Genomic DNA, 144,179 nt, shown 5'->3' on the forward strand with positions numbered 1-144,179 from the left:
GATCCTACTTTTAGCAAAGTTTGACACCCACAAAGAGTCATTGGTCCTTAAACATGCAGACTTATCTTTTGAGACTATATGTACAACGTAACTTCTCCAGGAAAAATTACATGACTTGAGTGAAACAATTATAGTAAATCAGGAACTGCTTTCCAAATTTTGTGTGATCTGAATTCATGTGGCATGCCATGTTAATTGGCCTTTTCTTAACATTCGAAGATTCAAGGCACAGCAGTTGCTAATCAATGTGTCCTATGCTCAAGACATAACTTTGATTTACCACATCAGCTAATGAGGTCGCCAAATAGTCAGGAAAAATAATGACTGATTGAGCCAACTTAGACTTATGATCTGCAATATTTGATAAATATCAACAGTCTGGGAAATAATCAGGGAACTTGTTAATGACATCTTGGCAAGAGTGAATGAAAATTCCTAGTTTATGCCATCCTTTAATGGTTTAGGCTTTAATTCATCCAAATTGCTAGCTAATATTTAACTCTCTCCCTTAATAATTTTAATAACATTAGTCATGGAATATGGGAAATGATTCAGAATCAGAAGGGCTTGTTTCTAATGCTGGTTTTGTCACTAACTAGTACAGTGACTTTTGACAAACCATTTAACCCAAGAGGTTGGTCTTGATTATCTCTAAGCTTCCTCTCAGTTCTAAAATTTTGATTTTTCTTATTCTTGGAATGAGAATTGTGCCTAACAATAATGTGGTGATTATTTTACAGAATCATACATTTCTTTGTCCTCAAAATATTTTATTCTGATTGAGATTATGGGTGCAGATTCTATATCCATCTCTTAAAATGAGGTAGAGAATTGAGGAAATTGTCCAATTATTTCAGTACCCCAACTATTCGAACTTGAAATATTTAGATATTGATGATGGTGAAAAATATCTTGATATTTATTTGGAATGGGGGATTTTCTAATTGTAAGCAAGCAACTCCATATAACCTGTTATGTTTTCCCTCCTTATCTTTAGTTTTTGTTGATTTTTTTTTTACCTCTTTTATTTTCACATATATCTCTTCTTCCTTCTCTACTCAGAATATCATCCCCAATAGTAAAAAATTAAGAATGAAAGAAGAGAAACAGTTAAACAAACTTAGCCAAAGCAAATATTTGTAACCATATATGCAATGTTCCATACCCATAGTCTCTCACCTCTGTAAATAAGAGAGGCAGTTACATTTTCCCTTATTTTCAGGGAAGCCTTGATCACAACAATCACACAGAATGTAGTTATTTACTTTCCATTTTACACTATTATGGGCATTATGTATATTGTGTTCCTGGTTCTGTTTACTTCTACTTAGATCAGTTGAGATGTCTCCTCATTACTTTTATAACAAAGTAATATTCCATTATCTTCATATACCACAATTTATTTAGTCATTCTTCAGTCAATGGATGCTTATTTTGTTTCCAATTTTCTTTGATACTACAAGAAGTATTGCTGTGATAATTTTGGTGTTTTGGGGTTCTTCTTAACATATATACCTAATAATGAAATCTCTAGAACAAAGGGCTCAGATAAATTTTAATCACTTTCTTAGCTTAATTCCAAATTACCCTCCAGGATCCTTGGACTAATGCTTTCCCTTATTTTCTTGTATCATCCATAATGTCTAAAACAATGGTGATTACATATTACTTAATGACAATGGATCATAGTATTTCAGAACTGGAAGGAAACTCAGAGGTCATCTGGTCCAACTAATTCATTTTACAGATTGGGAAAATGAGTCCTCAAGATGTGAAGTGACTTATTTAAGGTCATACAGTTAATGAGTAGCCCAAGTTCATCCACTTAACAAGATCACACATAATTTTGGTGTAGGTCTTCAGAGCACTCATTCATTGATCTTCCCACCATATTATGTTGTTTATAGGATAAATTGTAAAGAAAAATTTGACAGTGTAAGAAAAAAAAAGAAAATAATACTATGGCTATTTCCTCCTCTAATAGAGAACTTATCCCACCTATGATTAAAAATTTTATTTTTAGTCATTATTATTTAGCAGTTATTCAATAGTAACTAGCTACATTGACCAGATTCAGTTACCATCCATCAGCTCAGAGAATAGTCACAAGTCATGTCTACCCGCCATACTTAATTTGATCATTTGGATGTCAAATTCATTTTTTAATCCAATGGCAGAGGGAAGCAACTTACGCTCAGAATCATAGAATTGTAGAGCTGGAAAGGACCTCAATGACCATTCAGACCATCTAATATCTGAAAAGGAGGCAGTGAGGTGGCTCAGTGTATAGCGTGCTGGGCCTGGAGTCAAGAAGACCTGAGTTCGATTTTGACTGCAGAGGACACTGAAAAAGAAACCCCACTACAACATACTTGACAAATGGTCACACGGTGTTTGCTAAAAGACCTCAAGTGAAGGGGAACTTACGATCCCCTCAGGTAGTCCATGCCATTTTCAGATAGCTCTTTTCTTAGGAATTTGTTTTTTCAGTTTGTTTTTGCTTTGTGGTATCATGGCCTAAAGTTGCTTTCCGGATAAATAATTAATCTATCATATTTACCTTAATGGCACAAATGACCAAAATGGCCAAATCAATTTGGACCTGATTTCTAAAGGCCCCTTTTCCACCTCTCATGCTTGTGGATTATATTTTATGTATGATCAGCCACTCAGATATTGACCTGTGACTGATAGGTGTAATATATCAGATAGATCTATCTCATTCACTTCAGGTTGAACTAGAGAGGACATTTTGAGGTCTATTCTAACAATCCCCTATGGTGCCTTTATAGATTTATTATTAGTGACATGTCTGAAAGTTACAACTTTCAGTTCTTTCACTTGACTGTCAGGTTGAAAGTACAATTGGATGGAGTCTTTAGCAGGAGTTGTGTTTTATATAAAAATGCATATGAAAGGTTTAGAAGCTGGGCTCAAGGGACAATGAACTGAAACGATTTTGGTTTGGCATGAAAATTCAAGGTTGGCTCAAAGTTGATAAATTGCATTGGTCCATCCCCATTTTTAGTGAGAAGAGAAGTTTAAAGTTTTAATATTTAGGTACTTCAATTGCCTTTAAAAAAAAAAAAAACTATGAGTGAATCTGTTTGTGAAAGGTCATTGAATCAACAGATATTAGGAGGAATGTATTGACATTGGACAAATTAGTTTGAGGATTTTTTTACCAATCAAATCAATTAATCAATCAGCATGAAACTGCCGAGTGTCACAATATATTCCAAAAGAATGCACCAGCCCTATCCTTGAGAAACTGATATTCCTTTTTTTTTTTTTTCCCCAGGGCAATGAGAGTTAAGTGACTTGCCCAGGGTCACAGAGCTAGTAAGTATCAAGTGTCTGAGGCTGGATTTGAACTCAGGTCCTCCTGAATCCAGGGCTGGTACTTTATCCACTGTGCCACCAAGCTGCCCTGGAGCTGATATTCTTATTGAGGAAATGAGACAAATGAAGGAAAAATGTGTACCTTTGTTTGTGTTATAAGAATTCATAGCAGGGCAGCTAGGTGGCGCATTGGATAAAGCACTGGCCCTGGATTCAGGAGGACCTGAGTTCAAATCTGGCCTCAGACACTTGACACTAGCTCTGTGACCCTGGGCAAGTCACTTAACCCCAATTTCCTCACCAAGAAAAAAAAAAAGAATTCATAGGGATAGATGATAAGTGAGTTAGTAGCAGACTTTATGCAGAAGCCTGTACTTGAATCAGACTTTGAGGGAATTCTGGGTTTTTTCTTAGTATCTTGTTCATCCAAACATATTTTAGAAGAGAGCAAATTTAAAATTGACTAAGGTGTAACATTCCATCTCCCTGGCAACCTTGCCTATTTAGAAAATTACAGGAAATCATGTATTAAGCAGAAAAGTTCTTTGAACAGTAAAGATAGACTCTATAAAGTTCTTTCATGCTCCTATAGGAGTGCCTTCTAGTCCCAGGGGGTCCATGCACTTGGTTAGAAAAAAAACAAACCTCTTTTTCTCTTCTTTTTAATGTCCTTCATTTATTTAATGTAGGCCAATAACAGTATTCTGAGAAGGGATTTAAAGGCTGCACCAGATTGCCAGACAAGTCCATAGAACAAAAATGGTTGAGAACTTCTGGTACATGGAATGCTAGTACACTGCCTGACCCATAGTAGGTGCTTAATAAATACTTGAGGGCTGACTGCTACACAACAAGCAAGAAAGAGAAGTTGACAGCAGGGTAAGGAAGTGGAAAAAATATATTAAAGCTGGCACAAAAACAAAAAACATGAAGGCTTAAGGCCTTTTAGTGTAGAGGCAGGCCATCATCTTTGACTATCTAGCCTTCTCTTCAGTTTGAGTATAAGTTTTGTCAGTAGTTAACTCAATGTGTATGGTAGGTGAGTCTGTGACTTAATAAGCTGAAGGTGTCACTATTAAAGCCTGGTACTTCCAGTATTGCTCAAAATCATAAGCTACTGAGTCATTAATAAGAAGCTAAATTGCTCTCAGTATATTCTACTTAAGAAGGAAGGGTAGTGTATAATGTATTTTTAGAAAGGTTTTCATTTGATGAGGTTAGAATTTTATAATGTTTTCATGCTTAAAGGAATAACTGGCAATTTTCTGGAAAATTGTGCTATATAGAATTATTCACTTCCCAGGGGTTACTTACTGAAAGATGAAGACTTAATGGATACAAATGTTATTTTTCTGTATTGTTATATTTATATTCACCTTTACTACAATTAGTTATTCAAAATATATTATTTTATTTGATTCAAAGACTTGATATCTTGGATAAAAGAGACAATTCACATAAGTGTATAAATGTTTGAAAAATACTATTTATGTTCTTGCTTGAATTGGAACATTATTGCAATGTTGGTGTGTTTTTTGGCATGGTGGATAGGATTTTGAGTATAGAGTTTATCCTTTACACTATCTTAACAATACCTTTCATTTGGGTAAAGTATTTAGACTTTCTGTAATCCTTGTATGTCCGTTATTTTGACTTCACAAGATCCTGGTGAAATTGGTATGTTAAGTATTATAATTTTCTTTTGAGAGAAATTCTATAAGAAGCAACATTTGAACGCAAAGACTTGCCTAAGGCCATACAGTTAGTAAGCTTCTGACAGAGCATGGAATAAAATCCAAACCTTCTGGTCTCTAATGTAGGACCCATTTTACCAACCTATGGCTTACCTTCCTCTTAATAATAGATGTCTGTACCTTCTTCAGTGCCTTTGACAATATATCTAGGTGCTTTGTAAAAAAAAAACAAAAAACAAAAAAAACCCCACTGTGAATGAGATATAAGAAACACCAGTTTATACACCTAAACAAAAAAAGGGAAGAACATAGTAAAACTTGATCAGATTCTGGTATTACTGGTGAATTTGTTAGATTGTACCCTTACGTTTCCTAGAATGTTGTGATCAGATAGCCAGTCAATAAAATTATTTATCAGATTGTACTTTAGAGAGGGGTCTAGTTTAGGATAAATGAATTATGAGAACTTCTGATAAGATATACTCATCTGTTAATGCTCTTCTTTTCTTAAAATACTTTGTATTCTTTTTGACGATTCATCTGAGTATATATTGTATTCCCTCCATATAATATATGTTCCCTGAATTTAGACACTATTTCTTGTTTATCTTTGGCACTGAGCATTTAGAGCCATCTAAAAATGTAATGGGAAGTCTTAACTAGGGGAAAAGGTAGTGGGAGTCCTCTCATTGGATGGCCACATAGTGGAAGTTTTGTTGGAAATGATGTCTTATTTATGGGTTTGTCCCTTCCAAGACCAGAGTATGTATTGATATTTACTGAATAATACTTTCAAAAGGGTTCAGTTTGCTACTACTTATAGCCTTCCATGTAGGGTTAGAGGGTGTAGTACAAATATCCTTTCAAAGCTTTCCTTTATAGAGGGTTAGATCTGGGAGCTCCTGCTAACTCTCCACTCTCTACCTGTAGTTCTTCTTGGTTTGAACTCGAAGGAACATGATGCTCCTGCAATAGGTACTTCCTGATTGTCCTTCTCCTCACTTTTTCAGTTTACATTTATGTGTTATCTTCCCCCATTAGATTGTAAGCTCCTTGAAGGAAGGGACATTCTTTTTCTTAATTGTATCCACAGAGCTTAAGCCAAGTTGCCTAGCAAAATTTATTGAATTATTGTAGTAAGAGAATATATGTGTATATATATAATATGTATATACACACACATACATATATACAGACACATAAATGTGTGTGTGTATATATATTGTATACATACACACATATATACATATACATATATAATTGAATTGTTTCTTGAACAAAAACTTACAAGGAAATCTAAGTGCCAGAACAGTAAGATATTGCTATCAGTGGCACTTTAAAAAGATGATGTCCTTTGACTTATCTATAAAACAATGGCATGGGTAGAATATCATATTACTTGACTCTGTATTATTACTCAAGGTTCTGACAATTCTTCTAACTATGGATTTTTTTTTAACTGTGAATATCTCCACGGTTCCTTTTCAGAATTATAGACTCTATTGGTCTTTTGTTTTACTATCTGAAGAATTTCACCTACATTTAAGTAAAATAATGGTGAATACCAGGGTACCAGATTCCAACACTCTATATTCTCAGTGTGTTGGTTCTGTTATCTAGTCTATTTCTGTGTAACATTAGTGTGGCCACATCTCTAAGCTACAATATCTGACTGGTACAAACATCTCTAATTAGTGATATTTCTACTGATTGTCATATGGAATAGACTGAAGGCCCTTCATTATTCTATTTTGCCCTTGTCTAGATCCTCTCCTTCCTAAGCTGACAGTACCAAAGATATTGTCTTAGCCAGGCAGAGTAGACTGTGACTTTTACCTTCTTATACCTGTAATCTGTGCCTCTCAATGTAGCCCAATATTTCATTGCCATTTTGAGGCTACTATAATCATACTGTTTGTTAATTGATATGGAACTTCTAGTTCACCTGAGACCCCAAGATCTTTTTTAGACAAACTGTTGGCTAAGTATGCCTCCCCCACTTTGTATTCCTATAGTCAATATTTTTTTTTTTTGGAAACAAGTGTAAGAATTTAATATTATCCTCATTAAATTTCTTAGACCTTGCTAAATCAACCCAATTCTCTAACTTGTCAAGTTCTTTTTGGATCCTAACTATTTTTTCATATATTAATTACCCTTAGCATCTTTGAGTCATCTTCCAAATGGGAAAGACAGATAGGGTCACTGTCAAATAACTTTCCCATCTTTGCCCTAGATAGAAGCAGGGGATTCTTTTCATTGTTCTTTTGTAGCTAGCCTACTCTCCTGTGCTCATCACTGACACAGATTCAACTCATTCATTACTGTTCAGTGATCCCATTATTTGAGTCCATTCTAGGTCAGTATTTCAAACCTTAGATATGAAAAGCAAGAAGGAACATTTGATGTTCTTTCTACCTCCAACCTTGTTCTAGATTTCTAGTCCCCTATTTCCAACTGCCTAACTGTATATCTCTTATGGCACCTCAAATTCAATATGCCTCAAACTGAACATATTTTTTTGCAAATACTTATGATTTTTTTTCGCAAATTTCTCCATGTCACCATAATTTCTTTGCCTTCCTGAGAGTCACTCACAATACTTCTAACTACACTCATCTCTGCCTCTTCCCTCGCTCACCTTCACACCATTTAATCAGATGTTGAGAATGTCAATTTGAACCCTGCAAGAGCTCTTGCATCTTGCCCTTCCTTTCTACTCCCTATGTGACACCACCTAAGTTTAGACCTTCATTTCTTCTTATCTAGAATATTGCAATAGCTTCCCAAATGTTCTTACCTCTACTTCCTACCCTTTCCAATATATCTTGTCACATAGCTGCCTGAATAATCATCCTAATGTAAAGTTCTGCTCATATCATTTCTATTAAAAAACTTTCAGTGGTTCCATAGGAAATAAAATAGAAACTACAAAGTAAAATAAAAACTTCTCATTTTGGTAGACTTCCACTCTCTGGCTTTCCTCTCCCATCTCCATGACTTTGCTCATGTCAACACTCATTCTTAGAATTCTTAAATTCTTACATTTGTCCCAAAATAATTGAGTTGGGGGCAGGTAGGTGGCACAGTGGATAAAGCACCAGCCCTGGATTCAGGAGGACCTGAGTTCAAATCCAGCCTCAGACACTTGACACTTACTAGCTGTGTGACCCTGGGCAAGTCACTTAACCCTCATTGCCCCCCCCCCCCCGCCAAAAAAACAAAACAAAACAAAATGACTCCAGGAGTACAAAATGGGGGAGACATACTTAGCCAAAAGTTTGTCTCCACTGAGTTGCACTTCTTGCTTTCATCTAGGGAGTTCCCCCTTGAAGTCTCCTTTGGACTTTTCTTTTACCCCACTCCCATGTTGATCTGCCTCTTCACAAATTCATCTCATTACACTGCAATTTGATCACACTAATTTTGTGTCTATGCCTCTCCAACCTCAATAGAATGCAAGTTACCTGACAGTTGTGTATATATTCCCAATGACCAACACAGTATCTTATGCATAATAGATGTTTGATAAATGTTCATTGAATTATGACTAATAATAGTCTTGGGTTTGTTGTTGTTGTTGTTTTGTTTTATTTTCTAATAGTACAACACATTTCTATAATATTTTATGCTTTGTAAAAGGTTTATTCAGAGCAACAGCCTGTCTCAAAATCAGGTCTTTTGATTTTAGGTGTATGGTTCTTTTTTATTTTTAAATTTTTTTTTATTTTTTGGTGAGGCAATTGGGGTTAAGTGACTTGCCCTGGGTCACACAGCTAATAAGTAGGCTGAGGCCAGATTTGAACTCAAGTCCTCCTGACTCCAGGGCCAGTGCTCTATCCACTGTGCCACCTAGCTGCCCCCAGTTTACTGTTCTTTTTGCTACAACTTGCTTCTTATGTTTTGAAAGGATGATATAAAAAGGGGTCGTGATTAGGTATGCATAGCAGAGTTCCCCCACTCTGTACTGTTTCCCTATACTATGTTAGTTTCATTGTGAAGGAAAGAAGTATATTTCTAGTGTAAGCCTCCACTTAGTGCAACTTTTATTTACTGATCACACAAATCATCAGAAATCAAACAATACATTTAGCTGGATCATACTAGCAAAAATTACAGTAAAGCCTGTGCAATAAAACTAGCTAGGTGGCACACTACATAGAGTGCTGGACCTGGAGTCAGGAAGATGTAAGCTCGAATCCAGCTTCAGACATTTACTAGCTGTGTTACCTAGGGCAAGTCACTTAACCTCTCTCTGTTTTAGTCCTCTCAGCTATAAAATGAGGATAATAATAGCCCTTTTCCAGGGTTGTTGTGAGGGGAAGATGAGATAATATTTCTAAAGTGCTTTTAAAAACCCAAAGAACAAAAAAACCCTATTATTATTAATGATTGTTAGTATTATTAACCCCTCAAAAACTAATGGGAAAATAATTATTTCTCCCTATTGTTGTTGTTTGTCCTTCATTTTTTTTTTTTTAAGTGAGGCAATTGGGGTTAAGTGACTTGCCCAGGGTCACACAGCTAGTAAGTGTTAAGTGTCTGAGGCTGGATTTGAACTCAGGTACTCCTGACTCCAGGGCCGGTGCTCTATCCACTGCGCCATCTAGCTGCCCCTCCTGTCCTTCATTTTTGAAGAGGACCAATGACATCATAGGTTGTGTGAATTAGATGTAAGTGAGGCTGAGCTGTGCAAAGTCATCAGCCTCACTCTCTCTTCCTGAGTCATCAAAGTCCAGTGGAAAGAAGCGTTAAGTTCATTGGTGATGGGCCAGGATGGAGAGGATGACTTTGGCATTTTCTATGACCAAACTCAAAGTGCTTCACAGCTTCAGTCTGCTTCAGTTGCCTGCATCGCCATTGGAACAAATTGTTCTCATCTTTCCTTTCTGTCTAGGGAAGTCTTCACATGCTTGAGGTAGACACCCCCTAACTCACCAACAGGTTTGAGGCCCTTTGGTTACCCTCAGCTTGGTTTAGCCCATCTGCTGAGATGGTTTACTGGGATGTGGACACTGTTCATGCTGCAGCTTCTTGGAGCCATGGGTGAGAGTTGAGTGCCAGGTAAATGAGCAACCCTGAGAAAGGTTCAGCAAGCCTTTATACCAGAGCTGCTGGTCCTCCTTGAGTACCCATCTCCCTGAGAGATACCAAAGAAAAAGAATTACCCTCCCCTCTCTCCCCGGGCTTACCACTATCACCAAACTCTATGTCAGTGGGAAAAAGAAGACAAATCCACAGGGTTGGGTTAGAAAGAAGGAAACTGATGTTCCTAAGACACTGGAGATGGGACTCCCTTGATTTACTTCCAGAACAACTTTCAGGGGATTTCCTTGCCTCTTCGGCTATCATTTCAGGTCAGGGAGGAGAATAGCATTTATGTAGCCCTTACTATGTGCCTGGCACTGTGTTAAATGCTTTTTACAAATATTATCTCATCTGAACCAAACAACAACTCTTGGGAGGTAGGTACTATTGTTATCCTATTTTATAGTTGAGGAAAGTGAAGCAAACAGAGGTTCAATAGATTGTTTAAGGATTTCTATTAGACATTTATCACTACCAAAGTGGTCTTAAGACACATATTGTCCCTGCAGTATATCACACTGACTTGCACTACCTTACTTTTTTGTTATTGTTGTTCTGTCATTTCAGTCCTATCTGACTCTAATCCCATTTGGGATTTTCTTGATGGAGACACTGAGGTGGTTTGCCATTTCCTTTTCTAGCTCATGTTCAGATGAGGAAACTGAGTCAAACAAGGTTAAGTGACTTGCCTAGGGTCACATAGCTAGTAAGTGAAGCCAGATTTGAACTCACTGACTCCACCATTCTTTGCCCTGTGCCACCTAGCTTCCCATTCCCTTACTTTCCCCTTGTCCTATTCCACTTACAACATTGACACTAGATTATACATCAAGGGAGATATTTGTTGTTAGTTGTTAGTTTTGCTCATTGTGATGGTTGCTAATCTTTCTTATTGTTTTTCTCATTGTTTTTGTTGTCATTATCTTATTTGAAGAATGAATCAGAGTTTTTTTTGTTTTGATTTTGTTTTTGTTTTTTGCATCCTTGAAATCCATCTGGTACCCCTGACCTCTGACACATCTGCATGTCAGAGGAGTTAGTGGCCTCTTCATACATTATTTAGGATCCAGCTTTTTCATCCCTCAATGGTACCCATATATCAGGCACTATGTTAAAAGTTCAACATTCCTATACCATATAAGACTTACTTTGGGGATACAAATTCAGCTCTTTTCTCTTCCAAGGGAGGTAGCGTACCAGGATCACATAATAGCTCACACATGGGGGGAAAAAAGTTTCTGATTAAATGGACCACTGCAGTCACAGTATTTTAAGATCCTACCTTGATTCCTTTCCACATGAAGAGGTTGCATCCGATGTGTTGAGTGGATATGTCTATGTGTAGGTCAGATTCTTATTGTGCATGTGCACGTGTGTACATACACATGCACACAAACACACACACACTTATTTACTTATTGATTTAAAAATAGTAATGATGGTCCCCAAACCAAAAATAAACCCAATGGCTCTTCCTCTAAAATGCATTGTCTCCTCACATTGGTCTTGTAGATTCTTCAGCTTCCTGTAAAGCCCAGTAAAAGTATGATCTCCTTGCTATTGTTCAGCCATTTTTAGTTATATCTGACTCTGCAACCCCATTTGGGGGTTTCTGTGACAAAGATTTTGGAGTGGTTTCTCATTTCCTTCTCCAGCTTATTTTACAAATGATAAAACTGAGGTAAATAGGGATAAGTGACTCACCCAGGGCCATGCCACTAGTAAATGTCAGAAACTAGATTTGAGCTTAAGTCTTCCTGGATTTGAACTCAGGAAAATGAGTCTTCCAGACTCCAGGTCCAGGACTCACTGACCATCTGACCCAGCTTGTCCCTAGACAAGGCCTTTAGTGATATCCCAGTTATTAGCATTTCCTCCTTTTAGAAATTTTTTTGAATATATTTTGTTTGCTTATTTGTTGACAAAGTGTAGGCCTCCAAACAGATCCCTATTGACAAGGACTGTTTCCTTTTTGTATGGATTTAAGTATAATCCATGCTTAATAAATGTTTTTTGAGGAGAATGGAATTAAGTTGAACACCAAAGGCCTTCTGCTACAGTCTTTCCATCCTGAACCCACCATGGTAGCTCATACTGCTTACCTCAGGCTTCTTTTCTGCTTCCCAAAGAAGCTTTGCCCTGTTTCTCTCCTCAGTTCCTGTCTCAGGTAAGAATTGCATTAGATTCAGACCTCCCAGTCTGAATGCCTGGGGGTGGGGTGGGGTAGGGAGAGGGTGTGCTATTTTTAATACTCTTTTAGAACTAGCTCTTTCAGAGACCACCCAAGTCAAGTGCCTGGGAGCTATTAATCAAATTCTTTGGTCTGTCTTTTTCACTTACCACATAGCTCTGTTTAGGATGTGATTAAAAGGGCTGCTCTGGCCCTGGCTGTGAGACTTCCTCTTTCCTCTATATAGAGGATCTCCAGCCCTGATTTCTTTTGTGAGTTAGGGTGAGTGATTTTCTTTTATATCTTTGCTGCCTAAGGAGCAGGAAGTGGGCCTACTCTCTTGGTTCAGTCACCTGATGCATTTATCAGGTAGTCAAACAATCAGTCAACTAGCATTTATTAAGTGCCTACTATGTGCTAAGTACTGGGGATACAAAGAAAGGATAGAAAGAGAGAGAAAGAGAAAGAGGGAGAGAGAGAACAAAAAGAAGAAAGGAAGAGAAAGAAAGAAGGAAAGAGAAATATATCTTATTCTTAAGAAGACATGAAAAAAGTAGGTACAAACAAGATATACACACACGCACATATATATATGTGTGTGTGCATATATATATATATATATATATATATATATATATATATGTATGTATACACACATAAAACTGTACATAATCAGTAGTAGTAAGAAAGATCAGGAAAGGCTTCTTTTTGAAGATAAGATTTTACTCAGGCCTTGAAAGAGTCCAGGAAGAGCAGAACACAGAGAGAAGGAGGGAGATAGGCATGAAAGTAACTGAAATTGGGAGATGGTGTATCTTGTTGGGAAAGTAGCAAGACCTGTGCCATTGGATCTCAGAGTACTTGGAGGGGGGGGGTGGTGGAAGCTTTCTGAAGCTGCTGATAAATCGATGGCCCTTCCTGATGTAGGAGGCAAAAAGGGGTTAATAGAAAAACCTAAGACCCAAGCTCTAATACAGATATTAGCTCTAAAAGGGAGTTAGATCCGAGTTAATGGATAACTTATGTTAGGTTCTCATACCCATAGTGATCAACATCCATAATGGATCAGAACAGGTCAGGTCAAAATAACAATAAAGGAAAAAGACAACCTATAGAAATTCTAATGAAAAATGATTATATTTTGAAACTGGACATGGGAATCAGAAAGAGACATGCACAGAAAAGCCCAAATTTGTCCCTATATTCACCTTATGACATGTAAACCCCCAAAACACACCTCCACTGAAAAAGGTACCCACCTCGGGGGTTGGCTTAGGACCCCAGGAACTCCAAATTAGGATAAGCCCTCCCCTATAACACCCCTAGGTGGAGAATATTATAATGAGTAGGACAGGCCCTCCCTTGTACCTCCCCAAGGTGGAGATTATTATAATGAAACTGATAATCAATTTATCCACACTATAAATATAACAGTCTTTCCTTTCCTTATTTGAGAGATACCTTTCCACTTTTCTGGTTTTCTCCCTGTGGTCATCACGGTATCTCAATAAAACTTGGTAAACTGAGTCACTGAGTCTTATAATTCTTTTGGGACAATCAATTTGACCCCAAAATTCCATCCCACATCATTCCAACTTCCGTGATCACCCAGCTTTAATAATCTTGATTGAGGAAAGGGGAAATGAGGAACAAGTAATGAATTGTCTTCTAGCATTCCTGCCATCACAGCAAATACCTTGGTGCTACATACATAAATATGATATGAGGTGAGTTATGGTGTGTGTGTGTGTGTGTGTGTGTGTGTGTGTGTGTGTGTGTGTTGTACATATGTGCTTTTAGCACCTCAGGCCCATGCTAATTTGCTATTTTAGACTATTAGCAAATCACTTTGAGTCTTAGTTTTCTAATGCTGAGTACAGTCAACTACATATATCATAAGAACTTAATAAATGTTTACTGAATTGAGGCTCATTGAAATGGAAGCTCAGTGATTGATAGGGGCTTATGGTGTAAGTCCTTCTTCCTGGGGGTATGTATTTGCATTTTAACAGGGATCAAAGCTTTAAACTAAAGAGATGAAAGTTGGAATTTCTATGGAATTTCTACACTCAGCCCTGGGACATTCTGGCTAAAACTATAAATTTCAGACCTTGGCTATTCTCTAGTTCCCCACACACCCCCTCACATTTGACAAATGAAGAAACCTGAGACAAGGGGTTTGCCCACTGTCCAACAACTAGCAAATGTTCAAGCTACTACTTGAGCTCTCATCTAACTCCAAGATTAATATTTTTAGCTATCCTACTAGGGCAAAAAAACATCCATTGTTAGTGTATATAAAATGGACATCAGTGGCATTGCAGCACAGAACAAATGAGAAGAAGAAGAACAAGGAAAGGAAGGCCAGGTTGAGCCCTGACAGTAGTTTTTTGGAAGGTGCTTTCAGTGACCCTAGAAAAGATATGCCTGCATCTCAATACTCTGATTCAATTAGGAAAGCCATCACTTTATCCACCTGTGCAATTAGGCCTCAGGGTCTTAAATATGAAATATTAATAGCAGGTTAATGACTTATCTTCCAACTATTTCTAACTCTATTCCATCAAATTTTTTTTTCATAAAAGCATTTTATTATTTTCCAGTTACATGTAGAGAGAGTTTTTAACATTTGTTTTTATAAGATTTCTAGTTTCAAAATTTTCTCCTTCCTACCCCCTCCCCAAGACAGCAAGTAATCTGATATAGGTTATATATGTACAGTTGCATTAAAAATATTTCTGCATTAGTCTTGCTGTGAAAGAATCAGAGCAAAAAGGAAAAACAAAAAAAAATAGAGATAGTATGGGTCAATCTGCATCTAGATTCCATAGTTCTTTTTTTTTTTTTTTTTTTTAGTGAGGCAATTAGGGTTAAGCGACTTGCCCAGGGTCACACAGCTAGTAAGTGTTAAGTGTCTGAAACCGGATTTGAACTCAGGTGCTCCTGAATCCAGGGCCGGTGCTCTATCCACTGCGCCATCTAGCTGCCCCCCATAGTTCTTTTTTTCTGGATTTGGAGAGCATTTTCCATCATGAGTCCTTTGGAACTATCTTGGACCATTGTATTGCTGAGAGGAGTCAAGTCTATCACAGTTGATCAACACACAATGTTGTTGATACTATATACAATGTTCACCTGGTTCTGCTGCTCTCAGTCAGCATCAGTTCATGTTAGTTGTTCCAGGTTTCTCTGAAATCTGCCTGCTCATCGTTTCTTACACCACAATAGTATTCTATTACATTCATATACCAGAACTTGTTCAGCCACTCCCCAATTGATGGGCATTCCCTCAATTTCCAATTCTTTGCCAACACAAAGAGAGCTGCTATAAATATTTTTTTTACATGTGGGTCCTTTTCCCTCTTCTATGACCTCTTTGTGATACAGATGTAGCAGTGGTACCACTGGGTCAAAGGGTATTTCTAATTCCTTGCCACCACAAAAAAGGCAGCTCTAAATATTGAAAAAATTTTTTAAAAAGAATGAGAAAATTACATACTGGGGTGACACCTACCACCACTGTTACTAACTACTACCATGACATTTTTTTTTCTACCATGACATTTTGATGAAATCATTGTGATTTCATTAATGTGCAGAACTATGTTGAGGAAAAACCTATTATCAATGAAGATTTACAATTGTCCCATAATTTACATTCTTAGAGAGTTTCCTGAGGCACCAAGAGGTCAAAGGACTTGCCCAGAGTTAGTATTTCAGTAGGCTTCAAACCTGGGGTATTATAATAGAGCAAGGGGAAGGTAGAGAAAACACTATTTAATAACAAGAGGGTGGGGACCATACCTAGGAGGCTGAAAATAGAGCTGTGACAATTTCCCATCCCCCCAGCTTCACAGTTTGTAATCAGAATGACTATAGATCTGACCTCCTGCACATATTTCTAAAAAGAAGAAAATCAGAGGCACTCAGTCACTGTGATATCCACCACAATCTGTGTAATAACCTAAAATAAGGGGGGAATGGTAGATGTTAATTTCAGTCATCCTCAAATGTGAAAGAAGTATTTGTAAATTTTCATCCCAATTACATGACAGAAATAACAAATATAAGACTGATTTTAATTAGCATTTTAAAATTTAGACATGGTGAACTTTAGCAGTTATTAATATATTTTTAAATTTTATATAATAGTTAACCTAAATCTTAGATTTTAAAATGTATATAACAGTAATTACTGGAGTTGTAAGTGTTCTACTTACCCCACACCCCCCATTGAACAAAATGCTCTAATTAGCATTTTCCCCCAATTAACTAATTTTGGTTGATGTACATCCCAAGATGCTCTGCTTCCGCCATTTGCATGCTCTATTTAACTTCTTTCATGCATAAGACAATATGAATATATACAAGATCTCTACTGTATATGTTAATCTAAGGCTGTAGCCTTTATTAGATACTGGCTGTGGTTGGGAAGTAATTATCGTAACTAAATAGCAAATTGTCATTCCCTTGTAAAAGTGTATACACTTTCCATCACTGAGCATTCCTGAAAGTAGCAAAGACAGGTAAATTACCTACCAGCTGATAATTTGATATTCACTAAGGAACAAAAGCCTCTGCAATTAGAATTGTATCTAACATACTGGAGTGCTTGTCATGTTATTGAGTAACAGATGAGGAAATACTGAGTTGGTGGTATTTTTTTCCCTTTTGAATATTGCAGAATCTGAGGAAATGGGAAATCTATTTACAAACGTACCCCAATATAGTCCACTGCCACTCAGAGAACATTTACCTACATGATGGTACATATATTTGTGTTTCTTTCAACCTCCTTTGTTGTGGGACATCTATTACATTACTTTTTACACCAATGTTTTTGTTTGTTTGTTTGTTTTGGTAAGGCAATTGGGGTTAAATGACTTGCCCAGAGTCACACAGCTAGTAAGTGTCAAGTGTCTGAGGCCAGATTTGAACTCAGGTCCTCCTGAATTCAGATCCAGTGCTTTGTCCACTGTACCACCTAGCTGCCCTTACACCAATGTTTTTAAAGATGACCTTATCATCTTGAAGATTTTTGTTGTGTTATGCAAGAACATGTTGTCACATGCTAAGGGATTATTTTCAACATCCTGGAATGCAACTGGGCTTAACTAAGTATGTTAGTGATAGGTTACATGTGGTATACTGATGAACAATTTCTTTTCTTTTAAAAAATATTTTTATTTAAACTTTTTAAATTCCTTTTAAAAAAATTGTGAAATAAATAAAACAAACAATTATATAATATAGTAGAATAAAAAGAGATCATTGCACCTGAAACTTCAAATCTATTTTGTACAACTAGCTTTTCCTCTTTTTTTTTTGGTTGGGCAATTAGGGTTAAGTGACTTGCCCAAGGTCACACAGCTAGTAAATGTCAAGTGTTTAAGGTCAGATTTGAACTCAGGTCCTCCTGACTCCAAGGCCAGTGCTCTATCCACTGTGCCACCTAGCTGCCCCCACTATTCTTTTTAAATATATAATAAAGTTATCATGTAACTTACTTCCCCTCTCCCCTCTTTTTCTTCCCTTCTCCCTCCCCCCTCTAGAGATGGCTACTATTAGACGCAGATATCTATATCTATATCTATCTATATAGCTATAGATAGATATATACACACACATATATACATATATACACACACACACATACATACACACATACACCTATGCAAAATCAGCCTATACATATTTCTATTTATCAGTTCTTTCTCTGGATGCAAATACTATCTTCCTTCATAGGTCCTTTCTATACTGTTTCACACACCCTAAGGATTTCTAGTATTGTCATTTATAAGCACTGACTTATAATACATAGGAAAAGCTTGCTTTTCACTTTTCTCTTTCCCTTTCATCTGCTATTAGAGGTCTCTCTCCTTACTCATTCTCTCTGTCTTGCTCTGTCTCTCTCAGTCTCTGATTCTCTCCCTTTCCCTCTCCCTTCCCTCACCGCCTCTGTCTGTCCATCCATTCAACTGTCCGTCCATCCATCTGTCTATATGTCTGTCTATCCATCTGTCTGGCTGCCTCCCCTTCTTCTCAAGTCACAAAGCAAATAATCCTTCATAAATTATTTAGTTCCTGTTCTAAAAAAGTCCAGGGTTTAAACTGCCTAAGTGGCCCATTGAAAGTCATTAAGCCTCTCTCTGTGTCTTAATTCTCATGCATGTCAGTAAGTTAAACTGTCTTCTCAATGACAGGGACCTTGCTAAGAGTTGTGGAAACAAAGAATGGCTAAAGACTGTCTCTGCTCTTGAAGAGCTCACAATTTAACAGGGGAGAAAAGATGCATGCAAACAACTATGTACTACAAACAAGCTATATAGGAGATAAATAGTAAATCATCAATAAAGTGAAAGCAATAGAACTGAGGGATTTGGAGAGGCTTCTGTTAGAAGGTGGAATTTTAGCTGGGACTTGAAGTAAGTCAGGGAAGCCAGGAGGTAGATGGGTTGATATAATCATAGGGAGTATCATCTACCAAACTTATAAAAGAAGAAAAGGTATAAATCTTACTCATGTAGAAATACGATTGGGTCTATAGGAGCTGGGTTACTGTGCCACTCTGTTCTATACACAGCTGTCCTGTAAAAATGTTGCTATACAAGTTCATAAGCTTATTCAAGAACTGAAGGACAAGTGGAATCAATTTAAACTCCCATCCTTTAATGTTTTTCTCTTTAATGGGGAATGATGATGGTGGTGGTAATGACGATGACAATGACAACAACAACAACAATGACAACGTTAACAATTGGCATTTATAGAGACTTTTTCATTTAATATGGGAAAGAGTAATGATAGCTGACATTTATAGAGAACCTTAAGGTTTGCCAAACAATTTACATATAACAACTCATTTAATCCTAAAACCCCTCAAAAGTAGATACTATTCCAGTATTGGGCAATTAGGTGGCACAATGGATAGAGTGCTGGTTCTGAAGTCAGGAGGACTCAATTTTATGAGTTCAAATCTGGCCTTATACACTTGCTAGCTGTGTGACCCCAGACAATTCACTTATCCATGTTTGCCACCTCAGTTCCTCATTTATAAAATGATCTGGAGAAGCAAATGGCAACTACTCCAGAATTTCTGCCAAGAAAACCCCAAATGTGGTCATAGAGAGTTGGTCATGACTGAAAAATGATTGAATATACTATTATTCCATTTTACATGTAAAGAAATTGAGGCAGGGTGAAATGAAGTTCAGTGATCTTGTACACAATTCTATTATATATCAGAGGCAGAATGTACACCCAGATCTTCCAGAGTCAAAGGACAGTGCTAAATTATTCCCCCCTGCATCTCTAGGAAGGGCAGCTTGGCCCAATAGAAAGGGCACCGGCAATTCAGAGATCTGTTTTCTTGTCCCAGATCGTCTATTAACTAGGTTTAGGATCTAGATGAAGTCACTTAAGCTTCTGTGGAATAGAGTTTCCTCATCAATAAAATAAGGATTTACACTAGATTATCTCTGAGGTCCCTTCTAGCTCTGACATTGCATGACTGCTTTTTTGTTGTTGTTGTTACCACTGTACAGTCATGTCAGACTCTTCATGACCCCATGGACCATAGAATGCCAAAACTGTGCTCGAGCATTTCTTGGCCAAGATACCAGAGTGGTTTTCCCTTTCTTTCTCCAGTGGATTAAGACAAACAAAGGTTAAGTGACTTGTTCAGGGTCATAATCTAGTATATGTCTGAGGCCAGATTTGAACTCGGGTCTTCCTGACTCCAGAACCAGGATTCTATCCACTGAGCCATCCAGCTTCCTCCTACTTCTTATGGATTTCCCTTAGTCCTCCTTCTTCTCCCTCCCATCTCCCCTCCAGCATGCTATACTGCACTAGAGCAATAATCCTATGCAGAAATTCCAATGTCATTTCTTTTGAATAGGAGGATAATGTAAAAATCTTTAAAAAAAATTTTTTTTTTTTAGTGAGGCAATTGGGGTTAAGTGACTTGCTCAGGGTCACACAGCTAGTAAGTGTTAAGTGTCTGAGGCTGGATTTGAACTCAGGTCCTCCTGACTACAGGGTCAGTGCTCTATCCACTGCACCACCTAGCTGTCCCCTAAAAATCATTTTTTAAAAAAAGTCATATTAGCCACAAGAACTCCAAATAATTTTAAGTCATTGTGGTATTATTTCATTCTGACCATGCCAAGAGTTAAGTGGAAGAGATAGGTGCTCACTATATAAATACTGTTTTGAGTTGAACTGAAGGAATAAGCCTAAATTGGAGCCAATATTCAGGCAACAAGCAACCATTTCTTAAACACCTGCTCTGTAGCTGTCACCATATTAGGCACTGGAGATACAAAGACAGAAATGAAGCCATTGGTGCTCTCATTGAACTTACATACTGTAGAGGATAACAACATGTATACACACTAGTGTTAGCATAATAAGTATACACAAACCATAGAAATATAAAACCAAGTCATTCTTCTAAGGAGACACTAGCAGCTGGGAGAACTACTGAATTTTCTGCTCTGTTCAAGTCTAAAGATACACCCAGAATATGGGATTGGTAAAGGCCTTTACCACTAGCTCACTTCTATTTATTCATGGAGAACGTGAAGGTTTTCTTTCTTCAGAGGCCCTGAAGAGCCTGAAAGTTTGCTTCAGGAAACCTCATCTCATTGAGAATTTAAGAACTAACATCTTATAAACACCTACTTACTTGACAATTCCTCTCCTAAGACTAACAAATCCTGAATGCCTAACAGTTATGAGATTTAGAGTGCTACCAACCTGTTGAGAAAGATATTGCAGGGAAGCTCCGCCATGAGAAGAAAGCATGTGACTTGGAAACCATGTGACTTTAGAGTCCGGAAGTTACTGCCTTTTAGTTGTGTTGATCAAAGTTACCAGCCGATTAGCTTGGAGGTGTGTGTGTGTGTGTGTGTGTGTGTGTGTGTGTGTGTGTGTGTGTGTGTATGTGGCCCTGTTTCCTGTTTCACAAGAGGTTCTGGGAGAAGCCATTGAGGCGAGGGCCTTTGGGTTCCTGACTTCAGCTTTGGCGGGTGAGATGCGGGGTGCTATTAGAGATAGTTAGGTTTTTACCTCTCTCTCTCTCTCTCTCCTCACCAACTTCTGATGCACTTTAATAAATACTTAAAAGTCTAAACTCTTGCTAAAGCTTCTAATTTGAGGCATCATAGCTAGAATTTTAGACCCTTACATATTCTAATTGCCTTCATTTATCCAGGAAGATGGTATATGCAATCAAAAATTCTTTAACTCTCAAGCTCCTCCAATACAATCATCTCTCTCACTATCAGAGCTAACTCTCTCTTGTCTCTATCTACCTCAGTCTACTCTTCCTGATCCTTTCACTGTAACCCTTGTATTCATTTCGCTATTCCAGACCAAATTCCCTTCATCCTCAGCACATCTTTCTTATACTCTTGTCACTAAGGACTAAATGTAACTGTCCTTTCAATATAACATATCTCTTGCCACTACCCTCAAAGTTAACTGGTTCTTTTTTTCTAGGCCAATAACTCAAGGGGACAAGATGAAAAGTCAGTATACTTATTCTTTGCTTTCCACTGTCACTTCTAGACCGTAGCTCTGCCATTGTATCTCATCAGTGTCAGATCTTTTGAAATTAATGTTACTAGGTTATATCACTCTATCCATATTGTTATTGCTGAAATCCACTGCTTTCCAGGACAATCTCTCATCTTTCCCAATGACCTTTAATCCATGACTTATTGTATTCTACCCTATCCCAATACCTACTATCATCCTCAGTGACTTCAACATCCATATTAACGAACGTCCTTTGTTTATTCTAATTTAATTGAACCCCATAAAACATACATTAGCACCTACATGTCTAATTCCTAAGAGGCATGCATAGTGATCTGTATCTCTAGCTGTTCCTTTTCACAGTTCACTGAAAGTGGTGGTGGGTTATGATGTGATTGATGAGCCCTTTCTGTTTCTTGTGACTATACTGAAATATTCTGTCTAGTGGCCAACAATGGCTCCTTAATTGTTTGACCTTTTCTCAGTTTCTTATTTCTCCTTGCTATTTTGTAAAAAAAACATTTTATAACCCCCTCTCTTTAATACTTATGAGAAGTCCAAATAACTCTTACCCTCCAAAGTTCCAAGGTCCAATTCTTGTCACTGGAGATGGGAAGAAGGCAAAAGAAAGAGACTCTATTTTTCCTCTAATAAGTGATTCCCTCTCAGGGATATGACTACAACTGTTCTATCAGACACCTAGATTCTGGGTTCAGAACTAGCTTGCTCTTTTGTAGAAGACCTAAAGGATATTTTAATGCTTTTGATTGCTTGATTCAATGGTGATATCTAGGCCTTGTTCACAGACCTTCCTCACAGCGCCGTTGACTGATTGATTCATAGATATTTTGTCACCTGATAAAAGTATGCAGGGCATGCTCTCTTATTAGTTGGGTTGGAATGATTGTTGTAAATGACCCCCAAACTTATACTAATAACAACTTGGTGATTAATTCATTATTGCTTCCACTTTCATATATGGGGAAAACTGAAGCTCAGAGGGATCAAATGACTGTTGTCAATGCCATAGCTAGTGGCCAAGAAACTAGAACAGGAAATTGAAGCTTTTTGACTCTAGGTTCCATTCATCTTATCACTGCAACACACTCCAGCAGTAAGTTGTATTTTTTGAGAATGACGGTATCAGATGGGGAAGAGGCATTTAATTATATTTTACCTGATGCCATCTCTCAAGCCACTCTGCTGCCATGAACCTTCAAATAACAGTATTGTGACAGCACATCTACTGAAGAAAACCCTCCGGAAATATGAGAGTCGGAATGTTTCAATTCTATATCCATTGCAGTCAGATTCCAGATTCTCCATTTATGCAACATTGTGGCCCTTCTTTGCAAACTTCTATCAGATTTAGGGCATTGTAGCAGTTTCTAGATGGCTTAGCAGCAGATTCCATAATTCAGATTTTTCTTTTTAGAAAGTCAACATCTATGTTCAATTCTTTTTATTTCTAGTGGAGCCTTTGGGAGAACTGCTTTTTTGAGCTTTGAAATGCTTATTTTCTCTCCTTGGCCTTCATTGTCAGGCAAGAGAAATTCTACATGCTGCCTCAGATTGGCAATTTTGGTAGCCCATTCTCCTATTGTTCTGTCATTTTTTAGGACTGTGCTACAATATGTCATTCTGAAAGAGGAAAAGCAGCATACCTGGATCCCTGGAATTTCTGACCAGGGCTTCCCCATGGGTAACCTCCTTGTGGTTCTTTACCCTAAGATAATCTATCTCTGTATCCTGGGTCTTTTCACTGGTTGTCCCCCTCACGCCCCAAGGCCTGGGTATACCCTCCCTCTTCATCTCTGCCTCCTGGTTTCCCTGTGTAAGGGGCTAAAATTCTAGCTAGTCTGTCTAAAATATCTAATGAGTGGTCACCAATAAATTATAAGCTTTAGCAAGAGTTAGACTTTTAAGCATTTATTAAGGATAATAAGAATTTGGTAAAGAGAGCAGAGAAAGGCCTAGATTCATCTATCTATTAAAGGGAGAGAGCATTCCTAGCTCCACTCTCAACTAGAGTCCTGATGAAAAAGAGCGAGAACACCAGCCTTGCCCCTTCTTCCTCCCACAAGCAAACGTCATTTCCTGACGCCAAAGAGCCGCATGTCTTGACCTCAGGATGCCTTCTCCTCATGACGGAGAGTCCCTACAGTAAATCATCCAGCAGGTGGCGTCATTCCAATTTTACACCTGCTTCCTCAAATCCTAGCTAAAATATAATCTTCTAGAAGGAGTCATTCCTATGCCTCCTTAATGCTAGTGTCTTCCCTCTAGACTTATCCTACTTTATTTGTATATAGTTGTTGGCATATTTTCTCCCCTATTAGGCTGTAAGCTCTTTGAGAGCAGGGGCTTTCTATTGCCCTGCCCCTTTTTAATTTTTTTTTTTTTTGTATTTCCAGTGCTTAGAAGGAACATAATAAAGATTTAATAGATACTTGTTGACTAACTGGCTTGCAGGAGCATATTTCTGACAGACAGATTCAACATTTCCTACCTGCTTTTTTTTTTTTCCCTTTCTCACCTCTCCTGGAGAAGCAGTAGTTGTTTCATTTGGTTATCTCCCTTATAATGCCTACAATAACTGTGCCTTAAGTAGAAATGGATCCATTTTTTCCTGTAAGGAGACCACTGAAGTACTTTTTGTGCTAGTTAACAGCTCAGATTATGTCTCCTTCAAGGCTTCAAAAAATATGAAGTTCCCTTTTTGCGACAAGAAATAGCCTCATCATATTTCCCTGCTGCTAGTAATTGGTCTGCTTTTCTTATTTGCTCATGAGCCAGGTTGAGAGACTATCCATCACTTCTATAGATGCCAAGGTGGCAGTAGGCAATGATTTTACCTTGGCGCTTGAAATGTCAGAGGGGCACTTGGATCAGTCCTAATGGTGGATGGCCATTCTCTGACACTCTGGGACTTGGGCATGTTCAGGGTCAAAACACCCACCATTTTCTACCTTCTCAGCTGCTGTCCTGTGGTGTTTTTTCTCAAATGTATATAAAACAACACACATATATAGACCAAATGTGTCGAATATACACACATATTACACACTTATATACTATATTACTTATAATTTATATATAAGTACATATATATGTATATTGGTCATTCTTCCCAGATTCCTCTAAGTGTCTAAAGCCCTAGGTGCCCTTGCCTGATTATGTAAATGAATTTACTTAAATTGTGTCATTCTTATAACATCAGAAAAATTTGCCTTATGGAAATGATTCTTCAATTACATTTGCAAAAACACAATTTAGAATTTTCTTTGAATTGAAATAATGTCTATTTGTTTGTCCACGTCACTTATGACAAAATTTATCATAAGTGTATCTAATTACCATTCATTTTTACATCTTGCTCCAGGTACTTGAGGTATTGTATTCCTGTGTGATATAAATTGCATTGATATGAAAACAGAAAAGCAATTTCATACATTTTTGGGGTGTGAAATGATGTCTAAGTTTTGTGTCATTCCATATAGATGTTACATACATAATAATAATAATCACTATTATTATGATGATTATTACTTATATTGCTATTTACACATCTCGGAGGCACAAATGTTATGCCTATTTTCTACATTCTTCTGGCACAAATGAAATGAGTACTAGGAACTGATTCATTACCTCATTCAGAAGGCATTTATGTATTTTCCCACTGGGCTACACAGTAGCAAGCATTTTGAAAGGCATGGAGGCAGAGGAGAATAGGAATGCTTCCTTATTGAAAGACATGGACTATTCACTTTGAGTTAAGTCCAAGGAAGCCTAGTGAAATGAATACAGGGTCAAGAACTTGTGGGTTCAATCTTGCCTCAGACATTTCCCAAGCAGAGTGGTCTTCTCTCATCCTCAGTTTCCTCATCTGTAAAATAGGTACCATAGGAGCATCTATCTATAGAGCAAGGTTGAAATGATATAATGGATATGAAACACTTTGCAAAACTTAAAGCACCATGTAAATGTTTGTATCCCTGGGGCTTAGGACAGTCTCTGGCACATAGTTGGTACTTAATAAATGCGTGTTTCTTGATTGGTTATCCCTATACAAGGCATCATAAATCCTAGTTGTCTCATAAACTCATAAGACGTTAGAGTTAAAGGCACCTTATGGATCATCTAGTGCCAATCATTCATTTAAACTCTCCTTCTATTGTCTAAGAGTATTTGAGCAATTGGAAGGGATGGTGTGATTGTATAGTACTAACGTTATTATATGGGGAGAAGAAACAAAGTTTCCTTCAGAACCTTAATGGTTTCAAAGAGTATTAGGAGTGTTAAAGAGGAAAAATGAAGGACACAAGGTGGATTGGTTCTGAGGAGTTTAAGATGCGGGGAAAAGAGGAGTGTAAAAGGAATATATTAGTGTAGAAAATAGGAAGGGATGGGAGAAATGGGCTGCTTATAATTACTTTTTATAAAATTTTCTCAGTTCTTTATGGCCTTTTCAAAATGATGGCCAATGGTTCAATAAGTTGAGTTGTTTTCAGTCATGTCCAACTCTTTGCGACCACATTTGGTATTTTCTTGGCAAAGATACTGAAGTGGTTTGCCCTTTCCTTCTCCAGTTCATTTTTACATATGAGGAAACTGAGGCAAACAGGGCAAAATGACTTGCCCAGGGTCACACAGCTACCTAAGTGTTTGAGACCAGATTTGAACTCAGGAAGATAAGTCTTCCAGACTCCAGGCCCAGCACTCTATCTACTGTGCCACCTAGCAGGCATAAGTTCAATCAATATCCTGGCTAATTCCCTCAATACTTTCCACTTCATTTTATTTATGTCCATAGACTTGGTAGATACCCACTTACCCATAATTACAAGACTGAAAAAAATAGAGATCCACAGAGTTTCTTACATTAGCTAATAGGGAAAATAAATAAATAAACCAAACTCCTCTGTAGAAAGAGCCTGCTTCATAAGGGTGAATATATATTTTTTCAATAATTTTATTACAATTAAATATTCCTTCTACTATCTACCTTCACAGAAATTGTATTCATTTTGAAGAGAACCTGCTTTCTAACAATGCTTTTAATACTTATTACCTCTGGAATGCAGAAAAGGCACTTCATCTATAAGGAACTCAACCTCTCCAACTCTAAAATGATGAGGTTATACAAGACGACCTCTAAGTTTCCTCCTAGTTCTTAATTCTGTCATCTTATGACCCCTGTGCATTTAATAAATGGCTTTCTACTTCATGTCGATGAGGTATGTGGGTAGGTTATGAACAATTTCATTCTGATCTCTACTCTGTTCTTAATTTGCTGACTTACCTCTTTAGGATTTTTTTTTAATAAGGCCCATGTCCTCATTAGTCATTATAAAAAATATATTCACCCTCATGAAGCAGGATCTTTCTACAGAGGAGTTTGGTTTATTTATTTATTTTCCCTATTAACTAATGTAAGAAACTCTGTGGATCTCATTTCAGAAATTGTTTAGGGGCGGTATCCCTAGAAGAAGGAATAATGTGTAGGGAAGGACTTTTATATACAATAGATTGGGCAATTTCTAATGCAATTCTGCTCACATTATCTCAGTTGACTGAAGTACTATTTATATCAGAACTTTTAATTTGTTTTAGCTATATAAAGATGATTTTATATATATTTATATTTTTTATATATTCCTTCCTCTCTCCATTACAAAGTGGATAGAGCATTGGTCTTGAAACCAGGAAGACTCATTTTCCTGAGTTCAAATTTGGCCTTATTAGCTGTGTGACCCTGTGCAAGTCACTTCACTCTATTTGCCTCAGTTTCCTCATCTGAAGAAGGACATGGCAAGCTGCTCCAGTATCTTTGCCAAGAAAGCCCCAAATGGGTTCGTGAAGCGTCAGACATGACTGAAAAATGACTGAATAACAACAACCATTATGCAGTAGGTAAGGTAAATCAATTCACGAAACATTTATTAATTACCTATTATGTGTCAGACACTGTGATAAGCACTAACTTAGAATCTAATGGGGGAGGTGATATGCAAATAATCCTGTATAAACAAGAAGATATAAAATATAGTTTCTCAGGGAAAAATAATGTGCTTGAATTTTGCAAGCATATTGGGCAATATTTTGCTCAGAATAAAAGTCACAGGGTATTGCTTAAGCCAAAAAATGATTATACTTTACAAAAGAACCATAAATTGGGGGTAGTCTTAAAGGGCTGGCACTAAGGTTAAGAAGGACTGGGAAAGGCTTCTATAGTACAGTTATCTTTTCCATTTGGCCACCTTCCCATCATGGTTTTGATATACTGTGGGTCAGTGTAGAAATTAAATGGGAATTTTTCTATGAATTTGCAGAAGCCACAGGTGATACCTGAAGGCCAGAAGATGACACAAAGCCTATGACTAAATATTTAACCCATCTTTTACAATGAGGCACTATAAACACACCATAAAAGAAAAAGAAAAATTCAGACTTCTTTTCCGTTACAGAGGGCCAATAATTTTACATGGGTTTTCCAGATGGCCCTGAGGAATAGGGGAGATGGTATAGCTCCCCAACCCCTTCGATGTGGAAGGGATAACTGTATATGCGTATGTGTATACATTTGCATATGAGATTTATAATCATCTTTTTCTGTACACAGATATGTATATGTACATACATAATTGTCTCCCACACATTCACAAATTTGTGCCATTGTGTATTATGATGATAGATGTGGAATTAGAAGGAATCTTTGAGGTTATTTATTTGAAAGATGAGATCATTTTAAAGATGAAGTCATTTTAAAGGTTAGGAAACTGAAGCCAATGGGGATTAAATGACTTGCTCACAGATTTGAATTTAGTTCAGATCCAAATACTGTTTCTTCCTTTTGATTATCCACATCCTATCAATTCATCAAGCCTCAGGACCTCCATGGGATCATAGATTAAGAAATCGAAGAGACCTTTGAAGTTCTTTATTTCAACTCCTTCATGTTAGAGATGGGGAAAGTGAGGCCCAAGATTAAGTGACCTGCCCAAGGGTCACACAGTAAGTAAGTGTCTAAGGCTGAATCTGAATTCAGGTCAAGAATCAAAGTCATTTTTGGAGATGCCAGAGATATTTATTCTCACCTCTCTTTGAGCCATATCTAAACAAATCCATGTGGACCCATACAATCTATGCTGGACACACACACATTGCTTATGTGCCCTAGTGTTTAACATAGCGCCTGGCATGTGGTAGGTTCTGACATTTCTTCCTGGGTCTGAGTTTCATCATCTTTTGTAGGAAGGGGTTAGACTAAATGACCTCTGAGGTAACTTCTGACTCAAAACCAATGATACTATGATTTTGCTTCCATCATAAATTCATGACCTTCCCTAGACAACAAGATGATATTTGTATATATGTGTATAGCTATTGATATAATTCTAAAAATCTTTTTAAAAATTTACATTATTTTCATATTTCTTGTTAATACCTCAGCAGATAAGTCAAGCAGAAATATTTCATGTTTTACAATTATAGTTAAGTATATATACATACATGCACATGTATACATAAAGTTTATACAAACATCATAAATATATATATACATATTTATATTCACATGTATGGTTTTTTAATCTTGACTCTAAAACTCTGAAAAAGTAGTCTTTTGGGTTACAAGAAGGATATATAGAGACAAATTAACATACTCTGCATTTTAGAAGTTTTGTCCATAGGGAGGTTATATATATACACACATGTATATACATATATGCATACATATACATATACATGTAGGTACATGTATATATGTGTATATACACATATGTAATTGTGAATTCTGACTACTAAGTTCTAAAACTTCAGGTCAGAAGTGAACAAATTTCTTAATTCCCATCTAGTTTTTTTTTTTATTATTGAATAGAATTTTATTTTCCAAAACATATGTAAAAACAAAATTTTAACATCAATTTTTAAAAAACTTTGTGTTCCAACTTCTCTTCCCCCTTCCATTACCACCCCCCACCCACAAGAACTCAAACAATTCGAAATAAGTTATACATGAGTAGTCATGGAAAAATTCCCATATTAGCTAGTTGTGAGAGAAAACAGTAAAAAAAAATCAAAAACTTCAGATTAAGGAATTGTCAAAGAGGAAATGAAAAAAAAATTTAAATGTGTTTCCATCTGTTTTCAGATACTATCATTTCTTTCTCTGCAGATGGGCTGCAATCTTCATAAGTCTTTCAGGGTTATATTGGATCATTGCCTTGCTGAAAATAACCACATGCTTCCCAGCAGATCATCCCACACTATTGCTGTTATTTTGTATACAGTACATTTCACTCTGCTTCAGTTCATGTAGGTATTTTTCTGATAGTATCCTGTTCATCATAACCTTTTTAGTTTATTATTATTTAGTTTAGTTTATTAGTACCTTAAGCTTGACAGAGAATCTTCTTCAAAAAAAGCACAGCAAAGTAGGTACCATATACATTTTGCGATTTTAATCAATCATCATAATTATTTCCCTCCATCCCACTCCCTTCCCATGACATTTACTCTATCTTCTTTTTACCTATTCCTCCTTAGAGGTGTTTTACTTCTGACTATCCTCTCCCTTGCTCTGCACTCACCTTTTTTCACTCTTCCTTCCTTATCCTCTTCCCCTCCTATTTTCCTGCAGGGTTAAATAGATTGCTCCTCTCAATTGGGTATGAAAGCTATTCCCTCCATGAGCCCACTCCAATGAGATCAGGGTCCCTGAGCTAATTCTGTGTTCTAAATTTTTCTTCCTCCCTCCCTCTTGAACCCTCCCTATGAGATCAAGCAATTCAATATGTCATACTGGTACAGTAATGCAGAATATCTTCATTTTCCTTGAAAGTGTTTTGCTTTTTACTGCTCTCTCCCTCAATCTGCCCTTTCTTCCTTCCCTTCTCCTGCCCCCCTTTTCTCCCTCCCCACCCTCCAGGGCAAAACTATATTACTATACCTACTTGAGTATGTATGTTAGTCCTTCTTTGAGCCAATTCTGAAGATATTAAGGTTCACTTAGTCCCCAACTCCTTCCTCCTCTTCTGCTCTCCTCCATAAGCTTTCTTCCTGTTTCCTTCATGTGAACTACCTCTCCTCAGACCATCTCTCCCCTTCTCCCTCCCCCATTTTATTCCTCTTACACCTCAACCCTATTTTAATGATGTCATCATGGATTAGTTAGGTGGCACAGTTGACAAAGCACCAGCTCTGGACCCAGGAAGTCCCAAGCCCAAATCCAGCCCCAGACATAAGACACCCCACCCTGTCTGCCCTACAAAGAACAAAACATAAATGCTTTACAGATATCATCCCTACATATTCAATTCAGCCCTGTCTTCTGTGAATTTCTTACTGAGATAGTCCTTATGATTTCAAAGTATTATCTTCCCATGTAGGAATGTAAAGGGTTTGATCTTTTAATATCCCTCATGAAGTCTTTTTCCTGTTTACCTTTTTATGCTTCTCCAGGATCTTGTATTTGAAAGTCAAATTTTCTATTCAGTTCAGGTCTTTTCATCACAAATGCTTGAAAGACTCTCTCATTGAAATCCCATTTTTGCCTCTGAAAAATTATACACAGTTTTGCTGGGTACATGATTTTTGGCTGAAGTCCCAGTTCCTTTGCCCTCTGGAATATCATATTCCATGCCCTTCGGTCCTTTAATGTAGAAGCTACTAGATTTTGCTTTATCCTTATTGGAGCTCCACAGTATTTGAATTCGTTTATCTAGCTCCTTGCAGTATTTTCTCCTTTACCTGGGAGTTCTGGAATTTGGCTATAATGTTCCTGGAGGTTTTCCTTTTGGGATCTCTTTCAGGAGGTGATCAGTGGATTCTTTCAATTTCTATTTTAGCTTCTGCTTCTAGAATATCAGAGCAATTTTCCCTCACAGTCTCTTGGAGGATGGTGTCTAAGCTTTTGTTTTGGTCATGGTTTTCAGGTAGTCCAATGATTTTCAAATTATCTCCCCTAGATTTATTTTCTAGGTCAGCTGTTTTTCCAAGGAGATATTTCACATTGCCCTCTATTTTTTCATTCGATTGGATTTGCTTTACTGTGTATTGGTTTCTCATAAGGTCACTAGCTTCCATTTGTTCAAGCCTAATTCTTAGGTAGTTATTTTCATCAGACAGTTTTTTAATCTCCTTTTCCATTTGGCTTTTCAAACTGTTGACTTTTTTCTCATGACTCTCCTGCATCACTCTCATTTCCCTTTCCATTCTTTCCTCCTTTTCTCTACATCTTCTTTCTATTTCTCCTACTTTCCTTTCAAAGTCCCTTTTGAGAGCTTCCATGGCCTGAGACCAGTTCATATTTTCCTTGGAAGCTTTGGATGTTGGAGCTTTGACCCTGTTATTATCTTCTTCTTCTGAGGTTGTATTGCGGTCCACCTTACCCCCAAAGAAGTTTTCGATGGTCTTCTGCTTTCTCTGCCTACTCATCCTGGCTTACTATTTCTTGGCTTTTAACTCCTTCTTAAAGTCTGGCGCTGCTTCTGGGACACACTGTTCAAGCTATAGCGTGGCACGGGGGATGGTTGGGCTTTTTCTCTGCCTGCCTGGCCTCACTTTCATTTGATTTAAAACTCTCCACTGGGAGGTTGGGGGGTTGGGGGTGGGGCTGCTTCTTGGCTCCACTCATGTTCTCAGCTTCAGAGGGTCCCAGGTGTTTTGGGTTGAGGTGGGACAGGCTTTAATCTCACCTGGCCTGTTCTCAGGTCCAGAGATAACCTCAGGCCTACTTTACTAAGCAACCATCCAGCAAAGCTTTCTGTGGTGTGGTTCTCAGCTTCCGATGAGACTGCTCCCCTGCTTCCCTCCCCCACCTGAGTCTACCATCACTCAGGATTTCTTCCTGATTCTGCACTGGGATGGGACAGTGGAATCCTTCCCCCCAGTCCACTGGTACCTCTGCATTCCACCCCCCCCCCCTTCCCCACCAGCTGTTCAGTCCAACCGCATGCTCGGTTCCAGAAAACACCGGTGCTGCAGCCGATTCAGAAGCACCGGGGCAAATTCCTCTGGCGGGTGTCTGGTGTGTTGGCTCAATTGCAGGTTAGGCTTTATTCGTGACCCAGGACAGCCCCCTGAAATCTATCTATAGGTGGAGAAAACTCTCAGCCCGTATTTTTGTGTGTTTTTTCTGCCCCAAGGGTTCTTTATTGCTATTTTTGGGGTGATTGTATCAGGAGCCCTGTGGGTTTAATGTCTTTTCTCAGCCATCTTGGCTCAACCCCTAGAACGCCCATCTAGTTTTAATTCTACACAGTTGTTTTTTCTCTATGCAAAAGGATTACCTGAGGAAAAAAGTTTATTTCGATGGGAGCAGATCAGATAAAAAAAGATGCTTCTGAAAATAATCCCTTCAATTCTGAAATGCCTTTACCATTCATATACAGCTGCACAGATGAATTTATAGACAAGAAAATTTCCAACTAGTCCTTCTTTCTTACTCATTCTTAAGTAAAAATATATTTCTTAGTACCCATTTTTCTCAAATTTAGGATGCCATCAAGCATATTCTTTCTGTTTTTGTCATTCTGACCTCTTCTCCCACATCCAAGTAATAATTTAAGTTCTGTTTACCAGGAACTATGTCTTCCATTTTATCTTGGGATCACTAAAATGAAACAATATGAATAAAGTGCAAATTTAATTCTAGAGAACAAGATAAGATGGTATCTTTGAAAGTGATATGTTCCTTGATTCAAAACATACCTACTTTAGAAGTTCAGGAAAGGGCTAATTCATCTCAGGAAGGTATCAGAGGTAGTGAGACTTGACCTAACCCTTTTAGGATAAGTTTAATATGGTAATCACTTTTTTCTTAGATATATCTGTGATCTCATCCATGTCAATACTCTCTCTCCATTAGTATGCATATCACATCCAATCCACTCCTCATCTTGTGTGGTTCTTTCCTTTATTTTTCCCCCTCTATTCTTTCCTCTACTATTGTTCAGTCCTCTATTATTTCAGTCATAACTGACTCCAATTGGGGCTTTCTTGGCAAAAATATTGAAGTAGTTTGCCATTTCCTTCTCCTGATCTTCAGATAAGGAACTGAGGCAAACAAGGTGAAGTGACTTGCCCAGGGTCACACAGCTACTAAATGTCTGAGGCCAGATTTGAACTCAGGAAGATGAGTCTTCCTGACTCTAGGCCCGGCACTCTGTCTACTGATTCTTGCCTGTATTCTCTCTTAAATCTTCCATGGGTTTTCTACTTTACATATTTAGGAACCTTCTTCCAGATCCCTTAATGTTGTCTGGATACCAATAGGAAACAAACTGTTGGTGATTCCTCACTCTTGCTACACGATTGGCTCACCAGTGATATTGATCTATCTTTAAAAAAAAAATAAGTATTTTATTATTTTCCAGTTACATATAAAGATAGTTTTCAACATTTGTTTTCATAAGATGTTTAGTTTCAATTTTTTCTCCCACCCTCCCTTCCCTCCTCCCTCCCCAAGTTTATTGATAATCATTGATATGATGATTGAATTTAACAAGAATGTTGACAAATGGTTTGCTAGGACTAGACTAAGTACTATCAACTGTAGTCACACAGGTTGGATTGAATCATGGGCACAGAGAGCAGAACATCATTAATTTGGGAGTTGAATTGGAAGGCTACCATTTCATTAAGATCTATCACATGACTCCAGCTTTACAAAAAACCCTCATTTCTCTTTCCAACTCTTTGTTAGCTTTCATTTAGCTCCATTTTAAATGGCAAGTCCACAATAACTTGTAGATGTTATGACAATCAAGATTATTTAAGTCATGGCACCCAATCTATCATTACCCAAGGTAATGAGTGATAAATGAAATATGATTCTTAACATTATAACATGATTTAAATGGTCAAGTAAAGCAAAATAGAGAGACCTTATAGAAAACAATTATTAGTTTCTCAATACATCATCAATTTGCTTCATCTCAATTAGACAATCAATCAATCATGAATCATTTAATTATCATCTACTGAGTACCAAGCATTGTACCGGAAAAAGGAAATACAAAGAGAAAATGAAAAAATGTTCCTGCCCTCAATGACCATCCTACATTATATTCTAACAGAGCAATAGAATACTCATGCAAGGTAATAAAGAATAACCACTATGGACATAATAAAGATAAAAAAGTAATAAACTGCCTCAGTTTTCCATCCTTAATCCAGCATATATCATTTGGATTGTTTCCTAGTGTACTGTAACCCAGAGCAAACATTTGGGTCAAGGAACAAATAAAAAAGTATAAGCTATGCCTCAGCTGTCAAATAATAACTTTTGTTTTCATAGGCTAAAAAAGTAATTTAACTCTAATAAATTGAAGTAATCATATTTTACTCAGGCTTAATGTTTAAAAAAGTTATGTCGTTTGAAACTAAGTGATTTACAAAGATTATTATTGGAAGTACTTTCTCCATGAAACAAAATTTTAAATTTGATTAAAATTGGAAAATAAGTGTCTATATCTTTTTTTTCCCAACAAAGAACCAAAATTGTATAAATGTATTTAGCACATAACAAGTAGGGAAAATGGGGTGACATGCGGGATAGAGAGCTTCCCTCAAGGAAAAGGAGATCTGAATTTAAGTCTTACCTCTGACATATACTAGTTGCTTGACCCTGGATAAGTCTCTTAACCTCTCACTTGTCTATAAAACTCTATAAGTTGCAGAGAATTTGCTGACTGCATTTGTAGAAATAGTTCCCTTACCTAGAATTCCCTAAACCACTAAATTACAGGTCAGGCACCTGTCTCTTGCTGATAAGCATGTCATTGTAATCTTAAGATAACAACTGCTGCCTCGTATCATGGTATGTAATCCACACATTGGGCCTTTTTCATGTGGGAAAGAGACTGTGAAACTTATAAAATTATGAATTACACAGAGAGTTAGAATTTCCCTTAAAGTTAAAGGAAATACCCATTAGATCATGGTATTTAAAGTGCCTACAGATATAAACATATTCAATATTTGAATTGGATCAACTGGATATGCATGGCCTCTTTGGTTTAAAAAGAGGTATGCAGGGGCAGCTAGGTGGCGCAGTGGATAGAGCACCGGCCCTGGAGTCAGGAGTACCTGAGTTCAAATCCGGCCTCAGACACTTAACACTTACTAGCTGTGTGACCCTGGGCAAGTCACTTAACCCCAATTGCCTCACTAAAAAAAAAAAAAAAGAGGTATGCAAACACTTAATGTTGCCAAATTGATAGGCTCTCACAGATTGGTGACATGAATTGGTAGACTCTTGGGAAGGATCAGAGGGAAAGGTTGGAGGGAAGAGTGGGAGTGCTAATGGTAAATTCATGACTATTTCCAACATTAGACTGGACAAAAAGTACTAGCTTTATAAGACAGGATTCGTTTGCTTTTCCCCATGCCTCACCCCTGAAAGATTTCACTGACTATTAGATATCTTCGTGCATAATTAAGCTACCTGATTTGGAATGAAGAAATCATTTCAATGATGTAAAGAGGGGTTTTCTCTTCATTTGACTAAACATTCTAAGCTCATAGATTTAGAGAACAAAATTTAGAGATCATCTATGCACACCTGCTCATTATTTTTCTATTTTTAAAACTATCTATTGATATCTTTTATTTTTGCATCACCTTTATTTCCAAGAAAATCCCTTCCCCACCTCCCTACCCAGAAAGTCACCCTTTGTAATGTAATGATTGGAATGATGCCACCTACTGGAGACTTGCTGTGGGAAAGCTCCGCCATGAGGAAAATGCCTCAGAGACATCGTGGCTTTTCCTTGGTGTCAGGAAATGACGTTTGCTCATGGGTGCTGTCTATCAAGGCTACCAGCCAATCAACTTGAGGAGCCTCCTATTTTCTGGGAGGAGACAGGAAGGAGGAGAGGGAGCCTGAGCGGAGAGCTCTCGCACTTTTGGGTTCCTGACTTGATGGTGGTGGCGGCGGCAGAGGACTTCACAGGAAATTTGAGGAAAGATAGGAATGCCAGGCTGTTGGAATTCTGTTCTCAATCTTTTTCTTTCTATTTTCCAATAAACCCTTAAAAACCTAAACTCGTTTTATCAGTGATTTTAGTCAGTTTCCCCCAAAACTGGGGGAACAGATTAGAATCCACATTTAGAATCTTAAATTACACAGTTACAAAGAACGAGAGAGAGAGAGAGAGAGAGAGAGAGAGAGAGAGAGAGAGAGAGAGAGAATGCTGTTTAGCGGAACTATCCAACATATCAACTGAGTCTGATGATAGTGATTCCAAAAGTAGGCTTTAGAACTATACAAGAGACAAAGTGGCCCTGCAAACACCCCAACATTTTGAATGTTAATTATTTAAAATTTTAAAATATTGGCATTTTCTTAAAATTCAACATATTCACCATCTTGTACTATATTTTGCTCTAGTCAATTTTTAACCTTTGTAAAGATTCTCATTAGCTACTGCTCAGTGACTGAATGGACTAGGTTTTCAATTAATGTCATCCAGAGATTGAGGTTTGGATGCATGCAGGACAGTTTTGCTATGAACTTGCAAGAAAAGGTCTAACAGAGATACATCAGGTGATCAGGTTGACCAAACAGAGAGGATCTCCTCCTCAACTCCATCAGTCTGAGAAAGTGTCATCCACAAACATTGTGAGTTGCACACATGATTCATAATATCAGGGTACCCTGTCTCATTTAATTTAAAATGTAATTTAAAACAAATTCAATAAATTAAATACATGTAACTTATATTTCAATAATTAAATTTTCAGGTAACATTTTCATCAGTTTGTAGGCTTTACGCTCCTTAAGTTATTAAAGCTTAAACCTACACTAACAATTTTAGGACACCCCACAGGTGCCATATTCTATAGATATAATCACCTATCTCTAAAATAGAAGGAATCCGCCATATTGCCTGCAGCTGTCACCTTGTGTTTGTTTTTTTGCCTTTCTTTGTATCCCCAGCACTTGGCACAATTGCCTGCACATAGCCAATGCTTAACAAATGCTTATTGATTCGATTGACTTGATTTGCATTGCTAGCCATTATTATGAATCACCCTATGTTCATGTAAGCACACAAAGAGAGTCCAGTGGGGTGGGGTGGAAAGCTAGGTCCTCTTTTATCTTCCAGGGCCCAGTCTTCTTTTTGAAGAGCTTTCCTCAACTTGGCTGTGCTATTTCAGTCAGAGTGCAGCCATGATTTACCATCAGATCCATCTTCTAAGTAGCTTTGCTATTAGCCTTGCCTTGACCAGAATCCTTGATCTAGGAGGTGACCACATTTTCACCTCTAGAACTCCTCTCATTGTATGTACCTTGCCCCCAGCACATCCCACAATCCCAGTTCTAATACATTGATCAAATCAGTGATGTCATCCTTCCTAGAACAGAGGTGTCAATCTACTCCTCATAAGGCCAAACTCATCATCCCTCTAAGGAGAAAAATGCCCCTTCCTGACCACCACCCCTCTCTGCATGGTGTCATGAAAGATTAAGAAATTCATCCAAGAGATAGAAATAAAAAAATGCCTTAATGATCAGGAAAAATGCCTGATTTAAACCCCATCAAAAACTATGAAATATAATTAAGGCCAGACTTGGGAAAAATGGACTTTGCACCATATGTATGCATAACATATAATATGACAGTGTGGTTTCTTGATGGATTGAAGAATGTGTCAAAATCTTGTGAATGAAATGTCAAATCATATAAAACAAGTGATTATATTAAAAAGAGGACACCTTGCATAGTAAAAGTTTTTTAAGGGATAATTTTTTAAGATTTATTGTATGTCAATAAATTTACATATTTTATCTTGTCCTGAATAATTTGCATACAACTATAGGAAAATATCTCAGGTAGGATTTTAACCAATCATTTTCCTTACTTCTGGTCCAGTAATTTTTCTACTTTTCCACACCAGAAATAGATAATAATGTCTAGAAGAGATAGTTTTTCTGCCAATGAAGATATTTTGCTCTTACTTTTCTATAGATCCTTTCTTTTTCTGTGTGTATGTGTGTGCCTGTGTTGGATTTGGTGGAGGATTAAGGAGGGGCAATGAAACATGTTAAAATCTCAAGAGTATAAAGTTAATTAATTATTTAGGAATGCAACTCTCAGCCCTTAAAAAAAATAGGAAAGCATCAGTAGTTCTATTTTAAGAGATGGTTAGTCCACCCCACTTATTCTGCGGTTATAGCTATAAGAGGTGGCATGAGTACAAATAAGAGGGGCTTGGAATTTTGGGACCAGGAAGGAAGCATAGTTAAGACATTTCATTTATGACTTAATTTATATCAAATTTTCCAGAGGTTGACCCACACCTTTGACATATATGATAATGAGTTGTGAGTCAGATCCAGGACTAACTAAGTCTAGATGTAAGACCTAGCTGCATTTAACTTACCTGACTTAAGTGGAGACTAATTAAAAATAATATATAGTTCCATTGCTTGATTACCTTTACCTCCTAATTGCTAGCTCTCATTTTTCATTATGCCACCATTAAGCAATTTATATAAACAATTTATTATATTTTATTTGGCTCCTATACTCTAAAGTTGTGTGCTCTAGGCATAGACAATTATGAGTGATCACCAGTGTCCACAAGGGGCCTTTTAATTTTGTCCAATTTCCTGTGCTCCACTTTCAAATCTGAAAGGCCTCAATCAGGAGTGTGCCCTCAAAGGTGTATTAGTTCTGCCCAAGCATAATAGCAGAAGATCAACCAGTTCTTCAGGAATAGTTGAAAGGGTCATAATTAATTTTGCAGTATCCATTTGAGGTTTATTTTTTTCCTCCAGACTTATATTCTTCCTAGTTCATCTCATTTGCTCAGTTCAGTGTGGTCCTTTGACTTTTATTTTAATTGACATATTGGGGTTGCGTAGTCCTTGTTATATCCTTTCTTGTCAACAATTCAGTAGTCCTAGCTGCACTGCTTTGTATATGCTTCCAATTTTGCCTTTTACTATTTTGCCTTTTAGCTTGTAGTGCAAGCTTCCTCATTATGGGAGGGATAATAGCAGAAGGCACCTTGACATTTTTATCTTCTCAACTATATAAGTCAATGCCCTGACCTCATAAAATAAGTTTTCTCAAAATAAGGCTCTTGGAACTAGTTAGTGGGCATACTTAAGGTGGATAGGAAAAGCATTTGTTAAACACTTACTGTATTCCAGGTACTGTGCTAAGCTCTGGCAATACAAATAAAAAACACACAAGACAGTCCTGGCCCTCAAGGAGCTGGGCCCCATCATGATTATTACAACCTTGCCTATGGAAAGTCCCCAAAGGCAAGAACAGAGGAAAAGATTAGAGAACCATAGGAGTCTGCCCTGCAAAGTTCTATTAGCCTTCAATGATTCAGATAGGCCCTGGTGCTTTGTGGAATCTGATTGCTAGCCTTAAGGGTTCAGCATAACTTTTTAGGGTTTCAGGATTTACTTATTTGATGTGACAAGTCCCTAGCCGTTCTGTTTATATTTAATCAGAGTTGCCTTTTTAAAAAAAAATCCATAAACGAGTCAAAATCCAAAATCCCAAAGCAAATCTCTGAGTAAAAGCATAAGGTCATTAGCTGCCGGCAAGTTCCAATTCAGTAATATGGCTGGTGGGGAGACCAAGTTAACACACCGTGTCACATCTTGCCGTCTTCTCGAAGACAAGTGCAAAGGGGATCTCAACAAACCCATTGGCATGGTTGGACAGGAACACAGTTACATAAATCTTCTCTGTCAGATACGAATTTAAAATGGATTAAGTGAACTTTTCTTTGCATTTATAAATTCAGCTAATTAGCAGACGATAACCAAAAATAGGGGAAAGAGAACCTTTAAAATTCTCTATTTAGAAAAATAAATTCTAGAGAACTCTTATTAATTTAACTCTTTTTTGAAACAAAGTTGGAATAATGAGTAAAGATAACATAATTTTTTTGCTGTTTTGATTTATACTTTCTATTTATTGTTCACAGATGTAAAGATTTAATAAATACACTTTGAAGAGAGACTGGATAGGGTATGTATTTTCACTATTTGGGGGAAACCTAAAGTCCAAATTGGTTTATCATGAATAGAAATAGAACATGAGCTTTTAGCTAATTAAGATATTAAAGATCCTATTCAAGGAGGTGGGGAACTAGTTCAAAGAAACAAACTCTAAATTTTCCTTTTATTTTTGCCTATAAGAGGTTAGTGGTCACTGGAAAAGTAGGTCAGTAAAATAATTGGGTTATTGAAAATAATGAGGAATGACAGTTAAGCTACTATGTGTCCAGGGGGCTACAGCATTTGAGTTGGGGTGTTTTTATAAAGATGACATTTCTTCGGAGTGATGAAAATTATGTGGATTATGCTAATTTCTAACATAAATTAACATATTAAAAGTGAAATATAGGTGAAGATTCCTATAACTAGATAGCATTAAAATGATTAGACCATTTCTAACTATACAGTCACTTTATACTTCTAGAAAGTATTTCATTAAACTCAGTTCTATTCCATAACAAATTATTTGTTTTCTCCCATAAAGTAAATAGCTTCTGATGGTTTTTCTAAGGGCCCACATTATGGTATAGAATTATTTTTACATTATTTCACTTTGGATTTTTTTCAGACTGTTAATGATCTAAAAATAAATCTATACATAAATAAAAAAGTTCCAATTACATAAGAAAGTGTTAACTTAGTGTGAACACAAGGGTTCTTTTTTTTTTTAAATCAAATCTAAGTTGATTCTTTTTTCAGTATCATTGTACCTAACATGCCCCACACATTAGGAAATGGAATAGAAAGCAGAATTTGTGGTGAGGAATGAAAATATATTTATTTATGCAGGACTAAATTTTTAAATGTTTTATTATTCTAAAAGTACTCCTTACATTTGTTTAGTATGCCATGGATTTAAAAAAAAAAAAACTATTGGGTTTCAAATAGATGGAAAATAGCTTTGCCCCCAGTTGAAAATTTCACATAAAAACATACTGCCTACAAGAAAATACATTACTCCAAAGTGCGTTTTAAATCTATTAGTAAACACAGGTTTTCCCCAGTCATTTACATAGAACACTCTGAAGCACAGACGCATGCCATGCCTTCTAGCTAGATGCTAATAAGGCAACAGGGAGAAAAGTCATTGCAAGTCTACTCTGCATATATACTTTTCATAATCCCCTCTCTCCCCTCTCTAAAACAATCTGAAGATCTCATGGCATTTATGTGGAGAGAGGGGTTCGCTGGTGAATGAGTGTGTGGAGAAAATTTCAAGTAAAATATTCCTTTAACAGTCTTCAGAAGCAAATTATTGCATGTTACCCTTAACTGATCTATTTTTAGACAGCCCAAAGCAGCCGGGTATGTCAGAAAGCTTTGCTTCATGAATTATTCATTTGTCCTTTTTTTTTTCCACTTGGCTACAGTTCCTTTATTTATGTTGTATGAATCCTTGAAGGCACTGAGGATGTTGTGTGGTATGTAGGAAAAAATATATGCACAGATATTTTTATATGAAATTATTAACCACATGTTTAATTGTCTGTCTGGGCTTTGCAAGCTTGTAGACACTTCATTGTTTCCATAGTTATGAGAGACATACATGCCAGGAGTGAGGTTTTCCCTGTGGGGAATCGTCTCTTTTATTAAAGCCAAATAAGTTCCATAAAATTATGAATTTTCTTCTATGAAGGTTTGAGAGCATTTGAATTGCTTTTGTTTGTGTCACAAAGCTGTAGATGCCTTCTTTTTGAAGGGGTGGTGGGTAGATGGATGTTGCTCTCCCAAGTGTGAGGTTTTAATTCATTCAAGTTATAGCCTCTCTTCTAGACTTAAAAACATACCCTATAAGTCATACATCACCATCTCCATCTACCCATTGGCTTTGGGAAAAAAGAAGACGCTGCCAAAATGTACCCATGTGTATGTGTATATGTGTACATATGTGTGTTTGTGCATGCATGCATGTATATATGCATACACACATGTATCTGAGTTTGTATGTATATATATATATTTAAAGTCATGCTGTTCAGAAAACTTAAGTGACAGTGGTCAAAATTTGTAGCAGTACATGTATAGGTTATATATGTGAGACATTCATCTGTGAAGCATTGTTTGAATAACAAAGATAATTCAGCTAACATCTGTGACTAATGCTGCAGAAATAAGAGAGCCTTTGTCTGACCCTGAGCTGAATATTGAACATAAAAATATTGATTTGCTCCTCATTCTCACAAGAACATTTACTTCAGCCACGACTAGGAGGGACTGTCTTACTGAAAGAAGCTATCCCTCTGACCTCCTGCATCCTTTTGTCTTTATCTAATTCCATCATCTCAGATGCCAAAGACTCCCTTTCACAGTTGTTTGCAGTTGCTTGTCATGCATGACTCTCTGTATTTTGCCTGGGCCTTTCTTTGCCCCTGGAAAAGCTGACGATGGAAAAAAAAAAGTAGTTTTACTGCTTTCCAAAAGCTCAATTCACGCTCACTGGTCTCACTCTGACAGGTCAAAGGAGACAGGACTCCTTTTAGACAAGCTGTTTTTTTAACCTTAGTGGTCTAAATTGTACTTGGATAATATAACAAATGTAATTTTAGCCTTTTGGCCATGATCGTAATCTGCCAAAAGCAGGAGAAGAAGTTTTGATGTTTAAGGTCATTTCGAGGAAGAGATAGATGTATAACAAGGTAAAGAGAAGTGAGAGGGGCTTGATTATTGCTGTGTAGTCTCCATTGTTTTCTTGAATCATTTCTAAAGTTTTCTTCACAAAAGTGTGACTATTAGAAACAATTTTACCTAAATTGAATTAGCACCATAATAAGAGGTTTTCATTATGAGATTTATCAGGTTTACTTTTCTGCCTGTCAAATTATGCTTTTAATTTAAATCAATTTTAAAAATCAAAACTGATTTTATATTTACTTCAGTGGATCCATGATTTCATTAGTGGAGAAATTCTTCCACTGGTGAAGTTAAGAATCCTCTCAGCTTTTGTGATTCCTGCTGCCGTCATCTGCTAACTTGTGTGTACATGTACACAGGTATATCCTCTTAAAAACCAAATAATTCCCTATTTTCCTCTCTTTGAATGCTAAAGCTTTATATAGAATCTAGTAAAATTAATAATTTTAAGAAAGAAAACCATTCATTGAAATGGTTTACACAGTGGAAAAAATCAGTAAGAAAAAGTACAATTAAAATTATGAATATGCATTTATGGCATTTAAGAGGAATGTCTTTATTTGATAAATATTTTGATTGATTTTAGAAATAGTTAAAAAATTGTGTCCAATTCCCCATATTAGCCATTTATGCTGAAACTATACCCACCTTTAAAAAATATTTTATTTTTAATTTATGGAATAAAACAAGCATTTCCATAACATAGAATAATAAAAAAGATGATTGCACATGAAACTGCAAATCTACTACATATAACTTGCTATTCCTTTAAAATATACAACAAAGTTATCATGTACATTTTCTTTTTTCTTCCATCCACCAACCGCTTCCCACCCCCTATCTATCCCCCATGGCCACCATTAGACAAATGTAGTATAGACAACTTTTAGTAAAGTTATCTTTTTTCCAGAGGGAAAATTTCCAAAAATGTTGAATTATTTTTAAAATGTTATGAGTGAGGGGTAGCTAGTTAGTGCAGTGGATAGAGCACTGGCCCTGGAGTCAGGAGGACCTGAGTTCAAATCTGGCCTCAGACACTTAACACTTACCAGCTTTGTGACCCTGGGCAAGTCATTTAACCCAAATTGTCTCACCAAAAAAAAAAAAAAAAATGTAATGAGTGAAAACTATGATCAGACCCTCCATTTGGTTTTATATTATTGCTTAATCTTATACCTAATTTTTCTTTATCAGAAAGTCACAACAGTATGCATGCATGACATCATGTACCCATATTCCTCCCACCCTGGTAAAAACATTGTGGGTAAGACTATATTTGAAACTAAGAAGTTTAATGTTGCTTTCTTGGGCCCAAGCCAGTTACTGAGCTGATGTCTGTTTCTTATCACACCTATGCTCCACACTTAGAGCAGAAATAGCCTGAAACTTTGTAGATGGATGTTGGTGGCATTAACGGTGCTCATGGGCATTCATTCAGGGCAGCTAGGTGGCAGGGTAGATAGAGCACCAGGCCTGGTACTCACCAAGAGAACTGGAATTAGAATCTGGGCTCAGACACTTACTAACTGTGTGACTCTGGTCAAGTCACTTCACCCTATTTGCCTTAGTTTCCTCATTTTCTGTAAAATGAACTGGAGAAGGAAATGGCAAACTACTCCAGGATCTCTGTCAAGAAAACCTCAAATGGTATCACAAGTGTCAAAAAAGACTGAAACAACTCAACAATAACAATAATGTGCATTTATATATCCATTTATATAAACACACAGGGGGATGTCATTAACTAGAGTGGAGGCTAGATTTCACCACTTTAAAAAATTTCAGTGTCAATTCTTTAGGTCACTTTGTTATTACTAGTCCTGTAAGAGAGCCTAAGCATTGCCTGGTGCTTAGAAGTTCTTCCATGTTTCGCTCATGTCCTACTTTTTGTGACCCCATTTGGGTTTTTCTTGACAAAGGTACTAGAATGCCTTGTCATTTCCTTCTCCAGCTCATTTTACACATGAATAAACTGAGGCAAACAACATTAAGTGATTTTCCCAGGTCACATAGCTAGTAATTGTCTGAGGCCAGATTTGAACTCAGGAAGATGAGTTTTCCTCACTTCAGGCCCCAGCACTTATCCACCATGCCCCAGGTGGATAGAAAGCTGGTCTCAAAATCAGAAAGATATGGCTTTGAGTTCTGCCTTTGACATGTATTGCCTGTGTGACCCTGGGTAAGTCACTGAGCATTTTTATGATTTAAGCAGCTCTCAAAGACTGAATTGTTGAGAAGATGCTGAGCTGCATTAGTAAAAGAAATTTCCTCACCTAATGAATTCTTGGGTTTCTAATTCCTGTCCCATAAAAGTCAATTTCCTGCAACTTGTAACATTACTAAGAGCTGCAGTAATGAGTGATGGCATTAGTAGTCCATTTCTGGCTCTCTATCTTTCCTTTTAATAAACTGAGAGTAATTAGACATGGATAGAATGTGTATAATTATTTTTTTAAAAAAACCTTGCATGCTAAATTAACAAAGCTGGAGCAATGGCAGGGAGAATATGATGCTACCAGAATGGAAAATTTAGGATGTTCTGATCCTCAGAGGCTGTTTGGAATATACTTGTAATCCAGGTTTGTCCAGTTTTTGTCAGGCTTTTGAACCATCTGCTCAAGAATGAGAACTGTCCATTTCTCTTCCTTTTTGCATGGAAATGAAATTAGCTATTCCTCATGAACTTGTACAGAACCTTCTTTTAGCATACTCACAATTTTCACTTTCAGTTTTCCTACTTAGCTAGTCACATTTGTTAAATTCTGCACTTGTGACATAGTTTAATATATGGTTTTTCTTGCTGTTTTTACCCTAATAGATTCTCATTGAGACTCATGGTAGTGATGAGTTAAAGAGGGAGAAAAATAGTATACTTAAATTTAAGATTTTAAAAAAATGTTACAAGGTATTCATTAATATATGATGATGAAATAGCTAGATGGCACAGTGGATAGAGTGCTGGGCCTGGAGTCAGGAAGATGAATCTTCCTGAGTTCAACTCTGACCTCAGACACTTACTAGCTGTTTAACTCTAGTCAAAGCCACTTAACCTTGTTTGCCTCAGTTTACTCATCTGTATAATGAGCTGGAGAAGGAAATGACAAATCACTCCAGTATCTTTGCCAAGAAAACCCCAATGGGATCAGAGAGAATCAGACAAGACTGAAAACAACTGAACAACAACAACAAAAATTCATGTATGAAAATGCCTAAAATAGCACATAGATTGGGGGTAAAGGTACTCCTCTTTTCTGGACTTAAGTGGATAAGGAAATCAAAGTTTTCTCTAGATGATAATACAGTACATTCCCTGAACTGATTCATCCATCTCCATCTTAATTTACTTTGTGGCCATAAATAATTCAATTCAAGAAATGTTTAATCACTGGTAAATGATTCATAAGGCACTTTCTAGGCGCTTGGGAATGAATGCACATTGAAAATGGGTTCCTAGGGGCAACTAGTGCAGTGGATAAGAGCACCAGCCCTGGAGTCAGGAGGACCTGAGTTCAAATCCGGCCTCAGACACTTAATACTTACTAGCTGTGTGACCCTAAGCAAGTCACTTAACCCCAATTGCCTCATCAAAAACAACAAAAATATCATAACAAACCCCCCCCCCAAAACCCCAACCAAACAACCAAACCAAACAAAAATGGGTTCCTGACCTCAAGGAGTTTACATTCTTCTGGGGGATTTGTTGTTATTATTAGACTTCTATCTTATTGTTTGAGAGAGTTTCTGGTGTAGAAATTACCTCTACAAATGAAGAGGCACAACTGTCGGCAACTTAAAGTGTTGGAGACTCACCTGGGGTACTGAGAATCAGTCAATTAACAAGCATTTATTAATCACTTAGTACATGCAAGGAATTGTTCAAAATACTTAGGAAACCAAACCCAAAACAAAACAGCTACTTTCTAATGTGTGAGACAACAAGTGATAACTACATACATACATGGAAGACAAATACAGAGTAGATGGAAAGTAACTTTAAAGGCCTTAGCAGCTGAGCACACCTGGAAAGCCCCCCTACATAAGGTGGGCTTGGAGTGGAGTCATGAAGGAACCCAGGGATGCTAAGGGTTGGATATTATAAAAGTACTCAATTCATTCCTCCTAAAACATGAATTGGAGTGGAAAGAGATTTGAGCAAGGAGACCAGTGTGTCCAGGAAACAGATGATGAGGTCCTTGGTTAGGGTTGTAGCTGTATAAGTGTAGGGAATGGGATGTATTCCAGAGATGTTACAAAGAAGTAAGCCTGGCTAATTGTGAAGATGGCAGCGCCCTCAACAGTAATAGGGAAATTTGGAAGGATGAAAGAAAGTGAGTTCAGTTTTGTACGTATTGAGATTGAGACATCTACTGGACATTCATTTCAAGATGTTCAAGAGGAAGTTGGAAACGTGTAGTTATAGAACAAGAGAGAAAGTAGGATTGAAATAGATTTAAAAATAATTTATATAAAGATGAAAATTGATCTAAACTCACCTATGATAGAACAAAAAGAAAAGGGGGCCCAGAACTGAACCTTATTCAGTTGGGACAGCTATAGTTAGAGATAGTGACATGGATGAAGAAAAAGGAAAGAATGGGAAGAAATACCTCTTACTCTGTGCCAGGCACTGTGCTAAGAACAGGGGAGAAAAATACAAGCAGAAAGATAGCTCCTGCCCTCAAAGAGCTTTCATTCTAATGGAGAAAGACAACACAAAAAAGAAGAGATGAAAAGTGGGAAGTAAGGAAGTGTCATACCAGTAAGAGAGATGGCAGGTCTGAGACCTTCCTGTAAGTGGAGGTTACAAGAGCAGGCAGCTGAGTCATGGTGGCAAAGTTCAGACAAAGAAGGAAAGCCAGAAGAGTAATGTCAGAAAAACCCAGAGAGGAAATAATATCCATGAGGAAAGAGATATTAACCATGTCAAATGCTGCCAAGAGGCCAAGTGAATTAACTAGGGGCACATAGCCAAGGTGTCTGGGGTAGGGCTTGAACTCTCTCCTCCCTGACTCTGATGTCAATTCTCCATCCATAACACTATGGTACCTCTTGCGGTGTAAGGGCATTTACTCCTACTGAAACTCCCTCTACCAAGGCAGAGCGGCATTATCTTTGCAACTTATCATCTTAGAGAATTTCCTAAAGCACTGAGATGTTAACTGACTTGTTGGAGGTCATGACCAGAGAATATTAGCATGTTTCTATAGGCATTCAACATTTAAATCAATGAATCTACAAACAAACAGGATGGACTTATGACAGGTGTGAAAATCTAGCACAAAGACTGCTTTACAATTACACAGTTTATCCGGTAGACAAACTAAACAAGTTTGGAATTTTAAACACATCATGAATTCTGCTCTGGTTGTATTTGTAATATTCAAATATTTGCCAATGGGGCAATCCCATCAGGGCATGTTTCCCCCATCATTGGCTTGGGTTTTTAGTGTGAGTTTATTGATCTCAATAGGCAGTTTTGCCTTAATAAGGATATTTCACTAAAATGGAATGAATAATATCCACAAATGGGTACTGCACAGTGTTTGAAAGAACTAACTAGGCACTGTTGCAGCCTGCAGCAAATCTATGAAAACCAAACTCCACAAAATTCTTTTAAAGCTACTAAGTCAGAGGTATTTGTCTTATGTGATGCTTGTCCTTGAGATCCAATCTTACAGAAGCCTCCTATCTGAGACTAGATTATGAGGGCACCCACCATGCAATAACACATGGATGGTATCTTTTCAGTGCCTTATGAAAAGCCAATGACTTTTTACCTCCATAGTGATAGCTTCTTTTTCTTTTAAATTTGTTACTTAGATAGCTCTTTTCTAGTACCAAGCCACAGTTCTACCAAAAAATCATCAGCGTGCTTGTCTTTTGAAAGCTGAAGGTCCCATTTGTGTGAATGACTGAATGAAAACATTTTCATCAACCTGAGGCATGTTGAGCCATAGAGTGTCAAAAAGAGTTGATAATATTCTCTTTAAGAAAGAAACAGACACAACAGGTGAGAGTTCTGATAGAAAGGACAATAGATCATCAAGGAAGATGAACAGTGGCCAGAGATTAGATAACTGTGGCTTTATCGGCTGGAGTTTCCTTCCTAGTTGGGTTGGGGTGGGTGAATTCCTTTCAGGTTCCTACATACCCCTGACATTTCCTCATGTCCCAACTAAAATTCTACAGGAAGCATTTCCCAACCCCTCTTAATTCTTCCCTCTTTTAATTATTTCCTATGTATCCTGTGTGCAGCTTGCTTTATATATATTTGTATGTTATCTCCCCTAATAAACTGTAAGCCTCTTGAGGGCTGGGGCTGTCTTTTGCCTCTTTTTATAACTTTAGCACTTAGCCCAGGGCCTGACATATAGTGTGTGTTTAATAAGTATTTATTGACTAATTTGGAGTAGCTACATGACAAAGCACATTAAGATCATTGTAAAGCAGCTTTCTCATAACAAAGCAAGATTATCAAATTATCTTTAGAAAAGCAGAACTGTTAAGACTCTGATTTATTTAATTGACTCAGTTTTCTCCACACCCCTGCTGGTAGGTGGGGGGAGAAGGAAAGGACTTGAAGGTGTTAGAACTTTCTGAGATTAGCTCATTAAGAAATTGGACAAAATGAAGGTGGGGTGAGGGTTGTGGGGGTTAGGGATAATGCCAGGCCTGGCCTTCTCTTGCTTGATTTTCCCATGGCTGGTGATTTCAAAATTGCTTCCAATCTACTTTTGTCCCCATATGCTGCCAAATATTTATAGCAACACTTTTTGGAACATCTCAAAATTTGAAATAAATTAGATGTCCATAATTTGGGAAATGGTGAAGCAAATTGTGGTACATGAATATAATGGGAAGTGATGTGTGTGATGAATACAGAGAAACATAGAAAGAGTTATATAAACTGATGCAGAGTAAAGTAAGCAGAGCCAAGTATACAATATAAACAATCACTACAACAATGAAAATGGAAAGAATCACACCAAAAAATCAAAAGTCAACATAACAAAATTTTAAAGATCAAACAGGATTCAAAATGAAAGACATAACAAGACATTTCCCCTTTCATGGATGTGGAAGGTCCACAAATGTTACATATTTCACATGTTTTTGCAATTATTCCGATGTATCAATCAGTGGTCCTGACATTTTTTTCTCCTCTAAAAAAATGGTATTTGAAATATGGGATGGCTAGCAGGTAGGAGAAGTGGGAAGGGATATAAGGAACAGAAGTATCAATAAAAAAAATCAATAATTAAAAAAATATGCTTTAGCTTAGCCTTAGTATGGTGTCCATTAGAATGCCTGGTCCCATTCTTCTGGTTCCATATTATCCCAGGTCTCTGACTTTGGATCCCTGCCATGACTACCACTGCTTTCCAGGATCTATCCCAACTTGATTTTTGCTTCAAGGTCCATAGCAAGAAGCAGTTAATAGCTGTTGTCTTCTCCTCAACAAACACTCCCAATCTCATTATAATCTTCTCTCTGAGACACATGGAAGGAAAAACATGAAACTGAAGACAGGGACATGTATAAACACATGCAATCCTAGACAAGGAATCTTTCCAAGGGAAAAGAGAAGAGGAAACTTGAAGATATTGATAAATGTATATCCACTTAAATTTCCGCCTTCTCCTCTGTCCTGCTAAACTATTTCTCCCAGTCAACTTCTGTGAGATATTAGCAACACCTGTTACATTCCTAGGCTCACTGCAATGTTAATGCTTTTCCCTAATTTTTTATGGTTTTATAATTGAGAATAATTTCAAAAGGCAGATAGGGGGATTTTGAGATAAAAATTTAATATTTGAAAACTCCTTTGGTAATGAACCAGATACTCTGCAATCTAGACTTAAAGACCACAAGGATATAGTATATAACACCAGTTTATACAAAGATGGCTTATTCAATTGGTCGTATAAAAATGCCACATACAACCTAAATTACCCACTTTCACCTCTGTGCCAATGGTTCATGGTAGCTCTAAAACTGGAGGCAGGAAATAGTTATCCCTAATTATGTCTTGTTAGATTGTGCTATTTAAACCATTAACCGGTTTTAAGAATTGCTATTTTTAGATATTCAATGCTTTGTGAGTTAATGGTATTCCTATCTCTCAGTTGTTGTAAAAATTAGTTTAGAATGTTTGCAATTTATTTTTAACATTCAAGAAAAGTGAAATATACAAAGCATTATGTGGCTATCATTTTCAAAAATGAAAACAAGAACATACTAGTCTCTGTGTGTATTAAATATGTCATATTATATTTATGTATCCAAATTTCTCTAGGTCATTTTAAATGATTACATTCTAGAAAGTGACTTGAATCTCCCCCCCCCCCCCCCGCCTTGAACAAAGTGATATAAATAAACCTAAGGGGTAGACTGAAGATCCCTATTTCTCACTTCAAATACCCAAGAAATCAGAGGAGGAACCTTGAGTCAATCCTCAGTTTCAATGATGAATTCTGGAGACTCTATGTGAGGCAGGGCTTCAAGTTATTCCAGGAGTTGAAGAAATGACAAAATAGCAGAATCAGCGGCTATCAAATGTAATCTATATCTGAACTGAATCTCCTCCACAGCCTATTTGAAAAATGGTCATACTTAGAGACATCTACCAGTGGGGAGGACCATACTATCTCCCAAAGTTGCCATTTTGCTCTTGGATTGATGTAATTAAGTTTTTCTTTGCATCAAGTCAAAAATTACCACTCTTACTTCCATCCATTGGTTCTAGTTCTGTCTTTTAAGGTCAAGAAGAGCAAACCTAAACCCTCTTCCACTTGAAAGCTCTTCACATATTTGAATATATGTATTGTGTCCATTCTTTCTGTCTTTCTTTTTTTTTTTTGTGGGGCAATGAGGGTTAAGTGACTTGCCCAAGGTCACACAGCTAGTGAGTGTCAAGTGTCTGAGGCTGGATTTGAACTCAGGTCCTCCTGAATCCTAGGCTGGTGCTTTATCCACTGTGCCACCAAACTGCCCCTTCATGTCCATTCTTAACCTTCTACAGACTAAAACCTCATAGATCTCTCAAATGATCCTCATTTGGTGTAAGTCTGAGGCCTTTGCTACCATCTTGGTTGCCCTTCCCTGGATGCTCTCCAGCTTATCATTATGCTTCTTAAGCTGTGGTATATAGAATTAATTGAAATTTTTCATATGTTCTCTTGCTACTCAGAGTATAGCAGCATTATAGCTTCTTGAGCTGTGGGTGTTATGACTGTTTTAATGAAGCTGAAGATTGAATTAGCTTTCTTGGCTACAATAATACACAGTCAACTGATACTAGTTTGTAGCCCACTAAAACCCCCAAATCTTTATTTTTTTCCAGATGAATTGCTACCTAGACATATTTTCCACATTTTGTACCAGTGAAGTATTTTTTTTAAGATCCCTAAATATAGTACTTTCCATTTATACTCATTAAATTTCACCTTATTTGATTTGGCACAATCTTCTATCTTGTCAACATCTTCTTGGATACTGATTCTATCATCCAGTCTATTTATTTTCCCTCCCAACTTTGTGAATCACTTGTATATCTGATAAGTGTATCATCTCTGCCTTTATTAAAGTCAATATGGTCTGCATTGGGGCACAATACTCCCTTGTGTAGTCCAAACAAGGTTAAAATGTAATTGAGAAATATTTGACTAACAAATAGATACAATAGAACATAGATAATGCTAACATGTTGTTTTCCAAGTTGATGTGACTTGCAGAGATCGGTATATATGATTTAATGGCCAATTTCTATTTGAATTTGACTGTTTTTTTTTTGTTTATTTATTTATTTTTTGTTTGTTTTGTTTTTGGTGAGGCAATTGGGGTTAAGTGACCTGCCCAGGGTCACACAGCTAGTAAGTGTCAAGTGTCCGAGGTCGGATATGAACTCAGGTCCTCCTGACTCCAGTGCCAGTGTTCTATCTACTGCGACCACCTAGGTCCCCCTAATTTGACACTGTTAATACAAGTCATTGAGAAAAAATGTCACAAAGCACAAGGTCAAACGCAAATTCTTGGAACACACCCCCAGGTACATTTCTCCAAACTGCCAATGAACCAAATATCATAACTCTTTATGTCTAGCAATTTGACTAGTTCCGAGCTCACCCATCTGTATGATTTCCTAGCCAACATATCTCCATCTTTCCCCCCAAAACAGGAATTTCTACAATGCTTTCCCAAAATCCAGGGGTCCTCCAACTAAAATATCAGCCATAGTAATATACATGATTCTTTGACAAAATAGCCAAATGACTTCCCATCCCTTAAACTGTATAGACTTGAGGGGGCAATCTGAAATGAGAGCTGCCATTTGAACGGAGCTTTGGTTTCTCATAGAACTTCCACATACCTCTTTCTTGACCTTTGCTTTGCTCTCCCCATATGAAGAAGTGGAAGACTATAGATGAGCCCTGGGGAGGCTTGTGGTCATTTAAAATACCTGAGGGAAGAATTTCTTGATGGTTGAAAAGCCAACGAGGGCTGAGTGCTCAAGTCAGGATTACATTGATGAGAATGAAGAACACCAGGACTCTCCTCTCCTCATTTCTCCCACTCTGACCCTCTATTATATGAGAAATCTGATCAATCCTGTGACTGCATCTGTTCTGAATAGGTCAGAAATCTGATCAGAAGATCCTGCTCTATCAGTTTCCTGCCCTACATCATTAGGAGTCCCAGATCAGTGGCATTTTCTGGGACATTGACACAAAGGCCAGTTTCCTGGAGGCAGTTAGGGATGCCATGGTTGGGGTATCTGGCTCAGGGGCAGGTATTGGGACTGTTTTTGGCAGCTTGATCATTAGCTATGGTGAGAATCCATCTCTCAAGCATCATTTCTTCTAATACATTATCCTAAGCTTTGCCCTGTCAGATGCCACGTTTGAGGGCTGTGATCTTCATTATCATTACCATATGAGGATCTGTGATGAGTGATGCCTGTTTCTTTCTCACGGCTTTGACTTTAACTGTGAGACCCTTAATGAAGCATGCCAAGTATTAATATTTAATAAGATGGAGAGAGAGAGAGAGAGAGAGAGAGAGAGAGAGAGAGAGAGAGAGAGAGAGAAGAAAATGGTAGGAGTTAGTGGGGTCCTATAGGGAGGTCCTAGATTACAAAAAGCTATTGGATTGCTATTCCATAGCTAGTTGTAACCTTGGATCCTGACAATTTTCTGGGCTATCTCATAGTTATAGATATATAACCATATACATTTACATATACATTTGCATATATATGCATATAGAGGTAACTCTCTAAACATATTTTTGAGGGAGCTTTCATAGATTAGTGATCAGGATATTTCTTATTTAGCTACTTAAGTCCTTTATGGCATATCTATGCTGTGAGATGTGAAACCTCATTTCTGGATCTTGAGCCAGTCCCTTGGGTTTTGAGGGTCATTTACCTTTTGTCAGTACAGCAGATGGATTGTTGCATGCTTGGCTCAAGGCCTCTGGCTCACTGCCCTGGACCGTGAGGCCAGTTGCTTTACTCAGAGGGCAACTTCAAATGCAGGCCTATGCTATCTTCCCAGGGCTTTCAACTACTTTAGAAATATGGCATGGGATGATTTTGATTAAAATACAGAGGAAAAAATTTGAATCCAAGTGATAGTATGAATAAAAGAAAGAATTGGTTTCTCCTCAATTGAATTTAGAAACCCTCCTTTGCAATGAAATATGATAAGCCTTGAAAGCCAAAAAGGGCCCCTGGTTTAGACATTTAGAGTTTCATCTTGTCTATTAACAACGCGACTCGAAAACTGGAAGTCAGGCGTAAAGAGTTTATGTTCTTTGGATAAGCCAACAGAACACAGTAGAGGACCTTGTAATCAATGTGTCACCAGAAAACAAGTTATGTTATAACTTTCACTAGTGTTTTGCTACATCAACTTTTGATAGTAGGGGGCAGCTAGGTGGCGCAGTGGATAGAGCACCGACCCTGGAGTCAGGAGTACCTGGGTTCAAATCCGGCCTCAGACACTTAATACTTACTAGCTGTGTGACCCTGGGCAAGTCACTTAACCCCAATTGCCTCACTAAAAAAAAAAAATAAACAAAACAAAACTTTTGATAGTAGCTCACATTTTTATAATACTGTTTCATTATGTGATGCCATTTTATCCACAACACTACGATGTAAGATCAAGCAGGTATTGTTTTCATTGTTTTAATAGACAAAGCAACAGGCTGAGAGAGACAGAGAGACAGAGAGACAGAGAAAAACAGAGAATATCAATGATTTATCAAAGCCTATATGGCTACAACAAAGGCCTTTAACCCTTTGTTCAGTGTTCTTTATATTATACTACCCTCTTTACCTAAATTTGAAAGACAACTCTAGATTCTTGTGGACACACAATGATCCATTCATTTTGCATTATGACATTGGCTTTTTGCATGGTTTCAACCTAGCTCTTAGGTTAGATAGTTGGAAAGTTATACATTTGATTATCCACATCCTATCAATTCATCAAGCCTCAGGACCTCCATGGGATCATAGATTAAGAAATCGAAGAGACCTTTGAAGTTCTTTATTTCAACTCCTTCATGTTAGAGATGGGGAAAGTGAGGCCCAAGATTAAGTGACCTGCCCAAGGTCACACAGTAAGTAAGTGTCTAAGGCTGAATCTGAATTCAGGTCAAGAATATCTTTTATACCCCTCCCACTTTTCCTTTGCCATTACTCCTATACCCCCTCTTTCATTGAACCCTATTCTGCACATCTGTCTAATTGCCCATATTACATTATGTGCTCATGAGGATTATAAAATCATAGATTTAGAGTTGGAAGGGATCTGGAGGGTTGTCTGCCTCTGTCTCATTGCATTGCTTTGAGTTCAGCTGGGCGTCCCTTGATGGAGCATACTAAGTGTTAATATTAAATAAGATTTATTTTCTAAGCTTAGAGAGATAGAAAGATAGAGAAAGAAACAGAGACAGGGAAGGAAGGAAGGAAGGAAGGAAGAAAGGAGGGAGAAAGAGAGAGAGAGAGAGAGAGGGAGGGAGAGAGAGAGAGAGAGGGAGGGAGGGAGGGAGGGAGAGAGAGAGAGAGAGAGAGAGAGAGAGAGAGAGAGAGAGAGAGAGAGAGAGAGAGAGAGAGAGAAATTTTACAAAAAAAATTTAGAGGTCATCTAGCCCAAAGCCCTTCCTTTTATAGTTGAGTAAACTGAGGCCCATAAACGTTAAATGAAGTAAGTCTTTCACTACACCATCTCTGGAAGGTAAAAATCCTACCACACATATTTCTATATTCCTATAATATATAATTTGTTTTCTGACCTCAATAGGTACTCATTGAGTGGTTGTTAAAAGAAAATAAATGACATCTATATTGGGCCAATGTCTAAAAACCTATTCTGACCACATTATATTGTATATTCTCTGAATTCTACTATTTATGTGCTCTTTCAGTTTTAGAGGGATCTATTATTTCACTGCTATGGCTATACTACCTCCCATTTGTGCGTGCATACATGAATATACATCCACATATATTCACATATGTGCATATGTGTACATGCATATACACTATATGTATATACCTATATTTGTGTACACATATCCTACATATATATATACACATATATATATGCATATATATATATATGCACACCTATTTGTATGTATGTATATATGTATATGTTGGTGGAATTCTGCAAGGAAAGAATTTACTTTTTATTAAAAGAGGGAAGTTTTTAGAGAAAGTCTGCTTTCTGGAATTGCTGAAACCAAATCAATTCAGCCTACATAGAATTTAGCTAGAGCTCACTAATCATGAGAATCAGAGTATTGATCCAAACTCCTTATAGTTCATATGAGTTAACTGAAGCTCAGAAAAGTTTAACAACAACTTGTGCAATGTCACAAGAAGCCACCAGCAGCAACAACAGCAGCAGCAACAACAGCAGCAGCAACAACAGCAGCAGCAACAACAGCAGCAGCAACAACAGCAGCAGCAGCTTAGTGAGCCCAAGGTCTCCTCAGTCCAAGTTCAGTCTCATTTCTACTATACCCAGCTTCTTAATGATGAGTAAATGTTATGTCCCTTTTTAGGGGGCTGCCTCCTACATTAGAAAAAAAAAACAACAACACCTGCCTGGTTTAGATCTTGTTTCCATTTTCATATTTTAAGATTAAAACAGTAGAAAAAGATAAATTCCTCCCACCTGCTTCTATCTCTAACGCTGGCGTTAAAGTAAAACTAAAGTCTCCTGATTTCTTAGGTGTTTGTGTGATCTTTTGGGTTGGCCACAAAAGGAAATGTTACTTGATTTAGCTGAAGGTCAGTAAACCAGATTAACTGTCACCTACCATCACTTTTATTTTTCTTCCCTGATCAAATTTGAAATAATTTGAATACCTACTTTAAGGCTACTTTGGTGACTTTTTGGAAAATGCAATCAAAGAATATAGCCATTTCTGATATTCAAAATCTTTGTTTTCCAAAATAATGAATTGAGTCAAAAGCTTTTGGCAACATCTCCTGTTGGAAGCTTTTCATTCTCATCAAATTTTAAATGGGGCCAAGTGTTTTCATATCCAATGTAAATTTTTCCCATTTTTTGATGATAAGAGGGTAGACATTTAAAAAATAATAGTGTTCTTGCAAAATCCTAGCACCACTGACTCTAAAGACTGTACAAAATGTGTCCACTTCTGAGCCTTATAGACAAAACTGTATTCATTGCAATTAAATCAAATCTCTATTCATATTTTTCTTCACATTCATTTTTCTTCATATTCACATTTTTCTTCAAATAAGACATCTACACATATATGTATATATGTATATGTACACATATATACGTATACAGACACATACATACATATATGTGGGGGGAGGAAGGAGAGAGAAAGATCTTAGTTACAGAGATTCAGATATTAAACCTGGAGAGATTAGTAAACCAAAGAAGACACTGACAAGGACAAAGAAATATTATAAATACAGAGATCCCCAAAAATCTGGCCGAGGGGGAAAGTGACTGTTACAACCATTAGTAGAGACTTTTTTTGGGGGGGGGCAATGAGGGTTAAGTGACTAGCCCAGGGTCACACAGCTAGTAAATGTCAAGTGTCTGAGGCCAGCTTTGAACGCAGGTCCTCCTGAATCCAGGGCCAGTGCTTTATCCACTGCGCCACCTAGCTGCCCACATTAGTAGAGACTTTTAAAAAAGGATCTTTCATACAAATAGTTGGAAATAAAATAAAGTAAGAGATAAGAACCAAAAGAAATAAAAGCTATGGACGAAAGAAACAGGAGAATAAGACAAGCTGGTTAATATTACTTAAGTAACAGACTCTAAAAACTAAAACAGACAAAACAGACATCAGATTTTATGAATCAACAGAAAACACTACAAAAAAGCAAATTAAAAAAATAGAAAATGTTGTAAAATATCTACTATTGAAAACAAGTGACCTTGATAACAAGACAAGGAAATATACTAACTCTCTCTGTCAATATAGATGAGTCCCTACATTCAAATTTATAGTCCTGAAGAGTTGCCTCTTACAGGAGAAAGTGACTGACTTTTGCCAGGTTAAGGTATTTTTCAATTTCTGTGTTCTAAAATTAAATTAAAATTAAACCACACCTAGTACATGCTGTAAAAATGCCCATTGAATTCCAGGAAATAGTTTCAAATGATCTTTTCCTTTTTGGGGGGAAGCGGGGCAGTAAGGGTTAAGTGACTTGCCCAAGGTCACATAGCTATCAGGCGTCTAGTGTGTGAGTCTGGATTTGAACCCAGGTCCTCCTGAATCCAGTGCTGGTGCTTTATTCACTGCACCACTTAGCTGCCCCCCCTTTCCATCTTTAAAGGATCAAATGATATTTATCCATCCAGACAAACATTAAAAAAAGGACCAAACCAAAAAAAAAAAAGAAAAGGAAAGAAAAAGAAAAAACCCAATTCCATTGTCATTTCCATATTCAAAGTCTTTCCAATTCAATAGAACCTGCTAGAGATTAGGGTCCTTCAACAAAACCTCTAAGAATTCAGGGTCACCTTCACACTATGCTAGAGTAAGAGTTTAGAGATGGATAGATTTTTTTATGCATTTAGATCATATATATGACTTTTGATACATACACACATATATGCATATATATGTGTAGAGTCTTTATATATATGCATTCATGCGCATATGTATGCATGCATGCATGTATGTGAATTCTGTCTACATAAGAAGCCTTTGTGACATTTCAAATGTCATTTCTTCTAGCTGATATTTCTAGAAACCAGAAACATACCACTTTTCAAGAGCAGTTCTTGAATGGATAATTACAAAGTAAACTGCATGCAGTTTTACTATGTTGAAAATAAACAATGTATTTTCAGTGTTTTGTTTTTTAGGCAAGAAGTTCCATTAGAATAGGAATTTCTAACAACATTATGAGTAAAAATATGACTTTCTACCAATTTGAAACAACTTAAGTTCATGTTTAATAGAAATTAATAATTCAGAAATCTGGCAAAGAAAAACTCTCCTTGACACCTACATTTTGGGCAGAAGGAAAATAAAAATACAGGTTAAAAATGGAATTTTTTCCTGAATTTTTTTTGTGTTTCCTGAATTTTTAACTTTTCCTCCAATTCATATTCTGAGCTATATTTCTTGTGAACACAGGTCAGAATTAAAAGTAGCTCTATTTTAGCTAGCTGTATAATTCTTTATAAAAAATTTTTATAAGATTATAGCAGCACCTGTGCTGTGGCAATAACAACCATGGTTTGGAAATGGGTCAAAAATAGGCCTTTTTCATTGATAGACTGTGGAGTCAGTCCTGTAGTGAAATACAAAGGATGGTAGACTTTGGGGTGTTTGGGAAAGATCCCTGGAGTCAGAGAATCTAGGTTCAAATCTCACCTGTGATGTGGTTCATGTGACCATGGACAAGTTACTTCAGCCCTATGTCTTAGCTTCCTTATCTGTAAAGTGTAGGAGTTGGACTACATGGTATCTGAGGTTGCTTCTCTAAGATGCTATGAAATGTATGTGTAATTTCACCATTTATGAGTATATAGTCAGCTCAGCATGGTGGTGAATTCCATTAATCCTTCCTACTGGGTAGGCTAGTGGATTGCTTAAACTTGGGAGTTCTGAGCTACAGTAGAGCTAAAGTGAAATCACTATCCACACTAATTCTATCACCAATATGGCAAGCCTGCGGAGGGTGGCATGAGATACCAGTTTACTTGTGGAGAGGAGAACTGTTCCTAGGGCAGAAATGAAGCACCTGCCAACCAAGTACAATTGGGACCATGAGTAACCACTGTACTTCCAGGTATGTGTGGGTGGGTGGGAAGTAGCCTGTGAAAAGGCACTGAGATGAGAGACAGGATAACATAGGATAATTGATCTGGAGAAGGAAGAGACATTGAAGGACATCTATTCCATGCCCTGTGTCTCACATATAGGAAAGTGAAGCCCAGATAAGTTAAATGACTATATAAGATCAAACATGTTATATAAGTATCAGAGGTGGCATTTGACCACTGGCCCTTTGATTCTAGAGTCAATAGTCTTTCCCTAATGCCATATAGTCTAAAATGCTATATATGAGGGACAAGAAGTAGTCCAGTTTGGCTGGATCATAGAGTATATGAATAATAGTAGTTAGATTAGAGGAAGATTTAAAGTGTTTTAAATGCCAGAAAGGAGTCTCTATTTTATCCTAGGGGCAATAGGAAACAATTGGAATTTTTTGAAGCAGAACGAAAGAAGACATGCTCATAGAAGCTATTTACCATGGAGTCTAGCACAAAGTCCTAGTTATAGAGGGCTTCAATATAGTTGGCAAGATCTTGTAGAGGCTAGTATTTGTGTAGATATTGTGCTGATTGCATTGAGACATTAATGAAATCAATTGCTCACAAAAACTTGACCTAATTTCACCAATGTAAAAACAAATGCATAAAGAATGTTTATTATTTAGACAATGATATGTGCTTTGGTAGACAACCCATAGATCTCCATGCCTCAGTATGTATACTGAGGCAACCATTGTCAATGGGCAATGCGCTGAGTACATTCCTGAACAAGAGAATGAGAGAGGGCTGGATTACCTTTGGGTAGTTGCATAGTTCTCCTAATGATCCAAGCCTCTCTATGAAACAAAGGCTTTGATTTTGAACATCAATATTCTTCCAGTGATCTTGTATGACTATGGGACAGAGACTATATTTTCTTTGACTACTGAAGAACCATTGACTGTTCAAACATGAAGAAGTGAGGTTGAGGATCACCCAAGTGGCAATGGTGAGGTGTATGGTGGGTGCAAATAGGCTGCAACACATGGAAATAGGAAAGTTAAAATGTGTCAAGAATTTCAACATGGCCAGAATAAGAAAAATTTAGCCAGTCCTATATGGAGAGTCAGGGATATCTGATGACGTACAAGTCACATGTTCAACTGGCTTACTATAGAATAAAGGAAAGGACCCAATACTTTAGGTGGATACCTTGTGATGAACTTAAGAGAGGACACAGATAAGAGTTACACAGCATGAGAAGTGATGGATGGGTTGTGGTATGTAATAATAGAGTAGCTACTAATAATTAATTTAACCAAATAATTAAATTAATAATAGCTATGATTATGATGATGGCAGGAATATTCACAACAATAAAATTACTTGGGAGTAATCATTACCTTGGGAATAGTAGGTTCTATACCAAACACTAAAATGACATTGTTAAGACACCTGTCTCGCTCTCCTACTACCCTAACAAGTTGATAAAACCCTAGCTTGAACATGAGTGTGAAAGGGGAAAAAAGTCTCTCATGGGGAAAGGAGGTATTCTGTCCTAGTCACAATTCTATAAAACAGAGAAGGAGGCACAGGGAAAAAGATTCAGTCCCAGCAAAAGTCAGCAATTCAGACGAGAAAGGTGCTTCCTTTTCTTCCCAATAAATCTTCAGCTTTTACTCAATGTATATCTCCACTAATTAAAAAATAAAAAGATTGGAGGAACCACTGGAAAAGCTATTTTTTTTCAATCACAGTTAAATGCTTTCCTCTCTTCTCTTCCTCTTCTTTTTCAACTCCTCTCTTTGTCATTTGCTCTATTTTGTGTTCAAGCCAATATAAAATGACTGCTCTTATATCTCAGCCCATATTACAATTTCAATTTGAGTTCGGCATGGCAAATGTAATCCTCGGTTCCATCCACTAGTTCAGTGGTTGTTTGCCCATCCAATAATTGACCCGCTTATAAGTTAGCAGATAGGACAGGTCTGAGTGCAGAGAAAAGCTTGATATTGAAGTTTATAAGATAATTAAAATAATTTTTCTGAGTTAAAAATTAAAATTTTAATTTTGAAATGCCTTTATTTAATAATTAGACATCAAAAGTTAAAATATAAATCAGTAGCAATTGTCAATATCTTAAAACAGTGACCTCAAATTACTACTTTCCAATGAAAAATGTTTTTAAAGATACTCATTGCTTTTTAAAAAGCTTTGAATCAAAATTATCTTTGAACTTGATCATATTCTGAGTACCATTTTGCAAATGGCCTTGTCTTTGTATATGACCTTCAAGCAAATGCATTGACAAATGTACTATATACAGAGTGATATGTTAAGCACTGGGAATATAAAGAGAAAATCAAAACTATTCCTGTTTTCAATGAGCTCACATTCTAATAGGGAGCTTTAAAGGGCAGTTTCAACCAAATGGCACATGGAAATGTCTAGTGGACCTCAGGGTACAGCGGGAAGGAGGATTGTAATGAATCTTCTTTAGTGTCACTTCCACTTATTTGAACTATGTGTAATACTTCTGTTGAATATTTTGACAATGGCAAAGACTTTGGGGGTAAGAACTTTCTTTTCTGGGTCTTCAGGAACTGTGGATGCTCAGAAGGCAGGGACTGTGGCTCCAACACAGTGAAAGGCTGGGCTGCATCTCCATGTAGGTTGATTCCCTAGAGTATGACTTTGATGGCTGGGTTAGAAGGAAGGCCAATGACCCAGGGGAAAAGGATCCTGAGCTGTGACCATCCAGGAAGTAGAGGTAGGTGGTTTGCCTTTTTATCTCTCCTGTAGAGTACATTGCCTCTCCATCTATAAAATAAGGAGCTTTATCTCTATGGCCTTCTAAAAGTACTTCTGACTCCCAGAACATCTACCTTACAGATTCTTTTTCTCCAGTCTCCATTTGCTTCCCTCTTTTAGACTCCACTCCCCCTTTTGATGGATGAATATTTAATTTTGACCTAGGAATGGAAACTTCTTCCCTGCTGAAGCAATAGCCCACAGCCTTAGAAGAAAAATTCCTGAATATGTACATATGCATACATGCATGTATTGTGTATCACATACATGTGCACACATGTTTTGTATGTATGTCTGTGTGTTTTGTGTTTATTTGTATGTGCACACATAGTTACACACATGATATACACAATGCATACACATACATCTATGCATGCATACACATACATGTACACGTTGATGTACACCATTATATATTTTTAATGTGTATATGTGTATATATCTGCTTATATATGCATATACAGATACACATGCACACATATGTACATACACGTGTACACAGACATACATACATATCTTTCCCTCTGGCCAATGTTGCCTTCATATAATGGCATTTTTGGATTTGAACGTCAAGCCCAACTCTGGCAAAGAGACTTACTTGCAGCATTTTGTATTTTTTAGGAGAGGCCATGGGATTCCGTATGACTCCATTAACTTCCTTGAGTTTAAGTAAATGTAAAAGATTTGCCTGCTTAGGGTTTTGTAACACTTAACTCAGGCTTGAAGGGCACTTGGGATATAAGAAGTGAGCTTTCATATTAATAGTAAATATGAATCCTTGAAAGTAATCTATTTTTTTTCCCAAAGAGGAAAATCCTAATGTGTCCTATATGCAAAGCCTGACAATTCATGCTGAGAGTAGCATCCGTTCTGCACTTGTGGTTAAATTTCATGTACGCCACATGTTAGAGCTGATTTCTCATAGTGAGGGCCAAGAGTCTTCCAGTGATCTGAAAAAAACAAAAAGCTAGAGTAGAACTGTGTTTCTAAATACCTGCTAGAGCCACTGAACATCATGTGCTCTCTCAAGATGCAGAAACATATAGAACTGTTACCTTCTTTTTACCAAATTAAAAAAGTGTTTTCTTCTTTCCAGTCTTCTAAAATACTTTGTTATACTGATTCTATGGATTGTTTTCTGGGATTTTCCGGTTGAGGTTTTGGGGCCCATCTTTTTTTCTGCAAGAAATATCTTTGAAATCAAACTGAATCAGAGTTAAAGCATATGGGAAGGGTAGGGAGGGGGAGACACAGAGAAAGAGAGACAGAAAAACAGACAGATATGCAGAGAGAGGGAGATTAGGAGGAAGAGAGAGGAAGGGAAAGGAAAAGATGGAGATGAAGACAGTCAGACAGAGGGAAAGGAGGTGGAGATGTGGAGAGAGAAAAAAAGAGAGGAAGGGAAGGAGGGATCATAAGGGGGAAAGGAGAAACCAAAATAGAGAGACAGAGAAATGGGGGGGGGTGAGGAGAAGGAGGGAAGGGGAAGGGAAAAGGAGAGAGAGGGATGGAAAGAGAGGAGACAGACACAGAAAAAAAAGTGAACTTGCTCATCATTAGTTGTTATTTTTAGAGAAAATTTTAGAAAAATCCTCTCACAGAGTCCAAGGGAATGAAGGGCAAGGATGAAGTCTCCACTGCAGGAAAGCTCCTTTTCTCCTGAATCTCCTTCTGAACTAATACCAGAGCAGTGAGGATCTTATTTAGGTCAGATTTCCCCACAAAGTATTTTGAGATTAAAAATGTGTGTGTGTGTGTGTGTGTGTGTGTGTGTGTGTGTGTGTGTGTGTGTTGCTATGGCTCTAGTTTGGATAACAGGAAATGATTTAGGTATTTCTGCATCAGTACTTTTGTAAGCCCATGTGTATCCTGAACTTGATATTGTAACAAAAAAATATTATTGTGGGGGGGATAAGCATTCTAAAAGTGCCTACTATGTGTTGGATGCTGTGGTAGGCACATTTTACAATTATTATCTAATTTGATCTTCATGACAGTCCTAGAAGATTGGAGCTATCATGTATAGTTGAGGAAACTGAAGCAAGTTGGTTGTCACTAGCCTAGGGTCACACAGTTAATAAATATCTAAAGCTGGGTAGCCCAGCTCTCTATCTATCCACTGTGCCACCAGCTGTCTATTACAGGCAGAATCGCATAGAGAGTAGAAGTTTGTTCTTGAGTTATGAAGATTTGGATTCAAGTTCAGCCCCTGACACTTACTAGCTCTGGAGACAGGGTAACATAGAGGGAAAGAAAACTGATTTTGGAGTCATGTGACCTGAGTCAAATCCCACCTTTGGAAAAGCTGCTGAATTAACCTGGACTTTGAGTTCTATCATCTGTAAAATGACAAGGTTGGGTTTGTCTGCCCTCTGAGTTTCCTTCTGACTCAAAATCTATGATTTCATGAGTTCAGTGCTCAAGTACTTGGGTTTCATCACCAGGAGTCTACACCAATGAATTCACAGGTCTATAGCAATAATAATGACAATGATAGCATTCATTGACAGACTGCTTTATAAAAACTCCTCTTCATTCTATCTTCATTATAGCTTTTTGTTGTTCAATCATTTTAGTCATGTCTGACTCTGTGTGACCCCATTTGGGGTTTTCTTGGCAAAGATACTTGAGTGGTTTGCCATTTTGTTCTCTAGTTAATTTTACATATAAGAAAACTGAGGCAAATGTGGTTAAGTGACTTGACCAGGGTCACACAGCTACTAAGTATCTGACACTGGATTTGAACAGTGCTCTATCCATTATTACATCACCTAGCTGCTTTTCTGTATAGATACTAAATTTAAATTTCTAAAAGCAAGGATCAAATTATTACATATCTTTGCCTATAAAGACATGGTGGCTCCCATTCCTCAGTTGATAAATGGTCAAAGGATATGAAGAAGCTGTTTTCAGAAGAAGAAAGAAAAGCTATCGAGTCACATTAAAAATGTTCTCAAACACTATTAATTAGAAAAAATACAAATAAAACAACTCTGAAATACTGCCCCACACCTATCAGATTGGTTAACTTGACCAAAAAGGAAAATGATAAATTCTGGAGCTGATGTGGAAAAGTAGGACACTAATGCACTGTTGGTGGAGTTGTGAACTTGTCCAACCATTCTGGAGAACAATTCTGGAGAACCCCAAACCATTATAAATCCATGCATTCGGGGCAGCTAGGTGGCACAGTGGATAGAGCACCAGCCCTGGATTCAGGAAGACCTGAGTTCAAATCTGACACTTAACACATATTAGCTGTGTGACCCTGGGCAAGTCACTTAACCACAATTGCCTTGCCAAAACTAAAAAAAACCAACACTCTATATAAATCCATGCATTCCATTTGACTCAACAATTAGGACTTTCCTAATCCTCTCCACCTGTTATCCCATCCTGAAATTATATTTTATTTACTATATGTATGTGTGTTTGTATATATTTGTATTTAATGTGTTATTTCCTCTTTTGTAGAATGTAAGTTATCTTGCAAACAGGATCTATTCTCATTTTTGCCCTTGTATCCCTAGCATCTACACAGTGCCCAACGCATAGTAGGCATTTAGACAAAGGTTATTGAAATGTTATATAGAACAAGTGAGAAATGTAAGGTGGGACTGTAGGAAGACATAGGAACTGCAGTCCAAAAGTTACAAAAAATACAAGAGGAGAACATGGGAATTTTCATGATATAAAGGATAGATATTCTTGGTTTTCTGCTATGTGTAAAATCATCCAAGACCAACAAGGTTCAGTGGAAGACAAATGATTGAACATTAGTTTTTTTTTTTTTATTTGTAAAGTAAGGAAAAAATAATATCTGCTTCAACTACCTCTTAAGGCAGTTGTGAAAATAGAAAATGCTAAATTACTTTGAAAACTAGTAATTGAGATATTAGTCCATAGAGTTAGGGATTGGAGCTGGGATTTCATTTGCTATAGGGAACTTCCATGTGAAGAAACTTCCTCTACCAATGTAGATTGGCATGTCTTCAAGAAGCATGTAGAATGTAGGGGGTTATGGGCTGTGGGCAGGGGCATAAAGCTACCATGTGACACAGGTCAGACCTGAAGCCATATTTTCCTGGCTCTAAGGTCACTACCCTGTACTACCTCTCTATTCATTTATAACATTATTCTAAAATGGCAGCATAATGTGGTAAAAACACCACTCAACTACTGTCATAAGAATTCCAAGTTCTATCACTAGCTGTTAAGACCAATTTTTAGTGCCTTCTCTGCCCCATATTGCTTAGTGTTTACTCTGAATGTTTTGTATTGACCTATCTGTATGGCAATTACCCATGATTCCATTGGATTTGGAGTCAGAAAGATCTGAGTTTGGATCCAGTCTTAGATACTTACCAGCCATGTGACCCTAGTCAAGTCATTTAAACTCTTTCAGCCTCAGTTTCTGGAATATAAGGATAATAATGGCACCCAATTCAAAGGGTTTCCTGAGGAACCAATAATGTTACATATGCAAAAATTTTGCAAAGCTTAAAGTGCTACATAAATATTGTTGTGTTATCTTCGCTTCTGCATTCCCCTTCCCCTTATCCTGCCCCTCCCCCAACTCCCCATCAATTGAAAATAAGATCTGTGAGGTCAGGGGCTATTTATTTCTTATCCTCAGGGCCTAGCACAGTGTCTGGTACACAATAGGCACTTTTTGAATAAATGGATCACCTTAATTATATTTATTTATAAAAAGAAGGGTAAATACAGTTGTACTGTGATAGAAAAGCTTTTATACAGTTGAATGTAAATGTGAGCTATTATTATGATTTACCAGACCCTTGCTAATAAGTACATTTTATCTGCTACTTAAATTGGACATAATATTTCAAATTATGTTCTTTTGAAAAAGAAAAAATGGAAGCAAGAAATGTAACTTAGAAAATAACATCTATCTTTTGCTGGAAAGCTTTTTTTTTCTTGGTTATTTTTTTAAACTTTTACCAAGGATTATAATAATTAAATAGCCTGGTCTATAGGAAATAAAATGACAGAATCTTTGGCATTATAAAGAAGTGTCAAAGGGAGCAGGGACACAGGAAAGTTTATATAACAAGGTGGACTTTGAGTGAGAAATAGATAACACTTTTCATTGTATCAGAATAGAATAGCATAAATCAAGTCAAGTCTTCCTGGACACATGAATTTGTTATCCAGGAATTTCATTCACATTATGCTTTGAAGATTTGACATAAAATCCTTTATTTCAAAGTACACAAGATTTTATTAATCAGGATTTGCTATAAATGAGTTTACAAAGGCAACAAGGAAGAAAAAGACCAATAGGCAGGCCACACCATTTCTGAATCTGGGGCCTAATTCAATAATAGGTGATTATATTTAAAAAGAAGAAGAAGGAGGAAGAAGAATTAGGAATACAGTATAATTTTAAAGGGATTGGCCTTGTAAGATGATGACAATTTCAAGTTAAAACAATGCAAAGTCAATTTTATAATATTTTATTTTTCTTACTATATGTAGAAATGTGCCTTGTTTGAGCAGTGATTTAAAATTAGCCTATCTAAAAGAAGGATTCAATAGGTTAGGATTTGAATGGAAAAAAAGAAGTCCAGAACTGAGTTGAAGTGGTCATCTTTTCCAATTCTCAAATTTTTACTCTCAACATATATACCTCAGAAATTGACATGATGCAAGTCAGGACTTGTTTTTATCATTTTTGTTGATTGTGGACTTAAGAAAGGGATAGAGAACAGATTAATAATGCTGATTAAACTTAAAAGTGTTGTGCATTTTTGGAGAGTTGTTTTTAAAACATTTATTAGCACATTCCTGTCCAACAAAATGCCCTTTGGTGCTGAGTTCCTTTTCTTACACACACAGAAATACACAAAAGTAGGGTCTTCATAAAGTTCACTCCAAAGTTCATTCTGAAGTTCAAGCTTTTCCCCACTCTTCCATCATTAGAAATATGTAAACTTAGAATACAAGCAATATATGTTAGGAAAGAATGTTCTTTGAACTGGATGGTCTGTATCTAAGGAGAAAAAAAAAACCACCCATACAAGTTAAAAAATTTTCAACATTCTCTCTTTCCATGTGCTTTCATCCTTGAAGGACTGTGTAAAGATGTTCCCCATATGGGGTAGAGTTCTGAGATTATCTGCCTCCAGTTAAAAACAAAACAAAACGAAACACAAAATTAATCCCCAAAACATGTGACGATCCATTCTGAGAAATCACTTATGCTTTTAAAAGAAGCATTTTCTAGCTAATATTTCCTTTCATGTTCAGAAAACTTCAGAAATCCTGTTAGTATCTACAGGTCACATTCCAATAAGTGTTGCTGTTTTTTTTTTTTTTTTCTCCTTCCCCACCCTCCCCACAATGCACATGAAGTACTTTGAAAATACGAAAGACTATGAAAAGTCCTTGAGCACTTTTTGCCACATAAACTCAAATTGAAAGGGAGGTAGAGTGTTCAGCAATTTTTTTCACTCTGATCCCTCTGGGCAATTTCCCTGTGGTCAGACACTAGAGTCTTCATTATCGTCTTCATTATATTCTTTTCTTCATAATGTTATGAAAATTTAGATATTCAATAGATATGAAAGAGGGACTGAAGGCAGAGGATCCAAAGGATTGTTTTCAGTGTGAACTTTGTAGATATTTTTATTTCAGAGATAGGGGAGAAAGAATGGAATTCACAATGGAAAACACTAGCATGGTGTTAACGCATCACCACCAACATTCATGGAGTGTTGGAAAAACAAGGATCTGTGGCAGTATTCAACTGATGTAGGTTTCCTGGAATGGGAAGTGTGATAAGGTTTTTTGGAGGTGAAAAAATCATAGAGTGTGAAACTGTTCTAGAAAATATAGGGTGTTATGAACAAACTACTTGGGGACGAAATCATGTTGTAGAATGGGGGTTGTGGGTAGAGCAAGGAAGAGATGAGGGAAGGGAGGGAGACAGACAGAGAGACAGACACACAGTAAAAGAGACAAAGACAGAACCTGAGAGAGAAAGGGATAGAGAAACAGAGAATACAAAATAATAAGGTAATTTAGGGATGGGTAAGGCACTGGTACCCGGAACAATGAGGAAGTCTTCTATTTCTGTCTTCTCTGTGTCTTTATATCAGATTTGTGGTTTTAGTGTTTTAGGGATCTTCTAAAAATGACAGTCCCTCCACCAAAGGAAATCAACTATTCTGCCTCTTGTTCTTAGAGAATTGCTGGTAGCACTAAGAGGTTGATTCTCTTGCCCCAAGTAACAGACAGCTAATATGTTTCAGAGGCCAGTCTTGAACTCAGGTCTTCTGACTACAAGACTGGTTCTCTAACCATTAGGAAACCCTACCTCATGCACATACCCACATACTAACAGTCCTAACTACTAGAAGAATATAGTGTCCACTGATAGGATTATACAAGTATTCACTTCTATTTGTGACCTTCAAGCTGGAACGCAAATGACAGTTTGAGTTTTGTTGAACTGATATGAAAAGATTATTTTTAAATCTTTGTGGCTATGAAGAAAATTCAGCTCCTCCCCCCTCCCAGGAGGGGCACACTGTAGGAAAAAAATGATGAAATTCTAACATTGTAGACCGAATTAGACTAGAAATGAGGATCTAGAATTAGTTATTAATATTTTAGGTTAGGGTGTTAAAACCTTCCCTCAATTTTAAAATTACTCTGACTTATCACTACTACAGCTGTTCCACCAAGACCTTGTAATGGGATTAGAATCTGACTTAAAAAGTGATTTCCTTTTCAAATGGCAAGATTCCAGCTGTGAGTAAAATCAGAGTGACTCCATACTGCTAAGACATATTTTAAATGGTGATAGGGAGTAGAAGGTTAACAAAGAATGAGACTGAACCTGATTTAAGGGTGGGCTAACCCAAGACCAAAGAAACCCTAGCACCAACAGACAGCTTTTCACTATGTCCAAACATAGATAACAGCATCATCAACAAGTCTCCTTCTAAACACATAGGTCAATGTGTATGTGATTTTTTTTAATTAAAAAAGTTTAATCGTGTTTCCAGAGAATAATAAGAGCAGACCTCTGGAAAAAAATTAAATAATTTACTTCTACGAAATAAGAACAACGTAAAATGAAACAGGTCAGAATTCAAATAAAACTCTTTCATGTTAGATATATTTTAAATAGGTTTATAATCTCAAACATCTACATTTTGGAACTTTGAATTTTGACATCTTTTGACAATCTTCAAGTTGTTAGACTCCAGAAGAGAAAATACAGACTCAGATTTGAATGTAATTGCTATAGTGAGTGGGTTGTAGGGGTGATGAGGTTATAAGGGTTTCCTCAAAGATTAGAGACAGCCTTGAATTTTATCTACCATAGGGTCTTCTACTATAAAAAGGGAAGAAGGACATTTGGGCTCCTTTTTAGAACATTTAGAATATCCTTATCTGAATTTGGGATTCAGAGGTCTAAGACATAGGGAAACTGAAGCCAAGTACAATTTTGATAAACAATTCACTCATTCTTCCAGCTGCGGAGTGAATGTTCTGAATATAACAACAATTTCAGATTCATAGAATGCTAGAGGTAGATACCTTGGTTTTCTTGATTGAAGTAGGATTAGCAATAATGGGCTGAGAGGCAAGTTAGATTGAAGTTCTAATTCTAGACATATACTAATTGTGTGACCCTGGACAAGTCTCACTGCCCCTAGACAACTCTCTGAGATTGTTAATTACAGATTAATTGCCACTATGCATCAGTAAAGGCAGTTCCCACAACAGGAGACAGGTGGCTTAGTGCATAGAGAGCTGGGCCTGAAATCAAGGAAGACCTGAGTTCAAATCCAGCCTCTAACACTTACTAGTTATGTGATTTTGGGTGTCACTTAACCTCTGTTTGCCTTAATGCATTGGAGAAGGAAATGGCAAACATCTCCAATATCTTTGCCAGGAAAACCCCATGGAGAGTATGATTCACTGAGTCATGAACAGTTAGCCATGACTAAACAATAACAACAACAAAGAGAACCACGATTCCAGATCTCCTTTACCCTTCCCTCACCCTCTTCTTGAAGGCTATAGCCTGATATACATCAAGAAAGACCTTGTTTTTACTGACATATTGAAATGTATCTTTTTCTAGGAGAAAAATCGTAATCTCATGAATCTTCAACTGGACCTCAGAAAATCTGAGTTTGGGTCCCAGTTATACTACTTACCAGATATGTCGCTATAAAATAAAATTTAACCCCTCTAAGTACATTTGTTTATCTATGAATTGGAGATAATAATAATTATATTACATCCTATCCAAGACTGGTGCCAAGACCAAGGGAATTTACCCTTAAGACTGTGTGTGAAATATTAGGAAACATATTCATAGTCTTCCAGTAAGTAAATGTCAGAAGTAGGATTCAAACCTAGGGTTTCCTGATTCCAAGTCCACCATCCCGTTTCACTTAGGTTATTATTATTGGGTTTTTTTGGGGGTTATGTGTGTATATACATATACATATATATACAGACATATACATACATATGCATATGTATATACATACACATATACATGCATATGTGTATCTGTATATATACATATGCAACATTACTCTGCTCATCCAAAGTCTTAAGACACCAGAAAACACATAGTTTATATGTAGCAAATAGGATCTTGTGTTTTTTCCTCAAATCACCACAAGTAATTCTGCTTTTTCCATGGCTTTGGATAATAGGGCACCATTAACAACATGCTGTTAGGCCAGTTAATTATCCTATTTTCTTCACAGCACTGCTCACAAGTAGAAAACTAGCCTGAAATTTGAGTTTCACTTCCTTTAATTTTCTCTGTAGTTGGATATGCTAATATGCAATTGCAGCAATCAGATGTGATCAACCAAAGGGAAGACATAGAATTGGGGACAGCCTGAATAATCCCCAGATTGAAAATTTTATCATGAAATCATTTAGCATCTACTATATCTTCTTGTGCTTTCCAATATTTTCACCTTGTTCTTCATTCTTATTTTTTTAAACACAAGTGTTATGGTGGGAAGAACACTAGTTTGGGATTCAGGAGAGCTAGGCTTTCATTCTTCCTCTGGCATTTCAGAGCATGGGATTTAGAGTTGGAAGAGACCTTAGAGGTCATCTGGTTCAACCCCTTCATTTTACGGATGAAGAAACTTAGACGTAGTGAGACTAAGTTATTTGACTGAGGTCACACAAATAGTGGAGCCAAGATTCTAACCTAGGTTGTTTTTGTTTTTTTTTGTTCCAAATATAGCACTTCTACGCTACTATGCTGTGTAACCATAAATAAGTCACAGCTTTTTAAAGCTTTAGTTTTCTGATCTATAAAATGGGTATAATACTACTTATCATACTTCTATCAGAGGATCGGTAGAGGGAAAGTTCTTTGTCATTTCTTAAGGGCGCTATAAATATGCACTATTATTTATATTAAATTGTATAACAACCCGATTGAAATTTCCTAGATTCTGCATTAAAAAGAAGCAAACAATAATAGGTTTTGCTGAAAGAATAAATCTTGCTGGAGTACTCATCAGCATGATCCCTAGCACTGATGGGCTTATAGCATCATGCAGTCATAGATTCAATGAGCCCTGAGGAAGGGACAGGAGACAACATCTTCCACATGGGTCAAACCACTGTCATTACCTTGATCACTACCTCCCCTTTGACCCTAGTGGCTGTATTTTGTTTGTTTTTTTTTAGTGAGGCAATTGGGGTTAAGTGACTTGCCCAGGGTCACACAGCTAGTAAGTGTTAAGTGTCTGAGGCCGGATTTGAACTCAGGTACTCCTGACTCCAGGGCCGGTGCTCTATCCACTGTGCCACCTAGCTGCCCTGACCCCAATGGTTGTAGCTCAGAGTATTATACCTGAGAATGCTGGGAATAGTAGGATTGTCCTTTCTTCAGACTCCCAGCCCTCTTCTTGCTCAACCCTCCTCACTCTCTCACCAGACATTATCTAGTGAAGCAGCAAGGGCAGCACCAAATCTTTGCAGCCAAAAGTATTCAAGACCTAGAAAGAGATTTCTTACTACAATAGACTGGCATTGCCAAATAGTTCAACATCAGGAACACATATGATTTTATCATTGCAAATAACACCCAAGAGGTAGTTAGTCAATGTAGTACATAGAATGCTGGACTTAAAATCAGAAGAAAAAAAAACTAAGTTCAAATCCAGCCTCAGAAACACACTAGCTATGTGACTCTGAGCAAGTCACTTAACTTCTGTCTGCTTCAGTTTCCTCATCTGTAAAATGGGAATAATAAAAGTACCTACCATGTAAGGTTGCTGTGAGGATTAAAAGAAAAAATACTCATCAAGTGATTTGTAAGGTTTTTTTTTTTATTTTGTTTGTTTTTTTTTCAGGGCAATGAGGGTTAAGTGACTTGCCCAGGTCACACAGCTAGTAAGCGTCAAGTGTCTGAGACAGGATTTGAACTCAGGTCCTCCTGAATCCAGGGCCAGTGCTTTATCTACTGCACCACCTAGCTGCCCCCTGTAAGTTTTAAAGAGCTATATAAATACTAAAGATATGTTGCCATTTGACTTATTTCTGTACCCTAAGAACAATGGGACTTTTTATCCATACTGCAGCTGGACCCTTTTATACATGTTGTCTCTCCCTATTGGAATGTAAACTCCTTGAATATCCCTCCAGTACATACTTCTTGGATGAGGTAGAGTTTTAGAGAAGGTGACAGATATGGATTAGGGATGAGGAGAGGGAAAGACTGGTGGGTAGAACAAATGACCACAGGTCATGTAGGTAGAAAATTAGCAAGTAATTCATAGGGGACATGAAACAGATGCCTTTGGCTTTTATGGATTGCGTGATCAAGGACTAAAGAGAAATAAAATCATTGAAATGGTATTAAGAATAGTCAATTGAGAGTTGTAAGATATACCAATGGGTAACTTGTCTTGGATAATAGTATATAAAGTTATAATTTTCATACAATGGATTTGATATACCCTTAAAATGTTGATCTAGGGGATGGCACCATGAAAGTAATACATAAGAAAGATTATTCTACTTGATTGGGACATGGAAAAATAGAAGAGAAAGAAGCCAACTAGGAGACAGTAACTCAGGCTAAAGTGATAATGACTTGGAATAGGATGCTAGTATTAGACATGAAGAAGGCATATAACCAAAACAATGTACAGACAGAGTAGGAAAATTTGGAAGTAGATTCAGCCAGATTAAAAAAAAAATAAGTTGGTTACCTGAAATCACCTTATTAGACACTCCTTAGGCATTTTAAAAGTATTTTGCCCAAGCCAAAAGTTGAAATATTCAGAATACTTCTGGATATTTCTTGTGGATGGACCGAAAAAAATCATACACAATATCATCACATCCCAATGGAAATAAATTCATGGCCCACTTACAGCAACTCTTCCTACAAAGAGGCTCTGTAGTGTAAGTGGCAAAGCATGAGAAATGGATTTGATTCCAGAATACCATGTATTTGTTGTTTCCTTTAGAAATGTAGAAGGGGTCAGGAACTATAATCTGGAAGTGCTTGAAACTTAAAACACACACACACATACACACACATACACACACACACACACACACACACAAACGAGTCTCATGGTTTGAGGAAAAGAAACAACTCTGACTTTTGTGATTATATTTGCTAAAAGCATTCCAAAGCTTACCAGGAAACTGAGCTTCTTAGAGTGGTTTCCTTCTATATTTTTTTATTCTATACAGTGATGTAGGTGATGAAATATTAGGGAGAAAAAAAGTCATTTTCATCTCACTTCCAGCTAAACTGGAAGCAGGAAAGGCCAGGAGAAAATCTATGAGAAGTGTTCTTTGGAGAAATCTGCTAAATCAAATCCACTCCAACCATTTTAATAGTTTAAATAAGTGAGGGACCTTTGGGGGCACATTTGATTTGCTGAGAAAATTCTTAATTAAACAGTTGTAATGTCTGACTTTCAAATGTCAAAAATAAGTATGAGTTCTTTGTGTCATTTTGTGCTTTAAAATATAAATTTGCGTTGGAAGATCTGCTGAGTTCCATAATATCATCTATGATTTTAGCTATGTCTGTAAACACAATATGGATGCCATATGAATAGATTTGGTTCTCAGTACATTACAGTCAATATTCAGAAAAATGAGTGATAGCATTATTGGGTTGCCTTATTTGTGTTTGCCATTTAAATAAGGTAGAGGTGTTGGGTAATTTCTTGTCTCTGAAAGTTATAAAATTGAAAACCAGTAATATGTTATTTGTATGTGGTTTTAAGTTTGATTTATTGAAGTTGAAAATGCCTATAATAATAACATCTAAATATTATTTCTAGTAATACTATATCCCTTCATTTATTCATTCAATATTCAATAAATACTTATTAAGCACCTACTATGTACAAGGGACTGATACTTGGCACTGGTGGCATAAAGGTAAAATATGATGCAATAATTCTATGTCTTTGTATGCCATTTTTTTAACAAACTTCATAACAGTTAATTTCCACTCATTCTCTTCAATGCATTATGGAAATTAGTGCAAACCAAGGCTATATTCTTAACTTGTTTGTTTTGTTTTCTTTAAGAATATTCAGTCCCACAGAATAATTTAAGTTTCTTGGTGACTTCACCATGAGCAAGAAGAAGGAAAGTTTGGAGATTTTAGATCATGCTGAAGGAATTAAATAGAAAAAAGACCCATAAACCATTCAGAAACCTCACACTATACATAATACATTATGAATCCCATTTTAAAGAATGTTGTATTCTTCTGCCTGTAGCCAGCAGTGAACATCAGGCACATAAAATGAAACTGACTATATCTTAATGAAGAGGAAATGACCGGGTACTAAGGTGGGAGCCATTTCAGAATTAGCTCTCTGCAGTTAAATCAACTACTGGTGAGAGCAAAGGTCAAAATGATACCTAATTAGAAGAAAGATAAGAAGATACAACATAGTTGTGTGCAGCTATAATGAAACCTGTTTTTGCTGCTGGCTAAAAAAAAAATAAACAAATGCATCAATTGTAATTATCACCATTTCTTAGAGAAGTTGAACTGCCCTAATATAGTTACCACAATGAAGAGGCCAACAGAGCCCAGAAAGTCCCCAGAGAGCAACACTTAATGTCCTTTCCATTCAGCCAAGGGTAAGAGTAGCTTAGAATATGTAATCATTTGTAAATAATTTGAGTGGAAGGTAATATAGCTTAAGTGGTATTGCCTCCAAAAAGAAGCAAAATGTGTTTGAGATAAGATGAAAAACACTTAACACAGTGCCTAGCACATAGTAGGTGCTTAGTAAATGTTTCCTAACTTAAAGAGAGCTTGACATGAGACTCAAAAATCATACAAAAGCACTTGTATCTATCAATCAATAAATGTTTATTAAGCACCTATTATGTTCCAGTCACTTGGTTAAGCATCTAGGATACAAAAAGTTGCAAAAGATAATCCCTCCTCTCAAGGAGCTCACAAACTAATGGGGGAAAAACAAACAAATATATGCCAATGATCACATAAAGAACAAATAGCAAGTAAGTTAGAGAAGGGAAGGCAATATGATTAAGAGAAGTTGGAAAAGGATTTCTGTAGAAGGTGGGATTTTAGTTGCAACTTGAAGGAAGCCTGAGAAGTAAATAGGTGGAGATAAGAAAAGAGAACATTCCAGGGAAAGGGGATTGCTAGAGAAGATGCAGAGAGATAAGAGATGAAGAGTCTTATTCCTGGAACAGGCAAAGGCTGGTGTCACTGGTTGGAAGTGTATATAGCTGGAAATAAGACATAAGAAACTGGAAAAGCAGGAGTGGGCTAGGTTATGAAGGGTTTTGTCAACAGGATTTTTTTTTAATCTTGGAGGAGAGATAGAACCACTGGAATTCATTGAGTTGGAGACCTGTACTTTAGGAAAATCACTTTAGTGTCTGAATGGAGGATTGAAGCAGGACAATAGAAAGACTTGGAAATGAAATTAATCTACCAGCATTTCTATAGTGATATATATATTAATCAATGACCACAGTGAACCCACTGTACCAGGACTCTGAAACCTAGTATTCAATTAACCATATGAGGAAGCGTCAATGACATCCAAAGAAGTTAATTTGGGAGGTATAGCTTTAACTAATACATGGAAGAAACATAAACCAGAGGTGACACAAGGTTAAAGGCACGGAAGGATCAATTTAAACATATTAAAAAGGGGGAAAGTCTAAAAGAATATGGAATATTTAAATGGAACTTTTAGAAGTTAAAAAAAGAAATGACATTTAGGATATTTCCTCATCTTAGAATTTTTATGAGAAGGTTCTATATGTGTACTCTTGATGAAAAAAAATGAGGGCATAGGCAGTTTTGGTTTTTAGACAGTTTTCTCTAAGACCATGTCTTCATATGCTCAATGAAAATAGAAAACTCCATTGTATTGCCTAAATAGAGAACACAGGATTCTATCCTGATTATTGTTTATTTATTCTAAAAGGCATTTGACTTGGTAGAAAAAAAGCAGCATTAATGTCTCTCTATCTGTGGAAGGAGAGCCCATGTCAAGGAGATCAGGGATTTATTGGGTTCTCTCTAGAGGTTAGACCACAAAGATTCACTACCTCACCTCATTCTTGCTACCTCTACCTAGGCTAAACCCAAAGGAAAGTTTGAGAATATCTAGAGTCTCTCATATACTCTTCCTTCTGGAGTGAAGACTCAGGCTACTTTGGGTTTATAATAAACCTATTCCAGTATTTGGCAGTCTCAGATAACAATTTCTGCCAAGAATGGCCATCATTGGGACTCATTCCAGGATAAACATCAGACTTATGGAGACATCCGATACATATATGAAGAGATTACTTGATTTCCAGCCCCTTCCAGTAAGAAGAGGCTTTGTTGGTGAGGAAAGGGCAGGTCTACTATATCTGATTGATAAGCATAAATCTTCAGGGAGTAGATCTTTGGTGGATCATAATATATAGTATTTGGGGACTGAAAAATATTTCCCCCTGCCCAATACTCCAATACTCCATATATGTGCAGAAACCATAAAGTTGGGTATTGTCTAGTGTTCTTAATGAGTCCAATTTAGTAACTCCCCAGGCACTTCTAGATTTCAATTAAATCCCTAAAGTAGAAACAAATGGCAAAGAATCCTTTAGATTTAATTTACATCAGCAATGGCATACTACTTTTTGCCAAATATATACAACCCACTGAAAATATGGTGGTTTTAAATTTTCAGCATAATTAGCTTCTTTGGGAACTTTTCTGGAATGGCCGACATAAGCAATGACTCCTTGAAAAGCTCGTGTGGGTTAGTAATTAGAGGTAACTGGCAAAAGGAATAGTAGGGTGGGTAAAGGAAACCTTTGCGGCTTTGTATTTTCTATACTCTCAACCAAACCAGGAAAGAAAAAACCCTCTGATTGAACCGCAAATGGAAGTTTTGATTTTTAATTATTGTAATGAGATTATTGAAATCAGCATCAGACACATTAATGGTCTCTGGCTCTGTGAGGTCCCCTCAGGTCCCTGTACAAATACTAGTGATCTTCTAGCTTGAGATTCATGGCTGTGTTTAACACAATGAAGGGAAGTCTTACCCATGGGAGCAATAGCCTGAACAGACAGAGCTGAGTAGAATGCCTATTTCTATGAAATATTCAAATATGGACACGCGTTTCTAGAGTGAAAATGATGTGTTCGCTTGCTGAATGAGCTTCAAAAATGCCATGTACCAGGCAGCAAAAGACATCTAGTTTGTATTCAGAGAAGGAGAAGACATTCATAATAAAACAGATTTGGCAACCAGTATAATGCCAAAGTTTCAACATGTGCTGACTTTTCTAAATGCTGGTGCTCTACTTTATGATGCGTTTAATTAAAGAGGGGCCCATGTTAAAGTTTGAAAGGTTTGCATAAGCTCCCTCAAAGTTCAAATATTTATTCAATGCCTATCTGAACTCCTTGTTCAAGAATCTTGATGGGATAGATTGCCAGAACAGCTTTTAAAAAAAAATAAACATAACTTTTAAACTAATAACCTCTAAAGATCACTTAGATTTGAAATTCTCTCTTTTTCTGTTATCTCTCTCTTCTTTCTTCTCTCTTCTCTTTCTCTATTATCTCTCTCTTCTCTCTGTGTCTCCCTGCTCTCTTTATTAACTCTCTTCTCTCTCCTCTCTCTCTTTTCTCTTTCTCTCCTCTCTTTCTCCTCTCTCTTCTCTTTCTCTATTATCTCTTCTCTCTGTGTCTTTCCTTGTTCTCTTTATTTTCTCTCTTTTCTCTCCTGTTTCTCTTCTCTCCTTTCTTTCTCTTCTCTCTCTCCTCTCTCTTCTCTTTATTATTTCTCTTCTCTCTTTGTCTGTCTCCTCTCTCTCTCTCCTCTCTGTCTCTCTGTCTCACTTTCTGTCTCTCTGTCTCTCTCTTCCTCCATCCCTCCTTTTTTCCCTTTCTCCCTCACTCCTTCTCTCTCTACCTCTCTTTCTCCACTCCCAGGAATTTGAGCAAACACATCTGGACAAAGCTAAATAAAGTTCTTTCCCAGGAGGTCTTAATATCCTTTCAGTACTTTGATGACTTCACAAAGTCACACAGTAGATATTCCTGCTTTGACTGAGTCACAGCTCTATTTTGTTGTTTCCAGGTGCTTCCCTTGCAAGGAGATTGGCAGAGTGAGAGGAAACTGGAGGGGGATTTACTACAGAAACCAGGCCAGACCACAGGGTTAGGAAGCAAAAGCCTGGAATCTAATCAGTGTCCCAATAGGAGTTCTGTTCTTACTCATAAGATCTTGCCCATGATTGGTTTGGTGGTTGGTGACCCTGTCAATGAATTTGAAGTTCCCAAGGAATGGAGCTGTAGTGAGAACACTTCACTGGGACTTAGATTTCCTTTACTGTTTCTGCTATTTCCAGCCTCAAAAGCATTTGGTCACCTACAAAGCTTTGGACAAATGTCAGCTGTTGTCATTAGCACTACTCTTCATCATAGTGAGACACTTGATGTCAGAATTCCAGGATTCGGTTTCAAATCTTAACTCTATTTTTTTTTCCTAGATGAGTAAGGCATTTTACTTCTCAGAATCAGTTACTTCAGTAAAAATAATATTTTTATTATTATTACTATTTACTGGGGCTTTTAAGGGTTACAAAGCACTTTAATAAGATTAGCTAATGTGATCCTCACAAAACCGCAAGTGTTATTAAGATCCCCATTTTATAGTTGAGGAAACTGAGGCAGAAAGTATTAAGTGACTTGCTCAGGGTCACACAGCTAGTGGCTGAGTCTGGATCTGAACTCATGCCTCTCTGACTCCAGGCCCAGGGTTCCATCCACTGCATTGCCTAGCTGCCTCTACAAAATGGGGATGGCAGGGGGGAGGTGATCTAGATGACTTACTAACTCTAAATCTTATTAATTCTTACAAATCCTCTGTCCCATCTGTAAAAAAGAAATAACCCACTTTTTCGGACTGTTCAGGAGTAGCTTTGAAGTACTATAACCTGACCATCAGCAACATGCAAGTTGTTCATATGTTTAGTCACTGAATCTATTACAAAACAGAAGAACAATTTGCCTTTTGCCTTTCTGAGGGAAGAAAGACAAGGGCTGAGTCATTTTGTCTGAGATGTAATTAGCATGCCTAGCCTTAATGAATGTGATTTTCATGTTGGCCTTCTGGCAAGGCTTGTACTGAGAATTAGGGACACTTTCTTAAAAAGCTAAGGCCTCCTTATCCTAAAATGTCTGCCATATCTAGTTCTTGATAAGTCACTGGGCGGGGGGGGGGGGTGGAACAGCAAGAAAAAAAACAGTAGTCTTATTTTCAGACTTGGCTTTCTGGCAGAAGAAGTCCCTAACTTCTCTAGAAATAAATTCATTAAAACCTTCCTACATAAAGGTCTCATTGGAAGATGAACATTTTTATAAAGGACATTCAGGAAACCTCTGGATCTGGGCTATTTTTGCAAGCCATCACCTTTTTCTAAGAGGGACAGATCTTAGTAAGGAGTAGCCCTCACAAGCAAAAGCCATGTGGGAGGTCATTCATAACTACTGATTGTTATTTTCTGAGTTATTTCTTTGTATCACAGCACTTTTTCCAGTGGATTTCTTCTTGATTTTGTTAAAGTCATTGTTAGCCATATAGTTCCAATTCCTTTTCTATTCAAGAAAAAAACCCAACATGCTAATGTCTCTGTTCCTTGAGGCAAATTAAAGATATATTTCTTTAAAAAAAATAATGACTAGACTAAATGGCCCAAGTTTACATCTTATTTCCTTGAATACTTCTTTTGGAATTTAACAGGAAAAAATAGTATCAGAAAATGATTGTGCATACAAAGAAAGCCTGTTGCCAAGGAGATATGATTCTGTATACTGTAATACCCCACCTAGTGGCCATGATTCCAAACTGCTTATTAGCACTCCTAAAGTTTAGTCTTTGTATCCATTAGAAAATGGTCTTTATGGAGAGAAGAAATGACAAAGGTTCACATTTATGTATAATTTTGTAATTTTGTAATTTGCAAAGTGCTTTTCTCACAATGCCCCCATAAGGTTTGTAGAACAATATAGAATATATATTCTCTCTAGAGAGAATATAGAAATCTCTCATAGAGAATACAGAATTCTCTCTATATAGAATATAGAACTCTTTATATAGACTATATAGAATATATAGAATTCTATATATAGATAGATAATATATAATTCTTTCTATATAGAATATATGGAATATAATGGAATACCACTAGTTTTGGAATCAAGGACACTTGGGTTGAAACCCCAAATTTATTGTCTATGTGATCCCTGAGCCTCAGTTTCTTCATCTGTAAAACAGAGATAATGACATTTACAGTACTGACCACAGTAAGTTGTTATGAGAATCAGAGCAGATAAGATCTGTTTTTGTAATTTTTAAAGATACTCAAGTGGATCTATGATTTTGTAAGTCTCTCTGAGAATACAGATCATAACCCATCCCTGTCAACTCATCTTATAAATAATAATGGGGGCAGCTAGGTGGCGCAGTGGATAGAGCACCGGCCCTGGAGTCAGGAGTACCTGAGTTCAAATCTGGCCTTAGACACTTAACACTTACTAGCTGTGTGGCCCTGGGCAAGTCACTTAACCCCAATTGCCTCACTAAAAAAAAAAAAAAAAAAGGAAAATAAATAAATAAATAATGATGATTATGATTGCCAGCATTTATATAAGGCTTTAAGTATGCAAAACGCTTTACACATATCTCACTTTGGTCCTCGCAACAACCCTAAAAGGTAGGTGCTGTCATTATCCCAATTTTACAGTTGAGGAAACCAAGGTGAACAGCTGTTAAATGACTCCCTTGCCCAGGGTCACACAGCTAGTAAGTTTCTGAGTCAAGAATTGAACTCATATATTCATGACCCCAAGTCCTAGACTCTCTTTAATGTGCCTTACATGTGTAACTTGTCCATTTCTTCCCAAATGTTTGTCATAGGAGGTTGCCAACCCCCAAATGTGATTGAACTCTTTAAAGTACTATTCCAATGGTATAATATTATATTGTATTATAGATTAGGAAACTGAAATGGAGGCAAAACTCAGGGTCACATAGCTAATATGTGTCACAGTGAGGACATGAGCAAAAGATTAAGTCTATTGCTATTTCAACTATCCTGCACTAGGCTTGTATGTAAAAGGGCACATGCTTCATTGTATTGGAAGGAAAAGAACGTTGGATTTGCAGGCAGAAGACCTGGGATCGATCCTGGCTCTACTATGACTACTATTACTTCTGATTCTGGCAAAGACGTCAAACACGTGGCCCAAAATACTCACATGCGTGGCCCTCAACAGATTAAAATGTTGTTCCTATCTGCTTTTATTGTGTTGATGTATTAATTAAAAAAAGAAACGTGGTTTTCTAAGTCAATATGTGGCCAGCAAAGATCTTTATGTAGAGTTTTGTGGCTCTCATTTCTGTTTGAATTTGTCACCCCATTATCTTGGGCAAATTACCTAACCTCCATGGTTTTCAATTTCTTCCTCTGTAACATGATGGGCTTGGTCTAAATCAGTCAATCAGTCAGTCAATAAGCACTTACTATGTACCAGGCCTGGGTAAAGGACTGGGGATATAAAGAAAGGCAAAAAAAATCCTCTGCCCTGAAGGAGCTTACATTCTAAATGTCCTTTATGTTCCCTCCTTGCTCCAAAGAATGTGGGTTATGACCTAGGGTCATTGCTACTACACTGTTCCTCCTGACCTGGCCCCCAGTGGTGCCCAGAGTTCTCTCATGTCAGTTGGCGCTTCCTGTTTTGCCATAAGAGATAAGGCAACTGAGAAGTTTCTGTGCTAGTTGAGGTCAAGAATATCATGCAAGAAAAGTTCAGTTCAAAGATCAGGAAGATAAATTGAGGAATTGTAGGGGTCCAAAGCTGGAGACAATATCTGTTCTGGGCCAATACCAGAAAGCAGAGAAAAGGTGATTGGGAAATAGTGAGAAGCAAGGTCTGGGTATAGATTGGAAAGGATCAGTATAGGGGGCAGATTGGTGGCACAGTGGATAAAGTACCAGCCCTGGATTCAGGAGGACCTGAGTTCAAATGTGGCCTCAGACACTTGACACTTAGTAGCTGTGTGACCCTGGGCAAGTCACTTAACCCTCATTGCCTCACACCCCCTCCCCCCAAAAAAAACGCTTAGTATAAGAAGCATGGGCTCAATCAAGGGAGATAAAAAAAATGCTCCGCTGTTTATTGTATTTCCTTGCCTAAAGGAAGCATATGGATTTTAGACCACCTTAGGAATGGCCAGGTCCCCTCTCCCCAGAATCATCTGAATTTCCTTTAGCTGGAAATGAATTTCCCTTCCCTTCCCTCCCCTGCCCTCCCCTCCCCTCTCCTTTCCTTTCCTTTTTTTTTTCCATTTCCATTTCCTTTTCTTTTTCTTCTCCTTTCCCATTAAATGAGGGAGATGGGAGTAAAAAATTATTCATGCTTAAGAATTGAAAAAAACAAGTTAAAAAAGTAATCCTCTCCCTCTCCTAAATTCCATGTAATGTACAACATAGTGAGGCAGGGTGGTATGGTGGAGAGAACAATGGCCCCTAAATTCAGGAAAACATAGGTTTAAGTCCTGTCTCTGAATACATGTTGCCTTTGTGACTCCAACAATCTCTCAGGGCCCCAGGAAATTATCTAAATTTCAGAATAGGTGAGCATCTGCATTACAAAAGAATATCTTTCTTAGGAGTTTCCTATAGTGATGAAATCACACATCTAATTTTACAAAAAGAGAGAGAGAGAGAGAGAGAGAGAGAGAGAGAGAGAGAGAGAGAGAGAATTGACTCATATCAGCATATTTTTCTGAGGAGAGAAACATGAAGAAGTTAGGGGAAAGAAGATCGTGTTTCAATAATATCATCCATATCTACTAAGCAAATATATCAATACATAAAATTTCAGTAATTAAAACATTCCAATTTTCCTTCATCCTTCTTTCCTAGCACTTCTTTGCCAATCCTATCATTTCCATTTTACTTTTGTCATGTTCATATCAATCGAGTCACAACAATTCTTTGACAAAGTACAATATTCATTCATGTTAAAAAACAAAAACCTTTCAGAGTATAGGCAGAGAAAGATTTTTTTAAATGATAAAAAGTTATTTATCTAAAATTCAAATTTAGCATCATATCCAATAGGTAAAAAATAGAAGTTTTCCCAGTAAATACAGGAGGAAAACTAGGGTGCTCCTTTAACCATTGTTTTTTGACATCATTCTAGAAATTCCACCAACAGTAATAAGACAAGAGAAAGGTATTTAAGTTATGAATATGGACGAATAGGAGACAAAACTATCCCTATATATTTATGATATGATTATTTAATAAAAAAAACAACCCAGAGAATTGGAAAAGAAATTTTATTTCAATAAAGTACCATGATAGAAAATAAGCACACAAAAATCAACACCATTTCAGTCTAGAGAAAATCTAAAAATAAATCCTATTCAAAATAATTGCAGATTGTAAAAAATATGAATAATTTTTTTCTAGAACTATTCCTAGGATGAGGTGAATAGGCATATTTAATTTTCCTAGCCACACTCACACCTGAATAGCAGGAAACAGGTCAGGACTCAAGGAAACAGCTGGTGAGGGAGAAAGAAGTGGTATTATATTCCCTCTAACCTCTATGAGAACTAGCCAGGTGTTCTGGTTGAATTTTTTTTTTTTTTTGGTTCTGGCTGATGTCTCAGAAAATGATGCCAATAAGATAGGAAACATTAAGTAAGGAAGGTTCTTGGAAACCTGGTCTCAGAAAAGTCACTGTTCCCCAATTGAATTTGTCCAGGGAGTCAAAAATCACCAATTACAGCTTTAAGTTTTTGCCATGGTAACAATATTATTAGTTTATAGATGAATGTGGATTAGATATCTCCTTGGACATTCTCCAGGCCCCAAATTTACCTAGTCCTCTTTACTGTTCACTATTGTTCATGTATTTAGAAATCATGTAGATATAGTGATATGCTAGAACCAGCTCAAAATGTTTCATAAGTTAATTATTAGGGCACCTAGGTGACACAGTGGATAAAGCACTGGCCTTGGATTCAGGAGGACCTGAGTTCAAATCCAGCCTCAGACACTTGACACTTAACTAGCTGTGTGACCCTGGGCAAGTCACTTAACCCTCATTGCCCAGCAAAAACAACAACAACAAAAAATAAATAAAAAATAGTTAATTATTACATTTTCAGTGTAAGTATTTACACCTTAAAAATGAGCAAGTTCTAAAATCAAGTCTTGAGTTCATTGTATTGATTGTTGACATAAGAAAGATATGGAAAAAATATTAAGCATGAATATTCAATTTAAAAGAGTGTTGTGGGGGCAGCTAGGTGGCACAGTGGATAGAGCACTGGCCCTGGAGTCAGGAGTACCTGAGTTCAAATCCAGTCTCAGACACTTAACATTTACTAGCTGTGTGACCTTGGGCAAGTCACTTAACCCCAACTGCCTCACTAAAAAAAAAAAAAAGTGTTGCGTGTACTTTTTTTTTTTTCAGGGAGAGCTTTTTGTTAAAATTTTCCAGTAGACCACTGGACCTAGTGGAATATTAAGCCCACCCTCTTTGTTTCATAAATGAGGAAACTGAGGCATGGTGATATTAAATTATTTGTCCAAGATCATGTTATTTACATAGAGATCTGGGATAAGAAGACTAAGCACTCAGGTCTACTTATTCTACGGCCATATTTTTAAAAAAATTTCAAATGTAGTCACTGCTTCCTCCAATAGTACTCCCAAGAGAATGAAGAATGAAACACTTGAGGTGAAACTTCAGATCTTGTTATATCCTTACATAGATGTATCACAAGCAAAAGATTAGATGAAGAAAAATATAGTTAAAGAATAAATTATTACATTGGCAAAATAAAGAATATGAGTATCTTATCATTATCATGAGTCTTATTATTAACTTTCCCACATAAAGGTGTGATTATTAAACAGCATGGAAAAAACTTAAATATTGCTGTCATGTGACCAAAACCCTGTAGAGCAAAGGATTCATCTTTATATCATCAACAGTGAGTTTCAAAAAATTCCTATAGACAGAATCAATTTTATTAGATTGCTTTTTTTTAAAAAGCTGAATTTAGTCAAACAACAATCCTCTTTAATCCTCAACATAGGTGGCTAGTAAACAGGAAAAGAGGATTTTTCACATATCTCAACCACTTATTTTGTCACTTAGTATATAGACTTAAATCCATTCATAATTCAAAAGAAATATATTTTGCAATTTAATATCCCCTTATACTTTTTATCATAAAAGTATTTTATTATTTTCCAATTACATATAGAGGTAGTTTTCAACATTTGTTTTCATAAGATTTTTAGTTCCAATTTTTCTCTCTCCATCCATTCCCTCCCTCTCCCCAAGACAGAAAGCATTCTGATATAGATTATATATGTACAACCACATTATATATATTTCTGAATTAGTTGTGTGGTGAAAGAAGAATCATACCTCATGGAAAAACCTCAAAAAAGAAAAAGAAATGGAGAGTAGAAGAAACAGTATAGATTTATGTGGATTTATTTTATATCCTGCACCTTTGCTAAAGGTGTTGTTTCAAGTAGTTTTTTAGTTGGTTCTCCAGGGATTCTCCAAGCATATCATCAAATCACCTGCAAAGAGTAATAGTTTTGTTTCCTCCTTGCCTATTCTAATTCCTTTAATTCCTTTTTCTTCTCTTATTGCTAAAGCTAACATTTCTAGCACAATATTAAATAATAGAGGTGATAATGGACATTCCTGTTTCATGTCTTATCTTATTGGCAATTCCTCTAACTTATCCCCATTACATATAATGTTTGCTGATGGTTTTAGGTGGATATTGCTTATTATTTTAAGGAAAGCCCTACCTATTCCTATGCTCTCTAGTGTTTTTAATAAGAATGAGTAGGGGCAGCTAGGTGGCGCAGTGAATAGAGCACCGGCCCTGGAGTCAGGAGTACCTGAGTTCAAATTCGGCCTCAGACACTTAGTAGCTGTGTGACCCTGGGCAAGTCACTTAACCCCAATTGCCTCACTAAAAAATTTTTTTTAAATAAATAATAATAATAATAATAATAATAATAAAGAATGAGTGCTGTATTTTGTCAAAAGCTTTCTCTGCATCTACTGAGATAATCATATAATTTTGGTTAGTTTTGTCATTTATGTGGTTGATTATGTTGATAGTTTTCCTAATGCTGCCCTGTATTCCTAGTCTAAATCCCACCTGGTCATAGTGTATGAATTGCTGTAATCTCCTTGCTAATATTTTATTTAAGATTTTTGCATCAAAGTTCATTAGGGAAATTGACTACCCTTATACTTTCTCAAAATTATTTGACTTTTTAAAGAACCACACTTATGTTTCTTTGTTCCATATTCTTCTTTGGGGCAATCCCAATATTGAGAGGGAAAAGAGTAAGAGAAGGAATAGGGAACTTTCCTGCTAGCGAGGCAGTGTAGTTATCAAATTTCAGGATCCCTAGAGAATAGGTTCCTTTGTATATGAGTTCTTGAACTCTGTTGAGCATCCTATTTTCTGGGAAGGAAAATTCTTTTCTGCCTGAATTCCAAACCCAGGTACAGCTAGACTTGTCAGCATGGATTATGACAAGTCTGAGCATTTAGATTCAGCGGTTTTGTGCTTTTCCACTTTACACACACACACACACACACACACACACATACACACACACACATACCACACCATGATATAGTGTACTTCCTTATGCTCTTTACATCTCAAGTTCTTCATCAGTAAAATGAGGATAATAGTACTTACAAAGACTCACTTTTTCCGAGGAGCAAATGAGAAAATTGTATATCAAGTGCTCTTATAAACCTTAAGGACTATATAAAAGTCAGCTATATTTAATACTTGTGTGACCATGGACAAATCTCTTCTTATCTCTGAGCCTCAAGTTTCCTCATCCTTAAATGACTATTAATTAGATAGTGTCATTTAGTGGACAGAGTGTTGCTATATGTTCTGTAAGACTGGTTCTAAACTCACCTGTGATTCTTACTAGTTATGTGACCAGGTCAATTCTACTTGCCTCTCCACCTTGGTGGAGAAGTACCCCAACCTTTTGAATCACAAATCCTTCTAGTATAAATATTAGGTATTAGGTTCTGTTCTTTCATGGATATTCATCTTGTCTCCTTGACTAGTGTAAGGGCCAAATTTAGTATGGGAAGAGTTCATTGGGTGGCTCACCTTTGTGGTAAGATTATTGGAATTTGGCTGATTCATTAGGAGGGGCCACACCTGGCCTGCCCTGAAATGACAGATGCTGCTAATGTCAGAAGGAAGAACTACTCTCAACAGGCAGTTTTGAAGGACCCCCCCTTTTGGGGGAGGAAGATTAAATGCTCGCTGAGGGGAGTCTCAGGCTCCTCCAGAGTCTCTTTCTTTTCCGGTGGTGCAAGCAGCAGAAGCAGACACCCCAGGTGGTGAGTTAACATAAAAGCCCAGCTTTCTTTTGAATTAGCTAAACTGGAAGCGAGTTGGAGATTGTATAGACTTAGGCTAGAGCTAGGAGGATTATCCGGATTTCTTTTTCCCCTATTCCCTTCTCTTTGATTTTTATTAATTTCACCTTTGCTGTTTATTTTATTCCCAATTAATAAAAATCTGATCCATTTGTGGAAAAGAGGCTGTTAGGCTCCTTTCTTATTGTCCTGGGAGAAATATCTAAAAAGGCAGTTTCGGAGGGGAGGGAGCTTTGGACCTAGAGGTCCCTCATTATTTCCAGGACCCCAATATTATGGTGAACCACTCAATTAACTCTCCATATATTAAATTTGGCCCTCACACCTTAATATTGGGGTAAGAAAAGAATCAATCTCTTTCAAAAACACAAAACACAGGTTTATTAATGGTATCAAGTTTAAAACACAAGTGAGATTAATAGAACTAGAAACAATGTATAAATCTCTGGGGTAAAAGGCCCCAGGCACCCGAATCTGCATCTAGCCCAGCTAGCAAAGAGCTAGCTTTTCCTCAAAAAGCAAAACAAACTCACCATATCCAAAATCTGTAGCTCTAGGGAGAATTAGCTGTGTAGTCTCTTCTGTTTTTGTCCAGAGGTGAAATACCTGCAACTCCTCTAATTGTCTGCCTTCCTTCCTTCCCTGTTTCCATCAGAACCCTCTCTAACCATTTCCTTAACTGTATCCAACTGAATCTAACTAACTCCCCTACAGGAAGGGGAGGAGCAGTTCTTAGCCATGCTGAGTCTCCAATTGGCTCAGCACACCCACATGGGCTGTCCCAATTATAATCTGGCCAGACCCATGTGGGCATGGGGGAGCTATTAGAGGGATGGCCTAGTTACTTAGTTTTGATAAATGTTCCCTATGGTCAGAGTTCCTCTTGTTTGTTCAATTATCTCCCAAAGTACACACTCAAGCTTACATTCTTTTCAGTCTGACCATAATAAAGTAAAGATAGGGTTATGAAAACCCCAATCACAATTAATTCCTTACACTAGAGCAAGAAGTAGGTCTTTTATTTTACTTGCCTCACTATGAGAACCTGGTATAATTCCATATGGACATTAGGTCCTAAAAATAACTATTAAATTAATCAAGCAGGTGATTGACCCTTTTAATTTCATTCCACCTTCAAAAAAAAGAGGCAATGTGATATGTGGAAAGAGCACCAGCCTTAGACTCAGAAATTTGATCTGATTTCCTATTCAGTCATTTAGTATACATCTATATCTATAGACATATAGATAGATGTGTGTATGTATAATTTTATTATGTATATGATAATTTGTTAGCTCCAATTTATAAATTTATCATACATATAATTATGTGTGTTGGGGGGTTATTTTTTATTCTTTGCTTCTTCCATCCCTACATTAGACTGTGAGCTCCTTGCAAGCAGGGACTGATTTTATTTTTCTTTGTATCCTCAGTGTTTAGCACAATGCCTGGTATATTGTAAGCACTTAATGAAAGTTGTTTAACTTGATTTAAGTGTCTGAGCTTCAGTGTTCTCATTTGTAAAATGATAATTCTTGCTACCCTTATAAACGCATGGGGTTGTTGGGGGGCTTTTAATGAAGTAATGGAGATGAAAATGGCAAACAAATATGAACTAATGTTATTGTCATGCAAATCAAAGCATTTTGCCTGGATTACGGTAAAATCTACAGACATTTGGAAGTATTGGATTCTCTAATTATATTGTTGTGCTGACAGATCAAGTGAATGGGTTTTACTTGAAGTTGTAGTTGCATATTTCCTGGAATAATTCTTTTGTCAGCATATACAGAAATAAAAAAAAACAAGACTAAATTATATTTGGTTAGTTTTTATATATTTTTTAAAATTTAATTTAATTTTTCATTATATTTTAAGTTTCACACTATCTCCTCCCATCCCTCCCTTTCCATCCCACATTTGACACACAGATAGATGGATGAATAGATGGATGGATGGATAGATGGATAGATGGATAGATATAGGTATAAATATAGATATAGATATAGATAGATAATCATATATATGTAAAAACATACTATGCATACTTCTATCAGTTCTTTGCTGGAAGTGGATAGTATCTTCCTGCATAGGTCCTTTGTTGTTGATTTGAGTATTTATATCAGAATAATTCAGTCATTCACAGTTGTACTTCAAACAATATTGCTGTTATTGTGCACATTGTTCTTTTGGTTCTGTTGACTTCAATCTTCTTTCTTTCATGCAAGTCTTTCCATGTTTTTCTAAAATCAACCTGTTCATTATTTCTTACAGTATGGTAGAATTCCATTCCATATTTGGTTACTTATAAAGTGAAATGATGAATTAAATTTAAAACTAATTTATGTTCTATCTCAAGAACTTTCTCAATACACACAGGATATGAAATCTAAACTATGAATTTTTTGGATGAGTAGTTATTTTGTTTTAATAGTATCACAGATGAAGCTGAGTATAGGGAAAAAAGAAGTTGGATTCGGTGTCAGACAACCTGATTTCAAATTCTGTCTCTGACATTACTACTTGAGCGACTTGTACAATGAAAGCAAGGGAGATGATAAGTTCCACAGGACCTTAGGCTGTAATAGCAAAGCAAATTGTAAGGTCTAGTGAGTCTTTATTTCATTGGAAGGATTAGAGTGGTCGATTGCCATTTCATCCAAGTAAGGTGAGTAATAATGTCTTTTTTCTCAACTGGCAGCCTCAACCTGAATTAAAATACTATCTATAATGCTCACTGTCTGAGTGACCTGATCTTGAGCAAGTTATTTTGCCTCTTGGGCTTCATGTTTTGTATAATGATGGTTTTGGTAACGTGACCTCTAAAATTCTCCCAGTTCTACATCTGTGCAGCTGTGAGATTAGCTATAAAAGTCCGTATTTGTTCAACACAAAAAGTCCAGGGAGTTACATAGATGAATGGCCTTATTGATTCTAATTGGATTCCTTCATTGTACAATTATAGGATCAACATAGTCATCAAGATGGATCTTAGCGTATTCATCTGATTATTTCCCTCACTCTGATCATTATCATCTTTCATTCAATAAACATTTATTGCACATCTCTAGAGTGCAAGCTACTTTGCTAGTTTCTCAGGATACAAGCATAAAACAGACCATTCCAGTATTCCAGGTGCTTACTTGCCTGGAGGATACAACATGGACACACATGATGGGACTGAACCTGATTATTATGCTAAGTGCTAGGGATGCAAAACCAAAATGAAAGGTGACCCCTCAAGAAGCTTACATTATACTGGAGGGCTATACCTATAAGTATATGACTCTAATGACTGTGGCTGACATGATTTATGGAGAGTCAATGTGTTCATTAATATGACAGAAATGGCTCTATGAGTCACCATACAGTATGTCCATTTTTGAATTTGAAGATGGCATTAATTCTCTGAGAAGCTGAGCTCTGAGGGACTACAAAGGCAACAGGAATTAAGCCAAGGAAAAAATGACGTGAAGTACCACATTATTATGGATCATGGGTGAAAATAAAGATGAATATCCACACTTTAGAGATGTTACATATTAACTGATAGACAGTCAACTAGCATTTATTAAATGCCTAGTGAGTACTGGGCACATACTGCTCCACGTCCTGAAGGCATTCTTTTCACTTATTTTTTTTACAAAATGGAAGTTCTCACATAGAAATTCTGAAAAAAAATAAAGTGGTGTTTGAAACCTCAAAACTGCAACAACCAGGAAAAAACAAAGCGTTAAGGGAATAGTTGCTTTCCTACCACAAACTATGGGAAAGGAAAAAAGGGAGAGAAGAGGAAAGGGGGTGAAAGAAAAAGGAGAGGAGGAAAAAAGAGGGAGGAAATAAGAGGAAAAAAGGGGAAGAAAGGAAAGAAAGAGAAAGGATGGGAAATTATAATAATAACAATAATAATGACTTGCATGTACATAATGATTTAAAGTTTGTGAAGCACTTTGCAAATAATTTCTCATTTGATACTCAGAACAACCCTGGGAGGTTATCCCCCATTTTACAGATGAAGAAACTGAGGCAGTCAGGTTAAATGATTTACCACAAAGTTACTCAGTATCTGAGGCTAGATTTGAAGTCAGATTGAGCTACTTTTAGGTCTTGCATTCTAACCTCTGTGAGACCTTGCTGTTTTCTGTGAACACCTGCTTTCCTTCTCCAAGCTGTGAGAAAGAGAAGGGGAGGGGATGGCAAGAGAAAAAAAAGGAAGGGCTGGAATGAAGGAGAGAGAAGGGAATTGGTGGGAAATGGTGAGAAGGGGAAGGGAAAAAAGAGAAGGGAAGGGATTTAAAAGGAAATAGGGAAAATGAAAAGACAAAAAGACCATAACAAAACAACCAAAGAAATAAAAAAAGAGGAAAAAGAATGTCTCTGAGATGAAAGAATAAATAGACTGATCTCAGAGGCGAGTCCCTCAGCTCCAGCTCTCATCACCTCTGATCATTGCTTTCCTTTCTTCTCCCGCAATTCCTTAGCTCCACAGCTTCTCTGCCCCAGAACACCAAACCACAGAGGACATTCTCCAGGCTATAAGCAGTCACTGCTTAATGACTTGTGACTTCTCCCCACTGCCCTATTAATGTGGTGCCTCTTTCCGGAGCACTCATGGAAAACCTGTTATGTAATCATCCATGTGGGGGGGATCATTAGATAAATAGAGCCGGCTATTACTTCCATATCTCAAGACTTTACTGCCCATTTTCTGAAGAGCCCTTACTCCTTCCCAAACTTCCCTTCATTCACTGATTCCTTCAGAAATATTTATTGAGTATTTACCATGGACAAAGTCCTCCTGGGTTTGGTACTATAAAATCAGAAAAAATGTATGAGATATGTTTGCTGCCTTCAAAGGACGCACAATCCACTACAATCCAATTTATTATTTCTTCTAACATTAGTTTTCCTGAGCAGGAGAAATTTGTTCCCTACAGGTTGGTCTCAGGTATCTAACTAAACTTAAGTGCAAATTCCTTCATTACAGTTAGCAATAATCAACAGTCAATAAGTATTTATCAAGGGCTTACTAAATCCTTGGCCCTGTGCATCTAGGTGGCTCAGAGTATAGAGTGTTGGGTATGGAGTCAGGAAGGTCTGAGTTCAAATCTGACCTCAAACATTTATTAGTTGTGTGACCCTGGACAGGTCACTCAACATCTGTTTGCCTTAATCCACTGAAGAAGAAAATGCCAAACCACTTCAGTATCTTTGTCAAGAAAACTCCATGGACAATATTTGCGAGCCTAGAGTTCAAGGAGTCTAGATCAGTCAGATACAATTGAATGACTGAACACATGTGCTAAACATTGGAGATACAATTAGAAGCTGAAAAAAAAAAAAAACAGCCCCCTGCCCTAAAGGAGCTTAAATTTTAATGAGGGAAGAAAAAATTTGAAAGGAATCCATAAAAGGGGGAGAAAGGGTTGAGACTTGGTAGAGAAAGCCCAAAGAGTCTGGAGAAAAGTCTGGAAAGGAACAATGATATAACTGGCCTGGGCATTTTCCTAAAAATAATACAGGCATACTTTTTTTTATTGCTCTTTACTTTATTACACTTTGCAGATATTAGTGTTTTTTCTTGTTTTTGTTTGTTTGCTTGCTTGTTTGTTTGTTTGTTTTACAAATTGAAGGTGTGTCACAACCCTGTGTCAAGAAAGTCTATTCATACCATTTTTACAGTAGCATTGTGTCTCTGTGTCACATTTTGGTAATTCAAACTTCTTCATGATTACATCTGTTATAGTGAGCTGTCGTCAGTAATCTTTGATGGTGCGATTGTGATTGTTTTGGGGTTCCGCATACTTTGTCCATATAAGACAGCAAATTTAGTCAATAAATGTGTGCGTTCTGACTGCTCCACCAATCAGCCATTAACCATCTCTATCCCTCTCCTCAGGCCTCTCTATTCCCTAACATACAACAATATTGAAATTAGGCCAATTAATCACCCTACAATGGACTCAAAGCATTCAAGTGAAAGGAACAATGAATTGCCATGGTGAATTTCATTGTTGTTTCATTTCAAGAAATTGCCACAAAAAAAGAAAAAAAGAAAAGAAATTGTCACAGCCACTTCCATCTTCAGAAACCAACCCTCAGATCAGTCAGCAGCCATTAACATCAAGGCAAGACCCTCCACCAGAAAAAAGAATTAAAACTTGCTGAAGGTTCAGAAGACAGTTGACCTTTGTTTGTTTGTTTTTTTAGCAAAAAAATTAAATTAAGGTATTTATATTTTTTTAGACAAAATACTATTTCACACTTAATAGCCTACTTAATAGGATCAAAATAACTTTTAAATGCACTAGAAAACCAAAAATGCATGTGGCTTGCTTTATTGAATATAGCTTTATTGTGGTGGTCTGGAACCAAACTTACAATATCTCTGAGGTATGACTACTAAGGTTCTAGGAGAAACCAGCCAATCAGAAGGAGGGGATTAAGGGTACGTTGAGAAATGAAGTGAACTTCCAGGATGCGGATACTTCTGTGGCATGGTCATTGTTTGTTTTTCATTCTGAAAGAGGAACATGACATCATCTGGAGGTTATGTCACGACTTGCAGTGAATTGGATTTAATTGAGGGAAGGCTGTGCTGGGTCACCAATCTCACTCCCTCCACCAGAACCATTTGGGTCCAGTGCAAGATACATAAGGATGACTGGAGATGGCCCCAGATGTTTAAGACAATTGGGGTTAAGTGACTTGCCCAGGGTCACATAGCTAGTAAATAATCGAGGTCAAATCTGAACTCAGATCCTCCCAACTTCTGGGTCAGTGCTTTATCCATTGAACCACCTAGCTGCCCTCTGCAGCATGATAAAGTCCAGAGGGTGGAGTGTAAAGCCTGGAGAAGAATGTTTGACAATTATATGGTATCCCTAAATTAATGGCATACTATCTAGGCCTCACTCCCTAAACTAGGTCTGTTCTTCTGCTGGCAACATAAACCATCTTTTACTTTCCAATTCACACCTCTCATTCTTGGGCAGTCTTCGCAAATAGTGTAAGTGTGATTTTTTTTTTTTTTTAGCAATAGCCTTACTATTTCTAGCAATTCTACTTAAAAAAGGGTGGGGTTTTTTTGGGAATGCCTTTTGGAGTTCATTATAATGGAATGTGAACTCTAATAAGTTCAAGCTTAACATTTGTCATTCGATGAGACATTTCCAACCGAATTTCATGCCAAGAGTGTCCAAATACAAACAAATCCATATCCCTCTGCTAGTCAGATTCTGGATTTCAAGGAATAGATTTGGCTACACCCGTCTCAAGCTAATTACAGGATTTAACTAAATAGTATTTTTAAAAATCAGAGGATATTCTCAATCAGTCAAAAGTGATATAAATAGGCATATGTGATATGTGGTTGGCCTGGTTTTATATTTTGACTTTATATCCACAGTGCTTTGCAAATGTAAGTGTTTAATAAGTATTCCGATGCCTGGATCACATTGGCCTATCTCATTGCTACCCACTGGGCCCCTATCTTTGTCTCTGACCCCAGGCAAATGAAATTAGTTGTGGTTAAAAGTTCACTCAGAAGCACACGGCAGAGGCAGACACATGCTTGCTCACGTGCCTGGCAAAGGGAATTTATGAACAACAGGAACATGTTGGCAAATAGTTAATAACTAGATCTCCAAAAAGAACATCTGCATGATAGACTGTAAATTTTATTATTTTTTTCTCTATCACTTTCTTAAGCCTAGGCAATCACAAAACAGTAAATCAAGCAAGCCCTGATTTGTAGCATTTGCTGATTTCTGAGGTATAAATGCTCATGCTGAAAATTTTACAATTGACCCTCTTGAATAAATTTGAGGTGGTTTCAGTACAAACCTTATGCTTCTGTATGATAACTTCATGGGTAACAAGTGAAAAGATATTAATTTTTCAGGCAGCATAATATCAGTACCTACTAGCCTTTTTAGTAAAGAAGGGAGCGTTCATAAACCAAACCCTCATCGAAGGTTGTCTGAAGGGTAACCTATATCCAAGTTTGGGGATTAGAATTCTAGAGAGAGAGGTAATTCCCGAGAAGCCTGACCCTTGAAGAAAAAAGGGTGGTCTTCCCATGTGTTCTTCATGGTTAGAGGAGTCATAAAGAGATAATGTGACTGCATGGGGAAACAGAGAATCTGTATTATGTTTCCCACTGTATTGAGTGATTGAGAAAGTATAAATGTAATGAGAAGTGGGTTGCCCATCCAATAGACCTAAAGTCTGTTTTCTTTCAAAGAAGATCAAATAAGATAACATATATGTGTTTTTCAAACTTTGAAACACTATATTCCAATCATATTACCAAAAACATTTTACTGAATTAGAAAAAAATAACAAAATTCATTTGGAAGAACAAAAAGGCAAGAATATCAAAGGAACTAATGGGGAAAAAATTGAAAGTGGGTTTAGCATTACCAAATCTTAAGCTATATTATAAGGCAATAATCAAAAAACTGTCTGACAGTGGCCAAGAAATAGAAAAGTAGATAAATGGAACAGAGTATATATACAATTTATAACAGCAAATAAATAGAATAACCTTGTATTTGACAAGTATAAGACCTAAATTTTGTGAGAAAAAAATAAAATAAATTTATATAACTTTATTATATATTTTAAAATAATAGAAAGTTGTATATATTAGATTTGCAGTTTCATGTGCAATCATCTTTCTACTATGTCATGGAAATAATTGTTTTTTTCATAAATTAAAAATAAAATAAATATTATAAAGAGTCACTATATAAATGCTAGCTATTGCTTCTTTAATCTCCATTTATCTAATTCAAGTGAATAAGAATTTATTAAGTACCTGCTATATGTTGGCCACTGTCCTAACAGCTAAGGATTACAAAAAAATAGTCCCTGCCTTCAAGGATCTCACAGTCTAATGGATTAATGGTGATTTGTAGTATGTGTTGTAGGGAGAGGGAAGGAAAGAAAGGAGTAAAGCATTTAGTTAGTGCCTCCTATGTGCCAAGTACTATACAAAATATTTTGTTTGTTTATTATAAATATTTCATTTTAACATCACAACAAGCTTGGGAAGTAGGTGCTGTTATTTGGATTTTACAGTTAAGGAAACTGCGGCAAACAGATGTTAAGTGAATTGCCCAGGGTCACATAGCTAGTAAGTGTCTGAAATCAGATTTGAATTCGTCTTCCTAATTCCAGGCCCAGAGCTATATAACCTTTGCATCAACTGCCTCTGTTTGAATAGTGATGTAAACTTTTAAAATAAAATGTTAGCTAATAAAACATGCCCACATTAGCCATATCTGAAAATATATGTCTCTATTTTAAGTTCATTAACATTTCATCATTCTTTTTTTGCCTTCATGGTTTATCATTGCTTTGATCAGAATTTTAAAGTCTTTTAAATTTGTTTTCCTCTGTAAAGTTATTTTCATTCTAATGAACTATCCTCTTGGTACTCCCTATCAGTTCTTGTAGATGTTCCTAGTTTTCTTTAAAACTGTCCATTTTGTCATTTCTTATAGCACATTAATATTCCATTACATTGATAGACAACGATTAGTTTAGCTATTCTGCAATAGAAAGACATCCCTTTAGTTTCCAATATTTGGCTACCAGGAAAAGATAGGTTATAAATAATTTTTGTATATATACATGCTTTTCCTATTTCTTTGATTTATGTGTAGTAGTAGTAGTAGTACTAGTAGTACTACTAGTAGTAGTAGTAGTAGCAGGAACAGTAGTAGTAATATAATTGGGTCTAAGGGTACCCCCAGCTTAATAACTTTCTTGCTATAGTTTACAATTTCTTTCCAGAGTGACTAGGGCATTTCCTAGTTTCATCAATGTTGTACTAGTGTATCTGTTTCTTTAAACCTCTTTGAAATTTGTCATTTTCCTCTTTTGTCACCTCTGAAAGTCTGATGAGTATGAAGCAGAGCCTCTAAGTTATTTTAATTTGCATTTCTCTAATTATTACAGAATTAAAGAATTTTTGAATAGTTGTTGAGAGTTTTTATCTTTTCCTTTGAAGAATGCCTTTTCATATCCTCTGAATGAATCGCCCTTATAAATTTGAATTAGTTCTTTACATTTCTCATATATCTTGGCTATGGGATGATTATCTGAGAAATTTGCTTCAAATTTTTTTCTCCATTTACCAATTTTCTTTCTATTTTTGTTAGATTTATTTTTGCAAAAAAAAGACAATTTTATATTATCAAAATTGTCTCTTTTTGTGATCATCTCTATCATTCATTTACTCATAAATTATTTTCCATTCATAAATCTTTAAAGTAATTTATTTCTTGCTGAATTTGTCTATGATGTGACCTAGGTCATGTATTCATTTGAAGCTGATCTAGGTGTATGATATGAAGTGTGGGTATAAACCTAATTTCTGCCTGACTTCTGCCCAGTTTTCTAAAAAGGTTTTGTTTTTGTTTTTCAAAAAATGATGCCATCCCCCAGTAACTGGAATCCGTTTATTGAACACAATTCTACTGTATATGGTTGTCTACCTTATATGTTCCACTGAGACCTCTCCCTTTTAAAAACCTAATTTTTTAAATGATTACTGCTCTGTAGTATTTAGTAGGTTTGCTGCTAACAGATCAAATTCCTTCTCATTTCCCCCCATTATTAACCTTTTGATTCTTCACCTCTACATGAATTTATTTATTATTTTTTCTAGCTTCATTAAATATTCCTTTGGGATTTTTATTAGTGTGACACTGAATAAGTACAATGTTAATTAAATTAGGTAATATTGTCATTTTTATTATATTGGCTTAACCTATCCAAGAGCAAATCATACTTCTCCATTTATTTAGATCTGTCACTTTTGCAAAGTGTGTTTTATGGATGGATTTAGATAGTCCCTGAGTGAATCTTAGTAGTTACATTTCCAAATTGTTATAGCTTCTGCAAGATTTAGCCCTTTGCCACTTAATAGTTTAATTACAGAAATATACATTAAGACCAGTCTCCAAATGGTCTTCTTCCACTCCCCTCCCATCACCACCATTCCCCTCCAGTTCAACCTATGAACTACCATCAAACTCGGTTTGTTTCTTTAATTATGGCTTCTCTTCTGCTTAAAACCCTCCAAAGGATGCCTGTTACCTGCAGAATAAATTAGATTCAGTTCAATTTAAACAACAGTTAAGTATCTACTTTATACAACTGTATTTTAGCTATGACAGATACAAAGATGAAAAGTCAGCCCATTTATATTTTCAAAATGTTTGACCTCTCAGAGAGCATCCTAAAAACATCAGAGAGATTCATTGAACATCCTAATTTTCCTTGGTAAGACATTATGAGGCCTTTCTCCAAGAATGTACTGAAGGCCTGTGCCCAAACACCTTTCTAGCTTGTCCTCCCACTCTTCCTTTATAAGAACCAGGGACTCTATGCATGTTCACAATTTGATATTCTCCCATAAAACACAACTTACACTCTTTCAACTTCCTTGCCTTCCTTATGCTGGTCACTTTTCCTACCCCCTACTCCAGCTATTTAATAAAATCCAAACTCTTCCTTTCTAATTAACAAAGTCAGAAGATATTTGTCCTGCTACATTCCTTTTACTCTTGTTTGCATAAACCATTCTTACAGAACTTACTTTTCACTGATTTGCACTCTAGTGATTTGTGTTTCTGTCTTATCTCTTCTGTTAATGATAAGTTCCTTGAGGGTAGAGACCAAGTTTTGTTGTTGTTGTTGTTGTTGTTTTAAGTCTCAGTATCCAACTTACCTTATAAAATTATTCATTTCTATATTCTACCTAACAGCGATCTGGAAGAAAGTGTTTTGTAAACATTACAGCTTGAGATATAAATATCAAATTTGAATTACTGTTATTATTAAATCCTCCAAAGTGCCTCACACAATTTCTTAGCTATATCAGGTGCCCAATGCGTATTTACAGTGTCTTGCAACCTCCAGTTTTAAGGGTCATATAATGTATGGAAAAGGTATATACTCTTAGAGAATAGGAAAGAGTCCAGCAAGAAAGTGGAGATGACTGGTCATGATACTGCCAGAAAATAGAGTCTAGACAGAAAGCTACAAGGGCCCTGAGGATTCATCTAGTCCAACCTTTACATTTTAAAATAAGGTCATTGAGGCCCAATGACAGTAAGTGGCTTGTCCAATCACACAGGTAAGTGTTATAGCCAGGGTTCTAACCCAGGTCCTCTGAATTCCAAACCACCATTCTTTCTATTGTCCCACAATGCTTCATCATTTAGCATCAGTTACACCACAGGTCAGTGTACATGCCTTGTCTCAGGGGTACATACACCCAAAGGAACACAAATATATGCATACCAGGAAAGATACCAAAGTAATCAGAGTCCTCAGAGTTCTCCATTTTTCTTGTGTCTTACCTGACTTTTTTTCTTTCTCTTTACACCCACTAGGCTCTCCAGGTATAACGACTAGCTTAGGAACACCAGCCCATAATTGTAAAGGTTGCCCAAAGTCAGACTCAGAGCAAGAGAAAGGCTAATGTTTTTCTTCTTGGGCTTTTGGCAATAGCTGCTACTTCTTTGCTTTCATAGGTCAACTACTCTGCCACTTTGATGCAAGGGAAGAATGTAAATGAATGAATGAATGAATGAATGCATGAATAATAAAGGTGGCAATTTGTCATTGAAGTCTACCATGTTCTGATTTCTGAGCTTTTTTTCTTCTGACCCTGGAAAACTTATAATTTCCCTCACTCAAAAAGCATTTGATAGGGCAGCTAGGTGGTGCAGTGGATAAAGCACCGGCCCTGGATTCAGGAGGACCTGAGTTCAAATCCGACCACAGACACTTAACAATTACCAGCTGTGTGACCTTAGGCAAGTCGCTTAACCCCAATCGCCTCACCCAAAAAAACAAAAAAAAACCCAAAAAAGCATTTCATGCTCATGTAGTTGTTTTCCCTTACCTTAAAGAAAATATTTCCTTGTGTAGAGTAAATTTTTCTCCTTCAAAAAGACATCTCTCATAAATATGCTAGCACCAAACAAGATCCCTTAAAAGATGCAACAGATGTCATTTTGTTTAGCAATCAAGCAAGGCATGGAGCAGGGATGTATATGTTCACTAAAAGTGTTTGCACTATTATGAGAATGTCCATCATAGAAACCAAATGGATTTTTTATAGGTGATACGACTCTCCAGTTGCTTCTGTTTATAAATAAGGATATGCTATTTGCAAAAGTCTGAAATATTCTTTTCTCCTCAATTAATTCTGAAATTACTCATATGAGTTCAACAGAACTATTCACATGGGGAAAATCAAGTGGATGAAGAATGTTGTTGTTTTCTTTCCCCCAGACTATGATATATACTCATTGGGTTAATCTAGTTCTGACTCATTCATACTATATATTTTAGACTGAAGATGAATAGTGAGGTGGACCCAGAATTGAAGAGAGAATAAGCACAGATTGGATTGCATTTGGAATCTTGTGTAGGATTCAATTATTAAAATCCAACTCCTGAAACAAAAGGTGTTTGACTAAAAGAAAATGGGCTAGTCATACAACCTCTCGAGACAAAATAATTCTAGGTCTTTCAACCATATTTGGCAGACCTTCTGTAGTGAATATATAGAAGGATCATGGCCTCAGAGCTGGAATGGACCTGTGAAGTGATCTAGTTCAACCCCTTCATTTTTTACAAATAAGGAAACTGAGATCTGTAGAGGCTAAAGTTCTAAATGTATTTTGTGGCAAAGCCAAGATTTAATCTCAGGTCTGCTAACATTCAATCCTGTAGTCTTTTCATTGAGAGTCCCACAGGATTATGAAATAAGCATGGGTTGTGATTTCCAGGGTTTAAGGGAATAAAAGATCACAAATCCATTGTAATATTAAGGTATCTTATTGTGTTATGAGACTTCAGGGAAGCAAGTCATCTAAGACGTGTGTAATAGGGTGATATAAATTAATCTTATGCCAGAAAAGGGTAGAGTATATAGAATTAGCTTTCAAGAGTGCAGTTGGCAATCGCTGATGAATGCATTCTGATAGTTCTGGTGAATTCTCCCTCTAAATCCACTTTCCCCAACAGAGACCTTCTCTGTCAGTGGCTTTTGGGCAAGGAAACTTCCATGTCTGAGGAAACATCCAGGTTCCACACTGGGTATTTTTGTTTGACTATGGTGCTATCAGGTGCTATGTTATCAATGCAATGCCTTTCATTATGCTTGAATAATAATTTTTAAAAAGCCTTTGTGCTCTAGCTGCCCATGGGACAAGGGACTATCCTGTAGTTCCTCCAGTTGGCAGAAGGCTCGAATTTCTAGCTGTATGTCACAGACTAGAGAACTTCTTTTTGGAAAGTATATCTTGTAGGAGGCCTGTTCAGAGAGTTAGGTAATATGGCTAACTTGGCTACAAAGTCCCAGAGTCACAGAAGTTGTGATTTGCCCAAGGTCACACAGTTAGTATATGATTAACTGTCAAATAGATGATGTAAACAACAGGTGTTGTAGATGTTCATAAGAACGAAAAATCATTTTGGCTGGAAGGATTAGGGATGGTTTCATGTGAGATGGGTGTTGAAGAATAGGCATAATTTAGATAAGGGGGGTAGAGAAGAGAGGAAAGGAAGGCAGAAGGGTATTCCCAGCAGGGAGAATGGTTTGAATAAAGGCACAGAAATAGGAATGTGCACAGTGTGTTCAGAAGACAATGGGGAGACCAGCTGGATGGCGCACAGGGTTTGTGTAGGAGAGAAATGAGAAATGAGTCTGGGCAGGTACAATAAGACCAGATTGGAGAGGTCCTTGAATCCCAGACTAAAGAGTTTTGAGTTTATCCTGGAGGCATTGCCCTTATCAGATTTCAGATACTCCATCTTTATCATTTTATGATTTTTTTTCCGTAGAAATGGGCATTGAAGGCCTTTGTCACCATTCTTCATGCTACATATTTAGTTGTCTCTTTCATTCCTCCTTTTAGAATGTGAGGGTGTTGAGTACACTAGACTGCTCTTTGACTCACTTATAAATTGAAGCACTCAAACAATTTTACATCAATTTACTCTTCAGTGTCTGCACATGCCCAGATGGCTGATCACTTCAAAAGTGAAGGGCTCTTTAAAAACCGGGCATTCCAACAGCCTTAACTGTCTATACATTATACATTCCCAGAACCCTGATCACTTCCAAATTGAAGCCCTCTAGAAAATGTGAAGGGCTTGAATAATTTTAAATTGCTCTGCGCTCTACGTGGTTACGTGCTTATACACTTAACAGATTGAAGGACCCTCTCAATTTCAAGGCATTTCAATAATTCTAAATCAGTCTTCAGAACATGTGCATCTAGGTTTAATTCTGTCGTTGAATTCTGACATATAGTCAGCTATGTAGCCTGATGCTGAAGAATGAAGTTACTCTTCATTCCGAGTCTTTAAAAAAAAGTAATAATAATTTCTAGAGTATTTCCAGAGTGGGTTTCTCTGCTGGTTTTGGAAACCGTTATGCAATTCTTCCATAAGCAACCAAACCTGAAATATGTTTTTGCACATCTGAATATGCAAACATCAGTACAAAATTTACAATATTTTGCCATGGAGGCTAATGTTAAATATCTGAATACAATCTGGACTAATTAGCCTCCAAATTAGAATAAAATAACACTTTTAAAATAACTTAAAACCCTTTTATAGAATTAGAAAGTGTATTTTAGCTAATAACCTAACTGATGAATTTTTAACCAAAGAAAAAAAAAATCAAAGCCTATTTCCTAAACATTTGGGGCTGGCCATAATCATTAGTGGAGAATGGTGGGAAAGCTTGAGGTTTTCAGCATTTAAATTCTTATGTATTCAGAGTTATAAATTATTAAATATTAGGGCCCCTGGAGGTTACACATGATGCTCATGCATGACTAAATAACTGAATACGATATCTATACTTTTGAAATTTGGAATGCTTTGAAATAGCTGCAAGAAAGCAAAGATGTAGAAAGAAAAAAACGAAAAGTGCCCGCGTCCAAATTTCACAGAGAAACAGCATGGGAACTCTACACATGAAAGATTACAGGATATGACCTATACGATAGATCACCCTACACAGTCATAAATTAAATTTACTGTAACAACCATCCAAAAACGGGGGAGGGGGAATTACAAAGCCCAAACAATAAAAGGCAGACTAAAAATTAAAGGATATTGATCATTTATCTCAACAGAGAGAATGTTAAAACCCTGATGTGATTAATGGTAGCATTATCAGAGGAGCTCATGCAGCCTCCGATGTGCCCCATCAAGAAATGGACACTGTTCAAAATGTGCGTCAAAATGTGATTTTTTTTTTTTAACATTGCAGCCAAAAGTTTTGTCCCCTGTGGCCACTGAAGCAGAATTGGGCCTCATTTTGAATTCAACATGAGGCTTTATTTGAAAATAAATAGGTGTGTAAATTCCAGGGTGGCAGGAGGGGATGGGGAGCAGTAGTGAAAAAAGAAAACCAAACTCCCTCTAATTCTGAAGTTCTTTCTTGGGCAAAATTCCCAGAGAATACAGTGGGAGTTTTTCCCAAGTAAACATGGCTGAATTGGGCTCAGACTATTTTCCCCAAACTGGGAAGGTTGAGCTATGTACATTCCCACCCTCAGCTTTCAAATAAATAACCAAGGGTGCTCCCTAGCAGCTGGGAAGGGGGAATAAAGATACATGGTAAGTATACCTCTGTTTTTAAATAAAAGTAAAGGCTGGATTTTAAGTAGAGGTTAGGGTCAGGCCAGGTCAGACATTTAATTCCTTGGGTCAAGCCTCTTTAGTCTGTGACCTAGTAAGAGACGAATCATGTTCTAACTCTTGTCTGAAAGAGCACCCCAAACTAAACATTTTAATACAATCTGGACTAATTAGCCTTCCAAATTAGAATAAAGGGACATTACAAAAAGGGTAAAGTCCTTTTATTTTGTAGCATTTAAAGGGTGCATTGCAATTCAATAATGAAGCGTGTGAAAGGTTGCAAGAAACAAATTGCCCTGTTTTCTAAATTTCACAAAGATATATTTTTCAGAATAATAGGATTAGCCATCACAAAGACTGTTTAAAATTTTATTTCTTCATAAGGTAGAAAATCTAATAATGGAAAAAGACAACAGGGTGAATAGACTAAACAAAGAAACAGAATGGAAAAGACCAAAGGTGGTATGGGGCTTGGGGTGAGGGGACTAGGGTGTCTACATTTGGCCCATTTTTCACAAGTGAAAAATTCCTTTGTTGGCTAAGTTTCTTTGCTCTTGTCTGGCCCAACAAAATTCCTCCTGCATTTTTAAGAACTTTGTTTTGTATACAGTCAGTAGAGTATCCCCTGGGTTTCTCTGTTTGTAGGGAGGCACTGAATGTATAAATGTGCTGAACCTAAAGGGATGGAAAATTCTGTGAATAATTTCTAGAATGAGGCATGACCCCTGTCTTGAAATCTGAAATTTATATGTTTTAGATTTTCTTTTGTTCCTATTTTGGACAATAGTATATGTGAATTCAGGAAATATCATTCTGTGATGAGACTCCTCTGTTCCAAACTCCTTGGAGTCAAAGTAAATGAAGTTAGGTATAGTAGTCTTGATAAAAATGTCATAGACTTGCACAGGGTAGATGGAAATTTTAAAATGTTGTAAAACTTGAATATTGAAAATGTAATAATAAATAATATCAACAACAACCACTAACAAAAGGTTCAATCATCAGAAACGAATATGTTTGTATCAGTGAAACTGACGTTAAAAAAAAACGCATTGCCATCTGCTTTGTGACTGTCCTCTAAGGTCCATGGGACCTTTCTATCTTGCAGCTAAATCCTTTTAAATATGTAATGTCTCTCATTTGAACATGAGCATTTTAAGAGAAAACTTATATTTTTTTCTGTTTGTATGCCCCATACTTTGTGCTTTGTACATATAAGTGCTAACCAAATGATTTTTCATTTATTTATTCATTCTGTAGACACTTTAAGAGTTCTAAAATTCTTTTCTCATATCAACTTTGAGTTTTGTTGTATTATTAGGAAGTAAACTTAGAAAGTTGCCAAAATAAATTGCTATGAAGACAGCACAGATGGTACCAACTGGTCACTCATTGCTCTCCCATTTCTGGTCTCAGGTAGAACATAAGATCTTTGAGAGTAAGGACTGTTCTCTATTTTGTATTTTTACTTCTAGCACTTACCTTTCTACATAGGAGGAGCTTGATAAATACTTGTTGGTTTGAATTGGCTTGTTAGATGCTATGACAGATGGTAAAATATTAATGCAATGGTTTGTTCTACTTCTCTGATGGTTCATGCTTACCCGACATGTTTGCCTTGTACCCACTGTCATTGATCTTGCAGATCTGGGCCTACCATTAAAATAAGAAAAAAGAAATCAGTCACTTTTCTTTTACCAACAATAGATGATTTGTATATAGTTCTAACATAATTTAGCAAAAATGAGAAATAGCAAAATATTACCACATATATTTTATTGAGGGCCAAATTCTCTAATTTACTTATTGTATGATAAGTTTTATCTTCAAATAATAAAGATTTTGTTTTCAAATATATCTATATTTTATCTTCAAATGAAATGCCCATTTCAGAATGTTTTCATATTTTGGTACTTTTTATGACTAAAACAAGATAGAAAAGGGTTACAGAGGCAGGGTTGGAGTAGCACCCTTGAAATTAGAGAGATCTGACCTGAATTCCCACCTCTGACACAGACTGTGGGACCTTGGGCAAGTTACAAGATCTCAATGTTTTTGGTAGCTCTGTAAGACTATGGAACAAGAGTTCACTCAATAACAACCCAGGACAGGGACATTTTCAGGCTGTTCTATCTGATATGGTATCCCGTAAGCTCTTTATGGTAGAATTTTTTTTACAGTATTATTTTTTTCTTGTCTTAATTTCTGAATTTGGACAGTGTGTTAGGGCTACGTTCTACATACTTATAGAAGAAATGTCTAGCTTTTTTAAAGGCAATTTGTATTGGGGGGTGGTCTTGCTACTGCTTTCTCCATGTTTCTTCAAGAATCTCAAGGGTGGTTTGGGCTAGAAACCTGCAAGTTTTCAATGTGCCCAAAGTGGTTTGTTCCAGGGCAAAGTATAATTACTGCTCTCTCTAATTTCCTGACCTTCATTTGGGTCTGGGAAACATCACCGTGAACTTACCTCTTGTTGGATCTCCTGTAAAATATTCAGGCTCCAGCCACCTTCAGCTAGCTGCAATATTGTTTAGGTTCAGAGTAACAGAATTGCAGATACCTGAGTGAGCTGAGCTCCTTGCCCTGGTTATAGCTGAAAGTATCACAGGCTGGGAACTTGAACCAAGTTCTGGTGTCAGTGTCAGAGCCACATAGCTGCTACTTGCTTCTGTTTCTGCTCTTTGTCCAATAAACAGCCTCAGGCCCAGGTCTGCTCTTTGTCCTGGTCTACCATTCTTAGGCATAAATCCCACTTTTCTTCTGTACTAAGTCTGTGAATTAGCTCTGGGCTAAGAGGGGCAGAGCTGCCCACTGGGCATCTGTTCCTGTTCCCTGCACAAGATTATACCCCTGAATGATAGGTCCATGACCTGTTTTATCCTAGGACATTGCCACACTCCCTGTTTAGGGTCTAAGCACTGTTCTGGCTATACCTTGTCCCTAGGTCTTCTTATAAGACCTCCATCTATCTATCTATATCAACCTTGACTGAGAAGATGACACCTTGTGATTTTTTTAACCCTGTATTTCCCAATCCTATGATTCAGTATGGTGCTATTCTGGGTCTTCATGAAATAGTTGTAGGAGAAAGGCTTCATCCTCCTCCATCATCCTAGCTGGTCTCTACCAGAAAGATTGTTTCAGAAGTGTGTTATTTATCCAGGTGTGGTAGCTGTTGGCCACAGCTATGGATCCTAGGAAGAATAAGGCTGGTGGATTCCATAAGCCGGGGAGTTCCAAATTGTAGCAGGGCTATAACCAATATGGTGACCATACTTAGTCCAGCACCAATATGGAGAGGCTCTGAGAGTGGAGAACCACCAAGGAGGCATGACTGTCATGGCCCTGGTCAGAAATAGAGAAGGGAAAAGTTCTTGTACCAATCAATAGTGGGTTTACACCTGTGAGTAGTCACTGCATTTTCAGCCTGGAAAAGGTAGGGGGATTCAGAACAAAAACAAACAAATAAATAAATAAATAATCATCGATGCCTTTGTTTCTATATCATAGACATTTTTCTTTTTTTCTTTTTCTTTTTCTTTCTTTCTTTCTTTTTTTTGGGGGGCGGGAGGGCAAGGAGGGTTAAGCTATTTGCCCAGGGTCACACAGCTAGTAAGGATCAAGTAGTGTCTGAGGCCCAATTTGAACTCAGTTCCTCCTGAATCCAGGCCTGGTGTTTTATCCACTGTGCCACCTAGCTGCCCCCTATCATAGACATTTCTACACATTATACTACCTCATATCTCTCACTCCATATTACCATGCTGGAAATTGAATCTTCCCTCATAATAAGAAAAGCAATTCAGCAAAACCTAACAAAAATGGTTTTGTCTGACAGTGTAAACAAACCATTAAGTCGTATTAATAAACATTCATTAAGCAGTTACTATGTACTATGGACTAAATTTTGGGGATACAGAATATCACAAAACCAGTTATTGTTCACAGTCTAATGATGTAGACAACATGCAAACAATTATATACGTAAAAGATATAGACAGGATAAATTGGAGGTAATCTCAGAGGAAAGGCATTGACATTGAGGGTTACTATCCAAGTTTTCTTGCAGAAGGAGGGGTTTTTAGCCGAGATTTGAAAGAAGCCAGGAGGCAGAGACAAGCGGGGGAAGAAAACATACCATGTGTGGGGGATGGGGGAAGTCAGTGAAAATGCCTGGAGTCAGGAGATGAGTGCTTTGTCTAAGGAACAGCAAGAAGAGCAGCATCACTGAATTGAAGAATATGTATAGGAGGAGACCAAGGGTTAAAAAGACTAGAAATGTAGGAAGGGAAAGGGCTGCAAAGAGCTTTCCAAATTAAACAGAGGATTTTATATTTGATGCTAGAAATTATGGGAAGCCACTGGAATTTATTGAGTAGGGAAGTAAAGTAGTCAGACCTATGATTAAGAAAGATGACTTTGGCAGATTAATGGCAGATGGAGCTATCATCCTATATCTCTTTTCACTTTTTGTGGCTAGACTCTTTTAGAAAGTCATCTATGCCGTGTCTCCATTTCCTTTCCACTCACTCTCTTAACTATAATCTAGTATCCAGCAGGATCATTCAATGGAAACTGCTCTCTCCAAGGTTACTAATGATCTTTTAATTGCCAAAACCAACGATTTTCCCAATGCTAGACCCTCTTGACCTCTCTGCAACTTTTGACACCAGTGGTCACTCTTTTCTCATCTCTTCTTTCTGGGGTTTTGGTGTTTGTTTGGGTTATTTTTGACACTACTGTCTCTTAGTTCTCCTTCTACCCATCTGACCTCTTCTCAGTCTCCTTTGCTGGATCTTCACTCAGGTTTCTCCCATTAACTGTAGATACATGGCTCTGTCTCAGATTCTCTTATCTTCTCCCTCTATGCTGCTTTTGCTTGGTGTTCTTGTCTTCTTTCATGGAGTCAATACTCATCTCTATGCAGATGACTCTGACATCTGTTTGTCCACCCCTAGCTTCTTTTTGGAGTTCTAGCAAAACATTTTCAAACCATCTATTAGCCATCTTGAATTGGATGTCCTGATAGACCCACTTGTCTCTTCTGATACTAATACCACCCTGAGGTAGGTCTTTATTACCTCATGCCTAGACTATTATAATAGGCTCATTGCCACATGTCTCTCCCCACTACAGTCCATTCATCAAAGTGGTATTCTAAAAGTGCGTGTCTGACCAGGTCATTCCAGTCACCACCTTTTCAATAAACTTCAATAGTGTACTATTACTTCCACAGTCAAATGTAAAATCCTCTCTCTGGCTTTCAAAGTCCTTCTTTATAGCCTCATCCTTTCCTGTCTTTCTAATCTTCTTACACTTTACTCCCCTCCACTAGTTCTAGGATCCAGCAGCACTGGCCTCTTTGTTTTTGCTTATATACAATTCTACATTTCCTGATTTCATGCATTTTCTCTTGCTGTCTCCTGTTCTTAGAATTCTTTCCTTCTTTAATTCTGTCTTCGATCTACTTTAGTTTCCTTAAAGTGTCAGCTAAAATCCCTCCTTCTGCTAGAAGTCTTTCCCAGTCACTCTGAATATCAGGGCTTTTCTTCTGAAATTATATCCAAATTATCCTGAAAGTACATTGTAGCTGGGCAGCTAAATAGCACAGTAGATAGAATTCTGGACCTGGAATCAAGAAGTCCTTATTTTCCCAAGTTCAATCTGGTCTCAGACACTTACAAGTTATGTGACCTTGTGCAAAGTCACTTAACCCGATTTGCCTCAGTTTCCTCATCTATAAAATGAGCCAGAGAAGGAAATGGCAAACCACTCCAGTGGCTTTGTCAAGAAAACACCAAACAGAGTCACAAAGTTAGATATGACTGAAAAATGACTTAACAGCATAGTCTATGTACATAGTTGATTGTGTGTTGTTGTCTACATTAGAATGTGAGCTCCTTGAAAACAGGATCTGTTTTTGCTTTTATTCATTCATTCATTCAGTTATTTATGTATTTGTTTGTTTGTTTGTTTGTTTGTTTGTTTATTTGTATCTCAACACTTACATTGCTTGTTACTAATTTTTAAAAAAATGTTTGTTGACTGAGTTGTCTCTATGCCTTTCACTGGTTGTTTGATGTGCCCAGAATGTAAGCCTCACTTGCTTCTGCCTCATTTAACACCTCAGGTCCTTTAAGATGCATCTCAGCCATCATCATCTACATGAAACCTTTCCTGATTCCTCAGGGGAGTACCTTCTCTCCAAAGTTACTTTGTATAAAATTTTATTATTCTCATTTGTATTAATGAATGTAACAGTTGTGCCCCCCTCTGGTTTAGGCAATGATCCAAAGGACAACCCTGTGACCAAGTTACTCTGTGTAACCATAAGGGGACTTGACTGCTGATTGGCTGATAGGACACAGCCTTGCTCCAGAGCTACAAAGCTGCTGCCTACCTGCTAATGGAGAAAGGACTTGTTCAGATTATTAGAACACTTGGAAAGGGGATGTAGAGAAGCAAGGTAGGATTTTTGAATGGTGGACAGGGAATTTCCATAAAGCCTCAGATTTGTGGGCATAGAACTCCTATCATTCAGGAGTCTTAACCGGCTTTTTTCACCTTCCTCTCTGGCAGTTATCTCACTCTATGAAGCCCCCTCTCCACTCACACAGGTATTCAGCAGCACTGCTCATCCTAGTTTGGGCTTAGCATTCTCTCAGCCATCAGGTGTCATGTCCCTTTGCCTTTTAGATAGGGCAACATGGGCACAGGGATATACCATAGGGCACTGCTCAACTGAAATGGGTGGAGGTGGAACATTCATTTGGGGAAAATGAGTGAAGAATAAAGGATTTTGAACCTGTATAACAAAGTTGGGTGGTACCCTCAACAAAATTAGGAAAGTCATAAAGAAGAGTGGATTTTTTTTTGGGGGGGAGGCACAGTTCTATTTCATATATGTTACATTTGATATACCTATCCCAACTACTTCACCAGGCCAGTTCTGAGATCCCACTGGCTTCAGGATCCACTTATTAAAGATTATACTAGCTTCTGAGCCTTTTGGTTTTTCTCTGTAAAGAATCCTTGAAGGCTTCTGGATGACTTCTTGTCTAGTGCTAGGCTGGTCGGAAGTAATTACTGGTGTTTCCCTTTGGTCTTATTAGTCTCTGTTTCATGTGGTGTCTTTTATAAAGTATGTGTCTGGCAACTGGACATGGTTAGAGTCTTTCATGTAGCTACTTTAACTAGAAGTGATACACACTATTTTTAAGCAAACTGTACACAACAGAAGTTCTCAGTTACTTATACATTATTTTTGTTTTTGTATGTAAAATATTTGTCTATGAAAATTAAGTTCATAATAAAATATTTTAAATGTAGCTCTTTTTAAAATTGTTTAATGATATGAGGATGGAACATGACACAATTCTGCATTATTTCAAAACATGCTGATGTTCTAGTCCCAAAGTACTTTGAAGGGTATTTGAACTAAAAAGATGAAATTAGCATTTTTCTTAGCAACAATATTGAAGATGAATCAAATTAATTTTGTGATCAAAATTTCCTCCTGAAATTTGCAATATATTTGGCAAACATTTTTGAAAAAAAATGAGTACTATAACTGGGTCAATGGAAAATCCTCAAAATACTCTGATTGTGAAAGATAAAGTGATTTCATTTATGGGAAAAAATTGAGGCTATGAGTAACTTGTTTGTAATATAATACTTTAATAGATTTCCCAATTTAAAAAGATATCTGCTATTAAAATGAAATAGAAAGCAAAGACTTGCTTATTAGTCACTTGAATAGTCTACAGAAACAATTCTCATATTATTTTAAAGTCCTGGATATAGTAAATATGAATACGTATGGAAGCCATTTTCCATTTTTATCTTATTCCATCTGAACAAAAATTGTTAATAGATTTATTTTGTCTTACTGTATTAAAACAAGTGTTTCAAGCTAAAAATTATCATCTTGGTTTTTGTTAGGTTGTTTAACTGTGTCCAACTCTTTGTGACCCTATTTGGGGTTTTCTTTTTTTCTTTCGTTTTGTTTTGTTTTGTTTTGTTTTGCGGGGCAATGGGGGTTAAGTGACTTACCCAGGGTCACACAGCTAGTAAGTGTCAAGTGTCTGAGGCCAGATTTGAACTCAGGTACTCCTGAATTCAGGGCTGGTGCTTTATCCACTGTGCCACCTAGCTGCCCCCATTTGGGGTTTTCTTGACAAAGATACTGGGGTGGTTTACCATTTCTTTCTCCAGTTCATTTTACATATGAGGAAACTGAGGCAAACAGAGGCTAAGTGACTTCCCCAGGGAAGTGTCTGAGGTAAAATTTGAACTCCTGATACAGGCCCAGTGTTCTACTGCACCATCTAGCTGCTTTCTGTGTACCCATACATATTTCTCTTGAATTTTAATGCTTTTGTTTTTGTTTGCTCTTTGCCTTTTTTACCCTGTCTTGGTATTCTATGTACTTTGGAATTATCAGAACCTCTTCACTCTCTAGAACTCCTCATTCCAAATCAGATTCCATATCTTTCCGTCCCATTCAGCATTTAATGAAGATTTGACCTTTTCCTTGCCCAGGCTTAGAGACTCTTCCTCAAAGTCATAAATAGTCTGGGGTAACTGAGTTCTGGGCAAAAAAGATCAGAAGTTCTTAACAACACTAGCAATCCTACAGAAGGATAGAAATAACTGAGCTTAGTTTCTAGCTAGTAAGACTAATTGATTAAATTAGGAAGTTATCAATTTCTTCAACTCACCTAACCTATTACATTCTAATGGAGCCCTATCCTGGTGCAGGCCCATAATCTTGGATTTCACATATCCTCCCACCTCCAAAACATACACACATATACCTATAACCACCCCCACCACTCCCACCACCAAATTAAATTTGTTGTAAGAAATTGTATGCTATTTTCTATGAGCATGAAGATTGTTCTTCTTCCCTGTCTTTCTGGTCCCTACCCATGGCCGCTCTCACTGGGTAAAATTTCTACCTCCTCTTGGACCACTCCCACATAGATGGGTCCCTAGTTCACCACCATTATCTGAATTAGGTCAACACATTCAAGGTCCAATAAATATTTGAAACCTTTTCCTAATCTGATAGAGTTCTAATTATTTCCTACTTGGAGCAGAAACTGAAAAAATATATCAAAATAAATTGTAATTTTTAAAATCGCAAAGACATAATCTCAACTGACCCCATTCTCCCTTCCCATAAGTGGGCAATTGCCTCTTCTATCTATGTTCAAAAAGGAGCCTACTTATGTAAAGCATATTTGTAGAGCTGGGAAGGGAGAATGGTAAAGAGTATCTAAATTGTCAGGTTTGATCTCATTTTCTAAATTGGGAAACTCAGTTTTCACAATCACAAGAGAAGTGGGGAGGGATGAAGTTCCATGCTGTATTGCATTCTACTGTTGTCAGGGCCAAGTTTTCCCTGAGATCCTCTCATGGACTTGCTGACAAATGAGCCCAGGCAGCAAAATGAACATAAGATGGCAATTTCACAGATGTCAATTTTCCTTGATTTGTGTTGGAAATAAAAATTAAAATACTCTCTTTTGCAGATGTTTGAAAAATCTGCCACTCTTTTAGTCAGCAAAACTATCCATTTCTTATAGAACTGATAGTCTGATAGGAAAAGTATTACATGCTGCTTTTTCATGTCATAGCTCTTTTTTTTTTTTTGTAAGGCAATTGGGGTTAAGTGACTTGCCCAGGGTCACACAGTTAGTAAGTGTCAAGTGTCTGAAGCTGGATTTGAACTCAGGTCCTCCTGACTCCAGGGCCGGTGCTCTATCTACTGCACCACCTAGCTGCCCCCATGTCATAGCTCTTTAAAAGAACTCCCCCACAAAACCTTCTCCAAATGATTTTTTTTGCAGCTATCAACTCATTTTATGCCCCTCCCATCAAATTATAAGATACCCTTATATGGTTATGCATCTATCTTATCATATAGGCATGACAGATACCATTATATAAAGGCAGAGGTGTCAAATACATGACCACACTTCCAGTGCTGCCTCAACTAGATTAAAATACCATTGGAGAATATTTTTCAAAAATAAATAAAAATGTAATAGAACACAGATGATGTTAATATGTGGTTTTCCAACTCAATATAGAGCCTGTACATTTTAGTGGCTCCAGCTTCTATTTGAATTTGACACTTTTGGGGTAGTGGATAAAGCATTGTTTTATAATTAGGAAGACCTGTGGCTTCAAATTCAGCCTTTGTTACTTATAAATTATGTGCCCCAGGAAATTCTCTTAATGCTGTAAGTTATAGATAAGTTGCTAACTTGCATTGGTGAAAGAAATTTCCATATCAGAAGTGCTTTTAACCAAAGAAATCACATTTCTAAAACACACTTCCCCCATGTGAAAAAGGGGGAAAAAGTAGCATATCTTATTGATGTGGCATTATGTGTGTATGTATACATGTACATATATGTGTGTATATATACATATGTTTATACACATATAAATGTATGTTTGTACTTGTATGTATATGTGTGTATTTAATTAAAAGAGAAAAATGTATGATCAGGCAGTGTCGTTGTTTTCCTGAAAAATATCTGGGGTTTGTAGGAGAATATAGTCTCAATATGCATCAGCCATTTGGCTGATGTGCCAGCCAAAATAGCTAATGAGATCTTGAGTTGCAAGGAGAGATGTAGTTTCTAGGAATAGGCAAGTAATAGTCCTACTCTACTATGCATTTGTTAGACCTCATCTGAAGCATCATGTTCAGTCCTGGGAGCTACAATTTTTGTAGCACATTGATGAACTGGAGAGGGTCCAAAAGAGGCAAACAGATTGGTGAAGAGTCTTGAGTCAATGTCATGTAGGTTGGTTGGGAAAACTGGGCACATTTAACATGGAGAAGAGAAAGACTTAGAGGATTTAGGGTAGCAGATGTAGGAAAGAAGAGTTAGGGCTTTCTCAGTACTTCTTTCAGACTATCCTGTCTCTGAAACGTACACACATTGCAAGCTCATTTATCCCCTTCTGGGACAGCCTCTTTACCTTCTACCCAGTGAGTTAGCATCTCTTGTGCCAAAGAAGTAAAGTGAGAATCTATCTACATTCACAGAGGCAGAAACAAGGATTCTGTCTCTATCTGGCTGCCCACCTGTCCTCTATCTGTGCAGAGGTAGGCTCTCTCCATTTCTTCTTCTACTCCCTACTTCATCCATGCCTGTGTGTTCCTCTTCCCAAAGACCTCCATGGTTCTGGCTTGGCTTTTTGCCCTTCCCTTTTCTTGATACTCTCCCTCTACCATACATTTGACTCTTTCCCTCAGTTTTTGTCTTCTATCTTAACCAGAGACCAAAGATAACAATTTTACAAAGTTCAAAACCCCAGAATCCCATTGGGCATGTACAATAGCATGAGTGAAGGTTGGTTTAATGTCATGATCAACACCCAGCTATTTGTGCATGGAAAGAGAATTGGAAGCAGTATTGGAAAATGACATCAGACCTTTTCACATACCTCTCCATCCATGTGCATCAACACTGAAGTAGAGAGACAATTTCTAAAGACCTGTGACATTCAAAGATAACACTTTATTCCACAGCTAGGTATAATTTAGTAAATATTCCATTCTTGGAAAGAGAAGATGTGAAAGAAATCAGAGAAAGGATAGGATACCACTGCCAATCTGAAGTGCATGAAGTAAAACAAAAAAAAAGTTTAATTTTCACTTCTTTTATTAATTATTTGGTGCATGATGTTATGTTATGTTATGTTATCTTAAGTGTTCTCTCCTTAGTTATAGTTATGAAAAACATCTTCTGGTCTATTTTTAAAAATGATATTAATTTCTTCATCACATACCCATTTGGTCACATATTTATTAGGAAGTTTAAAAATATATAGTTTAAAATGCTCTTTTAACCCTTGTTTCCACCAAACTGTGTTGTAGTTTTCCTAGCTGTTCTTGTCAAATATAATCTTTTACTCAGTGATTATTTTTATCTTGGATTTAAAAAATATTTATCAGCTTTATCATTTTTATTATTTCTATTTCTTAATTGTCTAGTGTGCTCCATGACTTTTCTCATCTTAACATATTTTTATCATTTTAGCCATATTTAAAACCATGAATCAGCACTTTATGTAATGGGGATGAACTTGAACCTTTTCCAATAAAATCAGGGATAAATCAAGGATGTCCACTGTTATTACTTCTTTTTGACATAGTGCTAGACATGCTAGATTGGATTATTTAAGATCTCTATTTGCTGTTATTAGTTTAAGTATTTTATGTTTTTGAAGAAAATTATCTATTTTGTTGTCTTATTTTTATGATAATAAGAAAAGGATGCCAAGGGGATAAGCATAGGTAAATTGAAAAAAAAATTATCACTTTGGAAAATTCTAGAGTCAACTAGTCAGTCAATTATCATTTATTCAGTGCTATTATGTGTTGTTATGTGCTATGTGATGTCATTTTTGTCTTCTTAAAGAATGAAGGACAACAACCAAATAAGCAACCATGTACCAGGCACTGTGCTAAGTGCTAGATTAGTTAAATTACTCCAAACAATAAGCAGTGAGTTCCAGGACATTCTATAAATGTGTACAAATCATCAACATTTCTGTATAATAATAAAACTCAGCAGGAAGAAAGAATTACTTCTATTTATATCAGATCTTGTAAATCATGCTATGTTTCTCTATATTCATCTTGTTCATCATTTTTTTTTTTTTTTTTTTTTAGTGAGGCAATTGGGGTTAAGTGACTTGCCCAGGGTCACACAGCTAGTAAGTGTTAAGTGTCTGAGGCCGGATTTGAACTCAGGTACTCCTGACTCCAGGGCCGGTGCTCTATCCACTGTGCCACCTAGCCGCCCCTTGTTCATCATTTCTTGCATCAGAGTACACTGGTCCACTCGTATGCTTCAATTTGGTTAGCTATTCCCTAATTAATGGATGTTCACTGTTTCCAATTTTTTGGCAACATAAAAAAATTGCTTTTGTAAATCTTATAGAATATATGGAATCTTTGCTTTTTCTCAATGGCTCCATTGTGGTATGTGCTGAGCAGTGATATATCTGGGTAAATGACATAAATATTTTAGTTACCTTATATGCATAATTCCCAATTCCTTTTCAGAATGATTATATAAATTCTGAACTTCATCACTGCATTAGTGTGCCTGTCTTTCCTTTATACCTCCTAATTATTTTAAATTTGTATTTCTCTTAGTATTAGTGATTCAAGGTATTGTTTCTGATAGTAGTTAATAGCTTGTGATTCTTTTGAGAAATGGTCACCTATTATTTGGGATCTGGTATTTGGTTTTATGTATTTCAGTAAACCTTTATTAGAGATATTTGACACAAAGATTCTTTTCCCAGTCAACTACCTCTCTTAATATCAAAGATGCATTAATTTTTAAAAATAAAAATATTTTGACTTTGTTATCAAAATTGTCTGTTTTATCATCTGTTATTACCTCTATCTCTTGTTTGTTTATGAATTCTTCTATCCATAGATGTGAAAAGTATATGATCTGCCTAACTACTGATGTTTTTTTAAATGGTATTATCATCAATATTCCAATTATGTGTTGATTTTTAGTGTATTATAATATAAAGTGTGAGATGTTGATCTAACTCCTATTTATGCTAGACTGACTTCCAGGTTCCAATATTTATAAAATAGAAATTTCTTTCCCAGGTAATTTATGTTTTCAGGCCTACTGAGAATTGGGTTACTATGTTCAATTATTTCTGATTCTATATATTATTATAGGGTGAATTTATTTTTCTTTTTAAATATACCAAGTGGTTGAGATGATTGCTAATTTCTAATATAGCTTGAAGTTTGGCAATGCTGTTCCTCCTTCATTCCTAATTTTTATCATTATTTCCTTGACTATTTTAGATCTTTTATTTCCCTAAATGAATTTGTTATTATTTTATAGAAATTTGTAAAGTATCCATTTGAATGGTATATTTTGTCAGTATTGTCATTTTTAATATTTTGGCACAGCTCACTCATGAGTGTAGAATACTATTCCAGTTATTTAAGTTGTAATTAATGTCTTTGAAAAATATCATTTAAAAAATGTAATCAATCCAATAATTAAATGAGCTCTGGTAGATTGACTCCCAAATTCTGTATTCATTTTAATTCTATTTTGAATAGCTCTTTCTCTATTAGTATATCTTGATAGTGTTATTATTCAGAAAAGTTATTTATTTTGCTGAGTAAACTATGTTATCAGTAAATAGGGCTATATATTAGTAATAGAAAGCTGAGTGGACACCTTTGTTTTACTCCTATATTAATTGAGAAAGTTTCTAAAGTATACCCATTGCATATAATGCTTTCTTTCAGGTTTAGTTAGATATATGTATCATATGTTTTTAAAATCCATATTCTTTGTATTTTTAAAAATCTAAATAATATAAAGAATTATATGTGGTTGAAGGATGTTTCTGCATCTTTTGAGATAATTATGTGCTTTTGGATTGTTTGATTTTTAGTGCATAATTATGCTGATTGTTTTCCTAATGTATTATTCTAGAATGCCTGGTACAAATCCAATTGTCATAATGAGTTATTTTTGGTAAATTGTTGCAGTTTTGAAAATTCTATTTAAAATTTGAATCAACATATTCATCAATATTATGAGTCTATAATTTTTCTTTGCTTAATCTTTTTACTGCTTATGGATTAGTAACATTTGTTCCATAAAATGGGTTTGGCAGAAAGCTTTCTTAATTTTTGAGAATAGTTTGCATAGCATGGGCATTAATTGTTCTTTTAAAGTTTGATAGAATTCTTCTGTAAACCTATATAGACCAGTTTTTTCCCCCTTTGTTTTAACTAATTCTGTTGTTGTTTTAATATAACCATTTGGTACTTTGTTAGTTTGAACACTTCATATTTTTGGAGGTAGTTATATCTTGTATGTTCTAGGTTTGGTTAGCATTTAGTTTTCATAAAAATTGTAATCAATATTTTTAGAATTTTATTTTGTGTTTTTTTATTTGCCATTTTAAAATTCAATTTTCTGCCTTTTTCCTTTTAAACAAGTTAATGAAAATTAATGTTTTGTTAACCTTTTCAAAGAAATAGCCTTTTGTTTTATTTTTCATTTCATAATCTTTTCAATTTCCAATTTTTCTATATTCTTCTAAATTTGATTTAATATTTTTGCTTATTTCATTTTTGTTAGCTTGTTAATTTTTTTAAAAAGCATGACATTGATTTATTAATCCACTATTTTCTATAGTGTTAACGTACATTTTAGGGCTATATTTTCTCTTTGAATACTGATTTAGCTGTATCTAATAAATTTTGGCATGTTATCACATCATTAACAGTGTCTCTTACATGAAGGTTATTACTATGATTTGTTCTTTAACCACCTTATTATTAGAATGTAATTATTAAGTCTAATTCATCATTAAGTCTGTTTATGTTTGCTTATGTTATCTAAATTATAATTCTATTGAATTTTATCTTTAAAGGGCATGCTTAGTATTTTTGCCTTTTTATGTTTATTTGCATTTTTCTGTTTCTGAATAAATTGCCAGTTTTTTGAAAAATGCTGACACACATATTTTTTAATCATTACATTTAGAAGATGACATAAATGTTTTGTCCAGCAATTTGCTCAATTCCATATTTTCCATTTTATCTTTCCATAAAACTTACCCCACTCTAAAATAATAATGTTAAAGCTTCCTTCTATTGCTGTGATACTTAGTAAGGATTTTTGCAATTTAAGTAGTTTTTCCTTTATAAATTTAGATATTGCTCCACTTGGCACATATAACTTTAACACTTATCTCAATTCATTTTTTTTATTCCTTTTTTTTTTCAGGGCAGTGAGGGTTAAGTGACTTGCCCAGGGTCACACAGCTAGTGTCAAGTGTCTGAAGCTGCATTTGAACTCAGGTTCTCCTGAATCCAAGGCCAGTGCTTTATTCACTGAGCCACCTAGCTGCCCCTCAATTAATTTTTAAAAATAATTTCTTTAAATGTAATAATTGTTTTTGTTTTTTCTGTTTATATTGTGATTTTTTAAATATTTTCTTCGTCTTAAAACATGATTTCAAACCCTGCTTTGGGGAATTTATCTGATACATGGTAAATTTTGTCACAAACTCCTGTTTTGATCACATATCTGCCTTTGGATTTTAGTTGTTTCTTGTGAACTGTATCATATGGAGTTTTCTTATCTAATATGTTATTATCCTTCTTTTTTGGATCTTTTAATCCATTCACATTTAAAATTATGAGTTACATTTGTGTATTTTCCATTTATCTAGAATTTTGGAGTTTTCAAATTAAGATTTTTTTTGTTCCCCTTTTCCTTTTAAGTCAATGCTTTATCCTTATGATTATTTTGATTTCATATACTTTGTGTAAAACTGTTCTCACAGGTTCTCTTTCCTACCTTCAACCAATCCCTCCTGTTTGCCAACCCCTGTCTTAGATATGACATTTTATTTATTGACTTTTTTCTTCCTTATTTACTTGTCCCTTTCTTTTCTTTCCTCTTCCTCCCCATGAAATAGTTATTTCAGTCTCCCACCTCCTTTGATCCACCCCTAGCTTTGATTTCTTACGGTTTTTTTTCCCTTCTTTTATTTCCTCCCTTTTTATTATTTTTTTTATTTTATTTTTTTAGTAAGGCAATTGGGGTTAAGTGACTTGCCCAGGGTCACACAGCTATTAAGTGTTAAGTGTCTGAGGCCGGATTTGAACTCAGGTACTCCTGGATCCAGTGCCGGTGCTCTATCCACTGTGCCATCTAGCTGCCCCATTTCCTCCCTTTTTAAAAGAAGTATTTCTTTACCCAATTCTTTTAATTAGTTAAATTCCTCAATGTCATTAATGATCTAGTCACCACATCCAGTGTGTTTTTCCCCTCAATCTTTAACCTCCTTGACTCTTGGACCAAGTGTTCCATGAAATTATATTTCTTGTTGTATGTGGTGCATGATAAAGTCAATGCCATCACTGTTCACATCTCTATCAATAACCTGTAAGCTATTTTTCCATTTACCCACAACCACTTAATGCTTTTTGTCTTTATGTGTAACAAGAATGTCAATAGTGTTCTTCTGAGATAGTAGGCTTATAGACTACTCAGAAACCTGAGACCCATATCAAAGATATTCTCTTCAAGGAGAGCATTATAAGGCTATAGAAATTTCAACCACCATTTAAAAAATTAAATTTGCTACATCTGAACAGATGGAAAATGTCTGGTCACTTTGACGGGAGTCATTTCTGAACCAGTTGTTTTTATTCAATCAGACTAATGACTAATTAGAAAATATAGGTCAAAGTCAGCATTATATTAGAAAAACATGAAAAAAATAAATATGACAACTATGCCATAAATACAATTCTACTATATTGAACTAACTTGTTTAAAAAAAGAATTGGTTCTTAAAATGGCAATTAGTTAAAAATTATTTTAAAATAATTCTAATTTTCACCATTTTTATTTTTATTTTTATTTATATGTTTGTTTGTTGGTTTATTTATTCAATTTATTCAATTTATTCAATTGTGAGGCAATTGAAGTTAAAGTGACTTGCCGTGGGTCACATAGATAGTAAGTGTCAAATGTCTGAGAGCGGATTTGAACTCAGGTCCTCCTGAATCCAGGGCTGGTGCTTTCTCCGCTGCTCCACCTAGCTGACCGTAATTTTCACTGTTTTTAAAGAAAAGTTTAAATGATATAAAAAGCAGTCATTACAACTAGAGGGAGAAAGGTGCAGAAATCATCTCAATCATCACTCAATTGTGACAACACTCACTATCCTTTTCAAATAGAGTGATATGGTAGTTTAGGACAACAGCAATTTACAGTATATGTGCATTTGTGACATACTATGGAGAAAGATGTTGGAAGGTTATAAACTCTCACATAGCAGAAAAAAAAAAGTGCAGAGGGAAAACAGGCTTGCAAAAAGCTTGAAATGGTACCCAAGTAAGCTAGATTGTGCTGAGTATTTATAGAAGAAACTGGAAGGGTGACAACAAATAAAAAATAAAAAGTGGAACCGATATGCCAGCTGTTCTATAGTGATCTATTTCCATCAGCCACAAGAGTAAAACCACTACATTTGGATTCTGATGCCTAAGGCTCTTGAGCTCCAAGAGAAAATAGAAAGGATAAATCCCTTTTACATTTTTAGTTGGGAAGAACAGCTAGACATTATCAAATATACACAGAAGAAATTCATGTTAGAGCTGACAAAATTTTCAAGATGTTCTAGTACTGTATTGTCATCATAATTCAAGAAGGGACAGCATTTTAAAATGACCACCAATTACTAAACAACATGCCTACTTCATTATCTTGATAAAATCCTTTATGAGAGACACATACACATATATACAAATATACCACACACACATAATGGTTATTGTTTGTAGAAATATGAGGAGTAGGCATTTTTAGACTTTTTTTCCCCTATGGCAAGCAAGGTAAGGTATTCTTGTAATGACTGAAATATGTAGGCTATACAAGATTCCATCATGTTCCTCATTTGTTGATTTTCCCCAAAACAAACTAAATATATTTGGCATAGGAATTAAAAACACAGCCTTAAAGTTCCTCCTCCACTAAAATATTTCCTATGGATTGGTTAATATCATACAAGAATCTTAAATAGATGTAAATATGGGAATAAATGAAATGAATAATCATTACAAAGGGTAATATATTTAAAATACAGGTAGATAATAATATTTATGTAGCACTATATGCTAGGTTTTACAATTATGATCTTATTTGATCCTTACAACAAACCTGGGAGGCAGATGCCATTATTATCTTCATTCTACAGATGAGGAAACTGAGGCAAACAGATCTTACATTACTTGCTCAGCATCACACAGCTAGTAAGTATCTGAGGCTAGATTTAAACTCAGGTCTTCCCGACTCAGACCTGGTGCTCCATCCACTGGTGTTCACCATTTTATGAGGACAAGAGTCTTGGGAGTGACAGCATCCTTCAGGCTACTTGTTCTGCTTCAGCCTAGCCCTCCCTAGAGTCATCAATTGAGGAAGAACTATCTGTGGAGAGTGGATCAGCCATCTATCACCACCAACTATTACTCATAAGATAGGCAAGCCAGACAAAATGAAGCAGCAAGGCCCCCTGAAGGAGAGATAGGAAGCAGTATGTACTAGGCAAATAAAAATGCCACCACCATTATCCCTATGACCCCATTGGAGAAATCCCAGACCTTTGAAACAGTAATACCTCCAGGAAAGTACCTGCTGCCATCATTCTGGGAAGAAATGAAAGGCCGCCTAGGGAAAAAAAAAGAAAAAGAAAGGCAGCCTAGTGACGACTCCTGTAAGTGCAAGAGAAGACCTGGAAATGAAAATTCTAGCCTTGAATGTCCTTGGCACTGTAAATTGTTTCAACATCATAAACTCATTTTATCAGTGAAAATGGCATGTAAAGGGGGCAGCTAGGTGGCGCAGTGGATAAAACACCAGCCCTGGATTCAGGAGTACCTGAGTTCAAATCCGACCTCAGACACTTGACATTTACTAGCTGTGTGACCCTGGGCAAGTCACTTAACCCCCATTGCTCTGCAAAAAAAAAAAAAAGAAAGAAAGAAAATGACATGTAAAAAGAAGTGTTCTGCTATGCTGCTCTTCCCTAAGAACTGAAATCATTTGGTGAGATTAAGGAATTTCAGTAATGTGGTTTGAATATCAGTGTAATAATAAGGCCCTAAGTAAGTTGGAATGATCCTCCATGGATAATTTATAGGAATATATGGGCAAGAGTCACAAAGGAAAAGAAGGCATCCCTAGATAATGATCTGCACCAGTGGAGAATGTTTACACAACAGTAAGATCAAAGAAACATCAGAGCAATTTGAGGGCATTGTATCAAATTATTTTCCAGAATGACTAGACATTAACAGCTCCATCACTTGTGTATTAATGTTCCTGTTTTCCCATAGCCCTTTCAATTTTATCAGTTTTGACACTCTGATTGACATTAAGTGGAATATTATGGATATTTGCATTTTGATTTCTTTAGTTATTAGTGATCTGTAGCATTTTTTTCATAGATTACTGATAGGTTGGATTGATTTCTTGGAAAACTGTCTTCATATCCATTTATCATTTGTCAGTTAATTGATATGTGGTTTTCATTCTTATAAATTTGAATCAGTTCCTTATATTTAATTGTGAAGGGCTTAGCAGAGAGCCTGGTACATAGTAAGTGATCTATAAATGTTAGCTAGTTATTATTATTATATCAAGGAAATGAGGCCCTATGCAAGAAATTCGCTATAGACATTTTTCTCCCAACAGTACCACTGCTATACCACAAAGAGATCAAAGAAAGGAAAAGGACTTATTATGTTCCAAATTTTTATAGCAGCTCTTTTTATGTTGGCAAAGAACTGAAAACAAGAAGCTTTCCCTCAAATGGGGGATGACTGAATAAACTGTGGAATATTCAAATAAGGAAATATCATTCCATTGAAAGAAATAACAAAGGCATCATTTTCAGAGAAACTTGGGAAGATTTGTTTCAACTATTAGAGAGTAAAATGAGCTAAACAGGAGAACATTTTACACTGTCAGAACAATGTAAGGACAAACACTTTTGGAAGACAAAGCAACACTAATCAATCCAGTGCCAAACCATGATTCCTGAAGATGAATGATGAAGAATGATATTCACCTCCTGACAGAGAGATGATAGGATCAAGCCTATGAGACACTAGTTTTCAAATATGGTCAATGAAGGAATTTGTTTTGCTGGAATATACATATTTGTTACAAGTGTCTCGTTGTCATCTTCTTCTTTTTCTTCCTTTCCTCTTCCTCCTTCTCCTCTTCCTCCTCCTTCTCTATCTCCAATAAGATAGGGTATGGAAGGTGCAGAGATTTTTTTTTATGAATTAACATATATTAAATAAAGCCTAAAATTAAAATTCCCAAACTCACATCCACATGCTGATGTGTTGTTCTTCCATTGATCCTCATTTAAATGCCTTTTAAATTCAGTGTGTGTATGTGTGTGCATGTATATGTATATTCACTATGCATGTATATATAATGGACATATATGCCTATAAAAGTAAATAACATAATAGTTCGGGGATTGCTGGACATACTTTAATAATCTGTTGAACCTCTAGCTATCAGGATATAAAATAGTCCAGCATGACTGACTGAGACTGCTTTTGCCAGATGCCCAATAGCCATGTCATTTTTATTTCACCATGTGATATAAATGTCCTTTTTCTATATTCATTAGAAGTGGAAGGGACTTTTAGAGGTTACCCAGTCAAACATCTTCATTTTACTTTTTAAGAAACTGAAGACCACAGAAATTAAATGGTTTGCCCAAGGTTTATACATTAATGTCTGAACCTGTATTCAATCCCAGGACCATTAATTCCAAAGTTTTTTTTTTCTACTTTACCTCACAAGAAGGAGAAATGTTAGTTCTCTAAGCTTAACTCAATTAAAAATATATTTTAAAAAATGTGTTTGCTCCACCTATTTGTAGATTCTTCATTGACCAATATCTGATAGCAGAATGGAACTCTCCATTTTTCTTTCAATCACATAAAAAAATCTCAAGTTCTCTTTTTAGTAGAGAGCTCCTTTTCCTTGTATTTGGCCTGGAGACATCACTGATAACTTTGCAGAACTGTGTTCTGGTGTGGCTTTCATTCCTATCCTTTTTATTGGTTTTCAGATAGAACAGAGATCCTGACTTACAGATTCTCAACTTAAAATGAATACTTTGTGTTCCACCTTGGAAGAGAATTTGGAATACAAAGGTTTTTTTTTAATTGATGTCAAAATTTGCTTTTACATGTAATTTGGAAAATAAATGTCTAAAAGAAAAAAAAGAAAAAAATGAATAATGCTGGCTGAGCCCATCTACTATAATCCTCTGGAATTTCTGGCTGAAATAGTTAAAACTTAGTTGCTGGTGCTTCCCCTAGTATATGTTTCATTCCTCTCACTTTCCCTACAAACTCACCTCTTAGCCAAGAGTTCAGGACTCAGAAGTGTTTGGTGCTCTGGGACAATTTGGTACTACAATTCAGCTAAATGAGGTGTTAACTAGACTTCAGGGATCTAGTCTTGGAACTTAACCATTACATATAATATTGTTTCCAAGTTCCAAAAAAGAAACTTAAGAACACACTTTTGGAACACAACCCATTTATAGGTTAAGGACTGGGTACATTGACTTGTGAAATGTGTGTGCTCCTTTCTATTCTGATAGTGAAGGAATGCAGAACAGGAAAGTCATAATGACAGGACAATCCTACCCCCAACACCCACCCCTTTCCTCTGCATCTCTGTTTCAACTGAAGCTTGACTCACAGGACTCACATTCTAGCTAATTAGGGGATGGTGATAGCACTTTTTTGAAAATTTGACAGGTCATCATATGGAAGAGGAATTAGATATGGTCCTTTGGGTGACAGTGAGCAGTAGAAGGAGTTCAAACCCAGTCTCAGGGACTTACTAGCTGTGTGACTCAGGACATGTCACTTAAACCTCCATTTGCTTTACTTTTCTCATTTATAAAATATGGATAATTATAGCACTTAATCCCCAGGGTTTCTGTGAGGATCAAATGAGGTAATATTTGTAACTTTCTTTGCAAACTATAAAGTACTATATAAATGCTCTCATTGTCATCATTATGCAGGTGCAATGAGTGGACATTATAGAGATCCAGAATGTGGCGCTATAAGGGAAAAAATAAAACCTAACAGAGCTATCCAAAAGTAGAATGGGCTATCTTGGAAGGCAAAGATTTCTTCCTGCCTCTCCCTCACACTGGAGGTCTTCAAATGATACTGGATTACAGGTGCTTTTTGCTCAGTTATGAGTCATGGCCTCTGAGGTTTGTTTACAGTTCTGAGATTCTGTCAACAGTCTTATATTAGCTACTCATCTATTTCAGCTAGAAAAGAGAGGATTAGCATATTCGTAGAAAGAAGACATTTTAAAACTTACTGAAAGAGTATCTGGAATGATGATTCAAGGAGGAAAGAGTTCGCTAGACCCAATCTTTTTCCTTCTTTCTGCTGTTTCAACTCTTCTTTGTTTCCCCATCCCAAGGATTCTTCTTCAAACTTGTTTCAAATTTAGATTCTAAGAAGGGCAGTTATTATTGATAATTACCAACAGAAATGAAGGTTATTATGACCACGTACTTAAACAAGCCAAAATGCTAAATTTTTTTTTTTTTTTTTTGCAGGGCAATGGGGGTTAAGTGACTTGCCTAGGGTCACACAGCTAGTAAGTGTCAAGTGTCTGAGGCCGGATTTGAACTCAGGTACTACTGAATCCAGGGCCGGTGTTTTATCAACTGTGCCACCTAGCTTCCCCCAAAACTCTAAATCTAATCAACCAGTTGACTAAACTCAACTGACTAGAAAATCATTGCCAAAAAACTTTTCAAAATGCATAAATATATGACAATTATTTGTACATATGAACACTTCCTTAAGGAATATATGCATAGTCGTCCCTTATAAGATTCAATTACAAGGATATACTACATACTAACTTCAACTAGCTAGATTATGTAGCCAACTATTCAGTATGGAAAAATTCTCCTCCATTTTTGGCTTGAAATTATCTAATGACTTGCCTAGACTGCAAAAGCTATCAATTTTTAAAGCTTTCCTCCTTCTTATGTCTTAGTCAATATGCATTTTGGGGACAACTGGGGAAGTTATAATGAGTAAGATTAAAAACTAAAGATGGAGAATGATTGGCATTCTTGTGGGGGTTGGGGAATGGTTACTTTTCATCTAAAATATGCAGGTGTTGATATATAGCCAAGAGTGAATTAGTGATGAGTGTAGTGTACAGTCAATATAAGATCAGAGTCAGAGACAAGGAGAAAAGGACTTGTATGTGACATTTCAGTGCCATAGCAACACCTGAAAACATATAATACCACTGATTGGAATCACAGGATCCATATCAATTAGTTTGTTTACCTAAAAGCAATTAAGGAGCAATCTTGTCCAAATTGACTTGTTTTTAATGATTGATTTATCTATGTATTTGTCTTAGCACCATTTTTGTTAATGAAAGTATTTTGTATGTTGCTGAATATCTAGATAGTCTAGTAGAGGGTGTTGTTTTATTAATCAGTGGAGTAGACATGTAAAGGATGAAACAAGGGGAAGTAATGAACATCCATTTTTTGTGGTACTAGGGGAAAATTACAATAGGATACACACACACACATACACACCACTATGGAATTTACCACTATTTAAAAAAAATAAGTAGTTTTACTTAATTCAGCTCACCACTATGGCTAAATTCCTGATGTTCACATACTTGGAATAGCATACCCAACAGATCTCTCACATTCAGTCACTTCTCTTTCAAATTCATCTTATGATCCTGCTATGATCATAGGCATAAGAATAATAGAAATGATAATTCCTTATAGCTCTAATCATATTACTCTGTTTAAAAAACTGTAGTATCTCAAGATTGCATAAATAAATAGAGTAGACAATACTACTGAATAAATTCAATGCCTATTTGGATAAAGTTCTTCTGTGTCAAGTCAAGACAGCATGAATTTAGCACTTGCTTTTAATATGTGCCAGGCACTATGCTAAGTGCTGGGTTTAGAGGAATTTTTCAGTGTAATGATACTGGTAACTTCTCTCTTCAAAAAGTAGAGGAAGTAAAATGGGAAACAGCTATTTTTGGATACAGTTTTGTTGAAAGAAAAGGAAATGTTTGTTCAAATAGAAATGATTCAAACCCTGAGAAGATATGATCACTATGTCTTAAAGCTCTTAAAAGAATAAGAGTTATTAGTTATGTGAAGACCTTTCCTCATATTTCTGTTTTTATTCTTTCCAAGTATTCCTTCTGTGTAATTTAAGATTCTAAATGTGGATTCTAATGTGTTCCCCCAGTTTGGGGGAAACTGACTAAAAATCACTGATAAAACGAGTTTAGGTTTTTAAGGGTTTATTGGAAAATAGAAAGAAAAAGATTGAGAACAGAATTCTAACAGCCTAGCATTCCTATCTTTCCTCAAATTTCCTGTGAAGTCCTCTGCCGCCACCACCATCAAGTCCGGAAGCGAAAAAGGCCAGCGCTCTCTGCGCAGGCTCCCTTTCCTCCTTCCTGTCTCCTCCCAGACCATAGGAGGCTCCTCCAGTTGATTGGCTGGTAGACTTGATAGACAGCACCCATGAGCAAAAGTTATTTCCTGACGCCAAGGAAAAGCCACAATGCCTCTGAGGCATTTTCCTCATGGTGGAGCTCGCCACAGCAAGTCTCCAGTAGGTGGCGTCATTCCAATCATTACAGTTCCCCCTTTTGTTCCTCAAGAAACAAAATGTTTCCTTGATGGAACACTAACTAATAATATGTGAACAACAATATAGAAAAGGAAGAGAGGAAAGTTTTGTCCAGAGGGGCGATTTTTTTTTTTCCTCATGAACCGACGCTTTGACATTAGTCTTGCAAAGGGAGAGCCTCTGCATAGGGTACATGTTACAGATGATGTATATTATAACAGAAAGGAGATAGTAAAAACTAACAAAGCAAAACAGTTCATATAAAGTCTCTGAGTTCTCTTGTCTTCTTGAAGTGGTAAGATGTCATCAGGAGGAAACTGGATTCTGGACTCTGGTCTGGATTCTGGATTCTGGACTCTGGTCTGGAAAGCTGGATTCTCTTCTTTAACTGTTTGAATTGCTGTATTTTTTACTAAACCTTAGCATAGCATTGTCAATGATCAAATTAATAAATTCCATTACATTCCTTCCTTTATATGGTTAGACTTGTAATAGAGGGTTGAGGTAGTTATGCAATGTGTAACACTTTTTACCACCATGTGTCTGGATCAAAGCCAAATTTAGTATGTGTTCATGACACCTGAAAATGTTATGGAAAGGTTATCATACCATATCTCATGGTTCCGAGACAGCCAGTGATTGTGCTAGGCCACAGGTGAGTTCAACTGAGTGAGATAAAAAGATAATTAAGTTCAGTTAAATTAGGTTAAATTAGGAGGGAGAGAGGATGAATACTGGACTGTGCCTAGTAATTGTGCTCTACATAGTCACCATCATAAGCAAACCATGGACTTACGTATACCTGTCTCTCCTTTTGTTGCACATATATTCTCTCCAGGGCCTGCATCAGAGTTCACAGCAAATTAGTCTCTGAAATGATAAGTTTCCATACTTCCAAAATCTCATTAATTTCACCAAAGACAGTATGATGGTAAAAATGCGTGCTATGCTGCATAACTGAGAATATATTAGTGATATATACAATAATTCCAAACCATACCCAGAGTATAATGACATATAAATAATAAATGAATGTAAATAGCTGATTACATTAGACATTATCACATAATCTTCTTTTAGCAAGTAAACCACATCATCTTATACATGAATTCTCTAGTATATCAGTAGCAGATACTTAAAGTGGTGATTAATTTTTCAAAAAGAAATAAGATTTCAATATTCAATGTCTACTTGCCAAGACAAACCCAGGAACTCTATGAACACAACTACCAAACACTCTTCACACAAATCAAATCAAATCTAAATAATTGGAAAGATATCAATTGCTCATGGATAGGCAGAGCTAATATAGTAAAAATGACAATACTGCCTAAATTAATTTACTTATTCAGTGCCATACCAATCAGACTACCTAAAAATTATTTTATAGAGCTAGAAAAAATAATAACAAAATTCATCTGGAAAAACAAAAAATCAAGAATATCCAGGGAAATAATGAAAAAAATTCACAGGAAGGTGGGTTAGCAGTACCAAACCTGGAGCTTTACTATAAAGCGGCAGTCATCAAAACTATCTGGTGCTGGCTAAAAAATAGAGTGGTAGATCAATGGAATAGGCTAGGCTCAGGAAATGCAGTAGTAAATGATACTAGTAATGTATTGTTTGATAAACCCCAAGACTCCAGCTTCTGGGATAGGAACTCAGTATTTGACAAAAACTGCTGGGAAAATTGGAAGATAGTATGGCAGAAATTAGGCATAGACCAACATCTGACACCTTATACTAAAATAAGGTCAAAATGGATACACGATTTAGACATAAGAGGTAAATTAGGAGAGAAAGGAATAATCTACCTATCAGATCTTTGGAAAGGAAAACAGTTTATGACCAAACAGGAGATAGAGTATATTATAAACTGCAAAATGGATGATTTTGATTATATTAAATTAAAAAATGTTTGTACAAACAGAAGCAATGCATCCAAAATTAGAAGGGAGGCAGAAAGCTGGGAAACAATTTTTGAGGCCAGTACTTCTGATAAAGGCCTCATCTCTAAAATATATAGGGAACTAAATCAAATTTATAAGAATCCAAGTCATTCCCCAATTGAGAAATGGTCAAAGGATATGAACAGGCAGTTTTCTGATGAAGAAATCAAAGCTATCCATTCCCATATGAAAAAATGCTCTAAATCTCTAAGAGATGCAAATTAAAACAACTCTAAGGTACCACATAACACCTATCAGATTGGCTAAAATGACAAAAAAGGAAAATAATAAATGTTGTAGAAGCTGTGGGAAAATTGGAACACTAATTCATTGTTGGTGGAGCTGTGAACCGATCCAACCATTCTGGAGAGCAATTTGGAATTATGCCCAAAGGGCGATAAAGCTGTGCATACCCTTTGACCCAGCAATACCACTTTTAGGTCTTTTTCCCAAAGAGATCATGGAAAGGGGAAAGGGACCCACATGTACAAAAATATTTATAGCTGCTCTTTACGTGGTGGCAAGGAATTGGAAGTTGAGGGGATGCCCATCAATTGGGGAATGGCTGGACAAGTTGTGGTATATGAATACAATGGAATACTATTGTGCTGTAAGAAATGATGAGCAGGAGGAGTTCAGAGAAACCTGGAGGGTCTTACGTGAGCCGATGATGAGTGAGATGAGCAGAACCAGAAGAACATTGTACACAGTATCATCAACATTGAGTGTTGACCTACTGTGATGGACTATATTCTTCTCACCAATGCAATGGTACAGAAGAGATACAGGGAACTCATGATAGAAGAGGATCTCCAAATCCAAGAAAAAAAAAAAAAAGAACTGTGGAGTATAGATGCTGAATGAACCATACTATTTCTTTTGTTTTTGGTGCTGTTGGATTTTTTTCTATTTTGAGGTTTTGCATCATTGCTCTGATTTTTTCTCTTATAACAGGAATAATGCAGAAATAGGATTAATGTTATTATGTGTATATATATATGTGTGTATATATATGTGTGAGGCGGGGCAATGAGGGTTAAGTGACTTGCCCAGGGTCACACAACTAGTATCAAGTGTTTGAGGCTGAATTTGAACTCAGGTCATCCTGAATCCAGGGCCAGTGCCCTGTATATGTATGTATGTATGTATGTATATATATATATGTATATGTATATAAGTATATGTATATAGATATATAGATATAACCTATATCAGATTACCTGCTGTCTAGGGGAGGGGGGAGGGAGAAAAATCTGAAATTGTAAAGCTTGTATAAACAAAAGTTGAGAACTATCTTTACATGTTATGGAAAAAATAAAATACCTTATATGTAAAATTAAAAAAAAATTAAAAATAATAATAATAGGGATATTCTGAATACTGGAGTGCCTGGGAGAGAGAAGATAATGAGTACTACTGGACATGTTAAGCACAAGATGTCTATGTGACATGCAATTTGAGAAGTCCAATAGTCAGTTGAAAGTGATAGAATGGAAGTCAGAAAAAAGGTTAAGCATATATAATTAGGTCTCAGTTATCTACATAAGGATGATGATTAAATCGGTGAAAGCTGATGATATATACAAATTCACTAATATGGTAATGTTTTACATAATCATGCATGCATAACCTATATCTGATTGCTTATCACCTCAGGGAGGGGGAGGGGAAGGAGGGAAGGAGGTATAAAAATTGGAACCCCACACTATGAATAAAAATGTTTATTATTTAAAAAAAAAGAAAGTTGTTGGGATCACAAAGCAAAGTAAAATAGAGGGAGAAGAGAAGAAGGTCTGGGATAGACTCTTTTGGATAACAATCATAGCTCTTAGTGATTGCCTAGAAGAAAATACAGCAAAAGAGACTTAGAAGGAATTGTAAGACAAGTAAATGAAGAACCAGGAGTGAGTAGCATCATGAAAACCTATAGAGGAATGATACATAGGAGAAAAGAGTGATCAGCAATGTTGAAGTTTGGGGAGAAGTCACACAGGATGAGGTTTGGAGTAAAAGCCATTAGATTTGATGGTTGCGAGATTACTAGTAACTTTGGAGGGAGCAGTTTCAGTGGAGTGATGAAGAAGCCTCTCTTTTCCAAGTGTTTAGAAGAAGTATGAGAAGAGAGGAAGTAGACACTTCGAACATCTTTGAGAAAGGCAACTTTCTTGAAGACTTTAAGCACAAAAAGGAGAACACAAATACAAGTACAGTTAGCAGTGAGTTTTTTAAAAGTATTGTATTTAGGCATCTGTATCTGTTGATTTATTTATTTTAGTATGTGTGGGGGGTGAATGAACAAATTTATAGACAGCAGGAAGTAACCATTAGACAAAGAGGTATTGAATATTAGTAATAGCAAGGGGATGAAAGATGGGGTAATATTCTGGAGAATGTGGAATATAATAAGATGAGTTGGAGGGGTTTATTTGATTTTGAAAGAAGGACCATCCCTTGTATAAGACAGAAGAGAAGGAGGAAATAGTGAAAAAGATATATATTATGTGAGATAGGGAAGGGGGGAAAGAGGGAGAGATCTCAGCAATTTTTTTTTCAATAAAATATGACAAGCATCTCCACTGAAAGAGTAGGAGAAGAGGTGCCAAAGCTGAAAATTAAAGAAAATGGACACACAGCTAAATTCTATCTATGGATTTATGCCTTACATGATTCTTTGAGTAAAAAGGGTAGTAGAAGCATTTTAGAAATATCATATGAGGGCAGCTAGGTGTTGCAGTAGAGAAAGCACTGGCCCTGGATTCAGGATGACCTGAGTTCAAATTCAGCCTCAAACACTTGATACTAGTTGTGTGACCCTGGGCAAGTCACTTAACCCTCATTGCCCCGCCTCACACGCAAAAATTATATATATATATATATATATATATATATATATATACATATACATATACATATATACACACACATATATTATATGAAGAATATCCAAAATTACTGTAGATGTTTATTCTGGGGAATAGATAATTAAGGGGAGCCATGAACAGCTATTTTAAAATATGTGAAGGGCTAGAAGAGAATGTAAATGTTTTCTTTACTGCTCCAGAGGGCAGAATTAGGATGATTGGGTCCTAGAATGTCCATGAATATGGAGACTTTGAGTAAACAGGAAACAATATCCATCACTTAAAGTGGTATAATAATATAGACTATGGTGTCTAAGTAAAACAATGAGGTTGTTTGTTTTTGTTTATATTTTTGGTAACTTAAGAAATTTAACCAATCCAGAAACATTTATTAAGTACTTATTATGTGCTAGGTACTATGCTAAGTGCTGGAGATGCAAAAAGAAGTAAAATATAGTATCTGCCCTGGCGCTTACAATCTAAGTGGGGTGACAACATAAAAACAAATATATTAAATCAAACTAGATACAGGAAATAATTAACAGAGCCAAGGCATTAGAATTAGAGGAAAGGTTTCCTGTAAAAGATGGGATGTTTGTTGGAAGTTTTAAAAAGCCAGGGAATTCATTAGACAGAGCTGAAATACTGTTTAAACTGTTTGTTTGTACAATGACATATATTGAATTCCACTGGAGCAGAAGTTTGGACTAAATAACTTCTTAGGTTTCTTTATTGCTAAATTTCTAAGCTTCTGTATATTATAGGCATTTGTACTTGTATCCTATTCCCTTTCCAGACTGTACCCTTTTTACATAGTGCAATCAGCTCTTATCTGAAATTGTTATTTCCCTCAGAACTTACCAGTGTTCTACAACACATTATATACCTAATATAATGTGTTTTTTCCTTGGCCAGTGATAAAAATTAAACCAGCTTCAAAAGTAGGTTTCACAGTTCCCTCTATGACTAGGTATTAAAAATTTCCTTTTATTAAAATAATAACAAAGGTCATCCTTGTAGCTTGGCAAGATGACAATTGACTGGGCATCTGAATAGTAAGTATGTAGTCCGGCCTTTGCCATTTAAAATGTGTCCTTAGCAAAATATCTTACCATCTCTGAAGCTCAATTTCTTTATTTCCAAAATGGAGTTTATAATATTATTCTAGGAATCTCTACCCTGCCTATCCCAAAAAGCTATTATGAGGTTCATCTATGGAAGTGCTTTGAAAATAGCAAAGTGCTATATCATTAATATTAGGTGTAGAAAAAAAGACCCCAAAAGAGGACATATTTAATCACTAAAAGATGCATATAACATCAAAATCAATATAAAAATGAAATTGTTGTTTCCCAAATTCTAAGCACTCAACAAGTATTTATCAAGCACCTACTATGTATTGGCATGATCTCCTTTGAGTCTCACAATTAGCCCTGTGAGTTCAGTGTTTTCAGGCATGGTTATCATCACTATTTTGTAGAACTGAGGCTCAGAAAGGTTACTCTGGCCAGTTATCTGCATCCCTACCTCAGTTCTTTTTGTCAGGACATAGCCTCTAACTCAAGGGTATGGTATTTTTAAAAAGTCATTCCACTTATGTCAAACATAATCCAAATATACATATATATATATATATAACTCCTTGTTTGAATACCTAATTTATTTATACCCAAAAGGGATCCTAAAAAGATTGGATTGAGAATGGCCTAAAACAAAATGACGGGCTTCAGGGTTATGGTCAAGCTCAAGACATTTTAGGCACCAATAGTAGAACAGAAGAAAAATTACAAAGCTCATATTCTTTCTAAGAAGATACAAATTCCTGGTAACACTAAACCAGATTTCAAAAGGAATGGTTTCTTAGAACATCACTGTAGTGCATACCTACCACTTGTAGAAAAAAAAAAGTGGTAGTTACCCAGAATTCCTGCTGTTCCAGAAGACTTAAACAGTAAATCCAAGTTTATACCTTGAATTGCACCTGCAAGCAAATTGGGAGGTAATTCAGACAGCAGAGCCTGCCTGGGGTGTTCTGTTCCCATAAGAATATTTTGCAAATCTGGTCCTATATTTTATACTAATTAGAGAAACAAACAGCCTGTAAGTGAACATGAGAAAGGAGGGAAGAAATGTCAAAACTCTGCTGAGTGGCCAAAGGCCAATGTCCCTTTAGGAAAAACACACAACAAAACGTAACAGAAAACCATATGGTCACAATAGATATCTAAGAAAGAGCTATTAATGGGGAAAAATCATATGTACAGAGCTTCAAACCCAATAGGGAATTTACTGAAGTTTAAATTTAAAAAGCTAAATTCGGGGGCAGCTAGATGGAGCAGTGGTTAAAGCGTTGGCCCTGGATTCAGGAGTACCTGAATTCAAATCCAGGCTCAGACACTTGACACTTACTAGCTGTGTGACCCTGGGCAAGTCACTTAACCCCCATTGCCCTGACTCCCCCCCCAAAAAAAGCTAAATTCACTTATTTAATGTGAGAGAAGAGTTGGGAAATAGAAGTTAGAACTCACTCTTACTCTGCCAGTCAAAATTTATATTTTAGTATCAACCCTCTGCATAGATGAATCAAGCATGACCCAATCAACCAGTGTCCCCAACTCCTTTTCAGTTCCCTTTTATGTGTTCTCTTCTCTAATTAATAAACTCTTTGAGGGTAGGAGCTCTTTTGTTTGATTATGTTCCTATGTTCAGCACTGCCACATCACCTAGAATGAGGTAAATGCTTAATAAATGCTTTATCTACCTATCTGACACTCAAATTTCTGTGATTTTATCATCATGAGGAACTTCCAATTTGGGAATTGACTACATCAAGCAAACCATTCCTCCACAAAGCAGAGTATGAGCAACCCATGATTTAGAAGTCAAATCCTAGGGAGTAGCCAGAGACACAAGGGCATAGTGCATGGATAAGTTTCACAGAACGCCCTTCTTACCTTCTTGCAGAAGAGGGTCATGGGATATCAGCTGGCCAGTGCCTTTGCCAGCAGCATATGACTGCTTGAACAATTTCTCTTCTCTCTGGTCTAGCCATCTAGATCCTATACTTCTTCCCTTCTTGATCACAACCCCAAGGAGATGCGGAAAAACAAGCCCTCCTACCAAAGAACGAGCTAATTCTTCCTCAAAGCTTGTGGGCACAGTTAGCTATACATTAGATTACTTGCTAAATCATACAATTCTTGAATGTTAAAGAATGGTTTTGAATTCATATCTTCATATCTTCAAGTCTAGCAAATATATCAATATTCCATTCTACCTAGTATTGCATAAAATTACTGTCCTACAAGGTAATCTAGAAGCCTTTTAAATGATGACTATTTTTAGACATTTTCCTGAATTTTTTAGGCTTGGTGTTTTTCTCTCTACCTTACTGTTCCTACTTCATTGTGTTTCTTTTCCATGAAATATAAATTGTCCATATAGGTGTGATTTCAAACACATTTAACTGTTGATTATATTTAAAAGTTCATTTATTGGCCATATCTCCATAATTATGCAGTCCTTTCCCCCATAACACTATAATTTAGAATGAGGGGAAACCCTCCAATATTCAACCCATTTGGGTTTTCTCCATAATCTGAGCCATTTAATTAAAGATTTTTGCCTCCCAGAAATCTGTACTTGATACTATTATCAGACTTTTATGTTTAAACAATATGGTAATTACTAAAGTTAACGTAATTGGAAGCTGTGTCTGACCCACCCACACCCCATCAATGCCTCTCTTTGGGTGAGAACTCCCATGTGATTGTTTGCATCAAAGTAAATAATTTCTGTGCATGACAGAAATGGCTACATGATAGAAACAGCATGCCAGATGGTTTCACAGTAGATGCTACCAGGTGGTTCAATGTCCTGGAAACTGACAAAATAACTATTCTGGAAGTGAACTGAAAGCTATCCTTCAAATTACCCCAAAGTGACTGCAGATTTATAGTTATTTAGTGACCATTTCAAATGTATTTTAATCTGAATAGCAAAAACTTGAAACAACTTGGTTACCTACCAGTTGGGGAAAATCTCTAAAAACAAAACAACAACAAAACAAAAAGAAAACAACCCTGTGCTATATAAGTGAAGTTTCTAATTAAAAAGAACGAATATTAAGAAATGAGAGATTTGAGAAAATCTGTACTAATCACTGATTGCTTACTATTTGCCAAGCCCTGTGCTGGACCCAGGTCAGAGGCCAGTTGGCAGAGAAGTAGTCAATGGCTGGGCCCTCTCCAATGTTGTGAACACCCCCTGATTTCCAGTGGTCAACAGGTCCCATCTTACCCAGAAGGGCCTGACTTGGGTTCTTCCAGAGTTGGTTCAGAAATGAAAAGATCAAGAGAGTGAGGAGACCTATCTCGATTTCCAAAATCCTAGTACAGAGGGAGATTGGCTCTTTGCTCAGAAGTGTTAAGAACTCCAAGGATTCCTTTACCACCTCACACACCTACACACCTGTTGGATGGGCTGAAAATGGGCCACTATAACAGAGGATTAAGCAGTTTTTGACAGTGTGGCAATGGACAGAATTCAGCATATTGTAGGTTTCCTACAGATGCCTCAGATTGGTGATTATTATCTCTGGACCTTACTGCAAGTAGAAAGTATGTTGAAGACCTCATTCCTCCCAGAAGCTATAACATTCCTGGGAGTTTTCATTTTTGTATCTCTTTTAGGAGTTGATCTGCAGATATGTATATATGTGTATATATGTACATGTATATAATTTATATTTTTTGTGTATGTGTGTATCAATCACAAAATAATAAGAATAATTTTCTTGAGGGATTTGTTAGATGACTAAAGTAGTTTACTATTGTCTCCAGAAATGGCAGTCTCATAGAATTAATGAATTCATGAAGCCTCATGGCTTCCCAGGAGGATTATTATTTAAACTATTTTATTATACAACATATATATCTTACCAATATAACAATTTAAAAATAAAAATAGTGTCCTATTTAAATCCTGTGCATCTAATAGGTTGTTTATTTCAACAAGTTCTCCTTAATCATTCCCTGGGAACATTGGATTTTGGCTATGATATTCCTGGGAGTTTTCCTTTGGGAGTTTCAGGAAGAGAGTACTGGATGTTTTGTGTTTTTTTTTAATTTCAGTTTTCTCATATGGGTTCTTGAAATCTGATTTATAGTTTCTTTTTCTGATTGTAGCTTTCAGGTGAATCCAATGATGATTATTAAATTATCTTTCCTCAGTCTTTCCAAGTCACTTATCTTTGCTATGAGATACCTTACCTTTTTTTTTTCTTTACATTTTCATTAGTTTCATCTTCACATATAGGAATGTAAATAATTTAACCTTATCAAGTCCCTTTTGATTTCTCCTTTCTGATCAAATTTTCATTGCTTCTCTTGAGTCTTGTATTTAACATCAAATTTTCTATTCAGTTCTGGTGTTTTCATCAAGAATGCTTGAAAGTCCTTCATTTAATTGAATTTCCATTTTTTCTCCTGAAGGATTATACACAGTTTTGCAAGATAGGTATTTTTTATTGTAATCCCAGCTCCTTTGTCCTCGGGAATATCATATTCCAAGCCCTCTGATCTTTTCTTATAGAAGCTGTTAATTTTGTGTTGCCTTGACTGTGTGGCTCTAGAATATTTGAATTGTTTCTTTCTGGCTTCTTGCAATATTTTTTTCTTGATCTGGAAGTTCTGAAATTTGGCTATAACATTCCTGGGACTTTTCATTTTTGTATCTCTTTTAGGAGTTGATCTGTGGATTTCTTTAATTTCTTTTTTATCCTCTGATTTTGGAATACCAGGGCAGTTTTCCATGATGATTTCTTGTTTTTTCAATTAGATATTTCACAGTCTTCTATTTTTTCATCAGTTTTGTTTTATTGTTTCTTGATTTCTTATAAAGTTGTTAGTCTCCATTTGCTCAATTCTAATTTTTAAGGAATTATTTTTATCAGTGAGCGTTTGTATCTTCTTTTCTATTTGGCCAATTCTACTTTTTAAAGGAACTTTTTTTTTTCTTCAGTAAATTTTTGTGCTTCTTTTTACATTTGGCCAAATTTTCTTTTTGTACTTTGTTTACCATTTGAAATAGTTTGTTTTTAAGGTGTCATTTTCTTCAGTATTTTTTGTGTCTCCTTTATCAAATTGTTGACTTTTTTCCATTATTTTCTTGCATCACTCTCATTACTCTTTCTGATTTTTTTTCTACCTCCCTTACTTGATTTTTCAAAATCATTTTTTAAGCGCCTCCATGGCCTCAGGCCAATTCATATTTTTCTAGGAGGTTTTGGATCTAGGAGCTTTGACTTTGTTATCTTCTAAGTGTGTGCTTTGATCTTTCTTATCACCATAGTAATATTCTATGGTCCGAATTTTTTTCCTGTACTTTGCTCACTTTTCTAGCCTATTTCCTGATGTTTAACTCTTTGTTAAAGTAGGGCTCTACTTCCAGGGTGGATGATGCATTGTCCCAAGTTTCAGCGGTTTTGTCCAGCTTTTTTCAGGGATACTTCTAGGGACCTGTAAGTTTTCACTTCTTCCAAGATGGTATGATCTAAGGAGATATATGTTTATGACTCTCTTGGCCTGTGCCACACTGCTACTAGGAAGCAATAAATTATATTGAAATAAATATGTTGTATCAGCTTAATTATCTTTTGCTGTTTTTCTCTTATTAATTCATTCCTCTGAATAAGCACCCCCAAACTGAACAAATTTTAAAAAATTAAAATG

This window comes from Dromiciops gliroides, chromosome 4 (genome assembly GCF_019393635.1).
Source record: "Dromiciops gliroides isolate mDroGli1 chromosome 4, mDroGli1.pri, whole genome shotgun sequence".
NCBI lineage: Eukaryota > Metazoa > Chordata > Mammalia > Microbiotheria > Microbiotheriidae > Dromiciops > Dromiciops gliroides.